General features: G+C 38.8%; 1 protein-coding gene across 2 annotated transcripts; it reads right to left on the bottom strand.

Moving 5' to 3' along the window:
- Window positions 1–1,677: 1,677 nt before the first annotated feature.
- On the bottom strand, window positions 1,678–84,115 carry FBLN1 (fibulin 1). 2 transcript variants are annotated; one of them, XM_009564937.2, is made up of 17 exons: window positions 83,611–84,019; window positions 67,972–68,071; window positions 58,082–58,217; window positions 52,289–52,460; window positions 50,372–50,431; window positions 48,139–48,240; window positions 46,921–47,058; window positions 44,898–45,035; window positions 42,258–42,401; window positions 41,287–41,415; window positions 40,656–40,781; window positions 40,009–40,128; window positions 39,048–39,179; window positions 38,390–38,513; window positions 24,975–25,117; window positions 22,866–22,997; window positions 1,678–3,097 (listed from the first exon to the last, which is right to left on the bottom strand). In XM_009564937.2, exons 1-17 carry the CDS (start codon window positions 83,672–83,674, stop codon window positions 2,958–2,960), a joined length of 2,100 nt encoding a protein of 699 aa, XP_009563232.2. In that variant the 5' UTR covers window positions 83,675–84,019; the 3' UTR covers window positions 1,678–2,957. The 2 variants fall into 2 exon arrangements, with proteins under 2 accessions (XP_009563232.2, XP_009563233.2); XM_009564938.2 differs by lacking the exons at window positions 1,678–3,097; window positions 22,866–22,997; window positions 24,975–25,117 and adding an exon at window positions 30,182–30,561 and having other exon boundaries at window positions 83,611–84,115.
- Between the last annotated feature and the right edge of the window lie 23,160 nt (window positions 84,116–107,275).

The raw sequence follows: 107,275 nt of genomic DNA, 5'->3' as shown, positions 1-107,275 counted from the left end.
AAGCAGACTAAAAAACACGCAGCAGTCTATACTTCTTGTTTTCTTCTAAATGGTCATTTACTTCTGATTCTGTTTCCCCACAGCTGATTTGAACTTAGATCTAATAAATCCAAAGAGAGCTCTGCAAAAGAAAAGCCCTCAAAGTGAGTGGATCTCTGTGAGAGCTTCATAAGCATGTTCCCCGACTTGAACAGCTTTAATGATTTGCCAATAAAAATTAAAAATAGTTTTCCTTGACCCATTTGCAACAAGTGAAGCTTTATTGTCACAAGTTTGGATGAGAGAAATATTTCATCTTTCCTATCACTGCTGAATTACCTAATGTGTCTATGTTGAGCCATTAAAAGTTAAGACATGTCAGAATGACCATGGCACTAAGCACTCTTTAATTTTATTGTACACAAAACATAAATTATCTACTGGATCAACATTCTTATATGACATCAGGACTATTTAAAAAGCTGCTTGCAATTTTGAAAGATCATTTGGGACAATGTAGGAAAACAGTTTTTCAGGAAGTAGTGGTAATCCTATCTTATTTTTACTCAAAAATGCAGACATAAGAAGAGGAGAGGTGTGTGTGTGTGTGTGTGTATGTGTGTGTGGTGGTGGTGTGTGGTTTCTCCTTTACAGAAAGGAGTTTGTAAAATAGTTTGTTCATCAGTTTGATCCTAAAATTAGATTTCTGCTGTCCCAAAGTTCTTTCCACAGCAACTAAATACCATTTACAGAGGAAATAAAGGATCAAAAATTACAGTCTAGAAAATTAGATGGAAATAGGTTTTGTATTTTTGGTACTACGGCTACTTACTTTTCCTACACTGGCAAGGAAAAGAACCTGACAAATTAAGGAGAGTCTTCCATTCCCATTTTCTAGGCCTCTTTTAGAGTAATAAAACATTTTACTTTCCATTCTTAATTGGGATTATGTAGAATAGTAATCGCTCAAGTCAACAGTATCTCTTGTACTCTATAGTTTTTCAAACTCTCCATTAGTCAGTTGAATGATGAAGGTCACCTGTTAAAAATATATCTGTTTCATAGCATTTTTCTGTGCAAATATGTGACTACTTATTAATAGACTTATAGAATGGTTTGGGTTTGAAGAGACCTTAAAGATCATGCAGTTCCAACCTCCTCCGCCATGGGCAGGTACACCTCCCACCAGACCAGGCAGCTCAAGGCCCATCCAACCTGGCCTTGAACACCTCCAGGGATGGGGCAGCAGCAGCTTCCCTGGGCAGCCTGTGCCAGTGCCTCACCACCCACGTTGTGAAGAATTTCTTCCTAATGTCTAATCTAAATTTCCCCCCTCACAATTTAAAGCCATCCCCTCTCATCCTATCACTATTTGCCTTTATTGAAACCATATTGACTGGTGACCACTAACAACACTGAACATCTTTTAAGCTGCTGGCATCCTGAAAACTAGGCTGCCTATGGGGTTGGTATCCTCTGTAAGTGTGGGGGGAACGAATACCTTCAAGAGGGTATCCTATAGTCAAATTCAAGGTATGAGAGTATGTTATCACAAAACCGTCACTTAAGGATGAGAATGCTGCTGGCAGAGAAGCTTCCTTGCCACAGAGAATGTAACAAAGACTCCTGAAAGTACACAGTAAATTTGTTATGGTTTTTTTTTATTTGCAATGGGTCAGACAGGAAAGTCTTTATTAGTCTTCTTCAAAGATCATTCAGGTCAATGGAAAGATTCCCTTAAACTTCACGGGCATTTGTATAAAAAGAAGAGACAAATGCCTAATGCCAATAATGACTGTTTTGAGTGGGGAATTTGTAGTATATCCATATAATTAATTTGCTTATAAGAAATATTTTTGCATATTATACGATTTTTCTGGTAAGCAGAAACCATAACATACTTTCGATTATTTCCCATTTGAGTTTCTTTATTTACTCATATCTCAACAAACACAACAAACTGAAACATGGAGCTATTTATTTCCTATTCTGTGATTAAAAAAAAAAAAAAAAAAGATACATTGCTTTGATGCCCAGAAAATACATTAAACATTCATTTATTTGTGAGAGTTTCTTTATATTATTACATATGCCTTGGTTTGGTGCATAGAAAGTGTACAGTTTAACATGCTGATTTTTATACCATTCTAAAAAGGTATGGAGCTTTACTCTGTAATATACGGGAGATACAGATCTGAGTTTCACATGTATTGCTGAGTACAGATGAGATTGGGATTTAGGCAATATACGTTATCCTTAGAAGAGCTTAATTTTAATGGGAGATATTTGTTTAATTAGAATCAAGCACAACCTTACAATCAAATAATAAGTACAAAAAGGAGTATTTTTTTAATATGTGCAACAGCTTGTTAGTCTTTTACCATTTTTAATTCTTTTCAAGCTTCCTCTTATAGCTGAACAGTGTTTTTTAAGTACCTAGGCTAAACTTTTCAGAAATTATTAGCAGTTCTGGATGACTATTCAGAGTTATCCTATCGGGGCCCAAATGCGAGTATTTGGCACTTTCTGACAATCTGACTCCTTCAAGGTAGTTAATATTGAGGTGAGATTACTAATCCTTACCAAACTTCTTCCATCCAAAGATACCACATATCCCACCCAATGAACTCTGACATTTATTTTGTTCCATATCCTCAGTCACTCTCTTGTCCAGCCAAGGAGCAATAGTTAAGATCTGCCTAAACATTTAAAAAAGTCTTAAATTCCACTAGGCAGCTGAGCATTTTTACACACTACTTATTTATACAGACAACTACTACACTGGGCTCACTTAATTTGCTCCACCCTATGTCTAATCAACATAATAGCTTGTTATTTGTCTTAGAATATAAACCAAATATTTAAAATAAAACAAAAAAAAACCACTATTGGGTTTTACAAATAAGTATATGACATAATAGTTTGTGGTAATGATTTACGTTGGAGCAGCTTGCTTGTCTGGGATTGTAAACGCTCTCTCAGAACCAGTACTCAGAGACAAAGATGTGAACATTGACAATGTTACGATGAGATACCACTCCACCCATGACATAGTTCATCTCCAGTTTCAGGATGGCATGGAAAGGTCCAACAATAGGTCTCACCTGGCGAACCACACCTATTGGGATAGAAACAGGTTGCTGAGATTAAAAGGGAAATCAGAAAGGTTTAGATGAGCTACACCTTGCTCCATTTCAGCAAGGGAAAAACTCTCCTTCATTTTCAGTACTGCCGATGGCAAGTTAATCTCTTGGATTTGTAAAGTAGATCTCTTGGATCTGTAAATGGCTTGCAAGGAAGTTTCCAAAATGAGAATAAAATATAATTTTTGAATCAAAATATCTTGCAGATCTAGAAAGAGCACTAAAATGCCTCTAATGGCAGAAAAAGTATATATCCTGAAATGAGAAAATGTATTATCCTTTATTCAGAGCAATAAACCCTTTAAGAAGTCTGTGACATTGCTTTTTAAGTAGGACATACGGAGACTTACCCTAGGTAAGACAGCACACGCACTGCTCTGAGGAGAAGACAGGCATGCACACCGAGGAATGCCATGCAATTTCTGGTATTGTGTTGAAACCACATTTCATTTGGAACAGTAGAATTTATTTGTAATGGCAACTATGATGCAGCAATAAAATCAACACTTTCCCTATAAAAATCTGATAACACAAATTTGTAAATTGACAGCATGTTGCATTGTGGATGGATGACCTACTGGAAGCAGCTAGAATAAAAGCAAGCAAGTTTAATGAGGAAATGTGGACTGTCACAGCATCTGTCCCTGCATCATTCCTTTCATGGTTGGTGGCCGTTCCCTCACCAAAACCTGCGGTTGATTAGGAAGCAAGTGAGAAAGGAGAAGGGAGCTGTGTCTTTTAGTCTTTTAGTTTCTTTCACTCAGCAGGATGGTGACTGCTGGAGGCTGAATGGTGAAGTCCTCAGAGGGGGAGCAGAGCAGAGCTTCTCCAGCCAGGGCTTGTCCCACCAACCAGGCAGCAGGGCAGGGGGCAGCCAGGTTTGACCAAGGGCCCAGATCACAGGACAAGCTCATGGTGGTGATGCAGGGCCAAAATCAAACTAGGAAGGCAAAATATGGGTCAGATGCAGAACAAGGGGACCCACAGCTCTGATAGAGTTGGAGACCAGCTGTCTTCCAGCACAGCTCAGGTAGGGATGAGGCTGAAATGGGTATCCTTGCCTCTGGGCAGGCTGTGGGGGTGGACCCTGAAGAGGCCATGAAGTCTTATTGGTGACTTGACATGATATGGCTAAACAGAATATTGTTACAACTTCAGACCTACACAAAAGAAAGTCAACAGGAGCTTTGCCATTGACTCCAAAGACTCAGGATCAGACTGTAAACATGTTCACACTTTACAGTTATTTTATAGGTCTAGTGTTATTACAGCAGGCAGCTACCAAATGGCTCACATCTGAAAGGATTTACACAAGAGGTCAAAATCACATAATCTCGAGGTCAGCCAGCAGGCACAGGGAGTCTGGCAGAGACTCCCCCTCCTCAGACCCCTCCTTCTGACAACTAACTTATTTGTCAGGGTGTTTGATTCAGAAGGATATACACAGTTTAAGAAAGGATTATTTAAGACGTATTCCTAGGCATAATGTTTCATAAGGAGGCAGCACAACAGTGCTTTCCTGAAGCCCCAGCCAAACTCCTACAGCAGTCCCCTATTAACGCATTGGCTTGAGATCTGATGGGAGAGAGAAACATTTGATTATGCAGGCTGTCGGCACCTTTTTCTAAGGCAGTGATAACATTACAGTTTCCTCCTGTTTGAATACCCATTAATATTTTCAGCGTGCAGTAAAATTGCAAACTTTTTTGCCACATTCACTTTGCTTGCCACATTTGATGAATACACTTTTTAAGCATCCTTCCCCTTACAATTTATATGTACATGCACATATATATATATATACACGCACACACACACTTGGTTTGGTTTGTTTTTTTTAACTTATCTTGGCTACTCTCCTACACCTTATAAAACAGACTGAGCTTGGCAGATGACATATTGAAAAAGAAAAGCCTTGCTAAAATTTCCCTCCCTTTAGGGTAGCATTCAAAGCATTTTGCTAACAACACATCACAGTATTGCAAGCAGTGTTTTCACTGACAACCACGGAAACATGCAGCATTGGAATCACTCAGTACTGGCAAGCTGTTTAACCCACCCTGTTAGCAGCTTATGCAGCAATCATCAAGCCTCAGATGGCAACGGTTGCTGTTTCCATTAGCAATATTTTTATAGTGTTCTACATTTTCTTGCTCTGCTCTGCTAGAGTTTGTTCTAGTCTAGAAGCCGGACTGCAAATCACAATTTTTCTGTGACAAGATGGTTTATGCCACAGTATGGCGTCTATCCATGCATTATTGATGTAGTCTTCAAAGCAATTACTAATTTTATCTTTCTTGTTTGGATGCATTCTGCTAATAGGCAGAAAAATGGAACATTTTCAAGGTGGAACGGGCAAACACATTGTGATCCATGTGGCAGTAGTTCTCCATGCAGTTCTCTCACTGCAGTTTTAAAATCAAGCTTAGCAATGGTCTGAGAAGTGAACACTGCACATGCTAAGACAGCTATATTGAAACAAGAAATGGAAGGAATGTACAAAGAAACACAATACTCTCACAATATGTATTTATCCGGTTTGTTGAGCCAGTGCCCTAGATGGTCCTGAAATGAGCACCGGTGCTAAAGAACTATTATTTCCCTTCTGCTCCTATTAAATAAATAGGATGATGTAGTCAGATGGGTTTGTGCTACAGCATTCATATAAGAATGCAGTCATCCTAAATGGGCAGAAGAAGAAAAAAAGACAAGAAGAACATCCTCCCCTAAAATCTTCTACTAGACAAAGAGTACAATAGGCTTTCAGCTCCTGAAAAATTTAGTCATTGAGATCTTTCCATTTTATTGGTGAAAAATGCTAAAATAGGAAACTTGAGCATTTTTCCCCACCAAACTCAAGGACAAATATGTGTGGAAACCATGCAATAGCAAAGCTGCTGAGGGGCTGAAACCTGGCTACAAGCTTATCCAGTCCCCAGTGATCATATTGCCATGGTGCTAGGACTTGTCTCAGAAATGCTGTTAAAGGCTACCTGCTATAATGTGTCACTGCCTTTTGATGCTACCTGTGCTGGATTCTTTAATGTCTTGGGCCTTTCACATAAGGTACAAGTGAGGGGCAGTTTTCCAGAACCAAAAAAACAGCCAGCAGTGCTTTGTGCCTACTCTCGCAAACAGATGCCTAAGGAAAAAGCTTGAGACTCAGGCATAATATATGTAATTCACATACATTACAATGAATCAGTCAGTATCTCAAAAGCGTGAAGGACAGGACACATTGAAGATGCCACATATAATAATTCTGGGTTTTTATAAGCAATGTGTCTTTATCAGTTACTGCAACATTTGCGTAAACATGTTGTTCTGCTGTGTCTTTTGGCAGACTATTGCTGTGTGCACATATGTGGTCTGGCATCCTTTGGCATTTATAGCTGAATATTAAGTACAAAAACATAGTTTATACTAATAGGAAGGTTACAATTTTTAAATGTACTGAACAGACAGGAAATGTGAAAATTACGCAGCTGCTTTTGGATGTCTTTTTTTTACCAGTTCAAACCCAAAATAGCTGTATGGAGCTCAGATTCGATGTGGGGATAAATGCAGACTGGGACTTCGTCCTAGATCAGTGTAGCAGTACACACTGTCCTGAGAGTCACTCTCTATAGGATCCCAAGAGAACCATGGTGTTGCTCATTAAGTGATACAAAACCAGAGTGCTCTCAATACCACCATCAGCTAGTGCTCCCTGGGACCAAAACTCAGAATCTGCAGTTGGTAAATGGGGTGAGTTTATTTAAGCAAGTTCATCCACATCCTAGGTTAGCATTTTGCAGCTGAAATCTGGGGGGAAAAAAAAAAAAAAGCCAGGGGATTATTAAATGAACAGGGAGATTTGCACTGCTGCTGAATCCCTTGTACCAGGCAATCTTGAGCATCTGTGTTGTCTTGCCTACAGGCACATCTATACAAGCAAGTACTGTTAACCACCAGCCTTATACACTGCTGTTGCTGTTTACACACTTTGGTTCATAATCTGTGACCCAAACAAAGACTCAACCTACAGAAAACTCTGTGTGTCACCGGCCAGGCAGGATACTTTCCATCAGTTCACCTTTGTTTGGTTTTGTTTTTTTTGTTAACTGAGCAGAGATGTTATTACACGCCCCAAATCTATTTGGGTATCTTCATGGTTTGCTGACCTCTTTTTAGAAAACAATGGTAAGACTTCTTTTTCTTCCACACTTTGCCTTATTGTAAGCTGGATCTATGCCAATCTTTTCCATCTCCTGATCTATGTAAGCAAACAGTGTTGGCTTGACAGTCAGTAACTTTTTGGATGTCACAGTTATTTCAGCAGTGAGAGTCTAACCATGGCCTAGAACTTTTAAAGCTCTGTAATTAATACGCTGAGCTGCTGTCTTGCCCTGTCTCTTCTTTCATGTTCCATGTTTCGATTTTGTCTAAGGTAAAATTATGCCACCCTGTGTAGTGAAGACATTAACTTAAATAATATATAATACATATTTTCAAATTAGAATAATGACAGCAATCAACAAATCTTAGAGCTACTGTCATTGGATTACTGCAGCTTTGCTTATCAAAGAAGATGGGATAAATAAGAAAGCAAGGTTAAAACTGTTAATCTTCCTAAGCCTTTCAGCAGAATTTCTATTATTGTAATCAGATGCCACAGGTATTCTTGGCTTGCCTATATTCCTTTGAGATATCATTACATTTCTCTGCTTTGAAACATGTGAGACCTTCAGGCACTTCACCTCTGTGTCTGGTTTCTGCTTGTATTTTTGCATTAGGCAGCTGATTTGCTAAGAATCTCCATTTTGAACTTGAAACACTGCCGTTTTGTTACATTAACCCATTCTAGATGACAAGTTCCTGCATTATCGTACATGATTGTCTCCAGAAATGCAGATTACTGATTCTGACACCTGTGCTAAAATCACTGCCCAGTATGGCAAAGAAGCACTTGCAAAACTCTTCAAAATACTATTACAAAAAAAATCGTGTTCTTTTATTTTTCCACTGTTACCCACAAAATCTGCAGTGATACACTTGCAATGAATCAGGGCCATTGTGTTCCTTACACCTCCTGCATTTGCATGTGCATTTTCTCTAGAGAAAGTTCCTCTAACAGGGAAGTCCACAGTTTCTCAGAAAGCAAAGCAGAACCCAAGCAGCTTATTTTCACACTGCCACTGGAAAAGGCTGTTTTGGGATGCCAGAGGGGATGCAAAATTTTATGTTTTCTGTGAAGGTTAAGGTCACAGGATTTTCCACAGGGATTGATCTTTGAGTCTAGAGAACTATTTAAATCTGTATCACCATAAAAACAGTACAGACATAAGTTGCACCCATTCCTCAAAAAAAGAGCCTCAGACAACCAAATCTTCTGAGGACTCCCACAAAATCAAGCTGAGAACCATTAGTGAAGCAGTCAAGGAATCAGAGGCTGAAGTGAGAGGCAACAGGGACTGCTAATTGCTGGGGAGCTGTATCTGATGACTGCTGGAAGAGGGGATGTGCTGAAGTAAACCCGCTCTTGCCTTGCCTTTGTATGTGTATGCAGGCATATGTATTTGTGTATATATAAACAACCCAGACTACTGCCAAATCAAAAGTTGTTCTTCTAAATAACCTGTAGGCTATGCTCAGGAAAATACAATAAATGCAGTTATCAAAAAATGTGATCAATTGCCTCAACCACATTTCAAGCTTTGTGTTAAGTAACAAGCACAAGAGCCCTTTTCCCCTTACTACTCTCCCATCTTTTCCCCCATACACGGTGTTGCAGGTATAATGTTTTGTTCTGGTCATCACATGCCAAAGGATAGTAACAAAACTACCTTTTTTTTTCCCCACTTTGTGCTCACAGCAAGCACAGAGTCTCATTTTTTTGTGATTCTTCTCCGGTGGCAAGTTAACAGAGAGACGTGGCCTTTTAGTATCAGTTGAATACAACATTATTGCCCCCCTTTTCATTAGTGCAAGACTTCTAACTTGACATTATAGGGAGGTACTGATTTAGCCATTTTGGGGGGGGAACAAGCAATTTATATAGGAAAACTTACCAATTCTTTTTTTTAAATCTTTTTACATTATTCAATTGTATGATCTGTGGTCAGCTAGAAACTAACCACAAACTGCCTAAACTTGGGATGGATGGTGTGGCATTGCAAAGGGAGCATGAAGTGATGAAAAGAAGAATCCACTTTTCTGAATCATTAATCTACAGTTAACATATTAATCTCATCCCAAATAAAAAAAAAAACACATTTTTTTTTAATTCTGAGATCTATTTTAAATTAAACATTCTATAAAAGTATCTAAAATAATTAGAATGGGCTGTACATTTGAAGTATCAAAGGTAGACAAACAAATCTGATCACAGCTTATTGTTCACTTTTCCTACAAAAAGCACACACTGCTATAATTTTTTTTCCTGGCCATGCATTATTAAAATTAAATTCCACAAATCAGAAACAAATAGGACAGCTGAGAATTAGTCTCCATTTACTCTGCTGTAAGTGGAACTACAGCCACATATGAAAAAAGAGAGTATTTTTCAGTAGTTGGAATTGGTTGCAACTTGCTATATGAAATACAGGATTTATCATGTGGCATACAGCTCCATAAGAATATTAATATCAGCTTCAGTGTAAAATACAGTCAGATAGCAAAGGGTCTAATGGCTTAAGAAAAGTAAAGACTCTCCTAGAATCTTGGTAATTCTTATGTGTGATGATGTTTCTTTGCCCCAATGCACAGCCTGTTTAACTGTCATTCTAGCTCTGAGATCCCCAGGCAATTCCTGCCGCACAGGCAGGAAAGCATGGTCAAAAAGCTGAGCAGGGTATGAGGCTTAACAGGTGAGAGACAGGAATACTTACTAGGTCTGGAAAAATGCATAACTCATTCATGCAGAATGTGTGACATTTTGGTAGCAATACACTCATTTCTATTCCTCATGAGATAAATAAAATCCCATAGGAGATGCATAAGATCCCAAGCAACTCAGTTTTTCCTCTGAAATTCCTAATCCTCTTTCTATGAGTCTACAGATGTCACTGTAAGTAAAAGCTAAAGTCCATCACAAAAGGACATTCTTTTGAAAAAATCACAGGGAGGCTTGTCAAGAGAACTTGCTATTACATGGTGAGAGTTAGTGCTGTTTTCAGACGGAACTTTTGGGATGAGCTGCTAGTGACACCCACAAGAGAGATATTCAATGACACAAAAACCACCTTATAATTTTTCTTCTACCTATTTCCCTTGTGCTTTAAATGGATTCTTGGAACCTGAAATGATTAATTTGGAAAAATTCAAGCACCAGAGAATGTGGTAAGAGCTGTACATCGGGAGCCTAAACTCAGCTGAAACTCAGGTAATTTACTGGGTTTTATATTAACCTCCAAGTCATCTCAGTCTGTGTTCTACATTTGCCTGTTCCTGAATCTCTCTTTCCCCACAAAAAACACTCCAGTCCTTTTTACAGCCTTATCAGAGATGAACAGTCCTAGTCGCCACAACACACGAGTAACAACTCTTTGAATGAATCTTTGAACATCACAAATACAGCCTTTAAATAGTCTGTTAGTCTGTGTCAGGCCACGTATGATTATGTACAAAGGATGGACATAGGTCTCCCCTAATGTTAGTGGACTTCTTTAATCACATGTGGACATCGCAGTAATGAAGCCGAGAGGTTATTCTCTCGGCCTCCTGGAACATAAAGCTATTGCACGGCTATTAAAGAAAAGCAGCCCCAAACATTGGCACACCAGCACTAATGTGTAGTGAACATCTTTTAGTAGGGAAAAAGCATGTTTATGAGTTCCCCTTAAGCAATACAAGAAGACCAATCTCCTCATGTTAATGCAAGATCCTGGACTATAATTTCAAGTTTGCTTTTCACCTCAAGGCCTCTTGCTTTATACTGCTGGCCAAGATTTTCAAAATTAAGAGTAAACATCTCAGCTGCCTCAGTGTTACTTAAGAGCCTAGTCATAGTTTCAAAAGAGGTGTTCAGGCAATTAGGAAGTTCTGGACTAGGGAAGTGATCATTGCAGTGGCTATTTTAAAGGGCAAATTTGATAGCATCATTCCAGAAATGAGCAAGAGAAAAAAGATCCACCCATGAATAAATGTTTCTTTGAATCAAACCATAGACAACGAGTTGCAGGTTAGGCTTGAATACCAGACTATCACAGTCTACAACATGTAAATACATATCTAAAATGTGAAGCCAAAACTATATAGCCAAATTGTTTTTTTGGCTCTGTAGAGCTCAACTCAAAGAAGTCATGTTAAGATTTGTAAGAGAAAAGTTATTTCTCATTCAGTATTTATTAAAAATATACAAAGTTCATCACTAAGGTTGAAAATAATTCAGATCCTCGTCACAAACAGAAAATATACATTTTAGGCCATTTTATCCATATTTTTTTTCTGCAAAAAGCTTTGGGGCTCTGCATATGTTAAATTAAATTCCCTCCCATAAAACATGTGCTTTATTCCACATGCTTATGTGCAAGTAATGATTTTTGAAGGTTAAATTTCTCTGCCAACTCACTGACCTATACCATGCCAGGAGAGAAAGGAAGTGAATCAACTGTTGGGTAATTGCTTAATGTATCTTAGCTTTGAAAATATAATGCTTCAAACATTGCACACCAGAGTATGTCTTACTGATTTGTTAAAGAAAAAGTTAGGAATTTTTTCCTTTTGTAGCAATCAATTCTTGTCATGTTTTCAACATCAGCACCATCCAGAATCAGAATCACAGAATAGTTGAGGCAGGAAGCACCTCTGAAGACCACCTATACAACCTCTTGCTCTAAGCAGAGCCACCCAGAGCATGTTGCTCTGTGCTGTGTTCAGTCTGGTTCAGAGTATCTCTAAGGATGGAGATTCCACAGCCCTAGGCAAGCTGTCTGTGTTCAACCAGTCCCAGCTTTCTCAGACTTCTTACATGACAGATGATCCAGTGCCTTAATCATCTTCATCGCCCTCTTCTGGACTGTCTCCACTATGTCTATGTTTTTGTTGTACCAGGAAGCCTAGAAATGGACACAGCATTCCAGTGATGACATCACCCATGCTGATTAGAGGGGAAGGATGACCTGCTTCAGCCTCCTGGCAACACCCTTCCTAACACAGCTCACTGGTTGCTTTTCACACAAGGGCATGTGATTAGCTCATAATCACCTTGGGACCCCCACAAGTCTTTGTCTACAGAGCGGCTTTCCAGCTGCTAAGCTCCTACTGTGTACTGCTACATAGAGTTATTGTTGCCCTTGGGCAGAACTTTGCATTTCCCTTTGCTGAACTTCGTACGGTTCCTGTCAGCCCATTACTCCCGATTGCTAAGGTCCCTCTGAATGGCAGCACAATCCTCTGGTGTATCAGCCACTCATCATGGTTTTGTTTCCTCTTCAAACGTGTTAAGGTGCACTCTGTTTCATCATCCAGGCCATTAATGAAGAAATTGGTCCCAGTATTGGTGGCTGGCTACTAGCTGTGCTGCTGATCACAACTCTATGAACCTAGCAGCTCAGCTGTTGTTCAATCTACCTCATCGTCTGCTTATCTAGCCTACATTTCCTCAGGTTGCCTATGAGTATATTAACAAAGACAGTGTTGAAAGATTTACTAAAGTCAAGATAAACAACATCCACTCTTCTTCTGTCATCCACTAATCCAGTTGTCTCTTTGTAGAAGCCTGTCAGGTTGGTCAGGCTTGATTTCCCCTTCATAAATCCTTGCTGACTACTTCCAGCCACCTTCTTGTCCTTAATATGTTTGGAAATGGTTTCCAGGTGACTTTGCTTTATCACTTTCCCAGGGACTGAGGTGAGGCTGACCTAGAGAGTGAGAGTTCCCTAGATCATCCTTCCTGGCCTTCTTGGAGATTGCAGTGACATTTGCCTTCTTCCAGTCCACAGGAACTTCTGATCACCACAGTCTTTCAAAGATAATTGAGAGTGGCCTCACAATGACATTGGCCAGTTCCATCAGCACTTGTGGGGCTACCCCATCATCTCCCATTGACTTGGGTATGTCCAGTTTGTTTAAATGTTCCCTAACCTGATCCTCCTCCACCCTGGGTAAGCATTTCTTGCTCCAGACCTCCCACTGCTCTGAGGGCCCTGGGACTCCTGAATGAGGCAAAGAAGGCATTGAATACTTAAGCCTTCTCCATGTATTTTTTCACCAGGCATCCTGCTTCACCCAGAAGCAGACACACATTTTTCCTAGTTTTTCTTTTGCTATTGATGTACTTCTAGAAGCCCTTCTTGTTGCCTTTCACGACAGTGGGCTGTGCCTACATAGGCAGTATCACAGACATTATGTTCCTCCAGTCCTCTCTAGTTCATGACTGTGCCTAAAGGCACAATCTAGCTGTCAAACTGCAGGCATTTTCCAGACCACCAGATGTCTGCTGACTTCAGAAAGTTAATGTACACCTTAGATTCCTCTCAAAAGCTAAATAGTTCTTTTCATTTTCTCTCTCTCTCTTTTTTTTTTTTTTTTGTGAAAGCTCTCTATATTGCTCTCAATTATTTGTGACAACAACAATGTAGGCTCCTGCTATGTGGTGCTCTATGGTTTCTGATATAATCTTTTTTTTCTAATAAGTGGCTGCTCTTTGGAAAATGAAATATTTCTTGGTAATCGTCACTGCAGGCATCAAATCATATACAGAAAAATAGCTCTGATGATATCATTAATCCTTGAGCTGCCACACCTGACAAATATAAATATGGTTAAAGGATTCACAAAACTCATTAATCAAAATACAAATACTGAAATAGATTTCCTCTTGCTTTGAAGTATATTGCCCTTGTAACATTGTGAATTAGATCTTCATTCAAGTTTCATGGTGAACACTTCACAAAATAATAGATTTAGAGAATCAGGTTAGAGTTGGATGTTAACAAGGTTTCCATGCCGAGGAAGAGCTGCTTCACAGGAATGTAGATGGTTATATATATCTTTGCTGAAGTATCTGGGATGAGATTTTCAAAAACATTTACTTTTAAGAAATGGACCTCCCAGATCTTTATTCAAATTCCTACTAAAATGGCCTAATTTTCAACTGTTGAGTAATCAAGTGCTTATAAAACACTTCAGAAGTCAGTTTGGACACGCACTTTTATAAGCTATGTGACACTGAGAGAAATTTCACTATTAGTTTAAGCAAATCAAAAATAGTGTTCTTCTGTATCCTCCACCCCTTCCCTTGGAATAATGCCTGAAAGTAAAGAAAAAAGAATATAGCTTGCTGCACAAGCACTAATGCAGACAACTGGGAATGGGCTGGGACATTTGTTCAGAGGCAGTCAGGAGAGAGGAATTTCCCTTGTGAGCACCAACAAAGCTCCAGATCACTTAATACAACAACAGTGTTCCCTATTAAGGAACAGAGAGTCAATGGTGATTTAGGTACTGTAACAGTGAGTATTGCACCAGTGGCATAACCAGGATTCCTAATGACTTTGGCCAGTTGGTGCAATGCGATCCACAGTGGCATATTATCTCAGAAACAGGAAAAAATGCCTGTGTCCCTAGAGCAATTCGATAATCACTACTCAGCAGGGCAGCTCAAAGCTGTACCCTTCTCTGGGAGGTATAAAAGAGGATTGGAGTAGGGAAAGACACCCCTCAGAAAAAAAATAGTAGTGTAACATGGTAGGCCTGCGCCTGAGACCTTAAGCAACACTTATTGCTCAGATCTCTCCCAGGCTCAGAGTATCTATTGACTACAGTAATTATTTATAAGCCATGTAATGACAAAGCTCTCCTTTAAAGACTGTCCAAGCAATTCTGTCTGAGCGTCTCCATGTACTCATAGGCTTTGAAGTTTCTACCTAGGGTATAAGTCTTAGTTGAAGTTTAGCTAAAACTGAATCTGCTTCTCTTCTTTTGCCTTTTGTTTCACTTTTAAAGAAAAAAAAGAAAAAGGAAATTACAGAACAGGAATGACATTTCACCATTAAATAGGATCTTTCTGCTTTATTCAACACATCAGAAATTTGGGATTCAATTTATTATAAATGCTATCCTTCAACCACTTAATGAAGTTTAATTTTGTTAACACTTGGGCTTCTCTAGAAAGCTTTGATTGCTGAAATGCATCAAATAAAGAGGCAATAAAGAGGCCTCACGGTATTAATACATTTTTTGGCCAGAAACAAATGGTAAATATTTTCAAAGCTATTACCTGTCATGTTGGATCATATGGAGCCTTGGTATTATGAAAGAATTAAAAACAACCTTTGATTTTAGTGAGGTTTGGCTAGTTTACAAATACTATGATCTTTATTAAGGATACCAAATAACTTCAGAGAGAAGTGCTCTTATCTTGGTTTGGCAAACTTGGAAGTGCTTTTAGATCTCTGGTTTGCCTTCCAGCCAAACCTCGCAATGGGTTTTAATGTTGACAATGCTGTGAAATCACTCATGTCTAAAATGCAGTAACTATACTTCGAGTAGCCTCATTAAAAAATAGTTTCCACCATATATTTTTTAATCTTTCCAGTTCCACCTTTGAGAATGTGACATGCATATAGTATAATAATCTTACACATTACAAAAACAGGTGGAAAAACTTCAAGGCTGAATATCCAAAATGTGCAAAATCACATTTATCAGCCTCCTAGTACTTTCCTCCCACTATTTTATCTACAAGGGGTTTAGTGTCCGCTCTGATACATTGTCTTGTACATGCAATCTCTCCATTGAGTGAGAGTAGCTCAGTTTACCCTACCTGTCCCAGGATCACATTATTCAGTTTCAGCCAAGCTTTGATACAGTAGCATATCCATGACACCTGGGCAATTAATTATTGTAACCTTAAGCATTTCTTGGCAAAGAGCCACATTATGGCAAAAAGCATGATATGGCTCTGTGATTCAATTTACTATGGAAGAAAAAGTACCTAATCCTGAGGATTTGACTTGAAAGCCCCTGTATAGCTGCTCAGTCATCACCTAGAGGCGACAGCTCTGCTGGTATTGTTAGCAGAATTTCTGACAAGGGAAGCTTTCTGAATCTTACTGTGTGTTAATTCCTGACCAAATTCTCAAAATAAGGCTGAAATAAAGGGTCACTTCACCACACTTGACCCCTTTAAAAATAAAAGTTCGAGTAAGGTTTTTTTTAAGTGAACCATGCATATGTGCATCATGCTAGGAAAGATTTACGACATGCCTTGAGTCTCTTATCTTCCATCTCCATTTTTATAGGGTGTGTAGGCACTACTGCAGGAATGAGATGCTTGCTATCAACACACAAACTTGGGAGCAGCAGCAGAAGCAGCTGAATCAGTCACAGAAATATTTCACGCTTAGAGATCCTCAGAAAAGCAGGTCTCCGACTACCCTAAACCAGGGCAAAGCACCTCAGAAAGCTGAACTCACACAGACATCTCTCAAAGGAATTGCTATACTATGTTTCTCAGTGTACCGTACACCAGATCTGGCTTTATTTGCTCATTTATGTAATATCTCAGCCCCCTGTTATTAATACCAAAAAATGCATGCTATGTAATCTGAGCCAAGGACCTTAGCTGTTCCCTGACTCAGTCCATTTCTTCCCCAAGCTGGCAGGTTTTATACTTCACACCAGAGTTCACAAAACTTCGTCAAAGTTGCAGTGTAATTTATTTGTCTGCTGGCTTTATAGAAACTGTAATCTAAAGTGGTCTGTGTGAATATTTTTGTAATATGTTACACCTTCCTACTCAAGGGGCGTGAGGAACATTGGTCAAGGAGGAGCATTTGATTACCCAAATATTTGCAATGTGCTAGAGTGAAATTTGACATTAGGAAGGTTGTTCCACTCAAGCACAAAACTCGTTCTCGCCAGAAAAGCACCTTCAGCATTTCTCAGGTACAAAATGAAAATTCATCTCCTCCTCAAGCTGCTTGTTTGCCTCCAGAAGAGCTCTCCAGCCTGACATTTTTTCCTGGAGGGAGAGGGAGGGTGTTGAGAGATTTGACTACTGAACAGCACAGTCATCAGTATCCTGAAAGGGCAGGTTCAGGCAATAAATCTAGGATCCCGTTTACTAAATGGCTTCTGGGCACCCTTGTCTTAAATGTGTAGCTACTAATTTCAACAGGGCAACTTGGCATAGAGAAAAACTCACAAAATATTCTTTGCTGAGGGGCTCCTCTTGTGAAAGGGGCAAGCCTAGATGAAACCAGAACAAAGATACTGAAAGGGACTGTGTCTTTTTTAATGTGAGGCTGCAAGCGCCTGTCGAAAAACCTGCTGAATTATGTCCCTGCTCTGTGTGCTCACTGTGAATGACTGGGCAGCATCGGTTTTGTATTCCCAGACACCATTGTTGTTTCATGCTAATGACATTATAGTCATAACAAAAGGTGGCTATTGTTGCTTACTTTCTAGTAAGAGTATCCACAAGGGAAGATAACAAGGGGGAGAGTATGTGTTGAAATCCTCACCCCTGTGTACAGCTGGAGCTCTCCTGGACACCCTGGCTCTGCCTACACCTAGCCTCCATTTCCCCACAGAAAAACAACTGTAGGTGCACTGCTACTTTCAGCATCCCAGCAGTGCCAGAAAGCCCAAATCAGTCCAGGGATCTCAGGATTAAGCTGAACAAACACATGTTAAGAGCCAGGCAGCCTCTAGCCCAAAGATGAAGACTCTAAAGCAACAGAGGATAAGGGAAAAACAGAGAGGAATATGAAGGTACTTGCCCAGCACTGCAGAGTGGCTCCACAGACAAAGCTCAGAACCAAATCTTTTGCTATCTAGTGACTCTGAATTTAATGTCAGACCATAAAAACATTTGTGTGGTGGACTGTGAAAAGACTTTGCCACACTGGGAATGGCCAAACTACTTATGAGATACAGAACTATGACCCCTGTGCTAAAGACAGGTGTCACAAAAAAGTCAAATAAGCCTCCACTATCCTTCTGCCCCTAGACAATATGCGACCCCACAAGCACACTTTCTTATGATATCTGGTTTTGTTTACTTTCTGAAGTCTCTCCCCAGCCTCTAATACTTTAATACTAAACAATTACGATACCATAGTAGAAATTGAACTACTAATAAACCCAGTGTCATGTCATCAGTAGTTGAGACACTTTCTGAAATGCTTTGAAGGTAACATCATGAATTATCATACATGTAAAAGAGGCTGGAAATCACAGAGATAGCAGTGAAATGCTTGCAAAAAAACAACAGAGAGCAGTAATATGTATCTGTAAAATTATAAGCAACCATTCATATCAGTGTATTCAAGCACCAGCACGATGTCCCTGAGAAGCTCTATAGGTACAAGTGAAATTTTATAGTTGTATTGGCTCTGGGTGCCTTTGATAAGTACAGTGCCATCCTGCCTAACAGGCAAGAATATACACTTAGGTTAATATCAAATGAGATATGGAAGGTTTCAGCCTATCAAAACTACTTTTAGCTGTATTATGAAATTTTAATATCTTCCTGAAGTTTACCAAACGACAAGGTTATATTACAGTCACCTAAGGAAATGAATGCCTAGCTGAGGGGAAAAAATGTTTTATAGAATTTGATAATGCCTTAGGCATTGATAGGACATTTTTGTACAGGTTGAAAATGCATTCTTCATTCTTCACTGACAGCTGGTTAAAGGAGGAATGCAGTGAAAAGTCTATAAAAGCTTTAAAAAAAAAACTTAGGTCTGCACTTCTGTTTTTCTCCTGCCTATGCTAATAAGTGATTTGCAGAAGTTAACAGCATCTTTTGGCTTCAGTGCCACCTTGGCCTGTAACCAGATCAGTCAACAGAGAGTCCTACAAGACCTCTTGAAGCAGGAAAGAATGGGCTTTTGCATCTCTGTTTAATACAGGAGGGTAGAAATATTGGAGGTAACATTTTACACAATTATTTTTCTTCAGCTTTCATGAAGTCTACATACCACCACTCCAGCAGGCTGCCTTTCATTCCTTCTCTTCCACTGAAAGATACTTTCTGTAGGTCAGCTGAGCTACTTTGGGAGTCTGTTCTTACTACTTTTGGCTCCTCCACGTCTGATACTGCTGATCACTAATTCCCATTTGATACATTTTCTTTCCTTGATTTTTCAGCACTGTCCTTGCCTGTTTCTTCTTCCTTTGTGGCGGTTCCTCTTACATTTCCTTTGGGAAACCATGTTCTTTCTTTTTCTAACATGCCCTGGAGCAGCTGTTTCTAGTTCCTTCTTTTTCCTTCCTCACAACCTGCTCTACACTCTCATCTCCTCCTATGACCTCAGATGCTATCTCTCTGCCCAAACAAATCACAAAACAGTCTGATCAGCCACTCTTCATCCAATTATATGTATTACTCAGCTTCATTAACACCTTCTCCTTGATGTGTCAGTGTCACCTTAAAGGGCTAATGGCCAAAACTGATGTCTTCAGTCCACAGTTCTCTGTTAGTGTTGAAGTCCTCACTTTTCTTCGGTAACTCCATCTCTAAACGCTCTTCCCACTCTCTAGACTTTTAGCAAAAGACACCTGCAGGTTTTGACTTTTTTTTAGTGTTACACTTTTGAGATAGTCTTGTTCCTTTCCATTCCACAAACACAGTTTAGATGCAGGTATTTCTTAAGGCATCATCTCTCTTCTTGTTTGTGACAACCTACCAAAACAATGTTTTACTAATGAAGGATTTCCTGCAAGGGCATCTTCATTGATCTGTCCTTTCTCCTGCTCCTTTACCAGTGCTCCCTCCTTTCTTTGCATCCCTTCATTGGCTTCCTCTGCTATGACATCAATTCAACGTTTATAACATGCAGCTCTTTCAGTAACACTAGTACTATTTTCTTGCTTTTTTCCATATGCATTTCACCTCTCTCTGAGTTAGTCCATGTCTTTTCTTTAAAAATAATCGTTTGTTTTCTATTGTTTCTCTTGTAGAGAAAATTTGTTTTGTAGAGAAAAGATATTAGGTGATGCAATTTCAATTAGCAGATACAATAGCTTTGATACTCTGGTCATTTCTCCTGAAATATTTCAACAGAATGAAACATGCTTATTATTCCTTTTACCCATGCATCTATGATTTATCATCAGAGTAGATGTATTCTCCCCCCTACAATACAGGCAGCTAAAAAAGCTTAAAAAATAGGCTACACAGATTCAAGAGGCATATGTCCATCAGTAGTCATCAAGTATAATATGCAGGTGTGCTTTTGCAGAAATGTATAAAGTAATGATTGCAGCAAATTGGAAATTTATATTTGGAGAAAAATTTTTCTTATGTTCCTAGAACTTAATGGGATAACCAGTAAATCTTTCTGATAACTAATACATCTTTTGGATATTGTCTATGCCCTTTGTCTTCTTCCACCCTTATACAGCCCTTCCCCTTTTTACAAGAAACTCCTGTAGACTAGGATCCCATCTTATTTATTTGTCTTGAAAACTTCCCAGCACTTTTACAGAAACACCTAACATTCTGATTATTGATAACATGAAAAATGATATTATGATGAAAGTAGCAGAACCGCTGCTGGCGGAATTATTTGCAACCCTAATTTCACGCATACAACATGCTGTCTTGAACCTCTGCCCCTCCAGGTACTATCAGCTGGGGTTTTGTTTTTCCTTTTCCAATTCTGCTGCAGGCAGTTTACTTTTCAGCTTCCATCCGTTAATCTCAAAGTACTCTTACATAGAGGAATTAATTAAGACTCTTACATACAAGAATTAATTAAAGACAGTAGTAGGCATGTTTTATCATCTCTATGTTGTACATGGGGGAACTGAGGTGAAGAAAGAGTTGCCCAATTCTTTTGCAGAGCTGGGAATGTACTTAGGCATATATTGTATCCTTTCAACCTGATGTATAAAAATATGCTTTCTCTCCTAACACTGCGAGGCAGATATCCAGTTTACCAAGTAAGATACCATTGACACGCAGTCCTATTATTCAGAATGGAAATGCTTCCCTCAGGCAAATACCTTGGCTAGTCAAACTTCTAAACACATCCTTCTTTCTTATTTCAGACAGAAAGAAGCACACGGCACGAAAAACAAACTACTGTAACTACTGTGGGATCTGATAACATTTATACTCTTCTAAAAAATCAACCCAATACCTGAAATCTGTAATCTTATCATTGTGCTTTAACAGACTCTCCCTCTTTCTCAGCATTCACATGTGTACTTCTGTTTGATAAAGAAAGAAATATAAACCTAATGACTTATGATTTTTATCTACAGTTCATAAAACCTTTGCACAGCTAACGCTGTACTCTCATGCTTCTGAAATGCAACAGTGCCACCTTCAGATCATGCTAAATATGACTTTTTCACAAACATCAGTAAGGAAAAAGCACAGCAGAGATTTTTCCTTTCATCCAGACAAGTCTTGCTAGAAAGCCCAGAAGCACATGTATAAACCTGAGCAGAACCCGCACACGCATATTCAGAAACACAGATGTTCACTGGGAACAGTGGTCCTTTATTTTCACAAATCATGAACATCAGAAAGAGCTATCAAATGCTACCTTTAAGTACCTGGCATATTCATTCTCTAACCATAAGAATCACAACCTATTCTCCCACCACTGCACTAGCAACTCACATTGGGCAGAGCAGCACATCAGCTGGGACCTGCTCATGCTCTGCAACCTTCACATAATCTGCCAGCTACCCGTGGGTATGTTGGGTCTCAGAGTGAAAGCCAAGCTACAGTACACACTGGAAATCATAGAATAGTTTGGGTTGGAAGGGACCTTAGAGATCATCTAGTTCCAACCCCCCTGCCATGGGCAGAGACACCTCCCACCAGACCAGGCTGTCCAAGGCTCCATCCAACCTTGCCTTGAACACCTCCAAGGATGGGGCACCCACAACTTCCCTTGGCAACCCTTGCCAGTGCCTCACCACTCTCACGGTGAAGAAATTCTTCCTTATACCAAGCCTAAATCTGCCCCTCTCCAGTTTATACCCACTCCCCCTCGTCCTATCACCACAACCCTTTATGAATAGCCTCTCTCCATGGACTATATACCTATCTGTATGCATGTATGTATATATACTAGATACACTACACACATTACATACTGGATACGGTATACTTTATATCCCCCAAAAAGGCCCTACTCTGAAAGACACCTACCAGAAAATACAACCTCAGTTTGTGCTCCCGTCCCTCTGCAGACCCCCTGCAGGTCTAGCATATAACCCATATGCACAGGTATAACTTCCGCCATGTCTCCCCCTTGCCAAGTTGAGACTGTAATCTGAATGTTACATTATGAAGTTTCTTCTAAACTGCAGCATTTGACAGATCAGTTTTACCTTCAACGGAGGGTAACAGTTAACAGTTTCAGGAAATTCAGTCCTGCTTTAAAAATTTTATTATTAACCAAAAAATTGGTGCAATGCTGTTTAAACAAGAAAGAACAGCTAATTAAATTTACAGTCTCTCTGCTGACATACTACATAGTATATTTTGTATTTGGTTTGATTATAAAGGTTAAACCTCATAATTTTAAAGGTACACTATTTGCATTTGTAATTAGAGTCAGTTCTGAAAAAAATGTTACATTAAAATGATTCTCAAATTAAAGTTTAGGCTTCTGGTATTTTGAATAAAAAATTATCTGTGATATTAGTTCAAATTACCCATATTGGACTGGAGAATATTAAACCAATATAGGCTTGAAAGTTGGTAGGGATTAGTTACTTAATTTCCTTGAGCTTGTTCTACAGTATTACTGAAAGAAGAAAGTGAACAGAAAACACTCTACTCACCTACTGTCATACCGTCCATGTAACGCTTGATGATATCAAAGGAATCTCTTAAATTTCCCTCTGTTATGTCAAATATGATATCTGCCTGGTTGGCCGGATATGTAGGTGTGATGGCACGAAGAAAAATAATCTCTGCAAACAAAGAGTATCACAGAATGTTCTTAAGAAATATTTGAAAACATCACTGAAGAACCTAAGGGAATTTGATTCAAAATGACTTGTCCTCAAAGTTGGTAGAAGATATCTCCTTCCCCAATGTTCCCAGTTTGTCTTTTAAAATGGAAAGAAAGAAGATCTGGGGGAAGGGAGGATGATAGATTTATTTTCACTTCCTGCACCATCCAAGAAGCCCTGAAGCCAAAACACTATTACTTCTAGAGTCCAGAAAGAACACTGTTAGAAACCAGTTAGATTTCCAGCATGTACCCAAATAGGACAACACGGAGAATCCAAACGATGAATAGTGGAAGGAGACCAAACAGATAAACCACAGAACCCTCATTCCCTCAGGCAGTTACACAAAGGATTGCCATTACAGATTATAGAGTGCTTTTGAGTACTGGAGGAGAGGCTTAGGTTTAAAACAAAAAGAAAAGGAATAATATTTTTCAAGACCCTTATGAGGGAGATAAGTAGTATTATTCTCATTATTATCCTTGCTCTACGGATAATAAAACCTGTTTCATGGGGCTGTAAAAATTCACCCAAGGCTATTCACTGAATTACAGTATAGGAACACCTTCTGGGCTTCAGTAGTACTCTCAGATTTCTAGGTCTCATCTGTTTTTATTAAACTGTGAGGATGGACTAATGAGGTTTGGGAACCATCCTTGGCCAAATCCTTAGCTTTGCTGCCAGTACACCTGGTGAAGCTGAAGGGGTGTGTAGGGGAGTAGAAGTGGCCATAGGGCATTCCTCCATTCCCTGTGAAGTAGGGCCAGCCAAGGCCCAAAACAAGCCTAACAACATATACCAGCTCTACCCAGCTAAGTTATTGGTGGCTACATTGTTCCTATATGAACAAGTCTCTTGCCCTACTTCTTCTGCCTGGTACAGAAGTGAATAATGAGCTTTGGCTTTCATTTAGGATAACTTTCTGAGATAGCAAGGCTGAGACTCTGGGTACAGCATAAATGGGGATTTAAGATCTTTAAAAATGCCTCCAAAATGATCTTCTTTTCCTTCGTCTCCTCCTTCTATGTGTCCATGCCACACAGTAAGATGCTAAGTGGCTCATCCTACACAGAAGCAGGGCTGGAAGCAGTCATCCCATCTATGGATGTGCAGGCAAATCCCCAGTGAAGCTGCCAAAAAACTAATACAAATGCCAAGGAACAAAAATTGATGATCTGAAAGTTTATTTGTGAACTAATCAAAGTGAGCATGATGTTTATGAAACTGAAGAAGTAAAAATGTTGCAGGTACTGCAGAGCCTGAAGAAATGAAAGAAATACATGAGCGCCCATCTGGGTGTTATCTGGGGCTGGAAAATGCCCTTTGGATGACTGGACAGCCACTCACTTGGATGCTTTTTGAAAATTTCACTTTAAAAGCTTTCTAGTCAGTCCTTGGAATCTCCCTTCCTTCAGTCTGTATTTTAAAAAAACAACATTTTTTTTCCATGGGTCAAAAATCAGCAAATCACATTATTAGATGTTATGGCAAATATATTTTGTGATTAATGTTTGCACGTAGATAAAGGTCATATTCTGGGAACAAGCCACCTGTCAGCAGTGAACAACAGACCATAAACAGACAAGAGAAATACAATGAGCACCTACTTCCTATGGCAAAATCTGAAAAAAAAGAAAGAAAAAAGTCATGGAGCACATGGCTGTTACGTGAGTAAACGTGGTAAATGGGAATTCAGATTCAGTATTTCCTTGGTCTGGGAAGATGGATGAGTTAGAGCTCAGAATGACTTTCTTTAGCCCATAAAATTAAAACTCCTGTACATCGAAGGTTTTAATTAAATGAATAGTACACTATAATTTGGAACTTTGCAAACATTTTACTGCACCAGTAGCTAGTCTGGCTTTAGGCAAGGATTTCCGGTGGAGGTTTCATGTGTTGTAGTCTATTAAATGGAACAAGGAACAAACCACTTACCTTCAGGTCTTGTAAATTCTCTGAACGTGGGCAGTGAAATGACAGTGTGGGAAATTGTGTGGACTGGATCCAACACACAGCTGACATCATTTGGTCGACAAGACTTAATGCAACGGATAGTATCTGTCTTTTCATGTCTGACACTAAGAGAAATGAAAGAGACATGCATATATATCCTTAAAATTAATTACTTGCTGTTTTGCTGTCAGGGGAGCTCGAAACTCTAATTGATATGTGTTCATTCTTCACCTCAAAAACTTAGACAAATACAGATCATCAGAGCTGCTGGACCACTAAAAGTTGGCTTGGCTATGAATTGTAGTTAAACTCTTCTCAAAGCCAGTTCTCCAAGCCAAGTGTGCAAGAACAAGAAGAACTGTAGTGAATAAGATGCCATGTAAGGTCATTTCCCAAGTAGAAATAGGACCAAACAACGGGGCCCAGATCCTCAGCTGCAGTGCACTGGTGTGGCTTCACCTATTTCAGTGGAACTACAGTTATTTACACAAGATTTTTTGTAATCCATGTGATATCAGTCATACAAAGCAGAAACAATTTCCGTTCTAGAAATATGGCAGGAAATATATAAAGGGCCAACTTTCTTTCATGATTTTCAGGGAAGTAAGAGCCAGAAAAGCCTTTCTTCAGTCTTTTTTCCACATCTCCCTTTCCATCTAAAGTGAGAAAACAGAGAGGAATGGAAACTGGAGGAGGAAAAAAGGTAACCACATTATTTAAAACCTCAAAGACTGAATTCTCAGTTTGGGGAAATGGTAAAGGTCATTTCATATTCCATCTCAACCAGCTGCTCATTCGTCCTTGAAAGTCTATTAAAAGTTAAATGACTTCTTCTCACCCTTGTCCACTAGAGTGAATTTAAAGTCACTTACAGTTCAAGAACTTCACACAATACCCAGTCTGTGTTCATGAGAGATGAAAGAGCTATGTTGGAACTTACAATGTGACTAAGCCCCACAAATAATCTCAACTTTGACCTGCCCATTTCTTCATATTTCTAAGTGGAAAAAAGAAAAGACTGCAGTGTCAGACGGTGGGAATTAAAAGATTAAAAGAAAGAAAAATTCACTGAGTAAAAGGGAAACAAAAAATGGACACTTTAGTTTGTCTGATACCTCTAGAAACAAATGGTTCTTGCTCTTTTCAAAATGTGTTACTCAAGTCCACACCTACAAGGCATGTTTTTTTTCAGATGTTCAAAGGGACCTTATGGCTCTATTAATAATAAATACATTGGTAACTTATTATATGCTACCCACATTTGCTCATCAAAGAAAACAAAGCCAAACACACTTATATTGTATGAAGCTAAAATAAAGATAAAAGAGAAAACATGAATCAACATTAAGGAAATCGTGCTTCGACAGATGTGAACAGGCATAGTCCCCAAGAAGGCAATGAAGCTGGGTTAATTTACACCAGCTGAGTCTGGCTTGTTATTCCCTCTCTGTAGTTGATGTTTTGAGTTTGCCCAGAAGACACAGGCCAGGAGAGACCTTTTACTTCCCACCATTATCTGGGTACAAAACATCATGGTTTCCTAGACATCTCACAGGGATCAGAATAGGGTAGAATCTGCTGAAATTCCTCAAGCTGGTTGATTTAGAACAAATTAATTATGTATATATGCACATAATAGACTGACCTATAATAATAGATTCTATCCCCTTATTCTAAAACTCAGGTGCTAAATCAAGAAAGGACTTCCTGCTAGCTAACCCTCATGTCTGTGGAAAAAAAAAAGGATCAGTTAAATTACAAAGTCTAGTTCCAGTGTAAAATGGTCTCATTTAAAACAAATAGAATTTAGGCAAAATGTACATAATTTGCATTAATTTCCCTCTCTCCCTTTTCTTTTTTTTTTTTTTTCCCTACTGAATATAGAGGAGTTTACTAAATATTTACACCTATACAGCCATACAAACAAACACTGCATCTTTCCTCAGGATCCTGCAGAGCTGGGGTCACAACACCCAAGTCAGACTGGTTTTACTTCCAATAATACGTCAACAATACTGAAAAAAGTTCTTGAAAAGTATTTTTCTTTGCGTTACATAATGCATAAATAATAACTATCACATCATCTAATGGTTTTAGGCACACTGATAAACAGTAGCTTGCATAATTCATTTGGGGACATTGTTACTAATGAAGTACCGGTGCAATACATAGAGCAACCTAAATTTTCATATAATAGAATTTGTATGCAAAAACATTGTGGTGGGAGTGTCTAAAGCCTTCTGTATTTGTCTGCCTTTACTCCTTCCTAGGAAGAAAAGGGAGATTTATTCTTGACTTCAACTGGAACAAAACTTGGCAAATATAAACATTTCTGAAATTCTCATCCTATAAACCCACAAATTTATTTAAGTCCTAAGACTTACATTTGTAAATTACACTTCTGATTCACTGTAGTAAAGCATTCTGACATGAATTAGGCACCCTGCATACAGAAATGGAGGATCACAGTGATCAAGTGATTTGCATTAGTTCCTAAGTAAAACTAGCTGCTAGATCCATCCAGCTTGTAGCCATACATGTGACAGATAAACATTTATGCCAGTTCTATTTATTTGCACTGTTTCTCTCTCCTCTCAGAAATCCCACTTTTTTGGGTTTTTTTAGCATGCTCTGTCCACACTGCTAAACTTGAGTTTGTGCTTTCATTTTTCCCTGCCTAAATGCTCATTCTCTGATTTCCTGTCTTTTGATATGCCTGCTAATTGCTTCAGCATATCCAAAGTGCAGTTGGTAACACTTTGTTCTCTCATTGCTTCAACGGCACATCTTTGACATCTTCTGCAGCAATTTCTTTGAAAACTAGCGTCTATTTCAAACCCTGGTATTTGCTATTAATCATATGCTCTGATCTCAAAATACTTTTCAGTTTTATCCTTACACATCATCTTTGCATTTGATCTTCTGATTACCTGATGTTTTCCTTCTTGCTTATATCTTCCTATAGCAGCAACCGTGACTGACAGAAGTGCCCTCCTAAGTGATGAGAACTTCCTTTATTCAATCCTTCCTTCAAGTTTTCCCTCTCTAAGAAAAACTGCAGCTTTGGAGCTGGGAGGTCCTCTAGGTCTTTTTCATTTAAAAGAGAAAAAAGTTAAGAAACAGCTTAGTTGCTCAGATTATTTTGCAAATAATCCTTTCCTGAATATAATTCTTTCTTTCTTCTTGGGTCCTAGTATCATTCCTTGTCATATTCTCTGTTGGATTCAATTATTAAGTTCTTTGGACCAGGAACCTTGATTTTGTTTTCATTTGGAAAGAACCATACACATAAACGGTGCTACATAATTACATACACGTTCTTGAAAGCTGCAGCTATGGTGCAGCATTAATCTCTGTAGCACAGAGAATCCAAGCTTTGTGTTCTTTAATTGCTTGCTGAATGCAATTAATGTGATAGCATTCTACAATACTGAGTGGCCAAATTCTCACCCTCCCTTCTTTTCCTGACAAACAAATATATATTAATGCTTGCAAAAAATGCAGTTTATTTTTGAATCTTTATCCTACTTAATTATGGCCTCATAATGAACTGGTAGCCAGAGGGCATTTATATACAAGCATCTTCTGTGGCGGTAAGAAACCCCATTAGCTCAAGTAGCACGGGCTTGTGCTTTCAATATTTAAAGCTGGGACTCTTATCCCCACTGGCAACTTCTGGCAGCTTTATAAGTATGTGTCAACAGACTTATTAAACATTGGCATTCCTCGTGAGACTTGAACTCCTGTCAGCCAGCTGGGACAAACTTTGCCTTAGGGAACATGTAATACTCTGGCAGAGTGTTGCGATCATGCCCCAATCTAGTCCTTGGCTGATGATGAGGCTGAGAGCCCACAGCTTACAGCTAATAGAGTAATTCCTTGTGTTCAGGTGATTAAGGCTTGTGATTTTGGTTTAGAAAGTTCCCAGTTTCTAATGTTGCACCATGCCTGTACTGTCTGTATTTACATGGTGAAGCATTTTTTTAATATGTGTTTTCACATGGATTATTCCTCATTCATCTATGGACTGACTACTCTGCCTATGTGCATCAGAGATATCTGAGCCAAGGATGCTGTAAAAGAACATTAATTTTTATATCATACTTCTGGAACTGAGCTTCTAATATTTAACAATACAAGGACTGAGGAGTAAAACCCTTTTCCAGCTCACAAAACAAAAGAATTTCCAATAAGTTCCAGTTGCATCATTTATATTGTTCTTGATTACATAGAAATATAGAAAGATGTAGAGGTAAAGGAAGAAAGATTTGGATACTGGAATTCTGTCTGACCTTTCAGGGCTGCTAGGGTTTCATTGGGTTTTTTTTTTGGTAGTGGTGGGCAAAGTCATAACAATTAAAAACGTACCAGCTTTGATATGGAAGTCGGAGAGGCAAAGTTTTGAGATCAATTAAATATCTTTCTTAAATGTTCCTGCAGACACACCTCAGGATATAGCTGTGAAATTGAAAGTAACTCTCTTCTTCTAGCTGAATGATGCTAGGAAGTTCATTGCTGTCTTCCCTTCATTAGTTTTTCAAATCAATGGAAATTCCACAGAAAGGAAGACAAAAAATCTCTAAAATAAAAGTTCTCTAGAGGAGATTCTCTTTCATACCATCCTTAGAAGTCAGAACTGGGATCTGTACATGGTGGAAATCAGCACAAGCTCACTGGCTACAATGGAGCAATAACAACTTGAGAAACTGGCTCCTCACTTTCAGCCAAAAGTCATACTTTTTGTATGCTGGGACCCCTCTGAGGTCCTAAGGGCCTAATTTATGCCCTTTTAATAGACTTTCAGAAAATGCACAGTATTTACCTAGTAAGAAATGAAGATGTCTCAGTTGAGATAGCTCAAATTATGTACCTATTTTGTTTTGAGAATTTAGACTTAAACATATGTATCATCAAATTACACCAACTCCTCTACTGCATGAAGTAAAATAATAGTTTTCAGTCCTCAATATATTTAGGAAATAAGCTCTTGGACAACTATTTCTGCTTTTTATAATGATGCAGAGTACATATAAGAATCTCTCCAAATTGAGATGCTCAGTGATTGATAGGGGAGAAGTGGAGAACCGTAATAATGATGGCAAATAAAATGCAAGTGTAGCATGCAAAAGATGAACTAAAACTTTATTAAAATCAGGAAAATAAAAGCTACTTTTAGAAGAGAAAAAGTAGCCAATGATGCCTGTAGGTTAGAGATCAAAGCTGTGCAGAGACAAAGATAAAAAGTCTGGCAATAAATGTGTTGACAGTTCCATGGCGGGAAAGTTGCATTTGAATTGTCAGAAGAAGGTCTCTGGGCTCTGTGATTTGCCGTTGCATGACCACAATGCCACTGTGGTTGTTCACTTTTTTTGTTGTGAAAAAACCCTCCTGGTTCCCGCTGATGATGGACAGCAGAATTTTATCCCCAGGGACAGCATTGGAAGGGCCCATGCGGAAAATGTCGTTGGGTACTTGAATGTTGGTAGGAAAAGAGAGGTGATAGTAGGTTATTCTCAGAGGCAGGCTCTGGCACTCCTTATTTTCATTACAAGGCAAGCGCTCACAGCGACTGCAAGAAAAGTGAGAACACAAGACAAGAGGAAGATTAGCGTACATTTAGCAAGCGTGATAGGAGAGCAAGGGCAGTGGGGTGGGAAAAGATATGTTGACTCTCATACTGTATCCATTCTTCAGCTTGGCACCTCAGTCATATTGCAAATGAACATTTATTAAACAAGGATGAACTTGTCTTTAGCTGGTACTTATGGAGATGCATTGCCACTTTCAGAAGTGTTGCCCTTTCTTTGTATGCACAGATGGATTAAGTCTGGCACCTCAGTGTGGGTGAGAGTTTATTTGCATTTAGATCAGCTAAGCTTTTCCTAGGGAGAACACTGGCTTTCCCTACCCCCAACCATCGCCCCAAGGTTTACTCTTTTATTGATTGTTAAATAAAGGAAGAGATTGTAAGCGGTTAGCGAGTTGACTGCATCCTGGTTGGGATGTCTGGCTTGATTTTAAGATTGAGCAAAGTATGCTGAAAACCACAAATGTACAGGGAGTTTGTCTTTCCAAGAGAGAAGAGAGATGATGCTGCACTATGAATATTCATCATCTGACAGCACATAGAGAAATTCCAACACTGCCTCTATGTTAAGGTTTATTTGCTTTGAACACAAACCTTCTTCCTTCTGAGGTGGCACAGTACTTCTCTCTGTACCAGGAGAATCAGCCAGAGTCAGTCTCACTCCCATCTAGGCAAGCACTGAAAACAAGATCCAACAGCCTGATGTCTCCAACATGTGCCCTACACATTCAGTCCACTCTTATACAGCCTTGAGTCACAGGAATGCAAGTTGCTCTCTGCTGTTTCCTTTCCCTATTACTAGGCACCGTATTACATCAAAAAATGCAGAGAACTAAGAGGAGATCATCCATAAAGGCTCAAAGTAAACAATGAATGTCAGCACTAGAAACCATGTTCTGTGGGGAGGGAGCAATCTACTCCCTTTCTGTTACTGAGAGAAGTGAAGTTTGACCGGTAAAATATTGCACACACAGGTATGAGCATTAAAGTCACTGCTATTAAGGACTGTTGTAACTTACATTAATAAAGAGATGACACTAAATGTAATCTACATGAACGAAGGTCTGACATATCATGATACCTGGTGGGCTTGAGGACTGTTTAAAGAATTGCATGTAAGGAAAGTTTATATGAATTTCAGGCTAAAGACAGGCCCAAATAACCACATTCAAGTATTCAAATGTCCTCTCAGACAGATGTGTGAAAGTAGGGGTAGTCATGATGATCTCAGCTAGATGCTGACTTTTCAAAATTTGGGAATGATCAAGTTGTGCATATAGCTCCAAACTTGCTTAATGCACAACTATGAATCAATTGAATTATGTACGAGAGTCTCTTCACTCAAAGGCAATATCCAGTCTACAGGCTGAGGTTTTGGAACCTAATCTATTTATTTGTTTCCTTAAGAAATACTCCAGCATGAAAGCATTGCTTGCTTCTTCCTTCTGCAAGGAAGTGTGAATGCCCATTTCATTTATTTCATTTTGACATACGAAACTGAGCTCCTAAAAGGATGATCTGGTATCAACAGAACTGTGGCTCATAAGCAAGCCCCAGTTTGTTGCCAGTGTGCAGTGACTTGAATTCCAGGAACTTCTCATTATATGCAAAATAAGCATTTTCAAAAGGGTAGTTAAAAACACCTTCAGTTCTTCAGTTAATGTGTTCTATATTTTCTTTTAATACCACTTGCAAATGAAAGTACAAAGCAATTCTTTGAAGACTTAAACACATTCTTAATTTTATTCATGTGTGTAAAGAGCACACACAAGTCTTCACAGGATGGCCGGCTAATTAGGTGCGGATAATCTTGGAATATTTTCAGGTATAGTGAGTTCTGCATTCTTTTCTGAAATGTCATCAATAACTCCACTAAAGACAATTACTTGGTTTTGTTGAAATCATGAGGCTACTTGGTTTTGCTAAAATCATGAAGCAAGTCAAGACAGTTAATTTCTTAGCTGGAAATGTTTTCTTCAGGTAAATTTTTGGAAATGTGTATATGCTCATAAAGATGCCCTTATAATACCTTATAATATTAACCATAATTTTTAAGAGAACAAAAATTGAAAGATCCCAGCTTTCTAAGATTTTTAAAAGGACATTCTGCTGATTCAGAAAGTTATTTGTGGAGACAGATGTGCCTGCAGCTAGAAGCTAGAATTATTCAAAGTTCATCATCTTTTATCTTATTCCTTGGTGGTGCACACTACACACTGCACACTTCACTGTAGGTTTAGTTAATGTGCACTAATTGTTTCATCAAATAACCACAAAGGAGAGATAGCAAATATTATTGCTTTCAACAACCAGGGTTCATTCTGGGGTCACGCACCACAAAGGCAACAAGCAACAAGCATTTAAATCCCAGTGTACTCTCTAGACCTTATTTAAATGCTTCCCGTTGGTGGGCACAGGAAAAACATACAGTGAGGGAATCCAACAAGCAACTGCAAGTAAGTGAGCAGCCCGAGACCCTAGGTGCTCCTCCAGCTCTGTGGCATCTCAGGATGGATGAGGTGGCTGTCCAGCTACCGCACCCTGACACCACGGCGCGCCTCTGTCGGAGAGAGCATTGGGGACCCAGTGGAAGAAGGAGGGTGCTGAGGAGGCAGCAAGTTGCTACCAGAGAAAGCCAACACAGAGCCCAAGTAAAACATGCACTGCTTTGCAGTGAGGCAGTTTTATACACATCTTTGCTGACCTCTGCAGGGTGCATGGGCTAGGAAAATAGAGATATGCTGCAAAACACTTATTCATGACTTTGTTCCTGATTATTTTAGCTCATTTACTACTTAAGTTTATTTATGTGACTGAAATATGGGTTTCAAAGAATTACTCGTAGTTTGAATTTCATGGTTACTGGTATCACTGGTTACTCATAACGAAAACTACCAAAAGTAGAGAGAATCCATTTTAAACAATGAATACATTTTCTAACAAAACAACGAGGAGAAAACACTTTCTGCCTTCTCTCCTTTTAATTTCTGATCCTGGTTTTCACATGGTACAGAGGTGATGGTACACTGTGCCCAAACAAGTTGAGTGGTTTACAGCAATTCCTCATGCACTCAAGGGTAAAGAACGTTTTAGCAGGATTTATGGCTTTGTAATTTACTGATACATCTCAACATACTGAATGACTAACAAAATACTTTTACTAAATTATATACTACACATCTCTGAAATTGAGCCCTGCAGATTTCCAGAGCTGTAAGATTCTGCCAGACCTCCTAGAATATACCCCATTACAAATGCACTTGCTCATGCTATCATTGGTGTGTGTTTCCTTTCTGCAAGTTGCACCACACTTTGAGGCCCAGATAAGTCATCAGCTGGGCTATATCACCGCAACACGGATCCCTACATTTATTGTAATAGAACAGCTGTGTAGGGAAAGTGGGTTTTGTCTTAAACAGACCAGAACTTAAAGGGAATGAAACCAGCGATGGTTGGTTTTCACAGGTATTTCTTAACCAGAGGAGAATTTGGAGTCCCACTTCAGGCTCAGGTGGAAATAAAGAATCCAGCAGTACAGTAGACAGGATGGACAAATACACTGTATGCTCCTCCTGTCTGCAGCCAGAAAGTCTCAAGGACTTTTCAATCTATAGAACAGACAGACCTGTCTTCATTTTGCTCTCAGCATTGAGCCTTTATGTCTTATCCCTGTCTCCGTCTTTCCCAACCTGACTCCTTCTTCCTATCCTTTTTCCTTGCCTTCCCGTTCTCTCAAATATTGGTATCAGGACTGTCTACTCCAATCCTCTTCTTATTGCTCCATCCTCTCCTGGCTGATACTTGGTTCTCTTGATTTTCTACCTCACAGCCCTAGTCACAAAGCACACACCCCTTCCCTCAGTATCTTTGTGCAGCCACCCCAAATTATTTCTTGCTTTCATGGTCTTCATACAAATCTGGCATCAATCAGCCTTAACCATAAGGTCCTGACCCCTGTGGTTAGTTTCTCGCTTGTCTCTAACTTGGTTTACCCCATTTTACCTTCTACCCCTCAAGCATCTCCCATATTCATTTTCCTCATCTGGTCATATTGTCAGATCCTTCCCTCCCTATATTCAGCCTCCTTACCCCTAATTATGCCTTTCCATCTTACCAAATTGGCTCTTCTCTCACTCATGTTAGAATCAGCTTTCTTATCCAAGGAGTCTCTATAGTCTTTGAAAACACAGAAGAAACAGACCCGAGGTTGTTGGGGCCAGCAGCATCTGGCCCAGGACAGCTAGGAGCTGACACTACAGGGAAGATTGGGCTTCCTTCCTCTGCCTATATGTGGGACAAGGCTCAGTCAGTCAGTGTGGAGTTGGTACCTGCACATTTTACACTGCTTTAAACAGCTGCAAAAAGCTCAGGTCTGCTAAATCAGAAGAGAATTATTTGTTGCTAAAGAAACAAAGACCTCTCTACAGAAAGGAAGAACTAAATAGTAGAGGAAGACAGTCAAACACAAAGATAGATTGTACTGATCTATGAAATCCTTATCATTCAAGAACCTGAAGCAAAAGTTAAACAAACAACTTGTACAAAATTACTCCAGATAGACCTGACTATGTTTTGGCACACAGAGGTGGACCAAGATTACCCATCAAGGTCCTAATTTCCTAAGGTTCATGAAAAAATGCCTAAACGCAATTTTACAAAGTGTGGTATTTAAGAAGTTTCAGAGGTATTTGGTAAGGATGACAAAAAATGCAAAAGTAATCTCCTAACAAATTTCAGATTTCTGCCCCAAAATGTGACAGCAAACTGTTAAAAGAAAAAAAACAAAAACACCAAAATGTCTTAAACATACAAAACAATGTGTTTATCCCCACCTTTGTTGTTGGAAATGAGTTAAATGAGTTTGGCTTAAAGTTGCCAAAACTTGAGCCTGAGTCAGACACCTGGCATGTAAAATTTCAGCCATTGGTTACATTTTGGAAAAATTCTAAGCAGTTAGAAACAGGTCCTAATCATGAGAAGTGACAGGCAACCTTAATAATATGCAAACATATCTAGAATATAAAAAAAAATTCCCAATCTGGCTCAGTGCAGCACACTTTTCTGACACACTGCCACTACTACTTCTTTAGCTTTTCCACTGTTTTTCTTGGCTTAAATATTACAAATGTTTAGACTTCACTGTCGCATAAAGAGAATTTAATTGTCAGACAATCTGAAAACAAAAAGTGTTTGGCAAAGCTGTGCAGCCTTATTGTGAGTAGCAGCGGGTCTTAACTATCCTTGGAAAAATACCAGCCTATAGGCTGATCAAGGAAAAATAAAGCAGAATTTAAGCAAAAAGACCTTCAATGAAATTGTTGCTATTAAGGACTGGGCTATGCCAGGCACTTTGCTCGTCTTTGGGAAAGGTTACCCAGCCTGTTTCCTCCTGTAGCTCAAAGTATCTATAAAGCATCTTGAGCTTTCAGCCTGTAGCATGGCATGATCCTCCAATCGCTTCACCTGATGACAATCACCACTGCAAAAGCCACCATGCAAAAATTCTGTTTCAAAGGTACAGGATAAGGAAGGTTCTGGATCACAGAGGTTTGTCTCCAGTACATAAGGATTTTAAGAAAAAATACAAAAGAACAAGCTTGGATTTGTAGGACTGAGGCCAATGAAATTATAGCTGTTCCAAAGAAAATATTGGAGAATAGGATTAAAAAAAATCCCATGAAGTGCCAACTTGATGGGAATGGAAAATGTGTTGCCTTTCTTATGATGTGCCAAGTTTGTGAAACTGGAATGTGTTTTGAATTAAAAGGATAGGAGAATGGTATCTGTAATAGACATGATGTTATGAGAAACCAACTATTTTGATTTTAGCATCCTGGCACGAGATTGATTTAACGTCATTATCATGCAAAAGCTAATGAAGATATGCTAGTTATTAGCTATGTTGGGTTATATATTCCAAAAATAAATTATTCAAGAAAATGTAAATTAGTTTGGATGTAAAAATGATGCTAAAAGAGCTGTCTTGTGAAACCATACCCCACTGGGCACAAGGTAAACCAATACATAGACCTTTATTCTGGCATATTGGTATAATACTTGTATACTGGCTAAGCTTGAGAGTACCTGTCTCCCCACTGGACCACCTTGGACTTTCTGCAATAAAGATAATGAAGATAATGAACTCATATTCTCTTTGTTTTATACAAGACCATTTTTGACAATAAATTTAGTAACTGTGTCTGTAGCCATTGAGAGTGGAAAACATAATAAAGCCAACAAAATAGTAACTCGAGGAATTAAAATAATTAGAACTCACTGAGCAGCTACAGGATTTGTGTCTGACTCATAGCCTAATTATAGCCCTAGCACATCAGAAGAATCTCTCCCTATGAGTCTCGTTGAGTTAGGCAGAGTAAGCCATTACAGGGCCCCAACAATCCAGAGACAAACAATTCAGACGATCTACTACTTCCCCAAAAGATCCCTTACCTCTAAAACAGCCAGTAATTTCAACACATGCATAAAAATATAGATAAGAAAGATGATGAAATGTAATGTGTGTTTACAATGCATATTTTATAAACTGATTTTTGCAACACAAGGTTGTCCATAAGAGCAGAAATCTACTAATTCTGCTTAATGGCCCATTGCAAATTATTTTTTTGGATTAGGATACAAACAAACCCACAACACAACAAAAAAAGAGAACATCTGCATCATGAGGTACTGCTTGTTTATTAATGTGACAAATATAATTTAATATTTAATTATTATTGCCACTTCTCAGAATACAAGCATATTTCACAAATATCTGTATTTATACTATGCTTTCCCTCTACAGAGTTCTGATCAAGTACATCTGCTGTGGCACGTACATGGTGTTTCACAGTTTAAGGTTTAAATGGAAACTAATCCTCACAAAGTCCTTCTGAGAAGGATCAACACTAGCTTCGTTTCACAAAGGAGGCACAGAGTACTCAATTTTATCTAAAAGATGGTGGGCATATGAATGCTAACTATGAAAAGCAATACCAGGCTGATGAAAAATGTGATTCATCAGCTTTTCTCCCCAGCTGGTGGAACATGCACTTACCTGAGTATGGGCCACATGGGAAGGACTGTGGAGCAGCCTTCAGAAGAACCACTGTAGTACAACGTGGCCATAAAGTCACAGGCAGGAGGAAAGGAGTCATCCACACCAGCCATAAACTCTAGCTATGTGACTGAAATTTTGCAACAACTTCTCCATATTTCTAGCACCATTCAATGGATATAAATGAGCTGTCAGCTGCTCCTCCTTCCCATACCTATATCTCTTATTTTCAGCACTAGAATACATAGTCTTTCTGTGAGCTAGTATGTTACACATGTCTAGCCATCCTTGATAGGGTTCCCATCTTTCTTAACGGAGCTGAAATGGTACTAAAAATAAGACATTCTTGTAATGCTTCACAACAGCACTGGCAAGACTTCAGAGGGGGAGCTAAAAATAACTCTTTCATTGGAGTGTAATAATAATGAAAGACTACACGTGAAAGGAAATACAAAATACAGAATTTTGAAGCTGAATGCAACCCTCCTAATAGGCTGCCTGCAAGGTAACCAGAGAGCCACCCAGCTTATTGCTCTAGAGATCACTATGAAGCAAACCACTGATCCATGGCATTTTTTATGGGAATACCTTAATTCTGAAACAGGAGCATGAGAAAGGGACCAAACCTGTGTGTGCAAAACATAGGCTAGGCCTACCAACAAAGTACATATTTGCCAGAATCTGTTACGTGGCATGACATAAAGGAGAGCACATCAGCAAAAGAATCTGTTCAACCTTGAAAAAGAAAGTACTTACGTATCTCCTGACTTGCGGTAATTTTCTGGACATTCCAAAGACAGACAGCGAAAGCCGCCCTGGATGTTAAAGCAGGTCTCATTGAAAGAGCAGTTGTGGCTTTCTGCAACACACTCATCAATATCTGCCAAATGGAGAAAGGTGAGTGTATTAAACACATGCTTTTCCTCTACTTGCGGGTGTCAGATGATGAAAGTATCATATTAGGTACTACAGAACATGGGGTGCAATTAAATGTTATTACAGGATTGGCAGGGGAGGGCAGGAGAACAAAAAAGAAGAAAGTTAACACAAACAACAGGCAAGAACAGGAAAAGGAAGAGCAGCAGTGCCACTAAGTGGACAAGATCTTGATATTTGCTAGAATACTTACATTGTAATGTTTCTTTTTAATGGTTAAACTAACTCATACCATTTCACAGTGAGAATCTTCACCTTCAGAATTTGTTATAATAATTTAATAATGTTATAAAAAGCATTCTCTAGTGCATTCTATTGTTTATAAGAGAAATTGCCTGTGTATTCATTATAAAATGTTGGTTTCTACAGATTTCAAGGTGATGTTTACTTCTTTACCTATAATGTTGCAGGAAAGGCATTTTTTTAAACATAAAAGCTTAACAAACCTGTTAGGTCTCCCTGTTGTTATTGTACTTACCTTGACAGCTGCGTGCATTGGGTGCCAACCTGTAACCAGTGGAGGGACAAGTACATTGAAAGCTTCCAGGAATATTAACACATCGAAAGGAACAGATATGCCCCCCAGTAGGCAAAGCACATTCATCAATATCTGCAAGAAGAAAACATCACTAATTTACTATGTGTTCACAACATTCAACCAAGTGTACATGTATAGTGCTCCCACTGCAAGCTTCAAAAACAATTTCATGATTCTGTTTGCTGGTCAAGGAAAAAGATCATCAGATCTGGTATATAAAGTGTATCAGGAATAAATGGAAGCAGGAAGAAAATTAAAAGCAATGCAAGGTCCCAAGAGACAAAATCAATGAATAAAAGCAAGTACTTTACAGTTACATGTATCATAGTACTTCACAAAAGGAAGGGAAAGGAATTGTTTTATCCTTGTTCTTACAAAAATGAAATTGAGATGAGGCACTCTGCCCAAGGTCCTACCACCTAGTAAATCCTGGAGACCTAAGTCCAAATTCAGCATCTTGTCCATGAGGTCACACCCACATCCTCCTTGTATTTGAGGAAAAACTAGTTACATGTAGTTCAAAATCAGCCACAAAAACAAAGGATATATAAAATATTACCTAGTAATATGATACATATGAAACATATAGATGTGTTTGTATCTTCGCTTGCTGAAGACTAGAAATTCTGTTAGTTCCTCAGAAAACAAAAAATTCTGGCAAGTTACAGAAGTATGACAAGCTACAATTCAGCATAAACAGCAGAACACACATCACACAAGCAGAGGTATTTCTAGACTAGAACTTGAGTGGAAGACCTTCATTAGATAAAGTTTCATAGTTTCACAGGGCTAATCAAATGTTAAAACAAAGCAATTACAGGTACATGTAACTGTTCATGCATATTACACTGAGAATGAGAAATGCTTGCTCATCCTCTACCTACAAAATGATTATGCTTACCTTCACATGAAATCCCATCTATGTCACTAAGTTGGAAGCCACGGCGGCAGTAACACTGGTAGGAGCCATACACGTTGGCACACTCTTGACTACAAGGGTTGCTCTCACATTCATTTAAATCTGAAATGCAAAATTATATACCTGAACCCCAAATTTCTTGCTGTATTCATCCCTCCTATTATAGGATTACGGTAAAACTTCGGAAAACAAATTTTTAAATTAAAAAGGATGGTATGCATGTCACTGAGTACACCGCAAATAAAGAGGCTTTGGGTCTAATACTCTCAACAGGGTCTGGCCATATAGGTTAATCTGCACTGTGCTATTATTTCCCACCATCCTTCAAACTGTGTGTCTTGGAAGCAGTCTTTGGGAACACACTTGCAGTTTTATATGTGGATATCAGCAAGGCTGCTTGAAGGTCTTGAGCGTGACCTAGCTGAATCACCTTTCAAAATACAGTAAACGCAGACTCATACATCTCTGCACAATCAAGCCAAAGGCTATGGTGGCCTTGATTAGTCATAACTGTGTTGATTTCTCATGCCATTCTGGTATAGTCTTACAAGCTAAAATCAAATGGAAATAGCTAAACAGCAATGAGCTATATCTCTCACACCATATACTAAAGCATACAACAGCCCTACCTTCACATGACCTGCCATCAGATGAAAGTTTGAATCCCATGGTACAAGTGCAGTAATAGGAACCAGGAGTATTCTCACACTTGTGAGCACAAAGGCGGCCTGGATAGCGTCTGCATTCATTGATATCTGCGATGGTAAATAGATACAGAGGTCTATGTATTAGCTGGCTTCACTGCAATAGCAGTCTGGACAAGAACGTCATCATAAACATTTGATTATTATTTTACAGTTCTAAATTTCTTATTAGAAAGGGAAGACATTGCTCAAAATGCTCATTTAGAAGTACCTCAGCACATAATTGAATTAGATCTATAAAGGAAAAAGTTGCTTTGATCTTCCAAAGGAATGTTTTGCTCTAGGTGCATATAAAATTATCACAGAAAACAATTGCACACACTCTCATTACCTTGCCTTTTAACAGGATAACAAATAACATGTTGACAATACTAATACAGCTTCCTTTGAAGTATCAGCATCTCTTTAATATGGTATTAGATTTATACAAATAATATAGTAGTCAATTTTACATTCAGATGAAAGAGGTTAGGCAGAGAGCAATAACATTCTTGTCATGGGATCATTTTTTAAAATGCCGTGGCTGCGTGTATTTAAGTTGATACGTGAAACTTACCTATACAAGTTCTACTGATGACATCAAAAGAATAGCCAGATTTGCACTCACAACGGTAATTGCCTGGGGCATTTATACAAACGTGTCCTTCTCCACAAGGCTGATTAGAGGATGAGCACTCATCCACATCTACAAAAAGGAGAGAAGTGATTGAAAGTACACTTCTGAGCATGCAAATTGAGAGAAGAGCAACGTGTTAACATATTTCTGTGTCTCCTAGTGATTATATAGTGTTTTGAAACAGAAAGCAAGATTTTGATCTAGCTCTCAGCTTCCACAAGAAGATTAGAGTCACAAATTCAAACTGTTCTTACTGATACAGGTTATCTCTCAGGTGTCCCGTTAGTGTTGATAGACTTGAGAGGGGAAAGAAATGAGGAGATCAGACAATCTTTGGAGAAAGTCAGGTGCAAAATTGTTTTATTATGCACACTCAATATTCATGGATCAGAACTTCAGCTAGTATAAGATGCCAGAGACTCACAGTCAGTGGCTCTTCCATAAGCCTTTTACAAAAACTGAAAATACATGCAAAATTACTCCTCTTTGCAAAAGCCACTTTAGTTGAAAGCCAGCCAAATGCATATACGTCTTTCAACATTACTTGAATGGCTTCTGTGGGGCATTAAGTGGGCCTTGTGTTATACCTTCACTGTATTGAGGAGATTTGAGACCACATAAGCATTGCTCTAATTCCACTAATATATCATAGATGATGCTGTTTTAGGGGGTTGATTATCTCTCCTCTTCTCAGAACACAGGATTGCATAAGTTATATGAATGACAGAGAGTGGATCCTTGTCATTCTGCACTGGTTGGGACTGCCATAAGATAAAGAACAGGATCAAGAATTCACTATAGGAATGAGAAAAACTTGGGCAAAGTTCAAGAAACTGGTAAACATAGTAAACTGGTAAACAATAGATGTGATTCATTTTCTTCAAACTTTTTTCTTCTAAACTTTTACTTACCTACGCATCTTGTTCCGTCTTCATTGAGATGATAACCTCGTCCACAGGTAGGTGAGATACGCTGGCAAGTATATGAGCCATCAGTGTTAATACATATCTGTCCAGCTGGGCATGGCATGTTGGTGCTCAGGCACTCGTTGATATCTACAAAAGCACAAGAAGTCAGTGTAACTATCTGCTGTCTGAAGATGTTTAAGGAAAGATGCTTTCCTTATGTAACACATTAGAAGATTACATCCTGATGTAATCCTTCAGAGTCTGAAAAGTTCTGCCCATGGAAGAATGTAATGATTTGCACCACTTAGCTTCACAAACAAATGCTTCCAGCGTGAACATCAGGAGAGGTATGAGGCCCAGATCCCACTGAAAAGCAGAGAAAATTGGCTAGAGAACTTCCAAGCTGTTTAAAAGCCTCTGAAAGTCTCTGCTAAAAATACAAAGAGATGATCAACAATTCAGCTCACCAGCTCGACCAGTTATGATGCAGTCTGCAGGTTGTGGTTCACAGTGAATAAGCTATTTGGTAGTACGTGCTCCAGTACGTACTCCACTCCACGTGCTCCAGCGTGGAGTAGCTGACTCCATTTTTAAAGAGAGATAAACTACAGCTCTTCATGATGAGTACTTTACATTGTATTATGGTAACGTGTCTGTGTAAACACATAAGAATGTGAATTATGTATTCACAAGACTATGCAGCCCTCTACCATCCATCAACTGTATGTTCGTTTTTTTACAAACTGGACATCATATCACTTTGTGACAAAGATATCCTTTTCCTGGTAAGAACCTGCAATAAATTAAAACCTCAGAAAATGTCATAAGATGAGACTAAGCTGTAGAAGAGTATGATCTGGTGCATTGTATCTAGCTAAGAAAGTAAAGAACTCACTGTTACACAAATAAGTTTGGGGCAAAAGGGTTTCAGAGTTGGGAATCGGTGACTACAGGAGGTGCTGAGGCAGCTTTTGCTACTTGGAAATGTTAATGCAACTAAGACCTGACAGTTTTTAGGAGCAGCACTGCTTATGAGCATATGAGGGCTTGCATCTCATAACCTTCAGCAAAGTCCAGCTTCATAAGAGTACTTCTCTGCCTAAAATTTCCCCAGCTGTTTCCCTAAGATGTTATCATTATTTTACACAGTGGTACTGTTAACTGTTGAAGAGCTACTGCTCTCCAGTTAATATGATATGGTATTAAGCACAGCATCCAGCCTGCAAAATGTCATTTGCCTGATGATGGGGAAGTAGCATAATGCAAAACATTTCAGATAGGCCTACCCCAGCTCACTGGAGTGCACAAATTCCAGCTTGCAAAGGTGCTGGTAAGACAGGAAAGTTTTCATACTTTTCCACCTGAGGACCACATACAGCAGTATTTGATTCACAGTGTGTACAACCAGCCTGTGAAATTGTTAAATATTGGTAGATATTTGGGGCAAATGCATTTTAGAGGACATAAGTATTGCTGCTGCTGCAAATTGATCTGGCTTTACTAATGCCAGTGAAAACAAGCTAGCTACTAACTGTCGTGGACTTGGTGCTAGCTATGGCAGATATATGTCTTCAAAGGGTTTGTTGTGCAAAAGCATTGGCCCCCTTCATTTTAAAGGCTGCAATTTTGTTTTCAGTCTCAGTGTTTCCAGTGTCAGATTTCGGCACTACAGGGTATGATACAGCCAGGAGAACGAGGGGTTGACAATGACCTAGACTTGGCAGCTGCTACCGCTCAGCCAGTTCCACAAGTCCAAGACACGCTATGCCGCTGGGGGAATTCAAAGTTAAGTCGAGACTTGAAAATACTACTCAAGGGAATAACTGATAGATTTGTAGGTCACATTAGACAATTCCATTTAAAGTCTGCTGGAAACTAGTAATTCTAACATATTTAATTCTGTTTTGTAGGAGTCTTGGAAACAAAGTATTAGCTTGACAGACTGTAATCAGTCTTTAAAATAAAACTCCTCTTCACAGTGTATTATAACTGCCTATCATTTTCATACACAGTAAGATTCTTGATAGGCTATAACTAATGGAGGACAGGTCTGGAAAGACCTACATACCTGTAAAACCACATGTACTATAATAATATCAACAAAGTGTGTTACAGAGATGTCATAAATTACAGCTTTTTATACTAAGCTTTAGCTAAAACCTTCTGGATAGAGGGAGGTGCTCCATCCCTGGAGGTGTTCAAAGCCAGAGGTCCTTGGGCAGCCTGATGTAGTGTGACATGTCCCTGCCCATGGCAGGGTGGTTGGAACTAGATGATCTTTAAGGTCCCTTCCAAACCAAACTATTCTATGATTCTATATCACAAATTCATTACAAATTCTCTTTCATGTAAAATCCCCAAAGACTTAAGGAAAATGTTCAAATGCAATTAAGTGCCTTAAGTAACCAAATTTCATTGAAAATAGAGATCTACTATTTAAGTCTTTTATTTAAATGAGGTTTTTTTTTGGTAAATCTTACCTGTGGGACCAAGTCTGCCTTTAAAGGAGCAGAAAAAACACACAGCAGAGCAATGCATACATGCACGAAGAATGACTTGAGAAGCTCAGAACTCAGCCAGTGAAACTATAACTTATCTCACAGGCTGCACTTAAGTATTCACTGAGTTAAGAATATGTCTTACCAATACAGTTGCCTAGCGCATCTTGTATAAACCCATTCATGCACTGTAGTTTGGGTCGGCAACGGAAAGATCCTGGAGTATTCTGACAGATAAAATCGGGGGGGCAGTTATGAGTACCAGTCTCACATTCGTCAATATCTGGTACATCACAAAAAAAGATTGTTAGCAAGAGTTTGACAGTAGCTTTTTCATCACATTTAAAACACAAGACATAGTTAAAAAATGTCAGACAGATTAATCCTAAGCATACTTTCAGGCAATTCAATGCCGTGACCTAGGACCAATCTGACCCACTACCTCAAACAGACTCTCAGTACAAACAGTTGGAATAAGTTAAGGGTTTTTTCATTATTTCATTATTAACATCATATAGAGAGGTGGGGTATATTCATTGTGCTTTACAAGTTTACTTCTCACAACCAAATGATTCGAAACGGTTATAGAGCACCTGAAGCATTATGGCCTTGATTCTCATCCATATTAAGGCTTGTGTGGTTTACATAAAGCAGACAAGGTCTAATGATGCTTCATTCACAAATGTAACCCTGTCCATATAAAAGCAACTGAAAATTAATGTTTACCACCTTGGAATATCCTAAAGCTATTAAAATACAGAAACTTTCCAGCAATGGGATGTCTCAGCTTTCCCATTTATGCAGTTGACACAACAGCAGATGCAAGAGCTTTTCCCTAGAGCTTTTCCCTAGAGATTTTTGAGATTGTGGAGCTCGTTTTAAGTTTAGGATGGGTTAATACTTAATTGTGTTCAGCAGCACTGGGTTGCACAACCCAGTCATTTTACTTGGCATATAAAAATCATACATGAACATTATTAATTTTCTATTTTCATCACTATTAACATAACATTAGTAATTAACGTTATTTACATATCTTATCCTGATAAGAAATTTCTAATACTAATGGCATGCATAATTTACCACTTGTACTCCTTTTCTTCCACCAGAGAAAGATTATTAATACTTGCTGGTAAGTTATTTGTTAGCCTAAACCTGATGTCATTCAAATGAGCAGACATTTTACTTCAAAGGAACCATGATACTTTGAAAAACATCGTTTGTATGCTCTGCAGGTTTTGTATTGGAGTTTGTTCGTCACCTTATTTACTCAATCTATTATTCATCACTGACAGTTCCTACAATAAAACCTTACCCAGAATTTTGGTTGAGTTAATTTACATGGTGGAATGAAATTAGTCTGTTTATAACCAATTCTAAACTCTGGGGCAACAAACTTTCTCACAGTGGAAACCAACTCCACATCAAATGGAGTTAGCTGGTAATTTTTATCTCTTCAAAGGCCGCATATGAGGTGAAGTTATGGATGGTCATAATAGCATATTTTGAGCTACTTACTCTTGTGTTCAAATACCTGGTCAAGAACGGTGCTTTTAACACTTTTTCATTTTTAAATCCTGAAGAATGTTGTGATTAAGTAGTTAATCCACTTGGAACATATTTAACCTCCTGAGGATAAATGCTTACTTTTTAAAAAAAGATGCATCTACTTTAGCGTTTTCAAATTGAATCTCATTTCACACTCTGAAATGTGCAAAATTGATACTTTCAGGTGACATTAAACCATCAGATATGCTCCAGAAGCAGAACTCAGACACTCTACTCACTAACGAGCAACCAATTCACAGGACCAGAGCAGAGCTAACCAAAAGTAAACACCAGAAAAATTTGTATAGTGTGAGTGCTGGGCCTTCAAAACTATTTCAGTCCTCAGACCAGCTCCTGTCACACAACACAAATTGCCAGGATTAAATAAATGTAGTTATCTCTCCTGGAAGTCTTTGTAGGAGTCCATAGACAGTCTCATCTGGTATCTGCAAGGTGACAGGTGGAAAACTACCGTCCCAGAAGAACTAAGACTCTCTGTGTGTCCCCGTGTAACTACAGCTTACATTCATATTTACCAAAAGTAAAAGAATATGACATGATGATGTACTTATTTTCTTACTTAAGCCTGGAAGTTTTCAGTTTCTCTGCACAGGACATACCTTTGCAACGACTGTCATCCGTTAGTTCATAACCTGTTCCACAGCTCGTGTCCCGCTGACAGCGAAAGGATCCTAATGTATTGACACAGGTTTGTCCAATCCCACAGCTGTGTGTCCCAGTGATACACTCATTAATATCTAGAATATACAAAATGATTTAAAAAAGAAAATGAGCGCCGCTTCACTGCACTTAAGAAAGAGGAGGAAGTAGTACTGAGTGAGAGCAAAGGGCCAACATTATCTGACTGAGTCCAGTAGCAGATGATTATAGTGACTATATGAATAAGGCAAACTTTCAGAAATTCTCTTCTTGCAGTGTTTCCCACCAACACACAGCTTAGGGACTCCCTAAGCCACAAGTTGCAACCTTCTACTTTATAGCTACTGACAGACGTTTCTTTTGTGATTTTTTTTCATTTTCTCTTTGAATGCATAAGAAAATTTGGTATCCCTGGGTACCAAATGTAAAAGTTATTCCGTTTTCACTCCAAGTTAGTGTTAATCTGACCAATCATCAATATCTATTCTATGCTTTGAAGTTCGTATCTCAGCTACTTACCTAGACTCCCTTTTCAGTCAATGACAGAAAAAGGCACTCCTGATGAGTAATGCTTTTCATCCTAGAATAGCTATGCAAAACAGGCAAGATGAACTTGCCCTAGAAGTGCTTTTTTTACTCTCAGTTAGCAACAAAAGGAGCCTAGGCTGACTAGATCAGAAGCAAATGTCTACATTGTACATGTCTGAAGTCAAATGTAATGAGCTCTATCCCAGGCCATTTCATTTGATATTCCTCTAGTTCTTCTTCTGGGAGAAACTTAACAATTCTTCCCCTTAACTATTCCCATGCCATTCACGATATCCAAAACTTTCATCCTTTTTTTGTCAGTTGTGTGCTTAGCAAGCTGAAGAAACCTATTCTACTTCACCTGCCCTATCAATTACTACTTACTATTATAAAACAGATATTTTATTTTCATATTGAAATTAATTTTTCACAACAATAAATCCAAGATCTTCTGCCTCTTCTTCACTCTAAATTGTCCATCTCTTCTACTGATTCTTTCTTAACTCCGTCATTCCAACACTCCATTTAAATCCTCTTTCACCAGACGGCAGAAGCATACTCTGATCTTTTCTGCCAGGATCTTTTTTATCTATTCTCATTTTTTTAAAGCAAGGGTGTTGATAGTCAAACAATGGTTTTATTTCCTTTACCTTCACAGTTGACACCATCTGGTTGAAGCTGATACCCAACAAAGCAGGAGCAGACGTAACTGGATCCTGTGTCTCTGCATTGCTGAGAGCAGGGACCACCACCTAATTGGATATTTTAAGATGTCTTATATAATTAAGAGTCTCTTCACAGGAACTGAAACAAACTATTAATTTACAGGATGCTTGCCGATTTATTTAGAAAAGCAGATAACTAAACACACCTATATACAAAAGAAGGAAAGGACTAACCACTGAAAGAAGTGTTTGTGACCACTGGATTCTTTTAGCTCTAAAAATGAATACAAGAAAGAAGTAAACTAAGGAGTCACTCATAGCCAATCATTGTTAGAAGCTGAAGGGAAAATGCTGATGAGCTCAGACATCTGCTCAGTTTTTGGCTGGGCAGTTAGAACTTTGTATGGTGATCTCTGTAAAATAAGGAAGACAAGATGCATCACCGTAAGTTAACAAAACATTTTCACTATTAGCTGCACTAGGCTTCATTTTCAGCTCATCATTATCAGGACCAATCTCCTGAATTAGCTACAGCACATGCTCTCTTCCTGCTCTACAGGCAGAAAACGTGGAAGGGAAAAAAGGGTATTATGGCAGACAAAGGCTTCAGGGAACCTGAAAGAAGCAAGACTTAGTACTGGGGTACTAAGGACCTAGTGAGATATGTGCAGAAGTCACAAAGGATGTGTGAGAGAGATGGGGTTATTCTGGTAGACAGACAGAGAGGATACTACAGGAAATTCACATAAAACTGGGCTCATCATTAAGAAAACTTAAATTTTCTGATCTTGTTAAAAGACAAATTAATATGAAAAACATTTAATGTTCTCACAATAGAGAAAAGGTTATCTACTTCTATGTTTTTGTTGTAAGAGTATTGATATTCTTAGTACAAATAGGACCTGTCTTCCACTTTTCAGAATGGCCGGATAGGCAACAAACAAAAGGTTTGAGATAAGCACAATAAATATGGGCAAATGCAGCTATAATACTTTAAATGTTGAGAGAATTAAAATAATTTTTTAAATGCAACAATTTCTATTGAGGACAGGGCCATTAATAAACCACAGAAAACCAAGTCTGTACACAGTACTGGCAAAGGCAATGACATTAGAAGGAACCATACTCTTGTGGTAGAGACAGACAGCTACCACTTTCTGAATCTCTGCTACCACTGTGACTGCTGTCAGCCACAGTAAAACCTATTGTGGAGCTGTTGAGAGAACAGAATTAACTTCAACTAACAGTTGCTTCAAAACAAACTGCTTTAAGTTCCACTGTCTAGGAAATTTAAGACACACTGTAGGCAGAAACTCTGATTTGTAATTAGTCATTCCAATCCACCTCTTGCAGGAGGCTGATTAAATGACAAATGGAACAACTGATTACATAAAGAAATAATGCTAGGAAAATATATAACACATTTTTCTATGTCATGTCTTGTAATTAGCAGTCAGAGACAAGGAGGAGAGACAGCGTTGGCTTTGACTAGCTAATGACCTAACAGATATTTCCATCCTCTCTAAAGCATAATAGCTATACAACATGCAGCACCATAAATCATCTCTCAACTGGAATATAAGTCTATTAAATTGATTTTATCGTAAGTACATTACTTAGTCCTGAAACGTCTGTAGAAAATAATAAATCACTGCTGTTTTAAGTTTATAGACATGTAAATCACTTATGACAAGCAATAAACCAGAATACTTAGCAGAACAATATCCCAATAACACATTCTTCCCAAGAGGCAGAACAGCCTGACTAATGAGGACAATAGCTGCTTTTCTTCCTTTTTTTCAGGTGACCCGTCTCAAAAGGAACCAACTTTCATATTCATATTCAGAGGAGAATAAAAGAATGCACATCTTTAATATAGGATCCCCATGATCTGGAATAGCTCCAGAGGTTCAGTGGGTTACACCTCTGAGGTATTAGCCACTATAAGTTAAATAAATTTAAATATATAGTCTAAGCTTCAGTTGGCTAAAGATGAACATTACTACGGGAAGCAATACCTCCCTTGTATTTAGGAATTACTGAGGCATTGCATAATAGCCTACTATTTCTTAGAAAAGATCTTAATTCTGTTATTTTTACCTGTAACTCGCCTAAGCCAAAACCAACATTTTGGCTAATCTCTAGATCTAAGCTTGCTTCACTTTTATTGGAGGCAATCACGAAAAAGCTGGCTAAAAGGACTAGTCACCTGACTTACCTCTGCAGCCATCATGCAGATAAGGATCTTCTTGGTCTAGTTCCTCCTTTGAAATTTCAACTAAAAAGAGGAGAGATAGGCATTAGAGGAAAAAGCACTTTTCTTCTCACTATAAAAAGCTGCCTGCTTAGGACAGGACTCAGACCAGGGTTTTGGATAAACCAGGACAAAATTAAAGAGCATTATTTACATATTTTACAGCTACTTCACACTTAAATTTTACATTCAAATGCACATGGCCACCGGGCATTTTCCGTCTGACTATTCAATATGAAAGCCACTCTGTGATCATAAATTACATATGGGCTGAGATTTTCAAATGCAGATTCTTAACACTCAGCTTTTAAGCAGAGCTTAACCTCATTTGCATAAGAAACATTGTTGAGGCATGCTTGGCTTCCACTGACTTTATAGTAGCTTGGAGTACTAATAGTTTTAATGAAAATCAGATTAACCTCAGTTATTTGTTTAGTTTTCATTCCAGAAAGAACTCCACACCCATCTTTTGGGCACTTACTTACATTCTTTCAAATGTGTTTCATATACCTTAACTCAGAGAGTTTTGATCAGTGCTACTTCTGCTGCATACATGTGTCCTGAGAGTTCTTTATCTCCACATGGAGGGCATAAGAGGGCTGAATACATCCACTGCCTTTACTCAGAGGAGTAGCTAATGGAATTCCTCCAATCCCACCACTCTGAATGCAGCAGGCTGGTAGTGAGATGTGTAAACATACAACTTAAAATACTCTAGTTATCGAATAGGAAGCTTAGTCTCATTTCAGTAACTGTCTCTAAGCCTATTCAACCAAGCAAATAATAGATCACGGATATGAAAGCAAGTTTTTGTGCAGTGGCACAAGGCTAGGTTGGTACAGTGTGTACTCAAGCCACAGGGGTACATTTTGGTCATATAGAGGCTATTGGAAACAGTTTGTCCATGTTTGGTCTGAGTGTGTACAGGTCTCTGGGGACACAGAACCAGAGATTACTCCTTATGTGACTAAGAAAGTGTCATACAGAGAATCAGCTCACCTTACGCATTACGCTCTGCAGCAGAATGCCTTGCATACCTTGCCGTTGTATAACACAAACGCAAGGTGCTAGTCCCAGAAGCTGCCTTACAAAATGGAGATTGATTACCTCTCCAAAACTAACCAAGCTGTCTACTCATGTTGCTTGCTTGCTCTTTCTACAGGCAATTTTATTGTCAACAGGGATATCTGACACATGTTCAACCACCTGCTTGTTTCTTAGTTTAATGAGAACGACATTGTCCTACCCTGCCTTTTGACATAGACGTATATTTGCAATGCATAACGGTTATTAAGTGTGCCATAAAAGCCATACCGACCATATGTACAATGGTTATTATGCATGCCACTTCCCACAAGGATAAGTGGGGAAATACAAATTCCCAGAAACTTTCAGTTCTCCCAGACAGTCTAGGGATTTCAAATGCCCTCATGTTGTGGGCATTTGCCTCTCACACAAAAGGCAATATCTGAATTCTTCCAAGTTGGTAAAGTTCACCTGGCTTTTAAATCCCATCAAAGGAATCACTTGTTGATTTTCTTTACAATTAAGAATTTATCAATGGGCAAAATGTTACTAAAAATTAATAGCTTATACTCAGTTTCCAAGATAAGATCATTAACGGGCAAAATAACCTGTATCATAGTTAAGTTCTGACACCAGGAACTGAGTGGCCACCTTCCAGATCTTCTAGCTTCCTGTAGTATACAATGTTTCAGCTATTATGAGCCAAAAAATGAGCTCCAAAACATGCATCATTAAATTAGTGAGAGGACACCTCAAGTTAGAGAAATTCCGACAGAAATAATTTAAAGTACAAGCACCCCTTTTACCTCATATCATTTTGTGTCTCACTCTTTTACAATTTGCAACATAAAATACCTTGCTCCTTTTTAGGAGCATCATCACTGATGGACACATCAATGCCTTCTTGACCCTTTACACAGCAAGCTCTGAACACAATTCCGCACTGGTATCCTATCTTCAGGTTGGGTTCACAACTTTGACCTTGAACTTGTGCAGTTTTTCCCAGCAAACAACAGTAACAACATGTCTGGTAAAACAAACAAACAAACAACAAAAAGATAAATTAGCCCTGAACAAATCCATGCAAATTTTGTCAGTAATATCAATAGTGTTACCTCACCTCGGCAAACTGATGGAAATTTTTCTGCAAACTCTTTAAGAACTCCTAGTCTACTTAGGCTCAGACATTTTAATTGGTAATTGAGTTTACTGAGCTCTGCATCTGGCCTAAATAGAGCCAAGCGCAGATATTGTGGATATGTGAAAGTGTGTGCAAGATGATGTGGATATGTATATGGAATTTCATTGCTTCCTGCCTATATAGCCAGTTTCAAACAGCAGAGAGCAGCGAGGACTCTTAACACCTCTGCTTCCTTTTTGTGTCTCGTTTAATTAAGATGGGACACAATCAACGAAGTGTATGACTCAATATATAATTAAACTGCCTACTCAGCTTCCCAGCAAAAAAATATCCCTCTCTGAACTAACTGACAAACAAGCGAACAAACATGATTCATCCAAGGTTACTGTTAACAGCTCATAAAGAGAAGCTACTCTGCTCTGAAAAACAGACTACATAGTCAAATATTATTTAAAAACACCATAGTCCTGACATGGCTTCCAGCAATGAAACATGATCCCTCTCTTCCAGACCTGCTGAACTATGGCCCCAGAATAAACCACAGAAGTCAACACAGGACAAGTTAATCCCATGGATGTTTCCTTTTATTTTAAATTGAGAGGACACCACTCATTTATTTAGTTTCCTTTGTTACTGTTAGAAAACAGCAAAGATGATTGCTTCTCTGGAACTGGTACCTGCCAATTGTTACTGTCATGTAAAAGCAGACTTAGGCTTTTACTGTTAATTTTATTAGTCTTCTTTTCTTGCTTTAAGAAAATAGCTTGCACCATTAAAAAGATGGAATATCAAATAACTAAACATTGCACTAATTTTCCGTAATTTGATGCTTTAAGCACCACAGCTATTGAAAAGGCATCTATTACATTTCTTCCATTACTCTGAGATGTATATTCTGCCGATATTCAGTTTTCCCTTATAAGGCATTCTGTATGTTCCTCTGTGCTGGGATGAAAGGTTCTATTTTAAAACCTAGAGCAGCGTGAAAGTAAAATAATAAAAATCCTTTTACCTTTACCTTTTTACTTTACAGGTTTTTGAAGTATGTAAGCATGCTATTTCGTACATTGTCTTTAAATACACAACTGAATCCTTTCTCTGCTGCAGAATGCTCTACAGCAAGAAGTCTTCTCTTCTAGCCAGTACTGGGGTCGTTTTCATGTCCACCATAATCTTAAGATACATGTTTTCCCTTATTAACTTATGTTTGGCAGGATGGTTCCTCACTACCCACTTTTTTTCACTTGGTTTCCAACGACTTCCATCCAGTGGCAGATGCTGCAGTTTCATCACTAGTATGTCTGGGATATTTCCATCTTTTTCTGGCTTTTCTGGATGACTTCAGAAACAAATACTTGATGATCTCTTCCAAGAATTGCAACATTTCTAAATAATTATTCTGTCTAACTTTTTAACAATTTCCTGAGGCATTCTTCTCAATTCCTCTCAAATTTTTAACATCTGTCTATAATTTTGTTAGATTTCTAATTTTCAGAACAATAAATTAGAAGACAGAAATGAAAACTGAGCTGAAGATTCATTGTTTGACTTAAACTGGTGCAATTTTGAGAACAAAATCTTATTTAAGTTACCGAATACAGCTGACACCTGGCCAAATTTTAACGTTATATACTTCCAGATATCCTCACTGTGAGGTATATGAATTGACTCAATCTATTTCTTTGTACTGTCACATAATGCTCAAATTGGGAATTAGAGAATTCCTCTAGATTTTTTTTGCAAAGAGCGATCACGAATCTTGCCAGGTTGAATGACTTAAATTGTTTATTTGTTCCACATTGAGCCACAATTTGAAAGACCTCTGTCTCCAATTAATTTGAATCTTCAAGTACAGAGCTTGATAACTCTTGCAATGTCTGTAAGAAACTGCATCTTCATTTAATGTAATAATATGCATAGAACCATTTTTTCCAACCTGTATTCATTCTAACTGTGCGTGATGCATCTTGGTTTAATATCTTGATAATAATTATTTATGTTACTATACCAGAGCCAAAATGATCCAGAGACTGAAAGCGTCAATTTTTTTCTTAACTGATGTTTGTGGTAACTAGCTTTTAATATTGACCCTAGAAGATTCTACACTGGCAGTCTTAAAGGGTAGCATTTCCCATTCAACTAAATAAAGAAGACAGCGAAGCTGATGATGATGAGCCCTTGTGCTCAGAGCACACCCAGGACTCTGTAGACCTGCATATGTCTCCATGTATTTCACCTGAGAACTTGAAAAGTCAGCTTTTCTTTCAGTTTTCCCACTGTGGAATGGTAATAATACATTGGTGATAAGGCTAGTTTAACTCACGGTCATGGAGCACTCTAGTGTTCTGAGACACAAAGCAGTATGCCATTATAACTATCACTAACCTGGCAAGATTAATCTCAATATTTCCTTTCTTACACAAATTTTTTTTCAAGGTTGTTAGCCTGTTCTGAAAGACTTTGATCCTTTAGTCCAGAGTGGAGTCTATACTCCATTCTTGATGTGTTTGTAACCATTTTCCAAAGGTTACCAGCTGCCCAGAGGCATGTTGCCATGACCATTCCCCCATTTGCTAGAAGCGCTGTTGCCTTCACGGATGGTGCAACCTAATGATCAGGTTGCTCTTACACAATCTTCACTGCCTGAAAACCTTTGCCTCTTAAGTGATCTCAGTAATAATCTCAAATATTTATTTCCTTTGCCACTCCTCTATTATTAGCAAAAGCCCATGCAGCTCCAAAGCCATGCCTTGATCTTCACATTTAAATAGAAAGCTGTGTCCTACTTAAGGTCCTATGACCCCTTGATTGCCTTTATACCTTGCCTTCTCACAGAAATGAATAATGGAAATATCAAATAACTAAATATTGCACTAATTTGATGAAAGGAATAAAGGAATAGTTACAAGTGAGAAGTTTGAAGATTTATTTTTGTTGTGATTGGGAAGCATTTGAAATTGCTTTCATCAATAAGCTCTCTTAATTAGTTAAATTTTATAATGGTTCTTTATTATTTATGTTACTAGACCTGGAAGAATGAACTATGTATTAACACTGCTTTTCTCTATCTGTCCACAAGAGGTCTCTCACTTGCTGAAATCCAGACTACGCAGTAGACTATAAAAAACAGATTTGAAAAAAAAATACAAACATCTCAGTGGAATTTTCAGAGCTTTTGAAGATCTGAAAAAAAAAAAAAAAGTGCAACAGTCCAAAGCAATAAAGCTTTTGTGCTCTCCTAATGTACACAACCAAACTATTCCTCAAAACTGAGGAGACAATACTGTATCTCAGTCTTTGGAAAAAGAAAAGTACCTATGACAAATTTGGGAGAAAACATCCAAGCACCCTAAAGAAGGTCAAATTTCTACACGCTTCACTCCCTTCTGCAGGGCTGTTGTGGTAGAAACTTTCATAAAGCCATTTTTACATCTCCTGAATCAGCAACAAATCTGGAAATGGATCAAGTCTTGATGAAGATTTTAAAGATTTCTGATTAGTTTTGCATCTTTTTCTGAAGGTGAGAAAAGCTATGCTTCCAAAAAAATGGAGAAGTAAAATTATGCCAATTATTACCCATGCCGACTGCCTTGGAGTGTAAAAACTGAGGCATGTGTTTTCAAAATATGGTCTTTTTATCTTCTTTCCAATCACAAGTTTTGGATTCAAAAGAAAGATTAGCTGCCTCATTTGCTGCAAAGTGCTGCGATTAATCCTACTAATTGAATTACTACATCACTCTTTCTGCTTCCTTGAAGGAGACAAAGAGTATCCAAAAGACTTCCCATGCTACCTAAGATAAGCCAAACCAGATCAATTTAGGCAAAATGAGATTCAAATCCATGTGAGATGGGCTTGGTGTGAATGTAAAGGTTTACCACAGCAGGGCACTATTGACAGATAAATTGTATGTTTCAAGGTCATCAGATTAAAAACATATTCAACAAAAGAAATTATGAATTTTTCAGTGATATCAGATCATAAATCATTTGTGTCTGTGATGGATCAAAGAGATTATCTACAAAGATACTCCTACAGCTATCTCAGTACAGTTAATAAGCATAGGATACTCCTATTAGGGAGGTGGGAGGCAGAGCATGGCTCACAAAGATTAAATAACACTGACAATGTTTAGATCCAGTAAATTAAACATGGATAAAACATGGGCTCAAACACTGTCCTGCAATTGTCTGTAATGTTTAAATATCAGCAAGCTCTAATGGCAACTAGTATCCTCTCAGACAATGCTGAAGCATATTTTTGTGTTAGCACAGGCCAGTGAGTGTTCCCAACAGCCCTTGTGCACTGTGTTTTGTGGAGGAAAGACATAAATTATGTGACATGAGCTGTGCTGAGCCAGTCATTTCCAGGGCCAGAGATCAAGGTCCAGTCCATTTTAGCAATACAGCCGTCACCACGAAAATGTGCCATCTTTAAAGAAGTCTGGCCATTTCAAAAAACAACTCTTCTTCCTCATACTGGGAAGTTCACATAGGGACACATCAATCAATTGATGGGAAAGTGAGTTACCTTGAATAGTTTTAGAGTTGTCCCATGGCATGCATTTAAAACATGCTGCTGTTACAAACCTGTCTCTCATAATAAGCATTCGAATCTGCAAAGTACTCACCATCACAGTCCTTGTTCCTCTGTACATAGCCCTTCAAAGTACTGACAGAGAAGGCTAAATATTTTTGAATGCCACATGCAGATTGGGGTGGGTAGGCTTCTAACAGTAAAGGTTGCACAGAGGAATCTCCATGCCAGGAGCAGGGAATACCTGGACGAGAGCTATTCATGAATGGGTAATGGTCAAAGGCATGCTCTTACAGGTGGAACTTTCTTCCTTAAACACACTGCAGAGTGGTATGAATATACTCCAATCCAACAAAAACAGTAACAAAGGTGGAGGATGGGGCAGCGTAGCTAAAGACGCCCATGATAGACATTTTTATTGTAATATCAAATGCTGTTATCACAAGCTTACAGATGTCTTCATTCAATTGTAAATTGAAATAATGTTAACTAAGGACACATACACAAGCTGGAATTGTAAGTACACTTAGAGGATTAAATTCATTCCTACCCCTTTGGACCACCAATACTGAAAACCACTGAGTTTGACCTTAGGCCATGAAGCTCTAATGAAAGCTAAAGTCTGAGTTTCAGATTTGAGTTTCTCACCCATCCCTTCCTACGGTGTTGATGTCTTCTCTTCATGTAAAAGTAGCTTCCTAGTCAATTACCCATTCAAGATTTTCTACCCTTTTACATTCTACCCTCTGCCTCTGCTAAAATGTAATGAGACTCTCTGCTTCACTCAAAAAGGAACTGTTTCCCTCAAAGCCAAAGTGGACAGACTTAACAGAGACATGAGGTGTAGGTGGGGAAAAACTGTTTATGTGCATCAAACTCAGTACGGTGACCTTCAAAGTCAACCCTTAATACCAATCTAGACAGTCAATATCATTTCTTATAGGTGAACAGGAGTAGCTCTGATATCTCACCTTGAAGGATTCAGCTTCACAGGTGGTATTTTCACTAATTTGTGAGTCACACTCCTCACGCACGTTGGCAAATTCAACCCCATCTGAACAGTACTGCTTCTCCAGCTGGCTGCGGCAGCATTGTACCTGAGTCATGCTGACAAAAGGATGGAAGCAACAGGAGAAGAAAGTCATATATAGGTCAAGAACAGATCATGCAAGTTTTGACAAGTACTAGTCTCATGGAAAGAGGTTCCTGTGGGCACATATTTTACTTACGAAGTAAAAATATTCTCTAGGAGTAGGCATTATGTCCCAGTGATAAGTTTAATGCAGTTTACTGCCTGTCTACCTTGCAGTCTGTTGTGACAAGTTTTTAAGCAAATGGGTAGCTTCAACCACATTTGCCACAGGGCTCTAGGTCTCCAGGACTCACATTCTTGCACGCTTTGTGGCAGCTGGTGGCTAAAGAGAGGAAAGTGAGAACCAAAACGGTGCTCCAGCTGACAGAAGGGAGAAGTCAGGCCCTGGACATTGTGGAAGTCTGCAACCCCAAGGCTAGTCTACCCTTACACCTGCTCCACCTTACTCAAAATAACAGGTATGGCACATTGAAAGAAGCTCAGAGTACTGGTCTGTGGCGCAACTGAAGGTTTGGACAGAAGTGAAGAAATCAAGGAAAGTCACTGTACTGCAAGCAACGGGTGAAGACAGACAAGACAAAGAAGATTATTAAGGGGTAGGAGGGTATGGAGAAGAGACAGGATAAATATCTGCAATAAACTCAGCTTTGTTAGTTCCACTTCTCATAAAATCATTCTATTTTATCTCACTTCCAGTGAAAAAAATGAAAAGCCCTTCCTGTGGAAAAAAGTGTGTGTGAGGAGGCTTTAAGCTCCTCCACTCCTGTTGCTCCCAGCACTTGAATGCAAAGCCCATTGAAGGAGACGTCTCCCCTCTCTCCATTCTGTCTTCATGCATAACTCTGCTTTGTTGGGTAGCACTGTGGGTGGAGCTGGCAATTTAAAGCTCTTCCACTGCTACCTCCTGTAACACTGGGAAACAGAGAGAAGAGTAACAAATCAGATTATACTTAAAAGAATATAAACATATCTATGTGTTTGGGGATAACTGACTTTCACTAAGCACAATGCTACCTGAGTTGCTAGGGAGAAAGAAAACTATCCCAAAAGCAAAGGAAGCTGATAAAGTCTATTCATAGTACAACAGGGGCTCCTAAAGGGCATGCCCTGATATGTTAGAGTTCTGTAAGAAATGCACAGAAAAACACTACAAATGCACTTTCATACCCATCAGTACAGGAAATCTAGATCTTACAGACCAACAACACTGAATGCATTCTCTTTGCTGTTAAAGAGTATTCACCTATTTTTTTCCTTGGCTGTAGTTATTTGAGGTGACGAGTAAAATCTTTTCAAGGGTTACCTAAAAATAGGTACAATTATGTAAAGATATTCAGCAAACCAATACCCTTTACTCTTAAAAATCCTTTATTTACAACATTGGAAATTTTGAAAGCATTAGAAAGAGGGGTGAACCAGTTGCACCACTGAACTACAGGCCTCTCCTACTCTCACCTGAGATAAGTGGATTCCCATTCACCTATATAGATGACTATAGGATGAGCTTTCAGCCCCCAGGCAGCATGAGAGACTCCCTCAGCTCTAAGGCCAGGCCATACAGTCCAGCCCACTGAAAAACAAGGGACACGTGGGTACTGGGCTCAGATTCTGCATCTCTGTGCATACTGGTGAAGCAAGTTTGTCAAAATACATCCATGATGATTCCCAATTCTTACCTAATGGATTTTATAATGGTCTGATTGTGCAGTTCTCACTAGGACATGAGATCTCAATACATAGCAACAAACCCCAGCATTAGTTCATGAACAAATTATTCAAAAAATAGACTCTAAAGTCATTGCAAGAAGTTAAGCCTGGGACAGTAACTTTATTTGGCAGAATATTTGAAGGTTTTGATATTTGATTTAGGCCCATTTTGGAAGAATATGTAGATTTTTTGTTGCTGAAATTCCCTCTGAAGCAGAATTTCCATTCCCTGCCCAACTCTGGGGTGGTCTGACTGTCAGAACTTTGAAAGCCTGTAAAACCTAAACTTCAAGCCCAAGAGTGTGGGAGCTGAGAATTCCCAGTTCCTTTAGCCCTCCAAGTCCTGTGGAGGAGCTAGATATGTTACCCTCAGACAAACAAACAAACAACAGCAGTCTTTCAGTAAATCTGTTTGATTTCCAATGTGGCCTTTTTTTTTTTTTTTCCCCAAACACAAGTCCTCTCTTTGAAATCTCTGACAAATTGGCAATTTCAACCAAAACAAAAAAGTTTCTGAAGATGTTTCCCACAGCTGTATTCAATAGTCATGTGGCCCACCCCAACTGTAATAAGGAATTAAACATCAATTGAATACTAGATTAAAATACCATTTGTTCATTCTCAGAACAACAATAAAATCACACCTCATTGCCCAAGTCCTACAGCAAAGTTGCACTAGTAGTAATAACTGTTTGAGACTGTAAACACTCGACCAGCTGTAACAGAGCTAGAAATCTTTGAAAGATGGCAGAGAAAAAGCTAGAAAAATCTGCACAGCACTGGCTGCAACTTAGCCCGCCCAGCTGACCATCCTTTTCCCTTCGCACACCAATCCACGTGGTTGCTAGAGCATACCACCATAAGCTCTTCAGACTCCGAGGCTTTTCAGATGAAAAGAATCTCTCCCTGTCTTTGCTAAGTTACCCTGGATCAGACTGTAATATAACCAATACCCATTTTCTACTTCACAACAGAGTAAAGGAGCCACCTCTAATGTCTAATAGGACATTTAGATTTGTCTCTTCGGGTAAAACTTTTCAGCTCCTTCTGTGCAGCGTTCCTATTAACTTCATGCCTATGAACAGCTTACAATATTGGTCTCTAACAAAAACAGAAAGCAGAGGAGCACTTTTATTTTTCATTACTCCTAACAGTTTGAAAAAAAGCCAAAAGCTACTTCTTCCTTATTTGCCATTTTCTGATTTTCAGTTAAAACAGTGCAACAGAACTTTGTTGAAATAAAGAGGTATGTCTGAAATATGTCTTGATTTTACAATACCCAGTACAGAATCTCTAGGAGCATGGGCACCCATAACTGACATTCACTCATGATATTTCAAGTAAAATCATGCATTTTCTGGTTTCTCTGAAAGGCAAGTTTTATTCATGGCTCACTGGTGAACAGAAGTCCCTCAGGCATGTAAAAAATCCTCATTCTTCCTTGCAGACACTAATCTAAAATTAAAGTTACTTCATTACTAGATAATTAGATTATAAATTGAGTTAAGAAATCGTATTTTATATTCTCACTTTTACTTTTAAAAAATCAACCAATGTTACAGATTCTCATGGAATAAACTTCAAGCTAAAAAGTTACGTGTTCATTTACCTCCAAAATCCTTTCACATTTATTATTCTCCTTCCCAGAAGATGCACTCTTAAACCAGCACAGATTTTGTAATCACCTGTTTTTCCTTTCATTTCTTTCCCTAAAAGCACTGAAATTTAACTTTGATCTGAAAACAATGTCTTTGTTATCAGCCTAATTTCATTACCCTCTGCCCCTCGCCTCTCTCCTTCTACTTGTTAGCCTGTCTTCAGACTATGTCAGTGCTATTTATGTGCACAGTGGAAGGACTTTGACAAAAAATACCAAAATTTAAAAGGAAATTATTCCATACCAGAACTATTTTGCAAAAACAAGTTGGGTCTTCTACCCTCTCAGTCCTTTCAGTTTGCAGTTTAACACGCAACAGAAATGAAATTAGCAAAATTAAGATCAAAGGCAAGATCTGGTATCATGAATGACAAATATGGCATGTAAATGAAAAGAGTGCCTCAACAATGAAAATACATATATTTGATCATGTCTTATAAATTAGCAATGGACTCAAGCAAAAATGATTCAACAAACCTCAAAATTAATCAGCTGCAATTCACAAATAATTTTGGAGAAGCTTGATTGACGGAAAAAGGTAATATTGTATTGCTATTTTACATTACGTAGAGAAACGATGCTGATAACGTGGCAGAGAAGGAATGAGTTTGACCATATTCACAAAGTGAAGTAAGCAAGTTATCCTAAATTAGTGACAATAAAACCCTAAGGAGACTGTTCTTCTATTCCTCTGACTGTGAAGCCGTAAATCTTAGCGACTGTGAGGCACCTTTAGCAGGCTACAGAGAAGAGATAATAATTAGTAAAGACGACTTCTCCAAAATAACTCTAAATAGCTTTTTCAGACATAAAACTGTTAGAACTTTGATGTCCAAAATCTCAGGCTTTTCCAGACTTACAATGGCATAAATCAATAAACATCTCTCAGCAGTTAAGCATCTGATGCCTATCACTCCTAATACTCCTATTACCTCCTCGTGCTCCTGTCTGAGTCCATATCCAGGTGCTGCCACTTGTCTCTGCTTGGGAACTCAGATCTGCTTTTGCACAGTACCTAGCAGTGTTCTGTAGCTTTGTCTTTTATGCATTTTTTGCAACACTAATAATAAATAATGTTATTCCAAATCTAAGTCCAAAAAGACTTTACACTGTGCTAAAGGCATGCAATTCTCTCATGGAGGTATGCAGTTCTCATGCTGAAGATATTAGCCCAGGAATAATGTTCACTTGCTCGGAAATCTGGGCAGGGGAAACTTTTCATTTTGAAAGGAAGATTTATTGGGCAGGTTCCAAAAATAAATGGCAGCTGTTTCCAGCTGCTGTTCAGTGTAACCAAATCACAAGAAAATGGATGAATAAGCAAAAAGCTGCTGTTATGACAGCCAAAGATAGCATTCATTAGAAGTTTACATTCACATTTTACTGAGTCACGAACACACAGAGAAAAAACTCTAATTTTCCAGAGTGGTAATACAATGAGGTGTACATATTTTTGGAAAATCCAACCACAATAATAGATTGCAGATATGACTGGACATTGTGCCAGGAGCCTTGTTTCAACTTAAATGCAACTCAGTAACAGTAGCCTGAGAGAGCTTACCAAATCAGGTGAACTTCAGACAGAGAGCTGTCTCACCTGTGGTATAGGACAAGAAAGTGAGCACACCTGCACTTTGAACTGTACCACGTTCAGCAAGTGGCGCTCACATAAATGGCAAATCCCTCAAGAACCACAAGACTCTTTGGGGGAAAGATCCTAAAAATATGCTGAAACTCAAAACTATCTGCTTGTTCCTAGTATGCATGGTAGATATGAGAACATCAGTGCTTTCACGAAACCCCTTCTTGATTACTATGAGTGTGCTTTTTATGGGGTTGGGAGGACATCAAGGGGGTGGAATTCTAGTTCAAAAAGGCAGATTGTTCCTTACCGAACAAAAGCAAAGCAAAAGCAACTCTAGCAGCCAGCTTGCTTTGAGGGAAGGACTGAATCTGAGATGTTACGTTATTACTATTCTAAGCAGAGGATTCAAAAGTGGCATGTAAATTCTTGTAAAGCATGTTGGGGAAAGTACTCACACACACTCTGTTCTGTGCTGCTCAATCTTTGCAAAGTAACCGCACAAAATAATTTTTACTTCAGCAACTTCATCAAACCTGCTCATTTCACAACATATTTTTTCCCTGCGTTTAACTGCTAAACTTGCAAACCCAAGCTGAAATATGCAGGGCAAACAGCTCCATCTGGCATGAAATAATATGGGTTTGTAGACCCAAGAGGCCATGGTTTTTCAGAGCACTTAAAGCCAGATAATCTACACTGTCCAACACTGTCCTGCACTAGACATTCAAAAGATCCAGCTGGGATTTAAACAGTCACATAAATGATAGATATCTGTCCTCCAGCAGCTCCCACTGCATGTAGAGGTTGAAATAGGAAGGAAGTTCTTTTGAAAATGTATAACCAATAAGGCATCCTGTGCCATATTCTCATCTAACTAGACCTCAGCACGTGCAAGGAACCTGGTTTCACTTGCATCTCTATGCAGCAGGATAAATGCACAAAATCAGTCATAACTCTCACGTGCTTGCAATGGGATATTGCTTCCTCACTGTTCCATTCTGGCTCCAGTTACAGCAGCATTTAGGAGTAGACTTTGGCCCTTACTTTTGTGTCTGTAATGGTCTCATGAAGTGAGTTTTCTGTACCTCTCACAGATACGCCAGTTCGTAATCATAACTGGAGTAAAATAATATTGCCATTGAAGAAAGTAGTCAAAGGTGCCAATTTTACTCACTAATCTTTAGAGTGAAGCCAAGTTTCAGGAGGAGCTATGTTTGTTTATTGCAGTCTTTAATAAATGCAACTGAACTGCATTTATGCCCTTCTTTTTTTGTCAATAACTGCTCACACCTCATAGAACATATGCCTTTACCCATTTCTGATTTGCATTGTAGCACTATGATTTTCTTAATCACATATTGGTTATGCACAACAGCTAGATGAAGCCAGCTGCAGTGATCACATATTGGTGGAGTTCAAGTTCCTGAGGGATATGGAACCGGCGAGGGGTACAGTCAGGACCCTAAATTTTACGAAAGCAAACTTCCAGCCCTTCAAGGAGTTAGTCAGTAGGATCCCCTGGGAAACGGTCTTCAGGGACAAGGGAGTGGAACAGAGCTGGCAAATACTTAAGGGTGCTTTCCATAAAGCATAAAAGCGCTTAGTCCCCAGATGCAGGAAATCAGACAGGGAAGAGAGGAGACCAGCATGGCTAAGTCGAGACCTGCTGGTCAAACTGAAGAGCAAGAGGGAACTGCATGGGCAGTACAAGCAGGGACAGCAAACCTGGGAAGAGTATAGGGATGCTGCCCGGTTGTGAAGGGATGGGGTTAGGAAGGCCAAGGTGCAGCTGGAGCTGAACTTGGCAAGGGAAGCTCTCCTCACGCCTCCTGGGTCATTAAACAGCAAGATGGAGACCAGGGAGTACAGATCCTACTGTAAGGGAAGACCAGGTTCGCGACCACCTTGGTAGCCTGAACATATGTAAGTCTATGGGACCTGACAAGCTGCATCCCTGAGTCCGGAGGGAATTGGCTGACGTGGTTGCCAAATCACTCTCTATGATATTTGAAAAGTCATGGCAGTCAGGAGAAGTCCCTGGTGACTAGAAGAAGGGCAACATTGTGCCTATTTTTAAAAGGAATAGAAAAGATGATGCTGGGAACTACTGACCTGTCAGCCTCACCTCTGTGCCTGGGAAGATCATGGAAAACATCCTCCTAAAAGCTATGCTAAACCACATGGAGGACGGGGAGGTGATTTGAGACAGTCAACATGGCTTCACCAAGAGCAAATCCCACCTGACCAGTGTCTTTCTATGATGGGGTGAACACATCAGTGGACATGGGAAAAGCAATCGGTGTCATCTATCTGGACTTCTGTAAAGCCTTTTACATGGTCCCCCACGACATCTTTCTCTCTAAACTGGAGAGATATGGATTTGATAGGTGGACTGTTCAGTGAATAAGAAATTGGTTGGATGGTCACTTTCAGAGAGTAGTGGTCAACGGCTCAATGTCCAGATGGAGATCCGTGACAAATGGTGTCCCTCAGAGATCTGTACTGGCACCAGTGCTGTTCTATATTTTCATCAGTGATACAGACAGTGAGATTGAGTGCACCCTCAGCAAGTTTGCAGATGACATCAAGCTGAGTGGTGCAGTTACCACTCTGTAAGGATGGGATGTCATCCAGAGGGACCTGGACAAGCTGGAGAAGTGGGCCTCTGAGAACCTCATGAGGTTCAACAAGACCAGGTGCAAGGTCCTACACCTGGGTTGGGCAATCCACAGTTTCAATACAGGATGGGGAACAACGTGATTGTGAGCAGCCCTGCGGAGAAGGACTTTGGGGTGTTGACTGGTGACAAGCTTGACATGAGCAAGTAATGCGTGCTCACAGCGCAGAAGGCCAACTGTATCCTGGGCTGCATCCAAAGAAGCATGGGCAGCAGGTCAAGGGAGGTGATTCTGCCCCTCTACTCCAGTCTCGTAAGACCTCATCTGGACTGTTGTGTCCAGTTCTGGAATCCCCAACCGAAGAAGTATATGGAACTGTTGGAACAGGTCCAGAGAAGGGCCACAAAGATGATCCGAGAGCTGGACCACCTCTGCTATGAGGACAGGCTGAGAGAGTTGGGAGAAGAGAAGCTGGAGAAGAGAAGGCTCCGAGAAGACATTCCAGTACCTGAAGGGAGCCTACAAGGGAGCCTACAAGAAAGCTGTGGAGGGACTTTTTACAAGTGCATGTAGTGACAGGACAAGGCGGAATGGCTTTAAATTGCAAGGGGGAAGAGTTAGATTAGACATAAGGAGGAAATTCTTCACAATGAGGATAGTGAGGCACTGGAACAGGCTGCGCAGGGAAGTTGTGGATGCCCCCTCCTGCTCAAGGCCAGGTTGGATGGGGCCTTGCGCAGCCTGATCTGGTGGGAGGTGCCCCTGACCATGGCAGGGGGATTGGAACTAGATGTTTTTTAATGTCCCTTCCAACCCAAACTGTTCTACGATTCCATGATTGTATGAAGTATAAGTAAGCCTTTTTCAGTTCCTATGAAGTCCTTAAGACTCTGAAATGACAATCTTTAAAAGAATAAATAAAATTTACAACACAATTACAACTCACATTAATCAAATCATCATTAAATCATCAAGATTCTCACTTCCATATTGCTCAATAAAATCTGTTTTCTCTTTTCCCTGCCTCTGTTTTGTCTCTAACTCTTCTGAGTCTTCAAGTATTTCCTAAATTGGCATTTAAGTACTATCTGTCAATTCTTCTGCATCAGAGACTGCTTTCAACGCCAATACAAACGCAATAGCCAGAAAACATGGACAGACTTGCCTGTAAGACACTTTCTTCCTGTAATAAAATCAATCCAACACTTCAACAACTACCAATGTTAAATCACTTCGCAATCCATTTGAAAAGGTAGAGGGTAGCAATGTAACGTGTTTTAAATATAAAGTCCTCTGTGAAACTGCCCCTCAAATTAACAATCACAAATTGTTAGTTCCACAAATTAAATGTAACAAGTGCATTTAACAGCAAACATAACACAAACTACCACTGAAATAAAAAATACAAATACTCCAACCATAGAAGAGATTCAGTATAACAAAAACATTACCATGCAAATAATTTTAACATTTAACTTATTTATTTCATTTGCTAGATTATATAATGGAAATTAGTATCCTATTAAATGTCAGTAGAATTAAGAAATCTATTTATTAACTAAGGTAAGGGTTACTATTTTCTACAGTCAAATACATTTGACAGAAGTCAGACACGTTACATAACTAGGAATCTCCTTGACTTAACCTTTAAGTTCCACTACACAGCAATTCAACTAAGAACTGCAGACAAATATCTATGTGGCACCACACAGGAGAAACAGTTTTAGAAGGCTTAAGTACATACTTAAGTACATATTCAATCCACAGGTTATTCATGTATGGGATCTGTTTTTCTTAACAAACTTTTGCCCAAGAATTCAGACCATCACTAGGTTAAATTCACAATCAGTATAAAATGAAGAAGCTTCGCTGACATTTAAGAGAGCCACACTGAGATGTATTGACTTGTAGGCAGAGTCCAAGCCCTGTGAGTAGAGTTCAGTGGAAAACTTCTGACTAAGAGACAATACAAGTCAATCAGATTAGAGCTGGGTCACTCTACACTAGACCAACAGCAAAATTTAAAGGATGAAAGGAAGAAAAGTAGGCACTCATTAGGTACTCCCTAAGGCTAGATGTGGATTTGAAAAACTTGGATTTAAGAGCAGTTCATCTTCTAAATCAGCTTTCATTCCTGCCATTCCCATGGTTTTTCATGAAAATATAAACTATAGTTTATTATATAATATATAACTATATACCTGCATTCTCTGGACTCCGATACTAATGGTAGAGAAGTACATATTCTGTTTTTATTTGCCCATTCAATACCCTTGTCACAGCATTCTTCCATTGAAAGATCTGCAGAAATGGAAAGAAAAACGCAATATATTTAATACAAACTTAGTAAATGGCATTGCACCTCCCAATTAAAAACTAAATGAAACAAAAGAGAGTCAGTTCAGTTTCCCCTCCCTTAATCTACACACAGAATAATGTACTCATCCAAAACGCAGCCATAGCCAAATAAAACATCTGTTAGCACCTTGCAATCAGTCCAACCGCTGGAAGTATGCCTTCCTTGGTGCAAGCAAACTGCAGTCACCTTTAACCTTCCACATAAATACACAGCCTAGGGACTGATAACTGCAGTAGAAAACAGTTCATATAGGTAGAATCCTGCACAATAAAAGGATTTGTTGAGTCGCACTCCTTTACTATCAAAAGCAACAGAAGCAATAAGCAACCTCTTAAAATTCTGAAGAATGCAGGATAAATCAGTGTCTGATATGAAAGACAGATGACTATCATTACAAGTTAATTTGCAGAACTAATTTTTCCTGCAGTTATTATCCAATTAATCTGTTTTACCCAAAAGTTTGTCTGTAAATGCAGAAGTATTGTACAGAGAGACAGAAAGGTATATGGTATTTTGATCACTTAACACATGAAAGTAAAATTAATACAGATACCAACTGATATCAACCCTGAAATTAAATGGAAAATCATGCTGAAGAAAATTATTTGTGTAGAGTATGATTTTTGAAAAAGTCTAACTTAACAAAACTAAATACTGTTAATGAACTGGCAAGCACTACAGGTTTGCTTCATATTCCAAGTGCAAAAGTTCAGAGCACAGCAGGTGAATCAGATCTTGGAATAAAACATGAGTCACATTTTCCTATTATCTTGTAGTCCAGACACCATAATACACCTTGCATAACAAACATGCAATGTGTGTAAAAAAACATCTGATTATCTAGACTGGTGACTTTCTAATGTTTTCTCTTTGTTTCATAAGTTTTCTGACTGATGCCCTTGACAGGCTGCACCCATGAGTGCTGAGAGAGCTGGCTGATGCCATCGCCAGGCTACTCACAACTATCTTTGACAGATCACGGTGAATGAGAGAAGTTCCCCAAAAATGAAAGAGAATAAATGTCCCCATTTCTTCAGGAGGACAAAAGAAGATCTCAGAATCTACAGGCTGGTAGATCTCACTGTCTGAGAAGGTGATGGCGAAATCTTCGTGGAAACAACATGCAAATACATGAAGGACAAGAAGGTGATCAGGAGAAGTCAAATTGGATTTATGAAGGGGATATCATGCTTAACCAACCTCACTGCCTTCTACAATGAGGTGCCTAGTTTGGTGGATGAGCAGTGGATGTTGTTTACCTGACATCAGTAAGGCTTTTGACACTGTCTCCCATAATGCCCTCATAGATAAGCGAACAGTGTACAGGTTGGGTAAGTGGACAGTGAGTGAGACAAAACAGGAAGAGTGGCTGGGCCCAGAGCGGTGCAGTCAGTGGCACAAAGTTCAGGTGGAGACAAATCACTAGTGGTGTACCTCAGGGGTCAATATTAGTTCCAACACTGTTCAGCATCTCCATTACTGACCCGGACACTGGGAAAGAGTGCATTTTCGACAAGTTCACAGATAGTACAAAACTAGGAGCAGCGGCTGATGCACCAGATTGTTGTGCCATCCAGAGGGCTCTCAACAGGCTGGAGTAGTGGGCAATGAGAAATGCATGGTCCTGCATCTGGGGAGGAATAAGCCCTGTGCATCAGTACACACCGGGGGGCTACCAGCTGGAAAACAGTTCTACAGAGAAGGCCCTCAATCTCCTGGTAGATCTCAAATTGATCATGAGCCAGCAACACATCTTCACAGAGGTCAGAATCATCTTGGGCTGCATTAGATAGAGCACTGCCAGCAGGCTGAGAGAGGTGATCCTTCCCCTTCTGGTCATTCCCAGATTATCTCTTTCCACCGGATCATAAAATGCCTCACATGTCTGTCTTATTCTTAGTTTTGCTCCAAGCACATCTAAAGTGAGCAAAATTCAACAAGCAGCAACATTATATTCAAGAGCATCCATCTTCACAAAATTACTTCCTGTAGAGCCCAGTAAGGACAAGCAGCTGTCTCCTCTGGCTCTCCCTATACCAGTTACAAAACTATCATTCCTCAGGTATTCCTGATGTATGGTGATTAGAGCCTCCGTCCACCTGTCCATGTATCCACCTCCTAACATGTTGCAGTTACCAAAATGAGCAGAAATTTATGATCACACTTACTTTGACACACATCAGATAGTTTATGTAAGTAACTCAGCTGACAGATCTTCATATGTGGGAAAGTAAAAAGCTGCTGAATGCAAGTAGAGAAGATAACCCCCTCCAGTAACTCAATTGTTTGCAGTAAACAATCTATATTCCCAACTAGTGATTATAATCCAACAACTCTAAACAAAAAGGAAAGAATTAAATTATATTTTAGAATGTATAAATCATCTTAAGGTGGCTACTGTCAAGGTAGCTATCAGTTCTATAGTGTAAAGTTCTGGAGTATTGAGCATAATTGGGCTCTCTCTCTTTAGGAAAGATTACATCAAAATGGAAAATGTGCAAAGAGAGGCTAGGAGGATGGTCAGGGGAATCAGTGTTCTATTATAAGAGGAGAAACTGGAAGAAATAGACCATTCGAGCCTAGATAAGTAAAGCTTGTGAAAGTGTGTGGATTCTGTCAACAAATATTACATCAGTAAACAATAGTCAGAATTATGGGATCAAGTAAACCAAACATTTTTAATAAGAAAATCATTATACTTATAAACTGAATTATATTAAATGTTAGTTTATAACAGGGCACTGTACTCTATTACCTAGGCCACCCTTCTAGTCTTACTTACATATCCCAAACAATTGTCAAAATTCTGTCATTATGAAGTCAAGGCAATATTTCTCTTGAATTCCTCAGTGTGTCCAGAAATCATGCCAGTGTCTGAAAGCTAATGCTACAGAGAAAATCAGTCTCGTAAATAAACATCTGTCTGTGGTGAAAGACATGAATTTGTGTCTGATTTCTTTGGGACCCTTTTTGGTGCTCTGTATCTGCCAGTGTACTGCTAACAAACATTATATGCATCAAATTTCATACAATGTGTTACAAATAAAAGTATTTTTTAGTACTGTTGTCTGCCATTAATCTTAACTGTTGAAAAATGATACACATTTAACTGAAGAGCAGAGCTGGCTGCAGGTTTTTGCAAGGCTTTGTACAAAGGAGTCTTTAGCCAAGTTCCTCCCCAAAAGGACAATTCCTGGCTCTAGACACCAGTTCTTCCCTTCCAGCTCTGGCAACACACCTCTACTCCAACCAAATAACTCAAGAATTCAAAGCAGGCCAATCTAAGCAAGCTCGTCTGTAGGAGTGCATCCAGACAAAGAATTGGATAGTTCATTGAGGGAGAACTGTGGTTCAGGCTCATTTTTTTTGGTGACATCACAATTCATATCCTCCAAAGATCCTGCCAAAAATCTCCTGAGAATAGAGGGAAGTGAAAAACAAGCAGTAAAAATCCAACTCCACCCTCAAAGCCATTCTTCTAAAACATAATAATAAAACAGCGAAAAACATTTTCTCTAGCTTAGCTTTGCAGTTTGCTTTTAAATATGGTCATTCGTGGACAAATCTCTATTTCAAAATCTCAGAAAGTACGTGTGTCCCACTTTGAGTATCAGCTCCTGATCACACAGGAATCAGTTCTCACTGTTTTGGCATTAGGAGTTAACAACTCCTAATGAGTATTTAGAGACAGGACAGACATATCATCTCATAACTGTATTTTTACAGTGTTGTGGATTCAACTGTACATGTGCCTATTAATGTGGCTCCCACTTGGAAATCTGTGGGCAAGCAGTTCACGCTGAGGCTATTTGCGCCTCCTTACATCCTCTGCAGGGGACCAACAGATGTGGGTGCCATGGCCTCTCCTCAGCTTCTCATTACTAGAAGATCGTAATGCAGGCTGTCTGAAAGGATGGGATAGTGGGAAAAGATTATAGAAACTCCTCTGATTACAACACCTTGAAGAATCTCGCGTACTGTGCAGAAAAGCATGTTTTTTTCTCTTAAATCAACTACATGTCTTTTACTGCAGATGCTGAGCTCGTGGTAACCCTCAGAGCTGGAGTGCCAAGCAAGCCAACAGAAATTCCAGTACTGCACTTATGAGCCTGGTGCCCTGTCAACTGCTTTGCTAAGTGCATAATGTTTCATGCAAATCAGCCAGCGAAATTTCAGTCATCTAAGAAACAAAATACTTCCAGGAAAGACTGATGATATTGTCTGTGTTCAGCTGAAAAATGGCCTTTTATGTGGAGGGAGAAGGCCTACAGAAAAGTTGTAAGAATACACTGTCTGGTCCATTTCGTAAGTTTGTGAAGCAATTGTTCAGCTTTTCGGTAATATGAGACAGAAAAATATGAAGGTAAATCCAAGATCCGTTAAGATGGTAGCATGTTTACTTCCTTTTCACTCAGATATATTAATTTTGCACACTAATTAGCTACTTGAGAAAATCAAGTCTATTTTGGATAAAATGAAATGTTGCTTCATCAATGCATTGCCCTTGAAAAAAAGCATGTGCAGCAGGGCATCCAAAATAACTGAGTCATGTCAGTATGATAACAGCAAGGATGCTAAGGTGGTAATATATAGTACTCTGAGAGAGATTTCAGGACTCTTGGGAAGAGGTCAGCAGAAAAACAACTGTAACTCAGATCTCTAATTTTACAAAAGCTGTCATGAAGAAAACCTATCACATGAGACGTGATTAAAGGTCCTGCAGATTAAAACATTTTGCGTACGTGGTGCATTCACGCGCTAGCTATGAACTATGCTTACATAGACAAAATGTGTATGAGCATATGGTTGTTTTACAAAAAGGTAGTTTGCTAATCTTAACAGGATTGCCATACTGTGTGGGAGTTCAAAGAAAGAAATGTGGTTAAAATCTGTATAACCTTAGACTTCTATGATGTAATAATTGCTTATTCAGCTGCTACAGTGAATATTTTCTGCAAAAGAAAGATAAGCCTAAGAATGTTACCCAAAAGCATGATTCCTGGAATGAGAAACCCTGAATTGTTTCTGGGAATTGTGCAAAAACTTAGCAGAAGTAAGAACAACTGGATAATTTTCATGGCAGTAGCACTCCAGCTACATCAAAGAGGGACAGATTTTTTAAGTAACAGTCTACAATAGCAGCTATTCTGTACAGATGATGGTGATGGAAAAGCCTACATACAATCCAGGATTAGATAGCTGTTCATTACTCAGTGCTGATCTACAGAACAGCTATAAAGCTGATGATAATTTCAAACCAAAGCTACACCTGAGCCTAGGTAGGTTTATCAAGCTAGTGCTTGTAAAGCTTTCCATCTCTTCAGTGCAATAAGGGGTGTGATTGGCGAATTCATAGACTTTCCAGTCTACATAACCAGCTATAGTTGGGTATGGATTTGGAAGTCAGTCCGGGTCAAAGGGTCAAAGTCACACACTTCCTTATTAAACTGTTTTCAATCTTTCAAGGACATTAATTAATCACATTTGTAAAATGTGGTGCAGGTCTTGCCCTGCATTCAATTTACTCTCTAAGATGCTCAGCACTATGGAATGTGAGAGAACAAAACACGATTATCACTTTCCAGCATATGCAGATATAGGCAGCAGATGGACTCTGTGAAAGCTCAGCATTAGTCAAACACGTTTCAGTAACAGTACATCATCCAGAATTTTTGAAACTCATGCTTACAACAGACATGCATTGGTTTAGCATCCAGTAAGAAAAATACCTTCACATTTCACAGCGTAGCTTTATGACTAAACCTTTTTTGTCCTGTCAAGAAAACTCTCTTATTAGGGATGCTCATTCATCTAACTGACAACTGAAAAAAAACCCCAACTCTACATACAGAATCTGATCCTTGAAATGACAGACTGGCCATCCATATTATTCACAGTCACATTCTTTGTCTTCCAAACTCCCTTTAAATCTCTACTCTCCTGACACAAAACCAGAGCAACGGCATATTGTTTTGGCCAAGGCTCCACTGTACTGCAGGTTCACAGCAGACAAAGAGTGCTTGGCCTGATCTGCTACGCCAAACCAATTGTTCTTTAAACAACACCACCTGGCTAATATTAGGTAGAGAAGTCAGCTGCCCTCATAGCAGGGATGGCAGTCAAATGCTGGCAGCTGGGATTTGTAGTCTTGAATATTTGGCAGTCCTTACAACAAACCGTGGAAATGCTGTTTCTAGCAAGCAAATACACTCTTGGCTTGCCACTTAAGCCATCAAATGGACACAGAGATGTGTTTAGACAAGAGGGAAGACAGCTGACGTCAAAGGTCCAACTGGTAATATACTAACATGGTAAAGTACAGCTTTGTTGCATCTTGATCTTGTGTGTAAACCTAGGGATTAAGCACACAGTATAGAGGAAAGGGTGAAGGAGACTTGAAACTATGAAAGATAAAGACAAAACAAGAGAAAATAAGTTTCTCTGAAACAAATGCTTTGAATTGGGAATAATGGAGCAATGCAGGAAAGCATTACCATTCTCCATCTGAGATAACGTATTTGCTGGATCTCTTCAGACTGGAGTTGAAATGAAGATGCCCCTCCTCCATCTTATACGCAGAGAAAGAAGTGAGGTGAATGGGAGCTTTTTCTGCAGAGATGTTCCTGCCTACCTCAAAACGATACATGAAACATGCCCATGTACCGATGAGGTAAGATGAACAGACACAGCACAATTGTAACATTAATCACCTTTTGACAGTAAGCTATTCTTAGTCCTTCCACTAGGTTGTTCTGACATGTTCCCTTGAAGAATATACAAGCTTGAATTTCCTACCAAATGCATGAAACTTGCAGCCAGGATGCCCTTTTGTAATCCCCACCATAGCAGGAGCCAGGAGGCAGCCTCCAATGTATCTGCTGCAGCTGGCAAGGATGTGTTCATCACCAGCTGTCCCTCTCCAGTACATTCTAGACATTCTCAAAGAGGGCTTACAACTAAAGTTCTTCTCTCTTCCAAATGTGGAGGTCATACTGGATCTTTATGGACTGACAATCACTCACAGTTCCTGTCCTGTTAAGAAATAGGATATTCTCTCTAAACAGGTTTAAAAGGTCTGAACTTTTCCATTCAAATGAATTCTCAGCCGAGTGTGATTATTTCAGCATAACTGAAATCACTGAGGAATTGCAGTTAGCACACTAACTAAAGTAGCAGCACCCCAAAGGAAATGCCTGGTATGTTAGTGTGTTTTGTGGTTGGTTTTAACACAGCCAACATTTTACTGGAAATTTTTTTCGGTCTGGAGAACACTAATTTATGGGGAATGTGTCTCTGGTTGCACCAGCAGCAGCCATCACACGATTAGGGGGACTTTTCAGATATGGCCAAACCTCATTTTATGAGGTGTCTGTTTGCAGTTTATAGAAGACACTTTAAAAATCACTCATGCCAAATACTTCATGGTGGTGAAGTAGCTGTTGTGTTTGGTGATAAGGACAGGCCTCAGGGAGCCAATGGTCTGTTGCAACTTGCTTTATTTTCTCTGGTGGGGAAAGTTAAGTGCTTTACTGTGGGTTTTTTAATTTTGCCTAAGTTCTAATAAAAAGAAAAAGTCTTTTTTTTTTTATAATACAACTGGCTGCTAGAACATGAGAAAAGATGACCCCCACCTTTTGCAGGAAGACTATAAAATATTCTATATACATATCAAAATACCACAAAAGGCATGGATGTAGGAGCCCTCAAGATGTTCTCTTGTCCTACTCACTACTCTCAGGCAGAACTGGTAGCATTCGATCACTTCTAGGCCAATTTCTACCTAGTTTTTTATAACAATATGAAGTAAGGCTGATTTCATGACTTCTCTAGGCAATGTGCCTTTGTGCCCCAAGGTCTCTAATGACAGAGAATTTTTAATATTACCTCACTGTCTGCTCCAAAAGCCCGTTTAAGCCCATTCCTTTGTTGCTACCTCCTATACACCGGGTCTCAGGAGTTCAGCAACTCGTACATGAAGACTGTTACTTCATGCCCATGTCTTTTCTGTCCTTTCAAATTAACTTGATTTTTTTTCACCTTTCTGTATAGGTTATTTTTTGGATTTCTGTGAAGAGGCTGGAGTTTGAAAGATACTGAGACTAGAAGACTGAAGACTGTTGGGAAGATTTCTAGAAGATATGAAGAAATGGAGAGAAGTTTAATACTGGAGTTCACTGAGTCAGTGTCATATAAACAGCTTAGCAGAAGTAACAGCTGTCCTAGACTTCACATACTCACAAGAATGTTAAAAAAGAGGGTACATTCACAGCTCTGATGGACATAGGTGGTCTAAAGAGCCCAGTTTCACCAAGATGACATGTGTGGACCTCCAAAAAAGTCTCATAACTGGAAGAACAGGAATTGCTCTTTCTGTCAAGTGGATGCTAAATTTTGTCCTTCGCTCCTCCCTGTGTTAAAAAACCATGCAAATAACTAAATTACTATACGGCATGTTGATAGGTTGAGTGGCACTTTTCCTTTCTTATTTAAGAACAAACTTTTATCTTCTCTTGATGTCTCATTTCAAATATTTACAAAATGTGTAATTAGAAAGTTTTATATAAGATGTTACAATGAATCTCCTCGTAGTCCTGTTGATTTGTGTAAAGGCCATGACACAAAATGTACTGTAGTAAATGACAGTCTTTAGATAGACATTAACAAGCTCTGGACAAGTCCAAAAATATGCATGTATTTATGTTTATATTAAAGCAATTGAAATATGAAGTAAATGAGAATGACAGGGCAGGAAGTCTCAGAGTATCAAACATGCATATGCTCAAGCATTTCTATATTTTCTCATTTAAAACTAATTACAGGAAACAAATTTTACACTGGGTTTCTCTATTTTCATCTGATCAGAAAATCAGCATGAATAGCTATGTTTTTATATACTGCTTAAGTGACACATATCTACTCTTCAGGAATATTTATTGCTTAATAAAAAAAATATGGACAATTACGAAAGATTCTAATATTCTGCTCCTGCCATCTTTAAAGAATAGTATGGAAACACTATGTAGACAGGTTAGAACTTATAGCACAATGGGACAAGGTTCAAGTAACTAATGAACATGGAAGGAACTGCAGACTTCACAAAGCATGGAGAAAATAAAGATCCTTTTTTTTTGTATGTATTCACATATCAGTGATTTAGGAAAGGTTTTCTTTTGGAGAAAACATTACTAAAACCCTTCCATGAGATTTTCCTCATTTTTGAAATTATGGATAATAAGTTGCAAATTGATATCTCACTCTACCAGGTCTTCTGCCAAAGTATTGTTACTAGAAGTATTCAGGACTCTGAGCTTGGAATTTAGTCAAAGCTAGAAGATTGAAGTATTTTGAGTAGATGTACTGCTGGTGGCATTTGTATAGCATATCCTTCCAGTGCTTAGTAAATCCTAGGAAACATCTTAAAAAGCTGGAATATACCAGGCAAAGTATCTCTATATCCATACACTTACTTCAGCACTGATATAAAAGATTTTTTTAGGTATTGCTTTCTTTATTACCATGCTTAAGGTTTGGACGGTATTAGAGCCAAGAGTGAACCCTTTAGCTGGGAATACCTTACACACTTGTGCAACATGGGTCTTATCTGGGTGCTACCATAATCCAGAAAATAATGTACTTCCTATACTCATGGGGTAAATACCCAAAACTTCATCAGAGATGGTATTCAGCTTTCGTGAATGAAAATATTAAGTTAATTTGATTAACTGAAAAGTATTTGAATGAGAATTCCTGATAACCTAGAAATTAGGTTTCTTTTTAAGATCCAACAGCACATACTTGAAACCCAAGAGCAATTTCCCAAACCTTTTAAGAAGTCTAAAGTAGATAATACTATGTACAAAGCAGAGACAAAGAACTTAAGAGTGCTGGGGAATAAAGCCTGTCTTATGTAAAACAGTGGAGGCAAGAAGTTTCGTTAACTGCATTAGCCAAAGATATTCCAGAGTACTCAGGAAAGCATTAGCACTGTAGATCCTTCTGTAGAACTGTTTGTTGCATCCTGTTGATAAGCTTTTACTGGACTGTCCCAGTGTCTTGCTAGAGACGATTTCAGCAGGACAAGAATCATCACCTGATCTGATAAACAGGCAAGTTACTGTCACACTTCTTCCCTAACTGTAGACACTCTCCCTCTCACTGCAATTACCCAGCACGTCACCTTTGTAGGTAGTACTTTGACTATTATTTCACTATTTACCTGACATTACCCTGAGCATTTCTAAACTGATTTTTGTTCACAAAATATTGTGGCCAGCAACTCTTGACATTCTTCTAGGGCTCTTTACTGATCTGTATTGACCCTTCCCCTCCTTCATATTCAGTCTTTTTGCTTCTTGTGCTCTCTTCCATTGTTTTCCTTCTTGCTCCTGACAAGTCCTTCACCGACTTTCTTGCGGACAATTTTTCTATTCTTTCTCACCCTGAAGACTTCTCAATCTTCTGCTTCCACTTCTACATTTTACCTTGAAGCAATGTTACCCACTCTCATAGTTTAATTCTAAGTGATGACTTAACTATTAAAATCTTACACCTGACCTACTTCCCTCCATTGAATGTAAGCATAAACAGATGTGCCTGACATTTCTTGAGTGCTTTACAAAATATTTTGCCTGTTCTGACTAAAATGATCTGCTTATTTTGTTGTTGCTTAACTATACATATTCCTTATTTGCCATCACTGTCAACCATCACTTTTTGCTACTATTTCCACAAAAGCTTTTGTTCCTTTATCTCTTTCATACGAAACTGCTCTTTGCTATCATCAAAATTCTTGCCCATGCCCTTATTTTTTTTTAATTTGGATTTCAGCTCTCTCTTTCTTGACCTTCTCTGTCTCATCTCCTTTTATTCTCTACAGATATCTTACTATATCCAGTAAATACTCCATCTTTTACAATATCTCTGTTTACTGAATTGATTTTGCCACCTACTTCTTTAGATCTGTCAATAACTCACAAACACAAACTTGAATTTGTTTATCATCCCAGGTAACTCTATTTCTGTCAAGTCCCAGAGGTCTAAGATTCATCTTTCGTTTCAGAAAATGTTGGTCTTAACAACAGAACAAGTTGGTCTTAACACAACTATTTATTAAAGACACATGTAAAGTTGGCATGAAACTTGCAGAATGGGCTAACGTGCAACAATAAATAAATAACTTTTGAAAATGCATTGACCTGCTATCAGACAATGCCTGAGATCTGTCAGAATAGTATAAATACACTGGAGTAACTTGATAAGCTAGTTTATGGATTTTCATCTTGGATTTCACTAACATGTCTGCTTTCAATTACACAAATGGAAAACAAGAGTTTAACATCTTGCTCTTCCTTGATTGCAATAAAATGTCATGTCTGAAAATGGATATTAAAAAGAAATTCAACTGAAAACTAATTTAGAGACAGCACTCACATTTTAGAACTGTATTTTTAAGGTAGTATGTTGTTTAGGGGGGGATTTTATCTAGTAGGCAAGAAAGCATAGATTTAGTCTTTTAGACGTCCTACCTCCACCCATATACTTATGAATTTACTGCTATAAAAGCACATGTAGAAATCATAATCTTAAAATAAAACTCCTTCCACAAAGTCAGTGGAACATTTTTTTTTTATTACAAACTATAAGCTCACCCTGAAAAGACATGTTTCCAGATGTTTAGTGAGTTAATTTGTCTGTGCCTACAGTACCAAGACATGCTGAAGACACTGACAGACATAATTCAGTATTTATACACTGACAGACATAATGATGTGAGTAATTCATCTTCTTCAGCAGACTGGAGTTTATATCATAAGCAAAAAAATGTTTTTAAAAAATGCAATGTTTACAATAAACCAAAGCTGCATAATAAAAATCAGGTTTATAGACCTTTACTTTTGCAAAAATAGATGTGCATATCTATATTCACATGCATTAGGAAGTTCCACTGAAGGCAGTTCATTCTGTTTTTACAGAACGCGGACTTTAATTAATAGATACTGATGATTTGATGACTAATTAGTAAGGAAAAGCAATTAAGAGAACTGATGGTAACAAGCCTATGAGGAAACTGTTTTCAGAAATGTGTTAGTATATATATATATATAAATAGTAACTTGGCAACATTATCAGTAAAGCACTTCAGAGCTCCTCTATGCCCCAAGCCCCTTTATACTAGTATAGTCACACAGAGGAACAGAGGCTCTGTCACAAAACGCCTGCACTTAAACAATATGATCTCGCAAGGTAATTACTTCACTGGCCTGCAAAACACAGATGAAACAGGCCATGTGAAACGCAGGGGAAAAAAAATATCTTTCTTACAGCCATTGCAATTGCTAGTAATTATTATATTATTAATTACAATTACTACTAATTATTTCAACTGAGCAGTCTACTCTTCAAGTGTAGTGTCCTAAGCAAGAATTCTCATCTGCTTTCAGACATTTAGAATCATAGAATCATGTAACAGTTTGGGTTGGAAGGGACCTTAAAGATCATCTAGTTCCAACTCCCCTGCCATGGGCAGGGACACCTCCCACTGGATAAGACTGCTCAAGGCCCATCCAACCTGGCCTTGAATACCTCCAGGGATGGATCCACAGCTTCCCTGGGCAACGTGTGCCAGTGCCTCACCACTCTCAGACTGAAGAAATTCCTCCTTATGTTTAGTCTAAATCTGCCCCTCTCCAGTTTATACACGTTGTCCCTTGACCTATCACTACAAGCCTCTGTAAACAGTCCCTCCCCAGCCTTCCTTTAGCCTCCTCAGGTACTGGAAGGTTGCTATAAGGTCTCCTGAGAGCCTTCTCTTCTCCAGGCTGAACAACCTGGAGAATTTTATCCAATGTACTGTTTTCAGAATTCCAAGGATGTACAAATTGTAGGTGAAATTAAGAGTATGGATTTTTATTGGAGAATAAAAACCTAATATACTTTTTATTGCCAAATTTGGAGTACACTTGGCGAAGCATTTCTATACCATACACTTACTTCAACATTGATATAGAAGATTTTTTAGGTATTTCTTTCTTTATTACCAATAACTTCGTGTTAACAGAAATCTTTGAAAATATGAACTTGTATATCTAATTAGTTACAATTTTCCTAAAAAGTAGTCCAGTAGGTAAGGTTAAATGTACACTAAGATTACAAAATAAAATTATTCAGTGCTTTACAATGACCTTGAATTATTAAAATTATTATGTCCATTCACTGTGATACATCAAAGCCCTGGTTTTGCTGATGTACCCTGTTGTCTGAGAGAAAGTAGGAGCTGTTGTGGGATTCTGGCATTAAACATTGGGTTTCTAACTGTCCTTGTTCTGACCATCCTTCTTTAAAAGGATCAGCTAACATTTCTCTATCAAAAGCAAGTATTCTGAAAGATATGCTCCTCTATGCCTCTCTTGTGAGACCTCATCTGGAGTACTGTGTCCGGTTCTGGAATCCTCACAATAAGAAAGATATAGAGCCGTTAGAATGGGTCCGGAGGAGGGCTACAAGGATGACTGGAGGACTGGAGCACCTCCCATACAAGGACGGGCTGAGAGAGTTGGGGTTGTTCAATCTGGAGAAGAGAAGGCTCCGACGAGACCTTATAGTGACCTTCCAGTACCTGACGGGGATATCGGAAAGCTGTTTACAAGGGCATGGAGTGATAGGACAAGAGGCAATGTGTATAAACTGGAAAGGGGCAGATTTATACAAAACATAAGGAGGAATTTCTTCCCTAGGAGAGTGGTGAGGCATCAGAACAGGTTGCTCAGGGAAGTTGTGGCTGCCCCATGCCGGGAGGTGTTCAAGGCCAGGTTGGATGGGGCCTTGGGCAGCCTGATCTAATGGGAGATGTCCTCGCCCATGGCAGGAGAGGTGGAACTGGATGATCTTTAAGCTCACTTCCAACACAAACTATTCTATGACCCTATGACATCTGTGACAAGTGGTCTGCTAAATGAAAATCTAAGAGCCAAAATACTGTGATAGCAACAAATAATGTACTTCTCTGGCTTTCATCTGCCATTGCTAGGCCTAGCACAGAGACCATATGTATGTTAACATTTGCCTGGTGTATGGCATCATCAAGCCTCAACCCTGAACGTCCCCCTTGGGGTTTTCTGTAATAGAAAAAAAAATCACTCATCTGTTAGCTATGATAAATGCAATATCACCACGTGAAAAGTAGTTTCTTTGTCATATCTTACAAGTTATATTTGCGTTGAATTACCACACTGAATTAAATCAAATTAATATCTTCTTTTCATACTGTATTAAGAGAACAGGGAAAAAAAAAATCAGCATACGGAAAGGGAGTCGTGGCCAGCATCCAGCCCTCTGCCTTCCAAAAGCAACCGCATCACACAGTATTATTCATAAACGTTTCACATTTTGCCTTCAAAAAGCTTGCATCCTTTGCTTAGCTATTCTTCCAGCTCCGCTGAGATTTCACGTAACTGCTGATCCCGTTTCCCACATTTGGGGAGCGTATTTCCCCCCTCCATCAGCCCAGCGCGGCTCCAGCCTCCCCGACAAGTCACAATTCCCGAGACCCCGGGCTGCCAGAGCCCCGGAGCAGCCCCTGGGGGACGCGGCTACTCCTGCCGCCAGGAGCCCGAGGGGACACTGGCTCCGTGGGCTGGGATGAGGGGCAGGAGAACAGTGCATCCCGGAGCGGAGCGGCTCCCGGCGGAGTTTGGAATCCACCTTCGGGCGCTGCCCTGCCCGGGACGGCCCCGGGGAACGGGGGGGGGACACCGTGGGGAGGGGGGGACACCGTGGGGAAAGGGGGGGGACACCGGGGTAAGGGGGGGAAACGATGGGGAACGGGGGGGGACACTCCATGGGGTAGCAGAGGACACCATGGGGAAGGGGGAGACACCATGGGGAAGCGGAAGCAGGGAAGAGCATGGGGAGCTGCGGGGCACCAGGGGAAAGGGAGGGGGATACATCGCTGGGAACGGAGAGGGACACACAGCGGGGAAGGGGGGGACGGGACACGACACCAGGAGGAAGACACCAGGGGAAAGGTGTTGGGGCGGGGGACGGGACACGGCAGGGGGAAGAAAGGGACATAGCAGGGGAAAGGGGGGGGGGGGGGGTGACACCAAGAGGAAGATGGAGAGGGCACACCGGGGGAAGGGGGACACAGCCCAGGAGGAAGATGGGGGCGTGGGGGGGAACACCCCAGGAGGAAGATGGTGGGGAAACACAGCACGCGGAAGAGGGGACACAGCAGGGAGCAGATGGTGGGACACACACACACAAATACACCAGGGGGAAGGGGTGGGGGGAAGCAGGGGGAACCGTGGGGAAGCAGGGGTACGCACACACCCCAGGGGTACCCCATCTGCCCCATCCCCGCCGCGCCCCCGGGATGGGGAGCATCCCTCGCCGGGCACGGCGCGCAGCATCCCGGCATCTCCGGGGCGGCGCAGCATCCCGCGGGACACCGGGGGACGGCGCGGGCAGCTCTGCCCGCTCTTACCTTGTCCCCGGAGCGAAGGCACCACCGCCAGGAGCAAGAGCAGGGCCCCGCCGAGCTTATCCATCGGCCGCCGGCGGGAGCGCTCGCTCCGAGCTGTCCTGCAGCGTCCAGCGGGCTCCCTTCTTTTTTCCCTTGCTGATTTTATCCCAGCCGCCTGAGACCGGTTGGAAAAGAGCTTGCAGGACACCCCCCACCACACACACACACACACAGAGCCTCGGTGGGCTTTACAGAGATTTAATTCACTGCGTGCCCGGTTAATTACACGGCTTTGCGAGCGCTCAGCAGAAGGGAGCCGGCACGGCAGCTCGGAGGCTGAGACCCTGTGGCTTCGGATACCCCTGGTACTTCTGTCCCCGCCACCCCCACGCAGGCTGGAAAAAAAGTGACTCCCTTCAGCTCGGAAAACTTCACAGATAACTCAGCGGGAACCTAGGGGACGGCGTGACTGATTCTGCGAAGGAGAAAAGCAGCGACTTCTCTCGCTGCCAAGTCGGAGAAAGCCACAAACAAAGGCAAAGGGAAGAAAAAAAAAAAAAGGAAAAAAAAAAAAACAACCCACCAAAATAAAAGAAACCACCTAGCAGGGAAGGAAAGGTTTAACCTCTAGAGGGGAGATTTTTCAACCCACGTTCTTGATCTTCCCTTGGATTTTACCGCAACTCAACTATTGACGATAAAAAGATATTTTTTTTTTTAAAGGAGAGATATTCTAGAATCTTTCAATTAAGTTCACTGGGGAAAAAAATTCCCTGCTTTCCTCCCCCTCCTCTTAAAACGTCAGGATGAGGATTTTAACCCAATTGAAGCAGTCAGCTCTGCTCTTTCTCTCCCCTCCCCCTTTTTTTTAAATGTCCTTATCTTATTTAAACAGGAACACAAATACTGATAGTGGCCAAAAGAAGAGCTAGAGTTGAAAGCACCCAGTTGGCTATGCTGTTGCCAAGATCTTTAAGATAATGTGGGGGGCAATATTTGCAGGCAAATGCACATGGAAACAAATGGAGAGTTCATCACCCCGCTATACTTTGCCCTCAGTTTTACTCAGGGAAACAGTTGGAAGTTTGTGTTTACTTAGTTGTGCCACGTGGACTCTGATTGGACTGTTCCTGTGGTAACTATTCAATAACTCAACTTTTTAGTATCTCTCCTCAAAATGTCCATCTGGAAAAAGTACTTAAGGCAGTAGGAGTTGAAAGCGTGCATGTTTTGTTCTGCACCAAGTTACTTCCTCTTTTCTTTTTCTTACACAAGAACATAAAAATGGCCATATGGCCAAGGGTCCAATTATCCCAATAGCCTGTCTTCAGCAATGATCATAAATGGTCACCAAAGGAAGAGTATGAACAGGGAAAACATACATTATAGTTCTGCCAACTACTCCCCCAGCCTCCAGCTGCTTTGAGTTTGGAGCATTTCCTCAGTGGAACGTGGTTTCTGTGCACTTAGTAGCTCCCAGTGAATTTCCAGGTATTTATCCTGTCTCCCCATGAGTTCTTGTAAACCTTTGTCACCCAAAACATCCTTTGGCAACAAGTTTCATGGGTGCACCACTCACTGAGTGAGGGGCTATTGCCTTTTGTTCCTTTTGAATATAGCTTCACCAACCTTCTTGTGGTGCCTCCTAACTCTGCTGCAGCAGGAGATGTCAGAAAACTGACCCAAATCTACACTCTTATTTGGGTTTTTTTTCATCTGTTTTATTGGAAAGAGGCAGTTAGAAAAGGGGAAGGAGGATGGAGGGCTGACTTTACTTAGGTGTATTTTATGCTTCCTTTTTCTACACACGCATGTCTATTTCTGTCTCTTCCTTAAATGCCCTAACTCAGTTTACCAAGATCTTACATCAGGTATAGTGGGGCCTTGGCAGTTTCATCACAAACTCCAAGCTACTGTTTTTCACCTCCTGCAGCTGCAGAAAGCAATTAACAAAGATCATGCCTTTTCTAACATTTGTACCAGCTTAACTGATCTGGTGGAATCCCCTCTGTAGAATCCCTGGATTCAGATCAATATTGGCTTATTTCACTTTACTTTAAGCCCTCTCGTAATTGATTAAAGGCGGGTAGAAAGAAGTTCACCAGTTTGATTAAAACAGTGTGAAGTCATACATAATAGCCTGTCCACACATGGAGTTACCCTGATTAACACCATGTGTGGACATTATTACTCCAGAGTAAGAATTCCTTGTTCCTGTTTAGTTTGCTACCACAAGCTGTTTACCAAAAATGAGACAAATTCAAGCAACAGTTTAATAAATACTTCTAGAAATTATCATGGCTATGGTCATGTGCAGATCGATAACAGGTTTTTCCTAGGTTTGGGGTGGGTTTTTTTGCATAATATTAATACACATTTCCAGAATAAATTGGCAGTCTCACCTACAATCACATTCAGTCGCCTCAAGTACATGGGATTCTAATTACTGACCCCAAGCTTTGTAGTGAGCTAAGCCGTGCACTTTGGGCTCAATTCAAAGCTCCTGGAAGTCAATGGAAAGTAAAGGCTTATAAGAGGGAACATTTTGCATAATCCCATTTTTTCTTACATCTGTTTGCAAAGGCCCTGTAATCCTTTGTGTAGCTTTTAAAACAAACAAATTCTTTAATGAGGACTTTATTTTTACTTCAGAAGAATAAAAATCATTTGCAGAAGCTCAGATTAATGGGTACTGACAGCATAACAAATCATTGTACAAGTCATTTCCAAGGGTCTTGTTGAGAGTAGATACACACAAGTAGACTGACAAAGACTTTAGAATTACTCTAACAAATCCATTGCCATCTATGGCAGCCGGTTCACAGTTGTCCTTCAGCTTCTTAGTTTTCATGGGAACAGGAATTCTTGAGGTGGCCTGAATAAGCCTATGTAAGGACATCAACCTCTGCCTAGTGAACAAAGCTGCCTCGTATTCCCAGCTGTTGTGCCTCCCAGCTCCTCTGTTTTACAGCAGCTCCCAAATCCTGCTTGGTTTTGGGTTTGGTTTTGCTGTTGTTTTTCTTTTCCTCCACCCATCTGTCCCAGAAATCAAGCAAAAGAGAGGGAAAAAAAATTGCTGTGTCTTCCCTGTTTCCAGGAAGGATGCGGCAAGAAAGGAAATGGATTCATCCAGAAATTAAATCTACCCATAGTTACTGAAGAGAAAGTCTGTGGCCCCTTTGGCAAAAAATGAACCTACTTTTTGGCTCTCATTAAGGTAACATGCTCACTAAAAATATAGGCCTCTTTCCTTCCTAACACGAAGAATACTTCACTGACTGCTATGGTTGCACAAGGATTAATAAAAGCCTGTGTGGATCTTACCATGCTCACTGTAAAAGTAAGACCCCAAATTCTACACTAGGCAAATCCATTGGAGTAAAAATGACCCATTCAGCTTAGCTTCAAAGACAGGTATGTGCAAGGTACAATTTGCATTGACTTCTTTACTGGAGAAAACACTAACTGAATGTTTTCTGAATTAAGAAATAGAATAATCAAGAAAACTTCTGTACAATAGACATTTAGCAACAACTGTGTCATATAATCATTTTAATATTGTAAGTTTGGTAAGTTTTCAAGTATTAGCATCTTAATATTGGAAATGTATTTTTAAGGTTTATGGGCACTGTTCTGACTATGTTGCTTGTCCTTCTGAATAGTATCATCATTCTAATTGAACTAGAACATAGCTTTTGCTTGTTGGAGTTTTCAGAGACTGTAATCCTCAGTACTGTAATCCTCAGCTACTTTTTTGAAACTGTTAATAGCATTGCAGTTAAAAATTTGTTGCTTATTTTGAGTCTAAATTAATCTAGTTTAGTTTTTAGTAGAACTCAGGGCATGTATTCCTGTTGAAGTTACTGGCATTATGTACTCGGTGTTTTATGCATCATCAGAGACTATCAAAGCACCTTAGGGTAATGTAGCTTGTAGACATCTTATACTTGCCTAGCACATTCTTGTTAAGGATTAGCTTGAAATAAAACCTCCTCTTAGACAACGCAGTTTCTCCCCCATGCTTTAGGCTGATCTTCATTCTCAAATCCCAAACCACTGACTATCCCCATTAAATGGGTGCCAGCCTTCATCATGCCAGGCCATAGATAAGCAAAGGAAGGTGGGAGTACTGAGTGACTGCTCTGTTCTCTAGCATGTACGAAATCATGCGTCCCAAGTCCAGTCAAGAAGGGTGACATAGCTACCACCTTGTATGCCATTTGCCTCATGATGGCATTCTGTAGCTAAAGTCAGGCAGAGAAGCTGTTTCAGGGCTCCTTCCAGAATAAGTAAAATGTCAGATGAAATATATAACCATCCTAAATGTGGAATGCTTTTTATATCAATAATATTACATATATGTAAGCACATATATAAGTAATGTTAAATGTATGCATATATATATAATTATGCGGATGCCAGCAGTCCAAGCTGCGTATACCATATGTGTAGCAATACAGATGCTTGTACCCAAACCAGATTATCTACCTGGGCTCTATGTTTCAAATAACTAGGGACTGCTAGAAGAGGCTCAGCTTACTTTATAGAGCTTTCCTTGGACAGACAAACTCTTTCACTGCTACATTAATCTCTGAACATTTTTTTTCCCCTTTCCTACATTTTCTTTTCTTTCCTGTCCGATTATGAAAAAAATATGTATAGCTATCTTGGACACTCAACACACACACTGGTTTTCTATTAATATGTATAGAGTCTGCTTCTAAGACAAAGAGGAGTTTATTGGGGTATAAAAGAATGCTTTGATGATCCCTGTAATTTCCCTTGTGGCATTACTTGTAGAATTCAGGAATAACTCAGTCTGACATTCATGGGGTATTTCCTGCCTCTCCTTCTAGAGATGCATCCTCCCAGTCTCTCAGATCTCCCCCTTCCCATAAATTTCCTTTTGCCTTCTAGACTCTCTCATGTCACTGCAGGCAGAGCTAGAGTTATGTGTGAACAGGCAAGGCGTTTTCCAGGACCTAAGAAGGCTGGAATCCATTTGGATAAGATGGAGAGCAGTGTAAGTCATTCACATATGGGTTGGAGGGAATAATGGCATCTGCCTCAGACTGTGCTTGGGACAAATCTAACAATAGGAGGGATCAGTCATTATTTCAGCTGCAATCTCTCAGAGAGTGACTCTTAAATTTGTCAATCAGCATCTGTACCAATAGTGATTTTCACTGTTCAAGCTAAAATAAGATCTCAATATAAAGGGTGGGGGAAAGCCATCAATAAAGTAAATGGCTGTTCTGGCAAAAGGCTGTTTCCCTCCCTGACATCACTGATAAATCTGAGCTCCATCCCTGTCAAGCAAAAATTAATGTCCAAGTATGTAACCAAATGGTCTTCGGGAAAGAGAAAATGTACAAGTGAATATAAGATGTTTTAGGGTTGCATTAATAAAATTCCTGTCTCTGTCATATCGCATAGCTTAAAATCAGGAACACACAGTTTTCTATGTTTCCTCGTGGTCACTTAAAATCTGCTTAGTTCAGTGCTATTTCATTATTGTTTTATGATTTGCTGTATTTGCATGTCTAATAAAGAAAGGAGCCATCCTATCCATCTGCAAATAGTCCCAGCCTATTTTGACCTTGCTGTCCTACTAGCATAATAGTGAGGATAAGAAAACTTATCTTACCATTAGAAACTGTGATTTAAACTCAGTATAATGTAAACAGACAGTGGAAAGAGTATGAACACTGATTAAGCTCTACAACAAATTAATGTATACTGGGTTTCCTCCTTTTCCCTCAGCCTCATAGACAGCCTCTGTTTCTTTTTCTCAGTCTCAGTTTCCATAACAGAGGCTCCCAAACTTTATTTACTCATGCACTGCATCTATTAGACTTTGCAGCCTTGGGCTGTAATATCTTTGTTCCAGGAACCCAAGATCATCCTTGGTGGCCTGATTCCACAAACACATGTTAATAATATTATACACACGGAGTGGGGCCTGCATTTACACAATGCTTACACAATTCTGAGTGGTGGCTATGGGAGGGCACCTTAATACAAATTAATTTAAAAGTTATTGTAGTGTAACAAACTGTTTGGAAGAAAAATATTATAAACTTACCATATTTTATGGCATGATTCTACAGAAAGTGGCTGACATCTGGGATACGCAAAGTTGGTGGACACTGGCTCTTAATTGGAAGGGTAGATAGATCAGAATGTCTTCAGACAGTTGCAAAAGGAAAAATAAACAGAGTGGCCTTATTAAATGAACCTAATGGATTAAGCTGTTCCATGTTGTATGTACGCTGTGGCTCCCAGGTCTCAGGGCAGAATTTTTTATTTGTGTATGCTACTACCTCATTACCCACAGCTCATGTTGATGCGGAAACTGTAGATGGGGAGACTGGCTCAGAGTCTTTGGAGAACAGCTGTAGTATGATTTAAGCTTTGCATAAAAATTGATGTTTCTGTCTGTCAGGGACTCTGACACTCCTTTCTTAGGTTCTGGTTGTGTTCTGGAAGCAGAGCGAGCAACAGAATTTAGGTTCCATCTAAAAAACTTCAAACCCATGAGCCCTTTACTTCTTTTATTCCAGAAAACCCTTTCCTTCCACTGTTATTTCTTTCAGCTCACAACTGTTCTTACATCTGTAACTGAGTCAATGAGATAGTCCTACGAGAGGGAAGACCATTCCCACGAGCAATGTACAAGAAAGAGGATGTGACATGCAGACAGACATTAGCAACTTACACTGAGGAGAGGCTGAAAAACCTTGCTCAGTCATGTCTCACAAACGACACCACTGCCCTACCTCCCAGTCCCCCATCACCTCTGCAAGTCCAAACTATGTAGGAATTAATTATCTGGGAGAAATGAGGCCTGCTAAACAGCAAGTTTGAGCAGACTTTAACAGAGGTTCTGTTTCCAGCTCTCTGGCTTACAAGATGTCTTTTGGCAAGATACTTTACCTCTCTGTGCCTTATTTTATCTGTAAGAATAACCCTATTTTTAAAATTATTTGAGCTCCATAAAATTAAATAAGCTGTATAAGAGTTCACTGTTATAAGCTAGCAACCTCGAGCCATTAACTTTCCATGAATGTGGTATGAAGTAATTTGGGCCAATTTTAGCTTAACTCTCTTTTCCCATGTTTAAAAGCAGCATCCTATATATTCATCTATATTAGAATAATGTTAGTGTTCAGAATAGCTCTCATATTCTTTTCTCTAAACTTAGAAATGTACAGGCAGCCAAATTTCCAGCTAAATAGCAGATATATACATTTGGTTTGATAGTTATTCTATAATTTTCTGCTTTATTTCTCACTCAAGCCTGTGCATACAAGTAATAGCTTCACTGCAAATCAGAAAACATGATTCTTTCAAGATTTTAGATCATAGAACCACAGAATGACCTGAGTTGGAAGGGACCCACAAGGATCATAGAGTCCAAATCCTATCCCTGCACAGGACAATCCCAAAACTGATACCATGCATCTGAGATTTCCCTTTAAATAGGTGTATTCGGGAGCAATATAAATTGTGTCTTAACCCTCATAAAGCAGATAGCCAGTAAGAAAAGCATTTGCAGAATCATCAACGTGAATCCAGAAAAAGAAGTTTCTTTATTTGAGGCTTTCACTTTTTCCCTCAGTTTATGCAATATACTGCATTTAATAGCTCTGCTAAAGATGAGTGAAATCTTGGCTCTATGGAAATCATTGGCAAAATTCCCACTGACTTCAGTGGGGCCAATACTGCTGTTCATTCTTCCCTACAAGGAAAATCCAGATTGCCTAAGAAACTGACCTGCCTCTGTTAAGACCACAATTCAGACTGCTTACAAGTTGAATTGACCCTGTACAACTAGTAATGTTGTTATTCTTGAGAATTTGCCAAATCCTTAAGACAAAACTAGCATCATAAACTTTTACACTGGAGTAAAACAAGCCTTCTTACTTTGTAAGGGAAAACACTTCCACAGACTTACATCTTCCAATGTTTTCACTGACAGTTTTGCTTTCATAGAAAGTAAAAAATTCATTCTCAGTTTCAGAGGGAAATTCATGTTTCTTAAGTGAACACTGATGAAGTGTTTTGCCCTCAGGTCCAACATTTGACTATAAATACATTAAAACATACAAAATTTGGTGAAGAGCTACAAGGATGATTAGAGGTCTAGAGCACCTCCCATACAAGGACGGGCTGAGAGAGTTCAGGTTGTTCAGCCCGGAGAAGAGAAGGCTCTGGGGAGACCTTATAGTGCCATTCCAGTATCTGAAGTGGCTACAGGAAAGCTGGGGAGGGACTGTTTATAAAGGCTTGTAGTGATAGGACTAAGGTCAATGGCTTTACATTGGAGAGGGGCAGATTTAGACAAAACATAAAGAGGAATTTTTTCACTATGAGAGTGGTGAGGCACTGGCACAGGTTGCCCAGGGAAGTTGTGGCTGCCCCATCCCTGGAGGTGTTCAAGGCCAGGTTGGATGGGGCCTTGGGCAGTCTGGTCTGGTGGGAGGTGTCCCTGCCCATGGCAGGGGGGTTGGAACAGGGTGATCTTTAAGGTCCCTTCCAACCCAAAATGTTCTATGATTCTATGAAATATTAGTTTATTATTTTGTATCTCCTGAAGCTATCAGAATTAAAAAATATTTAAATATATGTTTACATCAGACCATTCATTACTATGCTTGGTGTGTTTCAACTTGGTTGTTCCCATCAAAATACGAAAATTATGTGGGAATAGGAAAAAAAACCTCTTAAAGGACATTATTGCCCAAAGTATGGAGGCACACAGATAACAATTCCACACCTTCCATCAAACTCTTAGCAATCTACTTCAGTAATCTACTGAAATTTCTACACTCATTTAGTGATAATGTGCCTTGCTCCTCAGATCTGTTCCACGTAGCAGCAGCGATACCCAAAGTTTTGTTTGGTTCATTTACTGAAGTCAGGGCATTAGTATCAATCATAATGTGGCTTTATACAGCATATTCTACTATTTACCTGTACATTGTAAATATGATTGGCTTGGTCACTTGTTTTAAATGATGCACTGTGTGCAACTTGATTCTGCCTGTTCCCTGGCCAGTACAAAAGGATTGAAAGCCCAGTCCTGAGCTGTCACCAGATAACAAACTCTACAGTAAACGTGTAACAGAAAAGTCAGCAACATTGTCATAGTGCAACAACCCCCCCCAAAATTCAACCATGGAGAGTTCTCTGTAAGGATAAACTGAGAATCTTCCTTACTTAAAGTGCTTTGCAAAACATACTGAATGCTGATACATGTTTTTTTATGGTTTAGCCCTAGCCCCTGGCTTGATTGGTAGCTAAATGCAGGCAGTTGTAGTCTCAATCTGCCATCCCCTCAGGGAAAAATAAATGAGGGACTTGTGAGTTGGAAACTAAAACAGCTTTAATGGAACAATGAGAATAATAAGGAAAATGCTATTAACAAGTATTTATATATCTTCTATTAATAAGTATTTATATGTTCATTGCTCCTGATGAAAAAAACTCACCACTGATGCTGCAGAGCCAGGCACGGGGAAAGGTCCTGAGCTGGACTCAGCAGCAGACAGGGGCTGGGCTATGGAACTGGACTCAGTAACACATGGATCGAAGGTCAGGGGCAAAAGGACAGACAAAGTCCATATTAGATGTAGGCTATTGAAGAAGAGAGCTTGACTCTTGTGCTCCATCAGTTTTATATTTAGTATGACATCTATACAATGGAATACTGTGTTGGTCCGTTTTAGGTCACCCCAACTGTCCAGTCCTCCCTGCAGGTACAATCCTTTTTCACTCCTTTCAATTAGAGCATTTCCCCAACTTGAGGATGACCTTAGTCTCCAGAGATGTAAACAATAACCTTTCTTCCTACTAATGCCTTGCTAATTTGGTGATAATCATAAATTTTAAGTGTTATCATTTCTAGAGACAGACACTGTCTGAAAACATGTGGTTAACTTTCATGAACTGAAGTTACTTAGATGAAGCTTAGCTGAAAAGTTAATTAGAAAATTAATTCTGCTTTAGCTCAAATTAGAACGTTAATGGCCATCAAATAAATCTCTGTGTCCACTTGATAAGTCTTTCTAGCTGCTTAAATGCATTTTTCTTTTGAATTCTGGGATGTTTTGCAATAAGTGTTAAAATATTTTGTTCTGTTCCTAGGTGAATGAAATTTGACTGTTCACTCTGAATCAGCAAAGATAAGAATCACTTTAACTTTGCAAGTAACTGCCACTGAAGTAAATGGTAATATTGTTGGAGTACTCTAAGACTTATTCCCGTGGGATGGTATGTAATCTGATTTCAATATAGCAAAACACTTCATCGTTTTTTAATAGTCTTACTAAGTTCAGTGGGATTACTCACACACCTTAATTTATATATGCCCTTAAGTTCTTTACTGAATTGGGTTATATAAAGTGTCCTAAACAGAAAAGCTCACTCATGCTTTTCATTTTTCAAAGTACATGTTGGTAACTGTAGTCTTTCACTACTATTTCTCAAGAGCTATTTTAAAAGATAGCATTTGCCAGACTCCTTCATGGGTCAAAAGAATCTTTTTCACATACTCGCTACTCATGCTTCCGTCTGTATTTTCTGACAGCTCACACAACTTGACGTCCTTTTGACATCATAGAATCAGAATGATTTGGGTTGGAAGGGACCTTAGAGCCCATCCAGTTCCAACCCATGGTCAGGGGCAACTCCTGCCAGATCAGGCTGCCCAAGGCCCACCCAGCCTGGCCTTGAACACCTCCAGGGATGGGGCAGCCACAACTTCCCTGAACAACATGTCACCATGTCTCACCACTTACCACTCTCATCTTTTGACATCATTTGTTGTTACAGTAATCTGTTTCCTTTTTTTAGAAAAGCCAGGCTTGCTATTCTCTCCTGTTTTGCTGTTCTCTTTCTAGTATCAAAATCCATGCTGGAGCTCCTAAAATTCTCACTGCTAGATTTCTATTCAACTCTGCATTAGGGAAGAGGAGATGAATAATAATGTAAGGATCACTTTCATATCTCTAAAACTGCCCTTAGATTTTGAAAAGGTGGAAGGGTCTGTTTCTCTCATATTCTGAGTTTATTTCTTCTGTGAAGAATCTGCCTTTAGGAGTACAGCCAGGATGGACATTAGACCTAATTGTGTAAGTGACTGTAGACAGTCTTCACTATTATGCTAGCAGGATAACAAGGTCAAAAAAAGTACTTATCAGAAAGACTTTATCAGGCCTTATGCTGCTTTCAGCATGAGCTCTTACAAGCGTATTGTGAGTATTCACAGTACTTCCTAAATGTTTTCCTATGGTCTTATGTCCTACAAGACCTTTACATCCAGACATATGATAACAGGGGAACCTCAAAATAACTCTCCCTAATTTATTTCTTTTAACTAATGTAGCTCCTAGAGAAAGCTTCTGTCATATCTATGAACAACTATATATAAAGCTTTTGTTTGAGAATACAGCCAAAGAATGACAAGTCATTAGTTCTTTTTCTCCATCGTAGGCTGTTGTTTTAATGATTTCATACCTGGTATTCTTTGGATATTTGCTATTTTTTTTTCTTTACAGTCATTTTGATGATTGCTTTGGCTGTCAGGGAACCATTGTATGCCACGGTTATCCTCTGCTTTTGTGACACACTGATTAATAAAGTCACTTTAAAGCTCCTTTGTTCTGTTTAGAGTGATGAAAAAAGGATTTGGTTACAATCTCTTTCTTATTAACAGATACAGTTGAGCAACATATGCAGTGACCTGCAGCAATTTAAAGATAACATTATCACTGCAAAGACTTTATACTGCTTTGAGAACCAGAATACACGCACAGTGATTTCTGTCTGTCTGTCCCATATGACACTGTTAAAAAAACATACTTTTTTATTTTGTTTTGAGAAAACGTTCAGCCAATGTGGATTTCTCCGGCTCACATTTTACTCAGTTAGTTAGTTACTTAGTATTACTTTTGGCTTGGACATTCCCATTTACTAACTAGGTTGTATTTTATTTGAAGGCGTTTTCACAGTGCTGCTCTCTACTTCAGAGGCCTCAAATAGTAGTAAAAGGAACAGCTGTTTTCCATCGTACATAATCAGTAGGCTGACCTTCCCATTGCAACGTGAGATTGGAGCTTCACTATAGCACATATAATTATGTTTATACAATTAATTGATTAAGCACTTAGTTATCAGAAGAACAGGATGTGTGTTTTCTAGGACACATACACACAAGTTACTTTAATTTACTTAAATTGCCACCTTCTGTTTTGACACTAATACATGTGAAAAGCACCCATAATTATTTGTGAAACGTGACAAAAAATACTAAGTTTGAGCATGTATTTCTTTGCTTGTTTGTGTATGTATGTATATATGGATGCATTTTTATGCTGGCCTGGTTTTTGGATCAACACATCTCCAGTTCCAGCTGAAATGCATAGGAAGTTAAATGTTCTGTGTCTCTCTAAAGGAAGAATTCTTGTTTAAAAGACCATTTGTACATTTTAGCAAGTTAGAACTTTTTGCCTCAGGACTCCTGCACTCCAGCTGTAATTTCAGGGAAAGACTGAGCAGATACTTAGTCAACCATGGCATGAAGAAAAACAGAAGTGATATCATAACCAAAAACGCAAAGAAAGTATAAATATATAAATGACAAGATTCTCAACTGTGTAACTCCTCATGGCTCCACTCATTTCAACAAAACTGTGCCAATTTACAACAGAAGAGGATTTCCAAAAAAGGAAAAAAGAGGCATAGCATCCTACATATTTCTGGATTTCTATATGCAGGATAGGAAGTTTACTAGTATTTCTGCAAAGATATTCTAGTTCAACTCTTTATTTAAAAAAAGAAAGAAAAGAAAAAAGAAAGAAAAACTTAAAAAGAAAACCCTTTTAAGAAATACTAGCCAAAGTTTTGAAACCTACACTCGGAAAAATACCAGTTGCTGTAAAATCAGACCTTTAGCACATCATGTTATAAAGCACTACACTTACTCGTAATACTTAAAAATATTCTGACACTGCTTGTAAAATCACATGTAGGACTTGGATTTAAAGTTCTTTTTGTTATTACATTTCTCGTCTCCTTTTTTTAATGTCTTTTTTTTTTTTTTTCTGAGAGTCAAAACTTCTTAAAGCCTCTGCTTTAAATGAAAGAAAATCTGGTCCCAGATGTCACTAATTGGGAACAGGTTAGCGGAGAGGTTTAAACAAAGATGCCTGAAGTTACAATTCATCATGTGGGATCTGACAAGAGTCTATTTCTCTAGGCTCTTTCATTTAGTTTGTACGTTAATAAGCTTTAACTCATACCATGCAAAACAAAGAGGATACATTTAAGCAGAAAAATTGCATTAATACAGGTCTTTCTGAATGTTATTACTGTTTGCAATGTACGATACACCATGTAAACATCTCCTTTCTATCCACAGGTTTAGCATATGCACAGATTGAAAAAGTAATCCATTAATAAAAGTATTTTGTTTCTCATATTAAGCAACCTGTTTCTTTGCTTGTCACATTTAAAAAGTAAATTTAAATTGGAAGAGTTAAAAGTCTTTCAGCAGATCTTTAGTTAAAGAACATTTTAAAATTAATTTTTTGTATTAAACAAGATATTTGAAGAGGGAAGGAGGAGTAGAGGGAATTGTGGTTAGTTATGATGTAGACTTGGTTTCACTGCTGGAATCAGCAGGAATTTTGCCTTTAATTTCAAGAGCAGAAGGATCAAGCTAACTACGTTACAATTGCACTAAACAAATCAATGGAAATTCTTACTGCCCAAGGGATTAAAATAGGCCATACATGATTTGAAATCTAGTCTTAAAAAAAATAAAAACAGCTAATTACCAATAATAGACAGCTTTCAATGTCTATGGCTGTGTCTGCTTCTGTTCCAGTCTGGCGTGGAGGTGTATGGCTATGTAACTTCATGTAAGGTAGACAGGGCAATTCCTATTGTCTTCCTTTTCCCTCCACAAGCCAATGTTGCCACTCCTGTAATTGTTCAAGGTGGATACCATTTTGTTTCCTGACTGAATGTTGAAGATAAGACATGCAAACTTTGTTCAAAGACCGCTGAAGTCAATTAACAATTCTTAACACATTTCAAGTAGTTGAAATTGCCTGATATAGCCTATCATTGGCTAATTATTTACTTGGGTAAGATACTTGTGCTCAATTAAAATGTTGAATTAGCTATTGTAAGGCTTTTTTTCCTACAATACAATGTAGGAAATGTACATTGTAACTGAACATATGTAACTGAACATATAAATTCTAGAAAGGTCCAAATTACACTATTTTGTGAGCCTTATTATTCATTGTCCCATGTCTCATGTTAGTTATTAACACTTGCGCTAACCGCAAGCAAGATAGACTTGCAGTGGAGTTTTTCTTTCATTTTTTTTTTGCTTTGCTTAGAATGACTATACAAGCATTTGGGCAAGAGTGAGGTCCATTGAAGTCTGTGGCAAAATTCTCCACTTCATAGGAAATGGGATCCAATCCAAGTGGATTGGAATATTTTATGCTGTGGAGATGGCTTTAGCCATAACCTGTCCTTCAAAGAAAATGAAAACTAGCAGGCAGTTGCTATGTGTACATATATTAAATAACCATATATTTGTTATTCTAGGATGTCATTTATTAATGTGTAAATTCTTTTTACTCTTTATTTCATGGTCATGTGAATATTAAGATCTGCATTTGAATACTGCAACTGAGAGACACTGGTTCTGAAAAGAAAGGTTTTAAATAGTGAGTGCCATTCTAGAAAGTCTGACTCCCTTTCCTGTTATACCTGTATTTGCTCTCGCTGAGATACTGTGATGTATTGTTAGAGCCAGACAACCACTGGACACTGAGGAAAGTGTAATCCTTTTGGAAGCCTTAGCTCAGGGGAAGGAGAGTTGGAAATTAAAATTGAATTTCAACAAAAATTGAGTTTTTGGCTTAAAAGAAAATCAGTGTAAACTTTTCACTTAATGCAACTGGCAGCTGCACCTGAATTCTAATATTGAATCATCTTCCTGTTGGTTTAAAATGATTCTCTAGTTTTTCTGTTCATTTAATCCCTGGTTTCTTTAATGGGTTCATATAAAATCTCCAAACAGAAGAGCTTAGAATGCTTAACAGTGTAGGTGAAATGCAGAAAAGTGAATTGCTGCCTTCTTATCATAGTTGTGTGAAACAGGCAAGTAAGACCACAAGGAAGTTTTCACCAATTTGTCTTACAGGATATTTCAGGGCCTCAAGGAAAGTGTTCAAACTACCTTTACAAGTTCAGAAACAAATTCCCCATGCAGCAAGGAATTTAAACACAAGCATAACTTTCAAGTAGATGAACAATGCTCTTAATTGAACAAAACGACTCCTGCTCAAAGTGATAAACTATGTTTAGCATCTTCCCAAATGAAGGCCCAATACTCAGAAACTATTGCATTATTATTTATTACAGCTAGGGGAGGAGAAAAAAAATTAAAATAATATAGTTTTGATCTACAGTGCTTGTAACTTTAGACTTGAGTTGGAAGCCAAATTCTTAGTGATCTTTACCTCCTTCATTCAAAACTTCAAAAATACTTATTCCAACACAAAAATTTTGATTTTTTGCACTTCATTATTTACTAGACATGCAGACCAAGAAAGAGGCTGTTGTTTACTACCTGATATTGTTTTATTGCACATTAATCTAACATTAGAGAACTAAAGTGATGTCCTAACCTTACAAAAGATTATGATTATTGAGGACTATGCAAGCAACAAATAATATAAGCCAAAGCCATAATGTACTGAGACAGTTCCTAATTTTATCAGAAAACTTGTACAAAATCACTAGGTATAGTGTGTGTGTGTGTAGATATGAATTTATTCATTTTCTAATCAGTCAGCAGCAGCCTTTAAGTAGAATTTAGAGTCCTAATGTACTAACTAGAAGACTGAATAACTGTGAACTGAGTAGGCATGTTAATGATGGACAGCGTGGTAGCATTTGGTTAAGACAGTGAATTTTCAGTGGATAGACAGTGAATAAATAGTGGTTTCACTATTCATCCCTTCACTAGTAGTTTTATGCTAATATAGCAATATTATTTTCAAATTCCTAACCTTCCATAAAGCTCATGAAGTTGAACAAAAAGGAGAATGAATTGCTGTAATAACATTGAACTGGAGTTAATAGTGTGAAATAAACTCTTCTTAAATCCCTGGAATTCTTTAAAGAAAATGTTATTTATTGTAGCAGTAGTGGACTGAATGCTAATCTAATGCTGATGCTTTGGGAATGCCCATTCATACATAAATCCTCAGATGAAATATTTGAACGCATTAATATAATCTGGGAAAGCTATATTCTACTAGATCTTAAGCTGTTTAATTTGAGGTTTTAAGAAATATAGGCATTATGTAACTACATAATTTTTAGTTGAATCTTAGCTGAAAAAAACCTTCTATTAATCCTTTACAAAAAGACATTCTAAAGGGTTACATGTTTTGGAGTGTTACAGGAGCCTCAGTGAATCAGCAAATGCAGTTAGCACTATTCTGCTTGTATCATAGAATCATTATGTTGGAAAAGACCTTAGAGATCATCAACTCCAACCATACCTGTCTACTACTAAACTCCCACGCACTTCATCTACCTGCCTTTTAAACATCTCCAGGGATGGGGACTCAACTACCTCCCCAGGCAGCCTGTGCCAATGCTTGAAAAATGAATAAACAATAATACATTTATGGAAAAGTCATGTTCTTTAATGGAAAATCACAACTAACATCAGCTTGGCTTTGATGTCTTTGGGTTGTTTTTCATTTATAGGCTTTGAGGCTGAAAATTTAAAACAGAAACATGAGTTTCTAGTCATCCTGTATTGAAATTATGTATGGCAGCCTAATAGTCTTAAGAAGCGAAGAAATTAATCCCAAAGTGCAAAAGTCAACATAATTTTAACTGGTATGCCAACTCTCTAACATTGCCTGCATGGTATTTTATGTCCCAGTTTTCAAAGACAACAAATACAATGAAATATCTAAACCTGATTGCCATTCAGTCTAATTTGGATGCCAAGCTCCCTTAATGTTTTATGAAAATACTAGCTCTAAATTCTTACTTAGACATCTAAATAGCTTAATAACACAGAACACCGCATGCCAAACATTCTCTAGCAGGGTAACTTTAGTCTTTATTTTTTTTAAAAAAAGAAATAGTTTATTTGCTCTTCTTATATTCCAGCATGAGTTGTCAGCATCTACAGCTAAGCAAAAGAAATAAGGCTCATATAAGATCAGAAATGCATCTATGGATTCAAACCAGGGGTCCACTTAGCCTAGTATCTTTTTTTTTTTTTTTTTCCTAATAATAGCCACAAGTGGATATTCTGCAAAAAGCAACAGAGAAAAAACAGACTTGACTTTCCTTTCAATAGTCCCTCGGTCTCCAAAATTATATTCGGTTTATGTAATTTCCTGGGCTTAATGAAGTTTTTCTGTTTAGTAATCTTCATAGATTTCTTTTCTAAGTGCTTGCCCCCTCTCCCCTAAAATACACATAAATTTGAGCATCTACAATGGCTTTTAGTGAGTAGCTCCATGGGTCTGCTACCCTTTGCATAAAGAACTATTGTATTATGTTTGTTTTGATGGTCCTTAGTTTTTGTATGAGAAGAGATGGTAAACAGCTGATCTGCATCAGCTGTCCCTGTAAATGCCGGGTTTCTGTGGATCTGTCATCAGCCCTCTAAATCACCCTCTTCTGAGTTAAAAATGCCTAGCCTACTAACCCATCCCTTGTTTAGAAACTCCATACCTTCATCACCTTTTCTGCCTTCTCTGAACATTTTGCAGTTTCAATATGCTCCTTTCTGAGATCAATGGATCAGAACTTGCATAGTATTCAAAACACGGTTGAACTATAAACGTACCTACTAGCATAATGGTGTGGCAGTATGGTGTTCTCTGTTTAGTTTTCAGTCCTGAAAATGCCTAACAGTGGATTCATTTTTTTGACTGTCATTGAGTAATAAATCAATGTTTTATGAAACTAAAGATCATAACCTCAGAATCTTGCTCTTGAGTGGTAACAGCTGGTTCAATTCTACATATGACTCTAGAGGGGTTTTCACCATGTGTATCACTTCACATCTATCTACACTGAATTTCAACTGCTATTTCATTGCCCAGTCACTCAGTTTTGTAAGTTCTTCTTCACGGATTTCTGTTCTCCTTTTCACCTGAGGTCTTCCACAAACTCCTAGTCTCAGTGCTCACCTCTGCGTCCAGGTTATTTACGAGTAGGTTAAATAGAGCAGATTCTAGTGCAGACTGCTGCTGAACTTTGCAAATGTTACTATAGTAAAACAGACTATTTACGCTTATTCTTCTTAGTTGATACGTTAGTAAACTGTTTAGCTTTGAAAAAAACTTCCTTTTTTTTTCCTATGGCTGATTCATTTTCTTAAAATTTTCAGTGAGGGACTTGATTAAATGCAATATCTATCCACACAGATTATAGTGCCTGGAGCAATTTTGTACAGAAATGCATTGGTTCTCTGAAAGATCACCAGAGGTCTGTAGGGTGGAACGTTCTTTTACAGAAACCATATTGAGTCTCTTTTGTAGACTGTCTTTAGAGAGGTTTCCACTAATTTTAATACTTATTATTTATTTAGAACAGAATTGTGTAAGGAACAGTTGACTGCACATTACAGACACTAAAAAATTAGCATTTCCAAACCCCAACAGGTAGTGTTTTTACAAATATGGGGACAAAAGAGCAAAGGAACAAAGGCAGTGACTTAAGGAGAATCACACAATGCACCTTTGCTGTAACTCAGTGACCCAAGGCACAAAGGATGGAGTTAATACCTTATTGTCATGCTAGACTGCTAGGGAAATTATTACGGCTCAGAAAATCAGGAATTCCTTCTTGCTATCTTGGCACTTCTGAGGAATATAAACTGGCTTATGAGCTGCACTAGCTGTAAATTTGCACTGTCACCTGCTATTAGTAGCCGAACTCAGCAATTAGTTTACGAAAGCTACATTTAATCCTCCACAATTATGCTCAGGCCACCTGGTCTGGAAAGAGAGCAAATGAATATGTTTCCCCTTTGACTTCTGCGTGTCAGATCCCAAAATTGAGAAAGATATAAAATGGTCTTACTGCTCTTAACTTCTTTGCACAGATTTGCAACTTGATTATTATCTTCTAAATTTCCACTCAGGTTTGAGAACACATAGAAGAGACCTTGTTAGTGAGTGAGATTCACAAAGCAGAATCTGCCATTCTGTGCTTCTGAAACCTGCAGACAGTTCAAACAGAAGACACTAAATCTTTCAGGGTGAAGAAATGGTTCTGCTGTCTTCAGTCTATACTACTGTAGCCTTAGCAGTGGACATAGCCATGCTATTTCTAGTCTTAATTTAAGCTGCTAAAATATTAGATCTGTTAGAGTACAAAAGCAGCAGCTGATGAAGCTGTATTGATTTACATCAATGGTAAATGATTGCTTGGCTTTTACTTTCATTAGACCGTACCTTTCTGGAAGTGGAAATCACAGGTTTTACCAAAAATGTAAAGTGGGATGATTCATTCTTTTGCTTTAATTCATGAGAAGGAAAAGAACCAAATAATTATTTGTGAAAACCTAGAAACCTGGAAAATTATCTGGGAAGAAAATTTATGTAGATATTGTTTCAACCCTTTCTAGCCATATGAAAGGTTACTTAAATACCTAGGAAAATCTTCAAAGGAAAACACAGCATTTAATTGTGAATCTTTTTCTTCTCTATGATGGAATTTGATTTAAAAATAACTGTATTAACTAAAGTTACCTTTTTTTAAGTGATACCCACAGCCAGCGTTCCACAGCCAGCTGCACTATCCTTATCCTCCATATACCACATAGGCTCACAATCCCTAGAAAGCTCAATCTTAGCAGAAATATCTTCCTTCTCTATTGTCTCCTGGACCCATCCATGAAAAAAAGCTATGGTGCAAAATCAACAATAAGTGAAAAAAAAAAATTATCTGGATTACGGTATTCCCAATGTAGTGGATACATTTCTAATTAGTATTTATAGTAAGTATGGCTACATTTGTAAAGATATTTGTAAAGGCATTCAACAGAGTAACTATGAAGTAAATTCAAGAGATGTACAAGGACAAACAGCGCAAGTAAAAGAGTCACAGACTAGTGACTTGGGTCTGGGCAGCAGCTTTATGTATAGAGAACAATTTATTTCAGTTTCTGCTCTTTTAACGAAGCCCAGTTTATTACAGACCTTTTGCAAAAATGAACCGATGCAAGATGCAAGGAGTAAAGAACGTGAGTTTCTAAGATGTGTTGTTCTTGTCAGCTGGTAATAGCCAGAGTCTTGTCAGCACTGACGTGTGGAAACCATATGGAAAGCTTCACAAACACTCTGAAAATACTGCTGTGAAAACTACTTAAGACAGCAAGGACCATGTTACAATTATAGCATTCTCACTGTAATCTTCATCTGCATGGATGAAAGAGGGCAGCCATGGCAACAAGATGAAAATCGAAGTATCATAGGGGCAATTGCTGGGTGTTTGGCAATAGAAGCTGTGCACGTGTACGAAGAACTTCCAGGCCTTTAGTGGCTATAATAATAATAGTTATAATAAAACATTATTGCACAGAAAAAATATGTGTGAGTGTTTTTTTAAACATACAATGTACTGTAATCATTTCAGACTGTGATGAGTTGAAGGTTTGATTTGTTCGCAGGGCACCTCAAAAGAAAAACTTCTTTAGCATAAATACATTTTTTTGTCTAAAATAGTAGGAAAACCCTACATCCATTTCACTTAATTCAAATAATTCGAATAGACAGGACAATTATTGTCCCCCACCCAATCAACCATAGAGCAAGTAGACATTCAGTACCTCTTAAGCTTTTTATACCTAGATTTAAGAACAGCGGAGTGGAAAGGAAATCCTTTGCTTTTAACTTCCTATCAGTACAAAGCCTAAGCTAAAGTTCTGCACCTATAGTTATGCCTGTAGAATCTTGGAATCATAGAATCACCAGGTTGGAAAAGCCGTTTGAGATCATTGGGTCCAACCATACCTATCTGCCATTAAACCATATCCTCAAGTACCTCATCTACCCATCTGATCTGTTAGGCATTCTTAGCTGTCCCTGGTAAGGGAGGCTTATCTCCAATGCAAATTTGAAATTCAGTTCGCGTACCTCTTCAGTGCACCATATAACGCGAGATTCTTCCGAAAGAACAGAATCATCCTAAGATGAAATTTCTTAAAATGGAAGAATCCCATTAGAAATCCTTCTTTTCTCTATAAAAACACTGTAACTTCAAGTACAGTACTGCATCTCTATTCAGCCACTATTCTCTGGCGAATACTTCCCACTGTGAACTGCAGCATCCCTGGGTACACTTAGGTTGTTACATCTTAGGGAGCTAATGTAAGGGGACGATGTATCAGACTGGTCTATTCAGCACACTGGCAAATTTGCAAACCAATTTTTACCTCAGCACCTTAAAATTCCCTGCCTGCAGCTGATTCTTTCTCTGCGTTACTCCAGCTGGATTACTGCAATTTCCTTTTACATTCAATTCTCCTGCATGATTTCTAGTTGAGCTGGTATAATCATTGTAGGTAAAAAAGTCTTCTAGGGCAAACATTAATGGCTAAAAAAGAAGAAATGGAGCCAAAAATGAGGTTAGATTGTCTAAAATATTTTTTAAAAACTAAATGATATTGCTCTTCTGTTTTCCTGGTGCATTCACGCTTCTGTCTCTTGTGCATTATTTCCACAGCCTGGGCCAAATTCAATAGACATATAAATATGCGAAAGATTGTTAACTTCCATTACAGCTTGTGACAACAGGTACTTGGATAAAGAATGACCTCATTTGATCCCAGGTCACTACTTAATTAGATGCCAGAATGGTTACATGAGCAGTAGCAGGTGAGAGAAAGAATGTTCAAATTTCTCATCCTTGGGGAAAGCTAAATTAGCAGCTAGAACTTCTTACACTTCAAATCTGAGACAGGAACATATATGAAGCAAGAATCATTAATTGTCATTTTGCACATAATTGTACAAAACTATTGTGCTAAACTAGTAACTGGCATAGAAAATTGCAAAATGATCATATGCAGTTCCCTCAGAGACAGAAGATATATTCTGCACACATTTCTCAATTTCAGTATTATATGAGGAAGGTTGAATTACAGATAATAAAAAATTGCACCATGCTGTAGGAAAGTTCATTAATTCCTAATCACTGCGAGTGATTCTGTGAACTGGAATGTGACACGACAAACATATATTTTACATGTAATAGGCCTACTATAGCAACTAAAAATGATCAACAAGATCTTGGATTCTGTCACTAAGTAAGAAAAAATATATCATTTCAAAAGAAGGAAGATGGATTTCCCCCTACTTTTTAATGGCAAGTTTTGTGGCACCTACACAACTCTGTGGCTCCCTGAAATTGTAAATGATATGGTTTTCGTACTCTTGAGAATGCAGGAATTCACCAAGTCACAGATTTACTCTGTATTCCAAAATACATGGAATACTCTGCCTCAGCTGGGAGAGAGCCATGTCTCACAGCAGCAGACAACCACCTTCCTTGTTTCCTAAACAATGGTAGGTCCTGTAGGACTGCTTTAATTGCAGTGTATTGGTACTATTTATGCAGCTTGGAGTGCTTTTTCCTGTTTAAACAATAGAAAAATATTGGTTCTGCTTCCCTGCAAATACCAAGAAAGTATACTTTCTAGATATTCAAAAAAAGCTATGCTTCATATATGTTCATTGGTGGATTCATTATGAAGGCAGAATGATTAACTCAGTCCACAAAAACACTACTGAATAAATTTTAAAACACCACTGAATAAGTTTGAGAACACTAAATGCTTTGCAGAAGGATTAAAACTCCTTGGTTTTGCATAGAAGAATTTTACTGCATTGGAGTTTTTTGTTATCAATGGATAGCTTTTATTATACTTTTAATAGATCATCCATTTAGCGTTTTTTTCTTTCTTTTCTTTCACTTTACTCCTTTTTTTTTTTTTTTGTTATTTTATGGTTTTACTTTCTCTTTCCTCTGTCCAACACCTTTTGAGATTAATTTAATAACATAGAAGAACAAATGAAAGTAGTGAGAAATAAGTCCATGGAAACTAACAATCTATTTCACTTGTACATTACTTCAGAAATGTCTTATGATGTCTTACTTGCCTTGGCAATTATAAAATTATCTAAATGGTCTGGAGGTTGTGCTTTACAATGGCATGGGACGGGGCTGACATACAGATGTTCCTTCTTTGTTTCACTTAATATTGCAGTGATATTGAGATGAAAAGGTGTTTAGACACATAGATGTACATTTTAAATGAAAAAAGATATACTTCACATAGCCACAGTTTCTTTTCTTTCCCCCTCCAATCTTCCACTTCCTTTCTTATTTTCTTATCATTTTTCCTGTCCACTTGGTAAATATTAAGACAAGTCAAACTAAAATATCAACACTAATACTTGATTCTTGATCATTTCTTTTCCTGTCATTATTTGAAGCATAAGTATGTTTAAAAAGATACAAAATCCAGCTCAAGTGTTTCCTGTGGCTGAAGAAATTAAAGTAGTTTTTTTTTTCTCCCATGTAGGTTTTTGTGGCGATGAATACATCTGCA

The sequence above is a fragment of the Cuculus canorus genome, chromosome 1 (genome assembly GCF_017976375.1).
Source record: "Cuculus canorus isolate bCucCan1 chromosome 1, bCucCan1.pri, whole genome shotgun sequence".
NCBI classification, from domain to species: Eukaryota; Metazoa; Chordata; class Aves; order Cuculiformes; family Cuculidae; genus Cuculus; species Cuculus canorus.
The sequence above is the reverse complement of the archived record's forward strand: the minus strand, read 5'-3'. Positions and strand labels throughout refer to the sequence as shown.

What these genes read in the sequence shown, in the direction of transcription:
- FBLN1 (XM_009564937.2), bottom strand. Translation starts at nt 83,674, where the DNA reads ATGGATAAGCTCGGCGGGGCCCTGCTCTTGCTCCTGGCGGTGGTGCCT. An exon ending in GGATGACAGTCGTTGCAAAG is followed by an intron (nt 45,036 to 46,920) that starts GTATGTCCTGTG and finishes GTGATGTACCAG; the next exon opens with ATATTGACGAATGTGAGACT. An exon ending in TACCGCAAGTCAGGAGATAC is followed by an intron (nt 25,118 to 38,389) that starts GTAAGTACTTTC and finishes CATTTCTCTTAG; the next exon opens with TGTCAGACATGAAAAGACAG.